The 144,179-nt window shown below is 32.3% G+C and overlaps 1 protein-coding gene across 2 annotated transcripts; it reads left to right on the top strand.

The window, feature by feature from the left end:
- The first annotated feature begins 25,404 nt into the window (after positions 1 to 25,404).
- On the top strand, positions 25,405 to 104,526 carry LOC129913636 (GATA-binding factor C). Of its 2 annotated transcripts, none has more exons than XM_055992403.1 (8): positions 25,405 to 25,829; positions 59,613 to 59,881; positions 60,605 to 61,211; positions 74,702 to 74,847; positions 93,645 to 93,779; positions 102,304 to 102,496; positions 103,511 to 103,698; positions 103,804 to 104,526. In XM_055992403.1, the coding sequence occupies exons 1-8, from the start codon at positions 25,601 to 25,603 to the stop codon at positions 103,828 to 103,830; spliced, it is 1,794 nt and encodes a 597-aa protein (XP_055848378.1). In that variant the 5' UTR covers positions 25,405 to 25,600; the 3' UTR covers positions 103,831 to 104,526. The 2 variants fall into 2 exon arrangements, with proteins under 2 accessions (XP_055848378.1, XP_055848377.1); XM_055992402.1 differs by having other exon boundaries at positions 74,702 to 74,845; positions 93,634 to 93,779.
- The last annotated feature ends 39,653 nt before the right edge of the window (positions 104,527 to 144,179 follow it).

Genomic DNA, 144,179 nt, shown 5'->3' on the forward strand with positions numbered 1-144,179 from the left:
ATGGCAAAAACTGTTTGATTTTTTTATGTTATCATACATTGGATATCAACATCAAACTCATTTACGGAAGCAAAATTAAATTATGAAATGCTATAAAATCGAAGAAGCCTAAAGTCGCAATATTGAAATCTTTAAGAGCCAATGATCAAGGAGCCGAATTGGCGATCAATAGCTTACTCGTTGACAGGCTCCTTTTTCGTGCGACCACATTATATGACTCGAGTCAAATTTTCTCAAGTGGGCCACCTAAAACCGACTTCTCGAATTTGATCTTATATACGAGTTATACAGAAAATAATAAAATACCGAGTGGATTTTGCCGAGAAAATCCAAGTCTGAAAAAGAAATGTTCGTGTCAAAAGCAATGGATACCTATTTGTTGACCCAATGAAAGGTTATGGCATAACCGGGTGTTTATGGACAAACTCGAGTTTTCAGTTTTTTAAATCAAAAAGCTTTTTTTTAGTGTACATATTGATGACATTTGGAACAAAGTATTAAATTTGATTTCGTAATCGTCAGGCCAAATGTTGAATTTCATAAAAGTAAGAAAATAAAAATGTTGACTCCTCAGGGAGCTGAATTATTTTCACCTTCTGGACAGCTATACCCGGCTTCAAATTAAAAAGAACCAACATTTCTCAAATCTCAATATTTCAGTAACCGTTAAATCCAAATTTTGTTTCCATAATATTTTTTAGCTAATCATCGAAAACAAAAATAATCAAACCAATATTGCCCAAAGTTATTCATTTTCGCTTCTCCAATGACAAACGAAATAAAACTAGAAGGGAAAGTTTAAAGAGGAACTCTGACAAATTCGCATTAACATTTAACATCCGTGTTCCGTCTTAAATTAAATTAAGCTGAAAAATCTACTTAATTTCTTGAATGTGCAAATTTAAAAAAAAATCCACTTATCTAATTTTAGCGAAAAATCTTATTTTTATGTGGAAACACTTTGATTAAAAAAAACTGGCAGCCACTGGGAGATCTTACTGTTGAAAATAAGTGTGTTAAATTGCAACTAAAGCTGAAGTCTGACGATAGATTTAACTTTAATTCACATTAAAATGTATTGAAGTTCACCTTAAAATTAACAGAATTTAATAGAATTCTACTTATTTTAAGCGGAAATCGTATTGTTTTAAGATTAAGAAGGGATTTTAGGTGGGCATCAACTTATTTTAATGTGCCCTTTTTTCCTCTGTGTAAAGAACGTCTTTCAGCAACACTTAAGCCAACCATTTGTTTCATAAATAAAAATACTGTTAACAGTTATGCCTTAACTTTGGGAAGGTAGTTTACCCGAAAGCTCAAGTTACCAAATTAGTTAGATGTCGTTGAATAGTGGAATAAAACAGAAATTGAAATTTGTGGATTTTAAAATTAAACTAAATAATAAAATAAAATAAGTCGTATCGTTTATTATTGAAGTTAGAAAATCAATTTCTTTGAATCATACCTATATTTGTATGCTAATAGCTTACTATTTTTTAATGTTGAAGTATCATTTAAAAAAATTAGAAAAATGACAGATGAATAAAATTAGCAACAAATTTACATCAAAATACTCTCGCTTATAGGAACAATTAAAAAATTAGATCAAACTCTCTAAAAACGACTGTTTTTGAAACGGAAACGAGAGTTTTTCAGCACGTAAGAAAAATGGTGGCTTGGCGCTAGGGAACCACAAGGTCGAGTTTTTGCTCCAATTTGTTAACTTAGCTTACATTCGATTTTCGATTAACCCAAAACAGAAGACACCATAGTAACTCCGCTTACTGAAGAAAACGTAATATTTCCACCGATAAGTTTACTGCACCATGTTCCTTACCTTTTTTAGGCATAAATTTGTAGAAAATTAATAAAATTAGTGGTTTAAGTTCAACACTGCTATGAGTTTGAACAGTCGCACTCGATTAACTGCCCGCTAGAGGTTTTTGGAAGTTTCAAAAACTACCTTTGGCTACGGGGGAAAATCTACCATTCTGATGTACGAACAAAAATATAAAGATAAGTTCATCATTTACATTGCGTTTTTACATACTTGCACTGATTGACTATCCAATTCTAATGATTTTAAATGTCAAAAATTCCCTAACCTCCCAAGTTGCCGTTCATCACAAATAAACCTACATTGTTAAAACGTTTGCCAATCAATACCAAAAAATATGCTCGCTTTGTGAGCCTACACAATTTCTTATAGTTCATGTCCCATAAATCGTTTTTCGTTTATGGTTTGCCTACTTTGTCCCAATTCTCTGACAAGTTACTTGTCTCCAAGTATAATAGGCAGCGTATATACTGAGACTCTGACTGGCCACTTTATCAAGCCTTGAAACTTAAACTCGAACTCATAGGAAGGTAAGATATAGTTACACATATCACATCGCGCAAAGAGAAAACAATATACGATTCCGACTGACTTCTTTGCATGGAAATGCAAATTTTCGGACGAAAGCTCGTTCAGGCATTAAGCTCAAATTCATCCGTGCACAGTCCTGAATGGGTCAATTATGCAAATGGTGCTGAGCTACATTGCGATGAATTGATGTCGGACATGCCAGCCAGAGTTCGTCGTCGTAGAGTCGTATTCATGGCCTGGTCCACCAACGCAACCCACCGCTTCCACCTTCGCGACCCGGTTCCATTGGACGATGGCTTTTTCACCCCTTATCCAAGATAGAAAGAACTTCTTATAGTCGACTTGTTAAATTTACGGTATTATACGAGATTTACACACGCACACGTTTAAATAACATTTACATTTTACATTGGTATAAGCTATACCACCTCCATCCAAAAGTTCATTGTCTAAATGGCAAAAGTAGACGTATAATGCTTTGCAAGGACTCAACTCAGTAAAGGCAAAGGGACGTTAAACCTTATTCTTCCACTTTGCGCGCATTGTACTTTTAGCTTCTGCTTTGATATTGAAGGTGAATTTCAGCAGCATATTCAAAAATTAATATTGTAATTTGTACATTCTACATTGTACATAGTAAATTATAAATTGTATGTACACTACACGGTACATTGTACAATATACGTTGTACAATATACATTGTACAGTATACACTCTACATTGTACAATATGCATTGTACATTGTACAAAATACATTGTACATTGTACATTGTAAAATACATTGTATATTGTACAATATACATTGTACATTGCAAAATATACATTGTAAACTGTACATTGTACATTGTACAATATACATTCTCCATTGTACAATATACATTGTACATTGTACAATATACATTGTACATTGTACAATATACATTGTACATTGTACAATATACAAAGTACATTGTACAATATACAAAGTACATTGTACAATATACAAAGTACATTGTACAATATACAAAGTACATTGTACAATATACATTGTACATTGTACAATATACATTGTACATTGTACAATATACATTGTACATTGTACAATATACATTGTACATTGTACAATATACATTGTACATTGTACAATATACATTGTACATTGTACAATATACATTGTACATTGCACAATATACATTGCAAACTATACAATATACATTGTACAATAGACACTGTATATTGTACAATAGGCATTTTACATTGTACAATATACATACAAGTTGTTAGCTCGTCAAAGTTAACCTATTTCAAGACCAGTCTATTGAAACTTCTGTTTCTTGAAATTCACCTGATACCCTTAACTCTTTTGATGGGCTGTGGAATGAGCAAAAATAAAGCTCATGACACGGTACAGTTATAGTTATACATCCTTCGGAATGGGGCTATTGGGGGTTGTTTGCCAACAGTCTGCTATAGGTAAAGGAACCTTCTTTCATTGTACACAATCCCAACTACATTCAGTTAACAACCCCCCTTAGTTAGCAATTCATTTCGGTCTGAGGGTGAAAGTTATATCCCAATGTGAAAGGAAAGGATGTTGTTTTTTTTTTTTTGTGTTTCTGACTTTTTGTGAATGTACATATATTTCGCCTCGTCTTTCTTTATACCTCCAACACCGACTAGCTTTCAGCTTCCGCCGTCAAGGTTAAAGGCAATTTACATTTGTCTATTTGAGTGTATAGTTAGTGTATGTCTTTTGTAATTGTGTGTGTGTGTTCATGATGGTTATAAAAGTTACGACGTGTCTACCAGGATAATTTTACGATTTCCTCGAATGCAAATGGCCTGATTAAAAAGTGCTTTATGGTGGAAGCATTGGCTCTGCCCTCAGCTAGAGTTGAATGTGTGTTGCAAGAGAGCAAATAAAACCCCCTCAAAGCTTGAAAGAAAAGAAAGAATTTTTTGTGTAGTATAGAATTGGAAGCCTCAGTTTTTATTTTATTTTTTTTTTTTGTGGTTGGTTTGGCCTTTGCTCTGATCACGTTTGTGGTACAATTACTTCATCTAGATACAAATTTCCACTTGTGGCCAACGACGACGACTATGCGACGACAACGACGAACAACTGGAAAATTTGAAGTTAAATTGTCTCGGCTTGGTTTGGCGTTGGTTTTGGTTTGGCCAAAGCGCATGGAGAAGAGAAGAGATACATGATCAAAGTTGCTCACTTAATTGATTTGCAAAATTAAAAAAAAATGGCAGTCTTTTTGAATTTTATCTTGATTATAATTTTTTTTGGTTTTATTTGTTTTTTTTTTTTTTTTTTGTATTGAAAAATTGGTGGTTTATAAGTTTCTATGCCACGCCTTTCATCCATGACAACAGTTTAATGTTAATGGACTCTATAGTTTCAACGCCTACGGCTCAACTATAACTACTTATATAGGCTTGAAATGCGAAAACTTGATTTTAACATGGAAGCGGTCTTTATTTTTTTTTTTTGCTTGACATCATTGCACGTAGTTGATGTTGCCATAATTATTAGGGGGCTTCTAGGAGGAATTTATCAAAAAAAAAAATTAACAATCATTGTCTGGTTCCGGTTTCAGAGCTTTGAGTGGCCTAATTATACAAAATGTTGTCACGTTAAATATAATTCTACTCATTTTGGGCAGATTTAATTATTACAATAAAGTTAAATAAGTTATTCATGAACGATGAACTTTTATACCGACAGGAGAGATTATGTAAATAAGCTTAATCAGTTCAAATAAATGCAAAAATAAATTGGTCAATCATGGAGGTATGTACATTGTACAAGTACAAGTACATAGACAACAATCGAGATTCGAGATGAAAGTGGTTTAAGGCAAAAGAAATTACTTTTTATCAAGGTAGGTGATGAGATTATTATGATAATATTGTTGGGGAAAGTGGCCTAAAATGGCACCCCAATCGAATCGAACAGAATTTGAAGATTTTATGAATGCTATTCATTAGTTTATCTACCAAAACCAACATATACCTACCAGTTCTGGACTGAAGAAAGCCCTTGATTCCGTCCAAAATCCGGAAAAAAGCATCCAAAACATTCGAGGTTCCGAAAACTACACTAAGGAGACGAGCAACCACCTTGAACAGGATTTTGAATAGTTCATAGAACAATCTGGGGGGATTTAGCACCACATGTTCCAAGAATTGGAAAAGGAGTAATTTTACTCTATTGTACTTTTAAAATCACGTATGTGTTTACAGTGTGCCATTTTACCCGGGTAAATTTGATCAGTGAAATTTGGAGACGTCTTGAAAATAAAAAAAAAAATTAAAGACTTTTTGGAATTTTTTTAACTCGCAAAGCAAAAAAATGTGAGACTAATTGATTATAAACTTATATAGCATATAAGTTTGTAAATGTAAAATGCAAACTTTAAAAAGTAAACAGTGCAGGACTCTTCACGCAAATTTTTGCAATAATATCGCCCATGTTCTGCATTTCACTTACATATTTCATATGTCTCGCAAAATGTGACTTTTATTTTCTCTTTTAAATTCTGCTTTTTTCCAATAAAGTTGCCAATAAAAGAATCATTTTCGAAGTTTTCGAAATCGATCGAAGATCAATTTCACGTGAAATTGAAAAGTGATGCCAGTTCACTTTCGGTCGAATTGCGGAAATATGGGCATTTATACCGAAAAAAAGTGATGAGTATAGATCAAAAACTAGACGTGATAGGAATAAATCTGTAAACAGTTTTGAATTCAGCACATGAAAAAGTTCGAACGAAAAAGTGTTTTTTTTTTTAAAGATTACTAAACACCTTGCTGTTTGTGTAAAATGTTTGGGATACAAGAACTTGGAAAAATAGCTACTTTGAATGTGAAAGGAGACAGTAGTACGAAGTTGTCGGGAGCAGTAAAATGCTACTATACGACTTTCAGTACCGCAGCACAGCGCTTTTCTCTCGATCAAAGATGAATAAAAAAAGAGACAAATTTGTAGTACATTTACCTTATCAAAAATTTTTGAAAAATTTTTCAGCCCTCCCCCCCCCAAATTTTTTTCTGGATACGCCACTGGATATCGCGTCCGCGTTTGAAGTTATATAGGTCAAAAGGCCACTGAAAAGTTTTTCGCATATATCTCGCGACCTGTTGCTCGGAGGTCAATTATAGGGGTATATAGAATAATTGTTAGTCATAAAATTATCTACAAATATTGCCTTATGCATTTTTCTGTAAAATCAACTGATTTTCGTGACCTTTTGACCTCTATAACTTCAAACGCGGACGCGATATCAATGTCGATTTTTCACATCTTCATAACAACGCCGTAAGGAAGGTCTAAACCAAAATCGATCCCAGTAGGAATTTTTTCCGCAGATAAAACCTAAAATTACTGGACTATAACTACAATGACCTAAAAAGTGAAAAAGTGAGAAATTTACAAAAGTAAAATTTTTTTATTTCTTTCTACCGCTATTTGTTTTTGGAAAAAACTACAAAAATTGTTTTTTTTTTTTTAACCAAAAAATAAGCTTTCTCCATTAATATTTCCATTTTGTGATCGGAAACTGTCACAAAATGAGTTTGAAAAATACCTTAAGAAAAAAAAAAATTGTTAAATTTCCTTCACCTTCCCAGCCATTACGCGAACTTTTTGGCAATTCTTCATAAAAAAAAAATCAATGCAAAATGTTCGCATATATTTTTAGTTTTTTTTTCGATTATTTGGCTCTAATATTATAGTTGGAATATAGGCCAAATAGTCAAAATTGTAAGAAATTTTGCTTTGAATTTTTTTTTGATGCAAAACACTTTTTACGTGGAACAAAAATTCTTTTTTATGAAAAGTATTTATTCTTGCAATAAAACTTTTTTGTAATGAAATGTTTATTGTATTTGCAATTAATATTTTTTTAAATTTTTTAATGGAAAACAAATGCATAGTGGAAATGATTTTTTGAAACCTTGCTTCTCTACATGATGCTTTTTTCGGCTATGTTTTGCATATTTTCAACAATGCAACTTGTAGCATTATCAGACAGCATTTCTAAAAAGAAATTAGTTTTGCGGAACTATTGTAAAAAAAACTTGACCGAGCTGACGGGAAAACCAACATGTAAGTCTAGACAAAATTTGCTCAGAGCTGAACATCACCATTAATCCGACATGTGTTCAAAAAACTTATTCAACGTTTCTTATCACTTTAAAACGTAATCTAGTCAAAAGAATGGACGTGAAAATAAAAAACTAACGTCTTCTTTCAAAACTAAGAAGACTTCTGGATCAATGCTTGGAACTTGGCAGTTTGTGTCGAAGCCTTTTGAAAATGACGGAGGAAAAGCGCGGGGTGAGGGACTACGTAAATTTGAATTGAAATACCTTTGACTTCAAGGATATGTTAGTCCTTCCTGAGCCATTAAACTATTCCGAAATTACGTAGGCAAATTTTAGAATTTCGTTTTAAAAAGCGCAGTTTCAACTTTTTGCAAAAAGTTCAATAAAGTTTTTCTTCGAATTTGTTTATTTACTTTGCCGAAAGTAGTTTTAAAAACGGTCTAGCCTGATAAAAACATCTAAAAAATAAATCTTCTAGCCAAAAAAAAAAAAACTTTAACTGTTTTCACGATAATTATTGAATTTAATTCAGTCGCGTTGGGTGGTAGATACACAAAAGATATAACTTCAGTTTTTAAATAATTTCTTTACAGAATTAATTAACATACAAAATAAGAATGAAATATAATCTTCTTGCTTTCCACGACCACCCATTATCATAAAGAAATAAAATCTTCAAGTCTTCGCAAATATTTATGTGTTCTAACATAAAAATTTTATTTTGATTTAATTTATCAGCTAACACCTGTTTATGTTAAGCCCATCACTAATCTCAATAAAAACAAATAAAACTCATAAAAAAACTTTTTGACTATCCCATAGTCTCGTAGTAGATAGAAAAAAAAAAAAATAAATCAAATTAACTTCAAAGAAGAACATTAAAAAAGCACCTTAATCAACGATTTTTATTAAACTACTTCCAATAATAAATACATAGATTATCAAAATGCAAATAAATGTGTGATGGTTTTAAACTAATTAGGCTAGAGTCTTCCATCTATTCACCTAGCAGACAAGTTATATATTAAAAAAAAAGGTGACTTCTCTATCAATATAATATATCCGCATACGAAAAATTCCAGATCAATATCAATGACACTTATAAAACATCTGATTTCCGATAAAAACACAGAAGAGAGTTCTCATAAATTAATAAAAATGGACGTGTGAGCATTGGTTAACGTTAAACTAACACTTTTAAATCTTTGATTTTTTTTTTCGCTATAATTTTATAGGTATAGGAGCTATCAAGTAGATACCTTTGTAGACTGTAGCTATAGATACTCTTCGACTTTGGAGTTGAGATATTTTGATCTGATTAGAAGGAAAAAAAAATAAAAACAAGCAATCTTGTTTTAAATTGGTTCCATGTGCCCTGATATTGATACCGCGTTATTATTGCGTTTGAATTAAGTAAAAATGTAAGTGTGAATGTATATTCAAATATACATAAATGCCTCGCAGGAAAGTACATAATGTACGTATTAGGACCGTAAAGTGTAGGTAGGTAGTTAAAAGAAATCTAACTGAACCTACATTAGGTCCCGCAAATTAAAAACGTTTTAAGTACAATTCAGCTGAAATCAGTACTCAAAAGAAAAAAATAGTTATTTTTCACTATTTTTTTTTTTAACTATTTTCATAGTTAAAATCGGGATAACTATTTCAAATAGTAAAAAAAAAATAGTTAATTGTGACTACTTTAATAGTTAATTCGAGTATTAAATGAAAAAATAGTTGGTAAATATTGTTTTTTTTTTTTTATTTAGTATAGTTTTTTTATACAGTGTCCAAAAAGTAATGTTTCAAACGAAATATGCTGATGATAGGCCAAAATAATTCCTCGCGGAATTTGGTAGCTTGGTCTCCCTGTTCGTAATTGATTTTTGTTTCACTGAAAAATTAGTTAATAATTTTGAAATAATAATAAAATATAATTATAACACTGGTTAACAAAATTAAACTTTTTTTTTGTTGCCGAAACAAATATATACTTTTCTGAAGGTTTTCGGTGTGCTGAACTCGAATCCGAAGTAAAAAAAAAATTCATCAGCACCCGTTAGAAAATGCAGAACTTCGGACCTTATTCATTTATATAAGTAAAATTGTTTGAGCATATTTATTAACGGTTTTTATAAGAACTATTTTCCACCTTTTAAATCTGTTTAAATCTTTCCGATATCTTTTTTACTGGCCGAGATATCCTCAGTTGTTTGGTATTTTTATAAATTTAATAACGTCATTATCTCCTTTATGATATATGAAGCCAAACCCACTTATGTACTTCATTTTAAGATATCTCGGGCAATACAAAAGATATTGAAAAGATTTAAACAGGTATCGAAAGATGTAAAACAGGTCTTATAGAAACCTTAACTAAATATGCTCAAACAATTTTTCTTATACAAAAGAAAAAGGTCCGAAGAACTCAATAAAAAAAAAACGTTTTATTGCATGTTCTAACGGTAATATATCAAAAACGGGAGCTGATTAGTTATTTCTGACTTCGGATTCGAGTTCAGCACACCGAAAATCTTCAGAAAAATATATTTTTGTTTCGGCAACCAAACTCTTGTAAACCAATGTAATGATAATTTCTTACTTTTATTTGGAACAACTCTGAAAAAAAAAAAAAATTGTACGTATGATTTGAAGCTAGTTAAACTCCCACTGGCACGCGTCAACAAAATAGTTACTTTTAACTATTATACTTTGGCATGTGACTACACCAAAAAAAAAAATTGATAATAACAGCTATCAAATTAACATTTTTCAGTGACAAAATCGTCCAACAATTAAAATATCAATTTTGATATTTTATCATATCATTTTGAAATTTTTTAATTGCAGGTGGGATACTGAAAATTTCACTTTGACAATTAAAATATCAATGTTGACTAGATTTTACGTTTTAGATTATCATAATGAAACCTATTTCTTTCCTTTTCTTTTTTAATTCTTTTTTCTTTCTTTTTTTCAAAACATTACTGAAAGGGAATATTCTTTACAAAATAGTGATGATATTATTTTTTCTATAATAGGTGATATGAAAAAATGATAATAATATATCAAAAAAAATTTCCAATATGTGACATTTAAAATGTTGTTTTAACATTTTAAATATCATAAAACACATTTTATAGAGCATTTTTGGCTGATATTTAAAAATGTTAAATTGATATTCGTTATTTCTAACTATAAACAAAATAGTTAAAAATGACTATTTTTACTATTTTAATATTTATTTTTATAAATATTTTATTTATATGGCATGTGACTATTATAACAGTCATTTTTAACTACACTTAGGAGCAAAAAAATGGAATCAAACTTTTGCGTTTTTTTAAAACGTTAATTGGCCAGGATGTAATTGACATACATGAATGTTAATTGCACCATTAAAAAGCTTGAAACAAAGGCTTTAAATCAATACTAGGAACTTTAAAACCCGTTCACTTTATAAGGATCCAATCAACATAAATGAAGCATGTAAGCAAAAAAAGACTGAAACTGAAACAGAGAGTATCTGGAAAATTTAACATTTTAAAAAAATTAAGTGCAATTTATTGACAGATAACGTCAATAATAACGGTAGGAAAAAAAAACTGAAATTGAAGCAGAGAATATCAAGAAAATTTAACATTTAGAAAAAAATGAAGTGCAATTTATTGACAGATAGCTATGATACTATCGTATGCAATTTGAAGTTTTTACCAACAATTAAAAGTAAAAAATTCAAGCTTTTAAATGAGACCATAAAACTTGAAGAAACATTATTTTATCCATTGCAATTTTTGTTTTAAATAAAAATTATCTTTTTTGATTCCGTTTTTTTGCTCTTAAGTGTATTTTGTAACAATTTTCTGTTCAAAAATAGTTATTCGCAAAATTTCATTGGGCAGGTTCAGAAGCGTTAGGGCCTAAATTTTTAGGTAATTTCTCGCTCTCTGATTGGTCAACTGTCAAAAAAAATCCTTCCAATTTAGGTAATTTTATTGGAAAGCTGACTGGAAAGTTAGGCAAGAAAATTTTACCTAAACATTTAGGAAAGTTTTTTTTGTCAACATGACAGCTGGTTATTTTTAATTAATGAATTACGTCAGCAAAATTAAATCTATTTGTTTGAAAACGAGTAAAAAGTGCTTTATCGGTTATATTTAATATTATTTATTTATTAAAGAATAGTGAAATTTGGTGTCTGCCCCATGCGATTGTAAAAATTTCGATATTTGACAATAATGAAACATCCACACAAATTTAGTCAATTTACCTTTATTTCCGTTTAGAAAATGACGTTGCCTAAATATCTAGTCCCTAATATTTCCTGAACGTGCCCATTGCTTTCTATAAAGTTACTATGGAAATAGTTACAAAAAAACTATTTTTTTTTCTCTGAGTGTAGTGTAGCAATTTCTCATAAATAACGACTTCAGGCTATATTAAAAAAAACATTCTTCAATTTCACCAATTTATAGAGATGTCTCAACGAACTTTTATGAAGTTTAAAAAAAAAAACTTTCATTTCTAAGTACCTACTTGTTATTGTTTCTTAAAAACAAAATAAAATCTTCATTTAATTTGATTTTTATTTGAACTCACTGAAATTTTATTCAAGTTTGGCTAGGACCTAGGATTTACTACATTAACGGATTACTTTCTTCAAGTAAATGTTTTAGTTGAAATGACCAGTAAATAACTTTTTTTTACCGGTAGGTACTGTAGATATTAATAAAATAATAAGGCTCCAATGGAAAAACTTGGAATATTGTTGCTGTTTGTTCCACTGCCAAATTTACAAATTTCGATATTGGTTCAAGAAGTCTTCCAATGAAATATGAAATTTAGGATGAAGAAGGTCATGAAGGTCATGACGAATGTCATTTGGAGTGCAAGAAAATATTTTTAGAACAAATACCGTATGGCAAATGTAAGTATTTATTATTTATAGATACTAAAAAGTCTAAACTGCTGACTATTTTTATTCGGTAAATATTTTTATTTATTTTTACTTATCTTATCTGCGTAAACTGTCACATAAGGATTTATGTAGAACTTAAATGCTTAAGTTTCGATTCAGCAAATGGGTCTAAGAAATGTTAGTAGCAGGCGATGAATACGAATTCTGTCACGCGTGTATAGAGTAACTAGCACTTATTTTATTTGGAATCTTTTTAAAAGTATCCTTGACACCTTATTTGTATATACCTACTGTAAATTTGGTCTTCACAAAGCCGCTTGAAGATTTCCAGTATATTTTTTTTCTTCGAATTTTTTGTTCATGCATTTTCCGACGCCTAAAATTTTGCCCACAAATCAAAAATCCTAGAGGTAAAATGATCTGGAACTTTATTCCCAACAAAAATTAAAATCTAAAAGAAGCTAGAGAGCTATGCTGGCGTGCTATAATCAAAAAGAGCATATAGGTACTTTTTTGAGATAAATGCATTTTACTGACAAGGGACAGTAGAGTACCGGTGAATAAGTAGTTGAATTTCCCTGACACGTTGACATTCTTCTTTGAAAAGCAATCTTTAATCAGTCAAACCTCAATTTTTAAGAAATTTTGCAGTGATAAGTGCAAAAGTTCAATATCAATTCTTTACTTATTTATTTTTGTATAACTTAGATATTTTCAATAAGTTTATGAAACTGTTCCGTTCAAACTTGAGAAGGAACATATTTTCAAAAAAAAAAAAAAAACCATCTATGAATTTTGCCTTTTTAACCTAGCAGGTACCTACCTACGCAAACCGAGATAAATTTTAGCTCCCGTACAAATTATAGAAAAAATTTAGCCGATCTAAAATTTACCCCATACAAATTATCGATAACTTGTAGATATGGAGGCTTTAGCTCGACTAAAATTTGTCTCGAACTACATTCCAGGCTTTTCTTTTAATTTGGATATTGTCAGAAAATCTTTATATTGATAACTTCTGCAATTTCAAATAAATGTTTGTATTTTTAGGTAGGCACCATGTTTAATTATAGAAAAATTAAGCTTCTAAACTCAACAGTGTTGTAGGCCAGTGACAAAAAACGTAAAAAATCTATTTTGGACTCCTACATATTATGTGATCTTAAAAATAAAACAAAAGTCTCATTGAACTGTATACTTATTAAACTTTATTTTGTAGGGTAATTTTCTGAGTTTTCTAAACGAAACATTTTCCGAAAAGCCTTTTTTAATGGAAACTTTTACTTTGAATTAAGCGACAAATTTTGGTTTGGTCATAAAAGTCATAAATTGCAAAATAATCGCAAGACCCAAGTTTTACCATATCCAAGCTTGATCATGAACAACTTTTAAAATTTAGGCCGTGTGTAAATTGCTTTAAATATTTAGCCCCGTGTAAAATTTTTGACACTATTGAGTTGAATACAAAATTTTGTGCAGTTAAAAATTTAATGGGCTCTGGGACCTGGTTAAATTTAGGTTAAATTTTGTTTGCAGATTTTTTTTTTTTTTTTTTTTTATTAAAAAGGAGTAAAGAGGCTTACAGCTGAAATGGTGGGATCTGTAAATGGTGCAAAGTTGATTTTATAAAACAAGAGTTCCTATAAAATGCATGCTTATTTGAAATGAAATCAAATTTGTACTAATCTATTTATCAACTTTAGCGTTACTGAGTTTTTTATCTTGATTTTATTTTTTTCAAATCAGTCCAGACACACATTTTTGGACGCTTTGAAAAAATAAAATAAAAAAATGGTTATGGCTTATACACTCTTGAACTTAATAGCGTCTTTCTTTAATTTGTAGTTGTAGCTTATAAAAAAGATATTTAACATATCTTTTAGATTAGCATTTACCAAGCTGTCTACGAATTTTTTTCCTAATAGATGAAATAGGTGCATCCAGTGCTTGCCTAACTAGGTACCTTTCCATCACTATCGTCAAAGCTCATCACATTGCTTAAATAGGAACGTCTTTATCTTTAAGGTATAATCTAGCTCTAGATGGGTAGGTATGTTAGGTACCCACGTGGATTCATATTATACTGCATGCATGTACTTATTGCCAGTAGCAATATTGCTGTCACTTGTTGTCATGATAAAAACAAGATAAGATTATAATCTTTTTTTATGGTGCAAGCAAGTTACCTACCTACTTGATTTAAAAATAAAAAAAACTCTCTCCTCTAGTTATGGACACCTGTAACAATTTATTTCCTTTGCTGGACACAAAACCCTTTAACTAATAATCTGAAACCTCTAACTTAAACCTTATAAAGAAACTTTATCACATATTAAACATGATAAGACCCTTCATGTCGCAGCTAATCTTATAAAAATTCTATTATAAAAATGGTTAACAATCACTGATTCTATATTTTAGAAAACAACTTTAAGATTTGTTCAATTTCTATATATAGAATAGGTCTATCCTATACCTACATATCCGCGCGCCAAATACACGGGTTTGTCTGCTTATTTTTTTGAAAATTTTTTGAAGCGTGTTAAAATAGTTAAAAACATCCTTCTGATAAAACTACAATCAGATAAAATGACATGCGTCCAAAAACTCATGTAGGTTATAATACACGATGCGTGCTTTATGGCATATACCCTACCTATACCCAACTTTATTATGATTGGAAAGCATATTCCACACGTGAGTTGAAGTTGGGTTGAAAAAAACAAAAACATCTCTGAAAATGTTGTAGGTACAATTTTTATACAATAATCAGGTATACATCTCCACCAAAAACATCGATTCTCCATTGACAAATATGGCATTTGGAAAAATGATGTTCACCCAACTCTTTCACATATCCCCTCTTATCAGTCCGGACAAATCTGACAGAATAAAATAATTCTACATTATTCCATACATAGTTTGATACAATACACCTATTCACATGTAGGTATACCTACCGAACTAAAAAAAAAAATAAAACTTCAAGATGCTGTGTGTACTTCATATGTCCACCCCCAGTGTATGCACAAACAACTGACATCCAATTTTCCAAGAATTTCGCAAAACCCCCATAACAAAAAAACAAAAAAAAAAAATAATAATAAAAAAAAACCAAAGGAAGCGGAAAACGGGGAGCACAGAAATCATCCATTCTGACGTAGAATAACAACAACACTACCACACACACACGACACAACTCGTACTCGCTCCTAATGGAGTCCTTCCGAGCCACCAGCAGCAGCGGGTTGTCCACCACAAATAAAAAAAAAAAAAAAAAAAAAAAAAAACAGAAAAAATCTCGTACCTACTCCAAATGAGCATTTTTCTCTTTATATTCCTAGACAAAAAGGGGGGCGGTAATAATAACAACAAAAACAAAAACAACACAATAAAAAAAAACGCGTATCCCCTCTGAATGCACTCTATGCGATCAACCAAAAGCACCTACGTCAAAATCAAACCCAACAACAACCAAGCTTCGCCACGACCATCTCAACTTCTCTCTCTCAATCTCAACTCAACCCTACCCAAAGAGTACCCACTTCTGCCGCCAGAGTTTTAAAAATGCAACCAAGAACTACCGAACAAGAAAATTCCAACAGAAAATGCAAAAAAAAAAAAAAAAAAAAAAAAACAATCTGATTTTACGCAAAAAACACAAAACCTTATTTTTGTTTTTCCAACATTTTCCCGAGACCAGATGACAAACAACAATCTAAGCTCCCCGAGGGAGTGAGAAGCAGCAACAGAAACAGCAATCAAACCTCTTTCTCTCACTCTTGTTTTTTTTTTTTTTTTTTTTATTAATATCGAAAATATCGAATTCGAGATACAAATGGGCGCTCATACAATAAAGAGCGAGAATATGCAACCCCAAGACAGAGAGAGAGAGATAAATGACTTAACTATATCCACCGACAGAACATGGCATTGCCAAGCTCAAATTTCTACCAACAGCTATCTCTTTCATCATCAATGTATCGAAAAGAGAAAGACTGTTATCGATAACGCCCATTGTTTCATGCGAGAGATAACACACAACTACTCATTCCAACCCCTTCAAGCGCATGGCTGTGCCAACCTAAAACAGGGCAGAGGCCTGTTCGCTATACCACCACCATTGCCACCATATCAATTCCCAGTGGGATTGGCCAAAGCCCCGACCGGCTGCTGCTACCTAGCCTGGCGGTGGAAAGCAGCTTGCTATTCTCGTTTTCCCTGTTTGTTTTTTTTTTTTGCTGGTAGTGTGTCTGTTTGTGTATGTAAGTGTTGTTGTTGTTGTTTTTGTTATCCGTCCGTCATCGTTGTGTCATTCCCGCAACCGTGCGGTTTTCCAATGTTCCTCCTATACGTGTTCTTCAGTTGGTCTGCGACCGTTGACGTGTTTGAGTGTGCAACGTCGTTTGTTGTGTGTAATCTTTTTCCACTGATTTTTTTGACAATAAGATCTCCCGAGCACACGGATTTTCAAAACGGTTTAGATTTTTCGGCGTTTTAATTGCGGTTAATCTCGCGCGCGCTTTTTTTTCCTGTCAACATTTTAATCCGATACCTATGATATTGACCCATCTTAAAGCTTAGTTATCGAAAATTTCAAAAAGAAGATTCGATGAAATCTAGTCGCGTGGAGACGGATTTATAATAATCATTATCAACACATCACCGACGATGGTGATGATAGATGATATCGATAATCGACTTAAAATTAATACAAAAATCGATCTGATTTGATTGTTTATCATAACCAAAACAGAAATTATGTAAGCCTAAATTTTGAATCTCTCTCAATTTATCACTGTGCACAGTTTATATGGATCATAATTTACACCGGCTATTGCCGTCGATGAAACGAAAAAAAGAGTGTGTTTATCAAGTTTTTTCCAATTCGCCTTAAAAATCTAGTAATTCGCCGTAGTGTTTGTACCTTACCTTATGGATGGATCAATCCATGCAATAAATATTGTACCTTCTTTATCTTTTTCTGTCTCACCTAAAACATATCACCGTGAAGTGTGTTATTTTTGCTTTATCACTGCGACGATGATGTGCCGTTATCGGTTTTTTTTTTTCTTCCATGTTGTTTGTTAATTTAAAAAAAAAATTTTAAACTTCTTATTTCCCTTATACACTAACTTGCCGAGTGATTATTATTTATTTTTGGGTTTTTTTTTATCTATACAAAAAAAAATTAAAAATTGATAAGGAAACAGTGTCATAACTTGAACATTATTACCACGACTACCTGTCAAAAATCTATCTATAAAAAAAAAAAATTGATCGACAGGATCGTGTGGTGTTGATGATTGTTGGATTGATTTTCGATTTCGATTTGCTAGTTGTGGATAAGGTGCGCTTGGTGAAAGATATACCTACTACAAATATTTATACTATACCTACAATGCGGGTTGTTTGTTTAATTTATGACCACGCAAAGGATGTTATTTGTTTGTTTGTTGTACAATCTTTTTTTTTTTTCTAACCTAAATTATAACTTGTTGTGTTGATAGTTTTTTTTTATGTGATTAAATATTATATCGAGTGGATTATAATGACAACCGATAAATTATGATAAAAAATGATAAATTTAACCAATGAGTAAGGATATTGAATTATATTTGACTATTTTGAGTGCGATACTTTGGGACCTTAAACAACTATCTTGTAAAAGTTGAAAATTGAAATAATGATATAGTTGATGGTGGTTTGGAATATCATAACTTTCTTTCGAGGTTTTTCTGAAATATCTTTAATTTTTTTAACTCGCTTTTCTTTTTACTTTTTGCACCTGCATTACTTATTGTTTTTGACCTAATCGATATTTGCTTATTTCGATTTCCTGCTCAAAAAAGTCTTCGGAAAGTTATAGCTAATTTTAGTTCTTCTAACTTACCTACGCAACAAAATAATATTTATAAATTAAACAAGGAACTACATGTGCTCGGAGTTAAATGCATAGGAAATCTAGATTCTTAGTTACCTATTAATTATAAGGACCACGGAATAAAAATTTCACTAGAAAATTATGATGGCAGAGTTTTTTTAATCGTGAATAGCGTAGCTATTAGTTAAAGTCTGCAGAAACATGGATAAATTGAAAATTGAATATTTGACAGATCCTCTTCTCAATTGACCTCGAATTTCAGTTCCTAAAAATATTATTAATTTAGGAACTGAAATTGGGGGAGCTTCTTAAAATAAAAAACTAAAGTATGTATGTGCTTCCGTCGGAATAAGAAAAATATGATACAAAAACTTATTTTTGTGGGTATTACTTAAAGCCTGGTACGCAGCTCGCGCTAAATTTTAGCTCCCATACAAATTATCGAAAAATTTTATCTGAGCTAAAATGGATCCCATACAAATTATCGATAACTTGTATGGGAATTTTATCTCAGCTAAAATTTAGCGCGAGCAGCGTACCAGGCCTAAAGAAGAAATATACCGCTAGTTAAGACAGGCAGCCACTAATACAACTTTCAAATGTTCGACTTGAAACCAAGTTATATCCCGGGAAACTTATTGACAATGAACCAAAACCATTATTTTACAGAGAAATGTAAATTATGTTTCTAAGCTTCAAAACCTTTACAAAAATCGATCTTATAATAATGAATAATTGGAATAAATTGAAAAGGCTTTCCCAAACTTATCAGAAGTCCGTTATTTGATATCTAAATCTTTTAAATTTTAGAAACTAACATTTTAGAAACACAGAAAGGATTTGCGTTCACAACAGTAAGAAACCCACACGATTCGACCAAAACTTAAATTACCTTTAAGGCTTATTGTCAGAAGCCGAGCTGTGTATAAGGTTCTACCCGAAAAACTTGATTTTAACCCCATTAGGAATAACACTGGTCGGCAAAAAAATAAAAAAAAGTCGAGAGCAAGAACTCTGTAAGGTGATTTTAATAAACTTGAGTGTGCTGAATTCAAAACAGTTTACAGATTTTTTCCATCACGTCTAGTTTTTGAGCTCTGCTCATCACAATTTTAGCTATAAAGTCCCAAAAACTAATTTTAAAAGAAAAGTTTTTTCACATTTGATCTAAAAATATTATCTTTCCGTAATATTTTGCTATTTTTTCAACCGAATCAGGAGTCGAAAACTGAAATTTACTTCAAATATATGCTTCAAAAACCATAAGCTACCTTAACCACCAAGATTTTGAGATATCATACCTTTCTATACCAAATATCTTTTAGAAAAAAATAATTTTGAAAATAAACATAAACGTTTTTAAGACGGTAAAATATGGCTTTTGAATATTGCATATGTAGTTTTGCGAAAAAAAAAACTTTAAGGGTGATGAAATTCAACGCCAAAAGTACCACAAAAACGCGTTTTTGACCTGTTAATATTTAAATATTTCAAAAACTTGACGTGCCAGTGAAATTTTGACTTCAGATATCAGAAAAGTGTGGTTTGGTTCAAGCTCCATTTTCGTTGTCGACCAGTGTTATGACCAGTGTTCAGCGGAAAATTTTCTAATATAAAACGTATATGACTGTTCGTCCTTTGATGTCAAACCACTTTCAACACAAGTTCATTCAAGTTCTGAGTTCTTCTTACATAAAAACTTCATAAAAATATAAAAATCTCCTACATACACAATATTGTGATATTCTGTCGCTCAATCATATCGAGTCTTTTCGATCATTTCATCATGAGCAAATTGTAGATACCTATCCTATTCGTTCTTCTCAGTATTGGAAAAAAAATTACAATATCTAAATGTTGTCCACAATTCATAATTTTTTTTTTTTGGCGTTTACGATAAATTTGGCGGGATCTATCGCAAAAACATAGTGGAATGTACCGGGCTTTAGATATTGCTTTCTGTCGTAAATCAAAGAGTAGCTTAATTTGAAACTTTACTGAGTAAATTGTTATCAATTTTCAAAATATTTTAAAGTTAAAAGATGACAAACATTTTCAGTGCTTTCAAATACTTTTTCATCCAGTAATTTAATTTATCGGTATGAGTTATAAAAAACACGTTTTATCTATTCAAAGCTTTATATAAGTATTTTTAAAACCATTAGGTACTTCTGCGTTGAAAAATTAAAAAAAAACGCAATTTTTCTATTTTTATATTTCAAACGCTGGAAGATTCACAATAATTATGTTTAAAATAAATATATTTACCAAACTCATATCCAGAATCTACTTTGGATACTACCAATAAATGGTTTAAAGTTCTACTTCGACTCCTTATTTCGTAAGAACAAAATAGAGATAAAGATTTTAACTAAAATTGTAGACATTATTACGTTTAATTTAATTTATTTTAAGGGAAATTTGTATAAGATATACTTTACATTTATAAATTGCCATTGCAACAATCAAAAATAATAATAACATTTATAATCTAAATCTTTTTGATTAGGAAAACAAAAAAAAAATCAATCAGCTTAGTTTATTTTTTTTTTTGAAGATAAGATTTCTTTTTTAGATAAAAAATTAATTAGTTTTAGAAAAAAAAAAAAAATAAAACATTAGATTAGTTGTACACTGTGTACATATATTGAAAATTTATTAAGATTATTATCATTATCAGTTAGAATTGATAAGTTTAGTATTTGTAGAAGTCTTTTTTCATTTAACTTTTTCTTAAAAAAAAAACCAATACCTTTGTTAAATATTATACATATGTAGGTACATTATATAGTTTCTATAAAGATAATCTCTTACAAATATAAAAAATAAGTTTTTTGCGCAATAAATTTATTATTATGTATTACTATAATTAGTATCTAAATATCTACGCATTAAAATTTTTATCAAGATATCATAATACAAAATGCAATCTTTAAGGAAACTTTATCGAAGAAATAGCTTCTAAAACTTAAAAAAATCAATAAAAAAAACTTTATACAAACCCTTTGAATTTTATTTCTCTTTCCCTATACATTTAATTTTTGATTGAACTTGATTGACTTAAACTCGACAGATAGAATAACAATTTTAATTCGCTCAACTACAACTGTCTGTCTACAAATAAATTTTATTAAACATCAAAAATCATGTTAAAATACCTTCATTAATATTATTATAGACAACCACTCTCAATCTTTTAATAAAAACAAACATTCAAATCAGAATAATAAGAATAAATAAATTAAAGACTAAACCAATATAAATTAATTTGAATAAATTAAAAATTGGTTAGGTACTCTGAAGAAAAAAAAAAAAAAAACGAACATTAAAAAATTATACCTAAGCTACATTTATAATGTAGGTTGTGGGAAGGTATAGCTCCAGTAAAAACGAACGTAATGATACAATTAAATTCTAGCAAAACTGGAATCCAAAACCATAGGTGGCTCAAATGGTGGCACTGGTAGCACCGTATGGTTGGTAGTGGAAAGAGAGATATATGGTTTAGTTATTATTATTATTGTAGTTTCTAGAGCTGCTGATATTTTTAAAAGCAAACATTTTTTTTTTTATTATTATTATGGAAAATAAATTAAAAATATTTTAATATTTAATTTTTCTGATTTTAATTATGTTATGTTTTTGTTAAGTTTTTATAGCTTTTTTATTAGTTTGAGATGAATTCCTTGATATTTTTGGATATTTCGACTTTCTAGATAAAGAAGCTTGTTTAATTATTATATTTTTTTTAAGTCGTCTCATTAGGATTAGGATTGAGGAAACTATAACATGCATATGGATAACTGTATTATGTGGTATTTTTTAATTAAAAAAAAACTGCATCTGTTTATGGATTTGAATTAAGGAAACTTGAATTTTAAATTTGGACTTTTGAGATCAGGCATTAGGGACTAAGGATTGAAGTGGACTTTTATAAATTTAGCCTTGTAATAAGTTATTTTTAGGTATTGGTATTGTATAGGGAAAAGGCAAGTAAATTTTTAATAGTAATTTTAAGCCTTAAAATATATTTAATAATTTTATCAAGTTTTCTCTAGTTTTAGTTTATAATAGCATAAATTTGAAATATCTTTAGGGTTGTTCGTATTGCACTTATACCCAACTGAACTTTACTCCAAAGTTATTTACCGCTTGTAAATTGGCCGAACTGTCAAAAAACTTCCAATAGCAACTGATGAGCTGCCAATTGTCAATTTTCTACCAAGTGAAAATTGTCTGTTTATACGGTTAGATGATTTATTCAAAAATTAATAAATCATTGGTAGAAAATCTGCTGACAATTGCTGACAGTTTTTGTCTTACAATGAAAAATTGCCTGTTTACAAGGTTTGAAGATTTAAGAGAGCAAACAAAATTGGTAGATTCATTGGAAGACAATTTTCTTGACAGATGATTGAGAATATAAAACTTTATTTTAGAAGTGAAATATTTGTGAAATCATTACATTGTGGAAAAGAAACCATCGAGATAGAGACATTGTCATTCGTTCCCTGGTCAGATTTCGTTCGCATCTTCTCAAGGTTATTAATAAAGGTTGTATGGAGGTTTAGCTTTGTATGTTTGTTAACGATCATCCCAATTTACAACTTGCATCCCACAAACATTGCCTGTCGATCTGCTCAATGCACTACATGCGTCTTATCCTTTTCGACCCTCTTTTTTGTAGTACTTTTTCTTCCCTATTTTGACATTTACGGTGGCTAAAGCAACTTCTTATCTACTTCTGCATTTATTTTCGCTGTTTACAACTATTTTTTACATTTTCTCTCAATTTTGAGTAAAAAGTTGACTACCATTCCAATTATTTGAAAATAAGAAAAATATGTGTATTTAGACGAGTTCATTGCAAGAAGTCGGCTAATTTTTAGATAAGAAATTGTTAGAAGATTGGTTACCAATTTTTTGTAAAAATTTGCAGAAGATTTCACAGATTGGCTGCCAATTTATTTCTTCTTACTATTGAAAGATGATTTTGGGCGTTTCCATAGTTTATAGAAAATTAAAAAAAAAAAAAAATATCGGACAATATTGGAAGATTTCTTCCAGAAAAATTCTTTTTCCGAATTCATATGATCATAGTCGGGCATAATTCGGCCAGTCAGAGGTGAATCTGAAGACTTTCTAACCGTTTAACACGGTTCCTACATTAAATCTCTATCGATTTGACATTTATTTTTAATTGAACGACGAATTGTCAGCGTTGGCTTTTGCTTATAAGCCTTTTAATTTCTCTTCTCAATATTAACATTTCTAGCATTTCAACAATTCATCTAATTGAATTTAAATTGCATTTCTACTATCAATAAAATTGAAACAAAATAATCAATAATTATAATGTTTGTTATGACAAAAAGAACCAAAACACGATCCCCAGACTACCTTATAAGAATACAAATAATAAACTCTTCAACAATAAACCCAAAAAAGAGTCAAACAAGACATTGTCAAATATAACAAGACCCAATTTGCAGCTTGCATGGGTCCTTTATTATTATTATTATTCTTTTTTTTTTTTGCAATCTCAGTATCTCAATAAATCTTTTGAATTTACTCTTCGTGTTGGTGCCGGTGTTGTCACTGGCTGAGAGTGTTTAATTCAATATACCCACCATAATACTCGAATATACTGCTGCTAATCATCATTCCATTAATCATTTCGCCCATCAAAACTCAATCAGCAAAACTATATACAGAAAACCCAAATAAAAATACAAAAAAAAAAATAGTGTCACCAAAAAAAAAAAAGTGAATACAATGCGGGTAGTAAAAACACCTCTGCGGGCGCCAACAATCTTTTTGTGTTTATTCGAGACAACAACCTACCGCACACTTGAGAGACTTTGAGAACAGTATCCTTTTCTTCATTATTATTTGTTTGTTTGTTTCATTGCAACTTCATACCGTACCTTTACAACAACACTTATCTAAGTGTTTAGTGTGAAAAACCACAGGTATTCCACAAAATAAAATCAATTTTTCCTATTTTGGTTCGATAGTTGTGATAAGTCCTTGATTACCTATAGGGCACAATAATTGTGTCGTAAGGTGTGTGGGAAATCAATTTTCATCTTTTTTTTTTTTAAAGGTGTTGTACCTGATCATCAATCGACATTAAACACTGCTTGTTTGTGTGTTTAGTAAGTCATTTTTCATTACTTACTTTGATTTTTTTTTATTTCGGGGCGTTATCGCCAGCACGAAATATAACTTCTAGTAACACTGATAATGATATTTTATATTATTTTTTTTTTGTGGTTGTTTCTCTTCTACTGATAATTAATTTTTTTTGTTTCATATTTTTGATTTTATTTTTATCTCTGTAAAAAAATAAGGCCAGAGTTTTTTTTTTATTTGTTGCTTTTAGTCAATCAATTGTCATTGGATCTACAACAGTTTCGTGGGTGATTTTTATCGAAGAAGTTATAGTTCGTTATGTTCGTAAAACTTTTATATTTAAAATTTTATTTTTACTGTGTAAAAGCACTAAATAATGAATTAAAAGTAGCCTATGTTCAACGTCGGAGTTTAATATATATCCCCACCAAGTTTTAATAACATCTATTGAATAGTATAGATTTTATAAGGTCACAAACAGACATTTTTAATATTTTTTAATATAAAGTAAAAATTATAAAAAAAATCAAAATAGCCTATGTTCATCCTGAAAGCGTGTTACATATTTCCACCAAGTTTTGATAAAATCGATTGAGTATTATAAAAGTTATGCTGCCATAAACAACCATTTTTGACATTTCAACGACGAGACTTTAGCTGGAAAATGATTGTTAAATGCTTCTTTAACAGTCTTTATCAATGTATGAGGTCCTGTTCTTAAGGGTAGATTCCTGATTCTTACAACGATTTAATCCTTTAAACTTTTTAGTGGTAAAGGAAGCAAGACATAGTCCTTTTAAGGCCTGTTGCTTTTACCGAATCTTGATAAACACACTCTTCAATATTATTTCAAAATCAAATTTAATCTGTGCAAAGTGAAAACTAAAATTGAGACAAAAAACACCGAATAAAATAATATTTGTTTTTGTTTTTTTTTACAATTTCAGGTAACAATTGGAATATTAAACACTTAATAAAAAAAAAATAAATCCTAAGACAAAAAAAAAAAAAAAAAAAAAAAAATTTCTAATAAAAGTGAAAAAATAAAAACAAAAACTGTGACAAAATACAAAAAAAAACAACTTTTTAACAAAAAAACACATTATTCTGTGTGTTTTTTTGTTTTATATTTTTATTAAAAAAAATCAATTTTTCGTGCTACAAGTGGTTTAAATAAAAATCATTCAAAATTATTCTCGAAATGGATATGACCTCAACAGCGGAAGCTGCTCGCAGTTGGTACGAGAATCCGCGGCTAGGTGGCTCACCAAATGTCAATGGCCTAGGGGTGGGCGGCAGTGCTGCCCATCAGGGCTTATCCAGCGGTACATCGGGCGGTTTGGATGCATCTGATATGGGAGCATTTTATGCATTAGAAAGTAGCAGTCATCATAGAAGATATTATTCAACTGGCTATCATCCAACACATGGTAAGTCTTATTTTTTTTTTGATATTTTATATTTTTGTTATCGATTAATCGATATTAATCGAAAAATAATATTTCTAGACTTAAATTTCTGTGACAAAAGAAACAAAAGGTTAAGTTTTGTTTATTGAAATAAAAACCTATATCCAACTGTCATAATAAATTTAGATCAAACAATTCAAACAAAATCGATAGTTTGATCGATATTTAGTTGCAAAATACCCCTAAAGGTGAATTATTTTATTGAAAGTAATTGTTACACAAAATTCAAATTTGAAAAGAGATTTTGTTTATGTTTATAATACATTTATGTCGAAGCCTTGACAAAGATCTACAACTACAAATTGTATGTTTTGTTTAACCTAAAAACAGTAAAGAAGCTATCGATTGTCGATAACAATTATTCACAAATTATACTTTCGAGTTATAAAATTGAGTTCACTTTTTTCGTATTAATTTTCTCATAAAATGATCAATATTATAACCAATATATCAACATCGATATCAAACAATGGATGGGTATCGAGTTCAGGGACACATTCGATTTCTTTGCGATTTTTGTCAAACTGAAAAAAATATTCTCAGAAAATTGTAATTTTTGCATTTCAGATTTATGTGGGATAGATTTTAACAAAAAAGTCTTTTTTCAATAAAAGTTTAATAGTTCCCATTGGAATTTTCTGTCGAATCTTGACAGAATTACCAATTTATCGACTGTTATCGAGATAACGAGTTTTAAAACTTACTCTTACAAAAATTATTTTAAAAAGTAAAAACAATTGGTAAATTTTATTTTCTTTTGTAATTGAGTGTTCGGATAATATGTAAAGGTATTATCCGAGCTCTTTATATCCAGCTAACAGCTATAATATTGAAAACAGTTTCAAATTCATTAAGCACACACTAATTCTGTTAGAAAAATGAGAAATAATTTCCCGGATAAGTTTAAATTATTTCAAAAAGTAAAAAATGTTGTTTAATTTGATGTTTTTTTGTGTTTTTGGGTGTTCGGATAATACCTTAACGTGTTATCCGGACACTTAAATCTACATACATATCTACTAGAGCTCATAATTTTCACATCTAAATATGAGCTCTTACTTCCTTTGATCAAATTAATTAAAAAAAGTTTCAACTAAAAACGATATCCATCCATATTATTTCAAAGCATTTCTTTTGTATTAAAAGAAAACCTCAAACTATTGTTTTACACAATATAACCATTTGTCATAAATTTCAATTCAAAATTTTTATGATTTACTGAAAATGAAATTGAAGATTTGATTTATTAGTCAATTTAAAATTCGGATTGATCAAAATAATGAAATCGAATAAACAAACAACATCACACATAAAATAAAAAGCTATCAACTTTCCAACACCTTTTGATAGAAAACACACAAAAATACATACATAATTTTCCATCACTATATCATTGGTCACCCAACGAACAAATATAATTTTTTGATATCCATAGTTGATTGTGTGAGAGAAATATGATATTCTATCTCAGGGATGTTAAAAAAACTTTAAAACAGAGACAAATTGAATGAAAAACAGATTGATTTCTTTTAATTTGTCTACACAAAAGCTTATTATTTTCTATTCCTGAATGGTATTTATTAAATATTTCAATTTTTAAAAGTAAAAGTTGCGATTTACAGAAAAAACAACTTTGATGAAGCTTTCTTATTTTGTTAAAAAGTCATACAAAGCTTGAGTGGGACAAATCCTTCTTTAATTAATAAAGTAAGTTGCTTAGGAACATTTTTGTAACCTTTGCTTTGGTGTCATTCGTTGGGTGCCAATTTATTTTTTTCTCGAAAATCCTATCATAATTGATTTAACTTATGACTTTTGTAGGTAATAAAAACTATTTAAACAGATAATCCAATGTTCGGAGTCCGTCGTTGGGCGCCATTTTTCGTTATTTAGTTATTAAAAGAAGAAAGAGTTGCTTAGGACTTATTTGCTACACATTCCAACTTTCGGAGTCATTCGTTGGGCGCCAATATTCCTATTTCTTGTAAAAGTTAATGCATCAACCCCAAGATATTTTTTTTTTTGTATTTATGTATACAAAAATATTTTGTTAAAAATGGCGAATTGAGCTGAACTGCCATTTTGACAAGCAGAATAAATTTGTATATTTTTAGATTTTTTTTTTGCTGAATTCGGTTTTAAACATGCCATATAGCTTCTTCTGTTCTGTTATAAAAAAATAAAACCACAGACACCATTTCGATATTCTTCTTCCCTTTTTATTCAAAAAATCAACAAAAAAAAAGAACTAAAATAAATCGCCTATTCAAGGGTGCGCTTTAAGGGTGTGCAGCCAGTTTTTAAAGCAAGAATTATAGAAAACCTACCCAGAAAAATATTACCAAACAAATACCGGCCGTCACAACGACCGTTGGTCGTGCATTTATTTGTTGTTTTTCGATTTCCCATTTTTATATTTAAGTTTTTTTGTTTTTCTATGTTTCGAGCCTAATGCGATTTTAATGGCATTCTTACCCGAGGCTCACACCCTTTACAAAAATACAAAAATAATATGCCTATACCGCCAATAGTATAGGTAAATAAAAATCGATACAAAAATGTATTAGATATTTGCGTGTGTTTGTGTATCTTCTGTTTTGTATATAAATTACGTCCCTGGGTTTCTGCAAGGGCACCCCTCTTAAATATATACACAACCGATATAAAAAAAAAAAAAAACTCCTTATTTCGTCTAAACTCTCCAACACAAAAATAGGATCGCACAACTCAATATACATGATTGGGGGTGGAGTATCTGTGTAAATGTATATCTGACTAGAAAATGCCGACAATTTTCATTTTCTATTCACTTTGTCATTTGTAATTTTCATGTCTATTCAAAGATTTATGAGATGGCTCAAGGCGTTTCGAAATGAAAAAAAAAAAAAAAAAAAAAAAAATGAACACGTTAAATTACAGGTCTGCTGCTACATACAAAGTAACAATTTTACTCACTGTGGGTGGGTGGGCAGAAATAGTCGCCCCATTGGGTAAATACTCGCATTCAACCATTTTTTTTTTTGCTTCATGATTTTTTTTTTTTATCAAGCGTAGGTTTTACTGTACATACACATAATGTGCTATTTTTTTTTGTGCTTTATTTTTTTTTTCTTGTGTATGACCTGTCAGTTCATCGTAAAAAAGTTCTGTTTTTTTCTTGTAAAGTTTTTTTTTTTATTTAAGCCCACAATAATCATGGTTGTAAAAAAAATATAAAAAGTAATAACTTTTTGAAGTATGGACTGCGAAAAAGTCGTAAAAAAAGTACCTACAACTATGACTTTTAAAAGACGCGACCTACGCTGCCGTCGCGTCGCGTCGTGGATGTACCTATATCATAATTTGGGGCACGTTTGACACGCGCTTTTACACAACTTTTTGTTTTATTAAGAAATAATTTTAATTTCTGCCAACATAAAGATGAAAACTGGATTGTTTTTTTTGACATTAACACTTCGGATAAAAAAGTTGACTCATTCAATTTTAACTTTATATCGAATGATAAATGTTTTGATGTGTCAAAAAAATGTTATCGATGAATAAAATTTATCTGGAGTAACAACATTCCTAATTTTGTGTTCTTTGATACTTTGATTGCGGATATAATTTTTTTTTATCCGGAAAGTTATATCTATATTCTCAGCAAAAACTCATGAACTTATTATTATTCCATACAGAATTGTTTACTAGTTAAGTTTTAGGATGACAAGAATTAAGCTTGAATAAAAAATTGTATTATCCGAAACAAATATCCGCCATTTTAAAGTAAATGAATTCTTCATTTCAAAGGATTCTACTTTAACCAGTTTGTATCCATTTTTTTTTAATGAGTTCAAAATGCTTCATCAGAGCTTTTTGTTAAATTTAATGAAGATGGATAATAATTTGCAAAACCTTTAAAACATAAAAATAATTTTCGTCATCCAAAACAAATATCCGCCGGTATAATTGTTTACGAATAGATTTTTCCCATAAAGTCTCCGAATTGCTTCCTTTTCTTTAATACAGGGAAGATTTCCGAGTTATCCGAGTTCAAGGTATTTCTGTGGATCCTATGACGCAATATTTCTTGTAAAAACTTTTTTCTTATTTTTTTTAAACCTGAATATTGTAAATTTTATGCAACTCTAACATTATCCGGATATTTTGCATGAGTTTTAAACACTTGATTCTACCTTAACCCGAAGAGAACATTTCATTTGAGGGCCATAATCCCCTTTCCCGAAACTTTTCGACTTTTTAATATTATTTCAAAGTGATTGAAAGACTTTGACTAGAAATTATTTAAAAATTGAAGCACGTACAAGTCACTGGAATTTTGAGGTTTGTAAATGTGAATTTATTTCTAAAAGTTTGAAATATTTTCGCGGATAAAGTTCAAATGATTTGAAAACGTTAAAACAATTGTTAACTTTGATTGTATTGGGTGATTGTGTGTTTGGATAATACGTATATGTATTATCCGAGCTGTTTTTCTACAGTTAATGACTTTTATTTTTAATACCTACTACAAATTTAATATTACCTTTACGTTATCCGGATGTCTTACACCAGTTTTTAAAGGTTGATTCTACCTCACCTGAAAAAAATAGCTCATTTGAGAATCATAGTCTCTTATCCGGACAGAGTATAACCATGTTATATTGTTTCAAGTCATTCAATAAATTGTCACTAGAAATAAATTTAAGAACGTAAAAATCACTGGATAACATTTAATACTTATCCGAAACGAAATTCTTTGCTAAACTCTTTTGTTTGTGGTTCCTAAATGTGATATTTTTTATTAAAAATGTCTAATATTGTCCCGGATAAAGACTAAATGATTTGAAAAGTTGAAAAAATTGTTAAATTTGATTGTCTTGGGTGACTGAGTGTTCGGATAATATATTAATGTATTATCCGGGTGGTTTTTGTACGGTTAGCAACTATCATTTTCTATACAGCTTCAAGTTTATTAAGTATTTGACATATTTCTTTGTAATTTAAAGACAAATATGTAATAAAATATCCAAAACATAAAAAAAACACAAACAAATATCCCGCCTCCTGCCAATTCAAATACCTATTTTTCTTCAAAGTACCTTCACTTTTTTCTTCATTTTTTATTTTTATATCCTGCTTCCATTGTTGTCAAACATGCACACCACACTACACCAGTACACACTTACTTCTTCCATACCACAAATCGACATTGAAGAGATGGAAGAATTTTCTTTTCGAGGAGTTATTGCAAGTTTCTTTTTTTTATTTATTTTTTATTCTCAGACTTCTTTCTCGTTGTGGGATATAAGGCGTTCATTCAATATAAAACGTCAAACGATTGTACTTTTTTTACTTCTTCTGATTATATTGTTCAAGAGGATTGCGCTCTTAGACTAAACAGAAAATACAAGAAAAAAATAATCTGCAAAAAAAAGCACAATCACCAGTATTTTTCTTGTTTTCTTTTTTTCTATTGTTGATTCGTCATTTTGACAGTTTGTTCTTTTTTTTTTCTCCCCCACACACACGAGAATATGACATGCCAGTCAATCTCGGTATATTTATACACGAACTCTCATTCTTCAAATTCAATTCGATAGTCACAAAACTATGTATACAAAAATTGAGCATCAATTTCGTGGTGTTTTTACTTTTGTTTTCTTTTTTCGAGTGGAATTTGTTATAGTGTTTTGTTTCGAAAGTATGTCAAAAAGTTTAAGAGAACAATCATACATACACTTATGTTGTGACCTTTGTTTGTAATTTTGAGCAAATCCTTCTTTAATTAATAAAGTGGGTTACTTGGAAAATGTTTGTTACCTTTTGAGTCATTTGTTGGGCGCCATTTAATTCTTTTATTGCAGATTGAGCCACTATTTTGAAGACTTATTTCTTTTTTAATAAAAACTACCTCAAAACATATATCTTAAGGTTCTAGGTTTATTAATTTGAAAGATAATCCAAGGTAAGTCCTTCGTTGGGCGCCACTTTTAATTTCTTAATCTGACTTAACTTATTCGGTCTTTTTGAATATTTTTAAAGCAATGGTACTCAAGAAACAGTGAGTTGTTTGGACTTATAAACAGCTTATTTCAAGTTCGGAGTCCTTCGTTGGGCGCCATTTAACTCTTCTGCTCGAAAAATTATTATTTTTGATAAGGAAAATAATCTTAAATGTCAAATAAATGGCATTTATGAACCCGTAGGCCCATAGCCTTACGTCATTTCCAAAATTTCCTATGACAATTTAAATAGCGATTATAAAACCTTTATCGGCCATTGACAGGTTAAACAAGCATCAGTAACGCATGAAAAACTATAAGATCTATTCCATTCGTGTGTGTGTGCGTGTGTACTTTTTGTTTATACAAAACCACAGAAGATCTATCAGTATAATGTTCCTGCTTAACCACGTGACACGCATCACTGACTACCTATATTTCTCTTGTGTTCGCTGTCCAGAACACACAATTTCTATTTTGTTTGTGTGTATAATTACGATTAATGTCAAATAAATGACCAATCGAATTGTAGTTTTGTGATGTATTCTCGCAGCCATATATTGCCCATCATCATCATCATCAACATGCAGTAGATTTATAGTCTATTAAATAGACCCGAGCTCCAGAGCAAAAATAGAACAAATACGTTCAAGACTTTTTATTGGCGATTATGATTCCTTGGCATACAAGAATACTCCACCCAAAAGTGCTACTAAATCCATTGGTGCATTTCTGAGAAAACGGCAACACTGGTCGGTTTTCAGTTTTTTTGATTTAACTCGAAAACCAAGCCTGACTTTGAAATGGTTCAAAGACACTTTTCATAGCAAATTAAATTTTCTGTCAAGTTAAGATGGTTAAAAAATTTTAAAAATTATTTTTGTCTAAAATTCTAACCTAAAATCAAAGAAAAAAAAGTTAAAAAATTGACAATTTTATTTTTTTTTACTAAATCAAGGGGCATTTTGTGTATGTAGCCGGGACGTCCAAACTTTGTACTAATGAAATAAAGTAGAGGTAAAATCCTTTGATAATATGCAATTTTTAATTTTTTTTGTCAAGAAACAACTTAAATGTACCTATTCAAAAATTAGCACTTTTTCTAAATTTTTGACTTTTTTAGTTAAAAGCAAGTTTTTAAAACTCGATAAAATCATATTAATTGGTAACTTTTAGACTTTTAAAGTAAACATACTTCGAGGGATTGATTTAATATAAACTAAATATGACAAACAAAAAAATTTATTTGCATCCTTATGGCCTTTTGTGCAATTTTGTGTAAGTGCATTTTTATAAATTCGGGTCGAATGGATGGACGGAGAGCCATTAGCTTTGGTCTATTGCATAGAAGAACATTTAATACCAACTCTTTTACTGTTTTCAATGGCCTGAAAAACAATTCTTGTAAAATCCGCGACCAACGAAAAGTTTCTCTTGAAAAACGAAAAAAATACTCTAATGAGTTTGAAACAAAATAGCTCAGGGAAATTAGTAAATCAAATTGCACTTTTCGCGGGACAAATTTTTTTCATGGAACGTATTTAGGTGAATGTCCTTATCGTAAAAGTGAATTTTTTCGGATGATAAGATATCGGGAACAGCCGCCATCTTGGAAAAGAGGTCGGTGCCGTTTTTATTTTATAACTCCATTTTTACTCATTTAAACCAAAAATGTCCGAGGGTAGACTTATTATCAATTAAATTATCTAAAAAATGATATACAAATGAATTCCGTGAGTTAGTTAAATTCAATTTTATAGTCGGTCAAAGTCCGGGTTCTTCTCGCAAGGTTAAGACAATATGACATTTTTTCAAATATCTGAAGAACTTTTGATTTGTTTGGGATTTTCTTAAAGAATGAATTATAGCACTTTTAATTATCTATGAAATGAACCCTTTATTGTTTTTGTAACCATCACATTGTAGAGGCAACCAAACGTCGAAGTCATGATATACGATTTTTTAACTGAACATATTTGGGATTTCAATAGTTCAAATAAACAATCAAAAATTAAACACAATAGTCTCGAAAACATAACGGCTTACACACCTCATATCTTGAGTTATACTTATCGTAATGCTGAGATTGAGGTGTTCATGTTTAGGAAAAATGACAGGGCATCAGTTCTAATATTTAGAATTTTAAATAGTGTCACTTGAGCTTATTCACATTAATTGGAAAATTCACTTCATTTCAAACCTCGAAAACCATATAAAGGTTAACATTAAAGATTTCAAACTTTGAATTCAATATTTAGACGAATATAGTTAAAAAACTGTTTACTTATATTTTGGTTATACCTCCACTTCAAAAATTTGCTCGGTCTAATAGAAGAAAACTTGTTATTTTCTCACTTTTGGATAGTAGAATGTGAACTTCGACGTTAGATGGCTTATACATTATGTTGGTTACAGTAACGATAAAGGGCTCATTTCATAGATAATTCAAAGTGCTATAATTCATACTTTAAGAAAATCCCCAACAAATCAAAAGTTCTTCAGATATTTGAAAAAATGTCATATTGTCTTAACCTTGCGAGAAGAACCCGGACTTTGACCGACTATAAAATTGAATTTAACTAACTCACGGAATTCATTTGTATATCATTTTTTAGATAATTTAATTGATAATAAGTCTACCCTCGGACATTTTTGGTTTAAATGAGTAAAAATGGAGTTATAAAATAAAAACGGCACCGACCTCTTTTCCAAGATGGCGGCTGTTCCCGATATCTTATCATCCGAAAAAATTCACTTTTACGATAAGGACATTCACCTAAATACGTTCCATGAAAAAAATTTGTCCCGCGAAAAGTGCAATTTGATTTACTAATTTCCCTGAGCTATTTTGTTTCAAACTCATTAGAGTATTTTTTTCGTTTTTCAAGAGAAACTTTTCGTTGGTCGCGGATTTTACAAGAATTGTTTTTCAGGCCATTGAAAACAGTAAAAGAGTTGGTATTAAATGTTCTTCTATGCAATAGACCAAAGCTAATGGCTCTCCGTCCATCCATTCGACCCGAATTTATAAAAATGCACTTACACAAAATTGCACAAAAGGCCATAAGGATGCAAATAAATTTTTTTGTTTGTCATATTTAGTTTATATTAAATCAATCCCTCGAAGTATGTTTACTTTAAAAGTCTAAAAGTTACCAATTAATATGATTTTATCGAGTTTTAAAAACTTGCTTTTAACTAAAAAAGTCAAAAATTTAGAAAAAGTGCTAATTTTTGAATAGGTACATTTAAGTTGTTTCTTGACAAAAAAAATTAAAAATTGCATATTATCAAAGGATTTTACCTCTACTTTATTTCATTAGTACAAAGTTTGGACGTCCCGGCTACATACACAAAATGCCCCTTGATTTAGTAAAAAAAAATAAAATTGTCAATTTTTTAACTTTTTTTTCTTTGATTTTAGGTTAGAATTTTAGACAAAAATAATTTTTAAAATTTTTTAACCATCTTAACTTGACAGAAAATTTAATTTGCTATGAAAAGTGTCTTTGAACCATTTCAAAGTCAGGCTTGGTTTTCGAGTTAAATCAAAAAAACTGAAAACCGACCAGTGTTGCCGTTTTCTCAGAAATGCACCAATGGATTTAGTAGCACTTTTGGGTGGAGTATTCTTGTATGCCAAGGAATCATAATCGCTAATAAAAACTCTTGAACGAATTTGTTCCATCCAAAAGGGTCTATTCAATAGACTATTAAACCTGATTGTTAGTCAAATTGGGTATTTATTTGATGTTTTGAACCAGAAAATGTTTCTTTTAAAAACACATAAAATGGTTTCCACACGTACAAATTTTTTGGTTTTTATTGATTTTGGAAGTTGGAAAAAAGTTCTCATGGATTAGATTGCGTAAAATTGTCATAAAGACGTCATTCTTTCTCAGGATTTATCCATAAAATTCAAAGCTCTGTTTATTTTTATGATTTACATGTTTTAAAGAAAAAGAACAGGGCCTAGTACTGAACTCTGAGGAACTTCAAATAAAATATAAGAAAAAACAGGCCCCACCTCACTTCCCTGAGGAACTTCAAATAAATTACAAACACTCTGTTCAATTTAATAATTTAGTACATTATTAAAGAAAAAGAATAGGCCCTAGTACCCAACCCTGAGGAACTTCAACTAAAACACAAACAAACAAATATTTCTAATTAAAAAAAAGAAGAGATATCTGTCGTAATCTTTCAACAATTAAAAATTGTCACCCTGAACAAGCTTAACAACAACGACGACGCAACAGTGGCAATGAACGAGTTAATAACACGCATCCATGAACACATGGTCAGGGGAAATAAAAGAGAGAGAGAGAGTGAGAGAAAAAAGACCATAGATTTGCTGAAGGACGACCCTCTGCGTTATATGTTCATGTACCATGCAACGGAACTGATTTTGCAAACGTTCCTGAAATTAACAAAAAAAATAAAAAAAAAAATTGTTACTAGAAGAAGGTTTTATACATTGTTAAGTGTTCCTTGTATACCATGGCTCTTGGTCACATGTGAAGAAGTTTCCATCTTACTATTTTACTCTTAAAGCTTTCAACTGGCCTGACAAAAGACAACATTAGTCCCCAACGCACCATCATCACTACAAAAACTCTGTGTGTATAAATGCAAGTGTATCAACCAGCAGTAACAACAGCAGCCACAGCTAAAAGCAACAACATCACTATAGTGGGCCAAGCCAGGTGAAGCTGGTTTTATAGAGCTGCTGCTGAAGCCTCTGGTAATAAATTTCCATAGACGAGTGGTATGGAGCAATGTTGCTGTGCTAGAGCACTCTTGGAGAGTGGAGAGGTGGAACAATTTCTGTGGAAAACCTCCACTGTGTCTATGGTATACGAGCACCTATTTTTATATACTCTTGTTCCGCACTAGCTTTATTTTTTTGTATTTTTTTTGTTTGGGTCTTGGGGAAAAAATGAAATGTTTTTATTACCTCTACAACATAAATAGACTCTGAGAAATCACTGGAAAATAACAAACGTCGTCGTCGTTGTTGTGTCGAGAGACACAATAACGTATGTGTAATAGTTGGGTAATTCACGTGAAAACACACAGCCCACCACACAACCCAGAACGCTGAACAAACGGACAAACGGAACGGAATGGACGCATACAAATCATTGGAGAGCGCGCGCTTGATGGGGCTATGCTAAGAGGTTATGAATGTGCGCACACACCTTTTGGTGAACCATCGCGGCCAAAACCAAAAAAAACTCATCGAAAGCAACTCGGCATGGGGTCGATGATGGAATTTTCTTGAAAAACGCTTGACCGTTCACCATGCGTTGCGTCGGTCGTCGTCGATGCGCGTTCAGATCAATGTGACAAACTATAATATACATAAATGCGTAAGTTTAAACCTCCCCAAAGTATCTATCTCTCTACATATAAAACACCTGGCCAAAAAGAATAACGATTGTGCTGTTTGATTGCAATGATTGATGAATTTTTTGTTACAATACCAGGGTTGTTATACAATTTTGGATGTGCTAAACTGATGTATAAAGGTGTCTAGAGTCAAAGTGATGATGTGTCGAAACCATTGATCCTTGGAAGGGGCCTTACCTAGTAGATTTCTACAGAGTATAACAGTTTTTACTCATTTGTTGGGCGCCACTTTAAAATTTCTCAGTTTCCACAGAGTATAATAGTTTTGATTTTTTTGTTGGGCGCCACTTTAAAAATTCTCAATTTCCACTGTGTATAATAGTTTTGACTCCTTAGTTGAAAGCCACTCTAAAAATTCTCAATTTCCACAGAGTATAATAGTTTTGACTCCTGTGTTGGGTGCCACTATAAGAATTCTCAATTTCAGAGTATAACAGTTTTGACTCATTTGTTGGGCGCCACTTTAAAAATTCTGAATTTATACACGTTCAATGAAAGCAATTTCAACTTATGTTAGGAGGCTTATGTTTAGAGGCTTGACCCAGGCAACATTTGTCATAACAGTTTTTGACAGGTGATTTGACGTTTCCCACATTCAAATTCTAAATTTTTGACATTTAAATGCATATAACAACCCTGTCGAGTCATGCGTTTTATTCAAGAAATTCTCTTATAACATTGTGGTGCATAAGTTTTGGTAGGCGTTTTAGTGCGTTGCATTCATACCACAACATACTAGCTCTAGCAGCAGCAGCCAGCACATTCCACATTCATTTATCGCTGCAAGCAAGCATGCTACATTAATTATGACCCAAATTCCTGGAAGAGACCAGCGATCCTCACTTTAGATTGACAAAGTGCGCGCACTGCTGATATGCGATGATGATGGTATGAAGCATCATCATCATCATCATTGATCCAGCGCACTCTATATATGCGCTTAGAGAAGACCTGCGGACTTGTGTCTGACGAGACATTTATGCGTACGCATCGTCGTCGTCGGCGGTGGCGGTGGCGGTGGATGGCGGTCACTCTTTCAACACCACTTGTTGATTTTGTTTTATTTTGCAAATATAGAATGCTGATGGTGCCACGCCTAATTGCTGCCACCATTTCATACCCCCTCGCAAAATCTAATAAGCAAAACAATGCGAATCCTTCACAAAAACGCCTGAATGATGCCCCCGACTGAAGACCGACCGACGCATTGAAGACGTTTTAATTAGAATTTGTTTTCTTATTTTTCGTTTTTTGTTTGTTTTGGGCCAGGGGGCCTGGTTGATTAGCTGTGTGGCGCAAACCACAGCTGCACACATGTTGCGGTGGTGGTCTGATGCGCCGGCTTTTTTATATTTTCGCAAAGACCGCTCGCGCGTTGTGTACTCATTGTTTCACTAAATGACATAATTATTAGTTTGCCTCGTTCAATTTATATTATATCTCCCCCAAAAGGGGAATCTCTGTGGCGCTGTTGCTTGTATTTATTTTGAAGCTTCTGTGCGCGATGCAGCAGCAAGCGCGCCTTCTCTTCCCTTTGGGGCTCATCAACCAACATCATGCCAACCAATTAAGTCCCTCAAGTAGAATAGTGTGTAGCAACCAGCTGCTACTATATGCGCTCTGGGACAAAATAAACTTGTCCCGCGTGTTGTGGCGCGATACAAAAAAACAGTCTCAGCCAGCCAGCAGAGTGTAGCGTCGCACAATGACACGTAGAACGTTTGTTGAATTTCGCAATGACCACATCACGCATCGCATCAGGCAATCTCCAAAGCCAAAGCCAGGCAAGTTGTTGGATTCTCTCGTCTCTGTGTGTACGATGGTTGAATTCAACGACGAATAAGGTGTCACCTTAATAGCACCGACTGCGCAACAACTTTTGAATTCTAATTTTGCAGCCATCATCGATATGTTACTACCTATAGAGAGAGGTGATGGCAGGGAGTCCAAGTCCCAAGTCGAAGTTGAAAAGCGGCGGCAACACCGCCGACTCCCGACAATCACTGACATCTCTCGCAATGGCTGTCATCAAATTCGCCGTCACTTGATGACACTTTAGAAAAAAAAAAAAATACCTATCTGCGAACAAAGTGGGCGGTTTTTGAGGAGTGTTTCCCGCGTATTTACTTTTTTTTTTTTGTTTTTCTAAATCTAACTTCTCCGGTGCGTTCCGTCGTTATCTTTTCATCTCTAACTCACTTTGAACACCCTCCTGCTCATCGCGGAATTTTGAGGCGAATTTACTTTGATCGAATTGAAATCGGTGCTGGCTCATCAGCAGTGAGTAGATAATGTGCCTGACTTGTCAACGCACTGTCGTCGGTCGTATCTATTGAGCGGCATTTTTTGTTTGTAAAAAAAATCAAACGTCAAACGATTAATTTGCATGACTATTTCGAGCTGAATACACTCATTCGTGTCTCATTAGAAATGCGTGCCAAAATTTGATTTTTTTTTTTTATTCTTCTTTGTTTTTTTTTTATTTAAGGAACACTTTTAATTACCACGGAGCATGTATATGAACCCATGATTAATTGGTGGTGATTGAAAGTCAAGCACAGCACAGAGCACCAGATGGACATAGATTTTTGGCCAAATAAAAGCGTGAAGCCAAATAAAGCTTTTTGTTTTCTTGTTTTAATTAATGCTGATTAATGTAATTAATAAACATGTTTTTTTTTTTTTTATTTTGGCTTGGCGGCTTCTTGAGGTTTTTTTTTTTGTTTGTAATTAAGTTTGGAGATGTTGCTGTTGTTTCTGATGGAGTTGAGACTGCTGCTCATCAGAGGTGATGTTGTCTGTTTTTGTTTCTTTTTTTGTAATTTGACAAATTAGGATTGTCAGCACCACCGCCATCGGAGTGAGAGATTGTGCAATTTGTTATTAAATAAAAACGTGATTTTCACTTACCAGATATAGAAATGAAATTGAGAGGTGTGGAATGTGTTCATAATATTAAATAACAACAAAGAACATAAATTAATTAGCTAAATGCGATGTTTCGCAATTTTTATTGCTAACTGAATTTTTTCTTCTAATAAATTGATGGGAAAGTTAGGAACAAAAGCTATCGAAGTGAAAGATTTTGTATTAAATTTATTTGTGGAAATCCAAAAAAAAAAAAACAATCGATCGAAGCTGTCAATGGTAAAAGTTTTGTTCCTTTTTTTCTGCGAGTATCAAGATTTCTTTTGCAAAGTTTTTCCTTTAACTTGCGAATCGAGAATTTTATCCTTTTGGGCAGTAAAAGTGAAATGAAATCAACTGGAGATAAGTGGAAATATCTAAGAAATTAAGAGTTTAACACTAGTAGAACAAAATAGGTACATTGCCAAAAAACACCAATACCAAAATTGCGTCAGAACGAAAATCCTTGAATGTAGTTTTATAGATATTTGTAAGGATATCTTGAATATGAAATTTTATAAATATCGTTTTACCCGTTTTCAAGAAAACTTAAAAACTCGAAAATTTCTACCATTAAAGATGATGGAAAAGTTGTTTATATATTATACTTAAGAAGCGATCAAACAAACGAATTTGCAAACGCTTACACTCAGCCTCAAAAAACTAAATCGAGAAATAAATAAATAGTGAGGGTATGTACATATATAAATAAATTGACGAAGGGGAAGAAAATATCAAAAGTTTAAAAAAAAAAAAAAAAAAAATTGGAACGAAAAACCTCGTTTTCGGGAATTGCCTGATGAAAAAAAGCTGTCAAAACTGAACCAATAGCAAGAGCCACGATATTGATAAGCTAATCACTACTTTTTTTTAGTTCAAAAATCGATTGAAGTATGGTAAAAACCGAAAAATACTTGAAGAACTAAGACTCACCCATTCGGTACAGTACATATTATTGTCGCTAAACGTTGCAAGCAAATACTTATAATACTTATTAGAGGCAGGGAGATCTTTTCTACACATAATGCTTTGATTTCTGTAGTTTAAACTATGCGTTGAGAAAGTTTCTGTAAAATTTTTAGATGCCCAGTACAGAAAGATCCGAAAATATCAACAAACTATTCATTTTTCCAAAAAACTCTAATAACATAATTCTATCAAAATGAAAAGCTTTAAATGCAATATAGCAAATGAAGTAGTTTTCAAGAAAAGTTGAAAAGACTAAAAAACAGCGTTATAAAAGCTGTCTAACCGTTTTAGATGAGGTTTAATTCACCATTTCTTTCGTTTATTTTCAGTGTGTTACCACTGCCGGTTAAGCAGATAAGAATTCATGAAGAATTAGTGAAATTAAAGCCAATTGAATGTGTTCTTAATAATTAACGAAGTAAAAGTTTTATGTCCGAAATAATGGATTTTCGTTTTGATTTCTTCAGTTATTTTTTTTTTTGTGACATTTTTGTTCAATGTCTCATCGCTCACAAAATTTTACTAACATTGTTGTATCAATTTCCGAATTAGTAGAAAATTGATGAATTTGTCAGAAATCACCAATACCATAATTCTGCTAAAACAAAAACCTTTAAATGCAGTTTTTAAGTAATTACTTTGAGAATCACAAATATAAAATTTTATCAAAATTGATTAAGTCTTTTTCGAGAAATGTTGAAAAAAAACTCAAATATATTTGCAAAGAATTTCAGACTAACTTCGCTTGTATCTACTTTTATGTTGTAATTGTTCTATTTTAACAAATAATAATAATAATAAAATCATCTCATAAAAAATCACAAAACCTAATTTCTTAATCGTGTTTTTATTGTCTCTCATAAAAAATTCCCAGAAGCGTTCTACGTAAAGTGATTCTTTTCTTTAAACATAAAAAAGTTTTTGTATGTTAATTTCTCCAAAGAAAAACACACAAAAAAAGTATCTAAACCAATTAATTAAATTTATTTAAATAAATCATTTCAAATGAGTTAGTTGTTTGAAAGGCCAAAGCAAAAACCGACCCAAATTGTTTAAAAAAACACTACCAACAACACACCTTTATTTGTATACATTACACGTCAAAAAATCATCACCACATAGACATTAAAAAATAATACAGTTTTTTGACCATTTCCATTAGGTACAACTCTCGCGTGGTTTGAATCTAGGGTTTGCCAAAAAAAAAAGCTTCTATAATGGTCATATAACAATAAAAGGAGGTAAATACAATACGGGGACACATCAAAACTGTGTTGAGCGGGGTGATGAAAGAAAATGGTAGTAATAGTTTTTTTTTTTGTTTGAGGGGGTAATTAAATTTGGAAAAGTGTGTGTAGACAGGAGAAACAAAAGTTACTTTTTTTTGGCTTGAATTGTGAGATGGTTTATCTTTTTTATGCGATTTTGACCATCACATTGTGATTTTTTTTACCTATTTTGATTATGTATTTTATTTGTGTTTTCAATTCGGAGGGGTTTTTATTGCTTTAATGATGTGTTTTATTGGTATTCTACAAATGAATCTTTTGGAATACAATGTCTCTGTTTTTTCGGACTTCTTTGTTTTTTTTTTTTTTTTTGAGGCATCAAAATTACAAGGAAGATGGAGAAAGTCTTTTTCTTCTTCAAAAAAGAAATAATTTTATATCGAAAAAAGGAAAAAAAAAAGCGAAACAATAAATCTAAGAGCTAATAAAAACTACTCTCGAATCGTTAAAAGCATTCGGAGGCAATAAAAGTCGTTAGTTTATTTAGAATAGATAGATACTCTATACGAATTGGTTTTTAAGTAGACGAAGTGATCAGTTTGATACGATTATATAGAATGTAATTAGACTTTTTCTGATATATCAAAACCCTACTCCCCGTTTTTTTTTTTTTTTTTTTGTCTTTGAACAGGTCCGATTGCGAGTTTATTTGTTTTTAATTGCTAGCAACAACACAAAGTTGACCCCTGTTTTTTTTTCTTTTTTTTTTTTATTCAGAGTCTCTGTCAGAGAGACTATTTTTATAAGATGTGATTCGTTGATAGTGTGAAGCACATTTATAGGTTGCAACAACACCACGAATGCTACCAATTGATTTTTGTTTTTTTTTTGTTTTCTCAAATCGATTCGAGCGGGTGACGACAAGAACATGGGTTACAAACACACTGCCGCCGCCGAATTATTTTGTTTAACAAAATTACAATTTAATCCGACAGATGGATCTTGCAGAGGCAGAACAATTAACAAAGTTGAACTGAAATGTATAATTTCTGTCACTTATTATAGAAGGGGGGCAGATAATGGGGTAATGTAGATGTTGATGGGGAACTACTGTCATTATGACGTTAAAATCGACAGCATTTTTGGTTTGATACTTCCGCAGACGAATTGGACGAAATTTGATATAATTTTCAGGTTATGCCTTTTTCATGTTGGAGATATCAAACGTTTTTTTGGTTTGTCAAATTTCATATGTGTGATAGTCAAAGTGATTGCTAAAATTCTACATTAAAATTTTTCATTTTGACCGAACTATGGTATTGGTGATTACTGGAAAAAAGGGAACGTACGTCCAAAAACTGTACTCACACTTTGTAAGCGCGTAGTTTAAAGTACAGAAATAAATGTATTTTGTGTAGAAAAGCACTCCCTGCCTTAAAAAAGCATTTGCTTACAACTTTTTTTTTACTAAAGAAAAGTTTAATCAACAGTGCTCAGCAGTTTTTTTTTTACTAAAATTCCTGTTTTTTTTAAAAGATGATTATACCACATTTCATTCATTCATTTTATTATTATTATTGGAAAAAATGGTAATTTGTTGATATTTTCGGATCACTCGTCTAAAAATTTTACTCCAACTTTGTAAGCGCATAGTTTAAAGTACAGACAATAATGTATTTTATGTAGAAACACACTCCCTGCTTTAAAAAAGTATTTGCTTACAACATTTTTTACTTAAGAAAAGTTTAATGAACAGTGCTCAGCAATGTTTTTTTTACTAATGTTCCTGCTTTAAAAAAAAAAAAACTGATTATACCAAATTTCATTCATTCATTTAGAAGAAATATACAAAGTCAGGCCAATTTGTGTCAATATGTCACCTCGTTTCAACCAATTTTCCAGCTGTGACATAAATGATCATTATACAGAAATTTTAGAAATTTCCTAATTTGTCAATTTGTGTTTGTGCCTAATTTCACTAATTTCCCTCATCGACATCGGCAGCGATGAACATCGCACAAACCGAATTAATATCAAATCACCATCAATTGAAATCCACCAAATGGCAGAGTATCCTCCTCTAGGATATCCATATGCAGTGGACATGTAGTTTAATAAATGTGGGTGCTTGACTACAACACAAAACAGAGACAGACAGACGCGAAATAGCACAAAATTGAGCAATCGAATTGATATATCGAAATGAAAATCATTTCTAAGCAAATTTCTTGTTAAAATTTTATTTACACTCCATGGACGGACAGAGTCCACAGAAAAGGATGCATCATGATATGCGAGAGTTGAAATTCATTTCATTTGTATAAAAGGATGCAAATTTTGTTGGTGTATTTTGTTGCAAATAGCTTTTCGAGGGTGCAAGCAAGCGAATGCAAAAGAAATTACTGACGATTTGTCAATTTATTGTACACTTTGTGCCACTGTGACTTCATTAAGAGTAGGTACCCCTACCAACTACATAAATATAATATAGAAACGCATCGAAATTTTTGCACATGCGACGGATTGTGCCCAGACGAATGCGACTCGACTATCATGGGTTTGCACACACAGAGTACGCGCGTGTAAAATTAATGAACGCTGCCACATTTGATATTGTTAGCTGTTTGGTACCCCTGCGGCGGCGGTGGCGGTTGCAGTGTCAGTGGCAGTGCGAGCTCGCTAGCGAGCGTGGCGGTGGCAAGTATAATGTGTGTGATGCTGTTTTGTGCCTGCCACGAGGAGGGCCAACCACAATAAAATTAAGAACGTAATATTAAAATGACAAATCACAACAGTGGACGGCACAGTGTCAAGTAATTTTTGTTGAACTTTTTTTTATTCGTTCGGATCTACCTGTTCGATGTGTTGTTGTTAACCGGCCTGCTGCCGGCCGGCCGGCCGGCACTGTGATATGCGGTGTTGGTGTATTATTCTCTGCATACGATTTGTTGGCTTGATGCACACACAAAAAGTCATGTTCAATTGGCCTGTGTGCAGCGGCATTATATGTGTTATTAATGTGTCCTTAGCTTTGTCCTGAGACATCAAATTAATATTGTATTCGAGAAATTCGAAAGAGTTTGTATGTACCTGATGCCTCTTCTTCAGTCAATCGTTTCAGGAGTAGTTCCTGAATGCGAGGAGGTTTTATTTGTTTTGTTTTGAAATTCTAGGAAAATGTCACCCGGCGAATTCGATTCTACCATCAACTTTTTCTTTTGACTTCCTTGAATTTGCAAACCACATGAGAAGAAGAAGATTTCTGAATGGAAGAAAAACATTTATTGAAGATGATTCAAATGAATGAAGTTGAGTTCATTGACGTTTTGAATGAATGAAATGAATATTAGATAAAAGTTGATAGAAGAAAATATTAATCTTGTTTATCGGAACTGACATTTTTTTTCATACAATCCCGACTTTCTAATTGAAGAAATACATCAAACAGAACAGAGGCAGACTTCTAAAAGTTTTGGGTTACTCGAATTTCCTTAAAAAACGGGTCAGCTAATATTGATAAAATTTCGTGTGTGTGATGTTTGAAGCAATTCCTACAAACTGCATTTAAAGTGCATTTAGCTGGAAACCGGTGCCTACACTATAGGCTTCTGGAAGTTGTAACCCATGATATTTTTTAACGAAGGAAACTCAACTTTCGAATTCAAAACAATTTTTGCCCTAATCGCTGGACGATGATTGCTATCGCTAATAGCTCTTCATTGAAACCGGTGAAATTGCGTTACTCGAAGCGTTACTTCTGCTACCGGCCTGCTAAAAGCTTATCTTGCTCATCACTTCACCAGCTAGAAATCGCTGGTTGAACAAGTTTAAATGTGCTAGTTGAGTCGCGGTAGGCTGGCACTACCAGTAACCCATGCGTTACTCTACGAAAATAGAAGTATTGACAAATGGTTCAGTGTTCCAAATCATGATTTTGGCCAGTGCTTATTGCGTACTTTGTCAAAAGCAGAACTTTCCAACCTTAAGAAGGCTGTTGTCGTCCTAAATGACATTTGGTTGACTAAAGGCTTTTCTTCTCTGTTCGCAGTTCTTCTGTCACGCTTAAGAAATCATTTTTTGGAAAATCAGCTTTGATTTGCAGGAATTAAAAGCTAGAATTCAAGTTTTCTTTGAAAGCGAATAAATAGACAGTGGTCAAACATGACGCAGCAATTTAATTCTTCAGTAATCAATTAAACATATGGTAACGCTGCGTTACAATACTAACAAATATTACCCCTCGTGAGTAGACGCAGCAGAAACTTTTTAGTTCTTAAAACAACACTGCGTTACCCATCGTCACAGCACTTGTGTATTCCTTAACAATCACCTGGCAAAATAAGACCTTGTCATGAAAATGGCAAAAACATCAAAAAATCATAGAATGTCAATCACAAAATTATGCATCAAATTAAACTTGTTATCAAGCCAATTATCACTGCATCCACACATTTAGTGCACCAATCTTGCAATCTAGTTGACAAAACTGACAAAGAATTAAGACAAGACCCTTTTAACTAGTATTGGATTGAATTTGTAGAAAAAGGTAAACGAAATCCAATACTGCCATCAGTCCAAATTTGAAGTAAATCGTTTTTGCTTACCGAAAAAGTCTGTGAGTAAATTGATACATACGAGAGAGAGACCACAAATCTATACATAATGCCAAATAATACAATATCGCGATACAAAATCAGTGCAATACCTACTCTCTTGTGTGCAATTTCAAGATCTGCTGGTGAACTCTCTGAAAATAGACAACAATTCCAGTCTCTCGGAACAAGGTACAAAAAAGAAATAAATATAATATGTCCCCACATAGGGAAAGAAGGGGTCCATAAGGTAGGTAGGAATACCACCGATTTTCAATGGAACTTCATCAGAGTCTAGAGAGCGGGAACAGGTTTCCTACATACACACCATCGTCATCGTCGTCCTCATCAGCACCGCTCTACACAAAATTTTCAGCTTCTATAAAAATGTGTGTACATGAAGCTTTGAGGTTTTCCATTTTGTCATTGCAGCAAATATACCCTCACTATACTCACACTCACTCACACCAGCCAACTTCAAATAGATAGTAAGTACTACAAAAATCAGCAATTGCATTTTTATTGTTTGTAGGAAAGTTTATCCATGTCGGTTGGATGGTTTTGCACAACTACAACAACAACAACAAAACATCGCAAAAAAAAGAACTGTCTGAGTTTAAAAAAAAAGGTTAAAAAAAAAGAACGGACTGGTTGATTTATATCGTTCTTCCGTTTGACGACGATGGGGTCCGTAGGTGGTGCGAGTCTGTTTATTTTTTTTTCTCTTCTTGATTTCGTTGAAATTCAGCAAAACGAGAGACCTAAAATTCCAACTTACCCGCATTTCATTCATATCCCAAAGTTGAAGTTTCTTTCTTTCTTTTTTTTTTTTGTAGAAATCGAAGGAATCAAAAATCTATTAGAATGTTTCAATCGATGATTTCGCATCCATCGAGTCATAACTCAAAAAAAATAAAAAAAAAAAAAAAGGAAACCATCTCCCTGTTCCTCTGTCTGTGATGGTTGAAGTCAATTTTGATTGCTGGACAGTATGCGGAATTGCTGATGAGCTGTAGCGACACAACTTTTATATGGATGGGAATGGTTCCTATTCAAACTCTCGATTTATATCTCTCGCGCCCTCTTGTCTTATGAATCAAAAATTCATAATAATTTTATTGCTATTTCCACACTTTCTGATAAGTTGCATGTTCAACATACTTAATCAGTTTGTGCTCCCTCTCAAACAAAACACTGATGTAAGATCACACCGAATACATCATGTATTCTCGTTTGGTCATTTCATCGCGTTAAACGCATATTTTTGATCCTAATTTCTATCTTATGTGAACATGAAGAAGAAAAAAGGAGGTGTCTGCTGAGTGTCGTTTTTTTTTGTTCATATCATTCCTTCGAATGTGTTGTGTCCAGTAACAAAACTGCTAGGTATGTTGTTAATGTACGTAAAAGGACGAAAAACTTTTTTGTTTTGGCGGGGGGAAAGAAAAACAGGCATCATCATAAGTTTCGTGATCATATTTCAAAAACGTAATCGATCGTCGCGATCATAATTTTTCATGGCGTTAAATATTGCGCGTCACAGCTTGTTAACCAATCCGCAAGAGACTTGTGAGCGTTTCTTCTTGGCAATAAGTATGCAATATATACCTACTCTTGTTGTCGATGAATATACTCTCTTTCGCGCTACCATCGATGGTGTTGTCTTTGGAGATGATTAACAAACGAAATATAGATGGAAACAGTGCGGTGTAGTTGGTTAGATGCGTTTAGAAATGTTTTAAGAATTTTTTATTTTAGAAGGAGTAGTCATAGAACAGCTCTAAAAACTGTTTCAAGTCTATTCAGCAATCAGTTAACTTTCTTAGAACTCTTCCAAGTATATTCAGCAATCAATTTACTTTTATAGAACAGCTCTAAGAACTCTTTCAAGTTCATTCAGCTATACTTAACTTTCATAATCTATTCAGTAATCAATTAACTTTCATAGAACAGGTCTATAAACTCTCCCAAGTCTATTCAGCAATCAGTTAACTTTCATAAAATAGCTATAAAAACTCTTTCAAGTCTATTCAGAAATCAATTAACTTTCATAGAACAGCTCTAGAAACTCTTCCGAGTCTATTCAGCAATCATATAACTTTCACTAAACAGCTCTACGAACTCTTTCAAGTCTATTCAGCAATCAGTTAGCTTTGATAGAACAGCTCTAAGAGCTCTTCCAAGTTCATTCAGAAAAAAGATAACTTTCATAGAATAGCTCTAGAAACTCTTCCAAGTCTATTCAGCAATCAATTTACTTTTATAGAACAGCTCTAAGAACTCTTTCAAGTTCATTCAGCTATCACTTAACTTTCATAATCTATTCAGTAATCAATTAACTTTCATAGAACAGGTCTATAAACTCTCCCAAGTCTATTCAGCAATCAGTTAACTTTCATAAAATAGCTATAAAAACTCTTTCAAGTCTATTTAGAAATCAATTAACTTTCATAGAATAGCTCTAGAAACTCTTCCGAGTCTATTCAGCAATCATATAACTTTCACAAAACAGCTCTACGAACTCTTTCAAGTCTATTCAGCAATCAGTTAGCTTTGATAGAACAGCTCTAGGAGCTCTTCCAAGTTCATTCAGAGCAAAGATAACTTTCATAGAATAGCTCTAGAAACTCTTCCAAGTCTATTCAGCAATCAGTTAATTTTCATAGAACAGCTTTAAAAACTCTTCCAAGTCTGTTCATCAATCAGTTAACTTTCATAAAACAGCTCTAGAAACTCTTTGAAGCCTATTCAGCAATAAGTTAACATTATTCAGCAATCAGTTGACTTTAATAGAACAGCTCTAAGATCTCTTTCAAGTCTATTCAGCAATCAACTAACTTTCATAATACAGCTTTAAAAACTCTTCCAAGTTTATTCAGCAATCAGTTAACTTTTATAGAACTGCTCTAGAAAATAGAACAGCTCAAAAAACTCTTCCAAGTCTATTCAGCAATAAGTTAACTTTCAAAAACTATTTCGTAAGAATTTGCAAACTATTGCTTTTAAACCATCCGTATGGTGTCAAGCACATTCTCAGCAACTTCACTTAAGAGTCCTTAATCAGTCCTTAATCAACAGACCCGCACTGTATTGATCAGTTTTAAAGAAGAAGTAAAAAAAAGAATCCTAAGATCGTTTTGTGCACAATTTTCGATCGAGAGAGCTCTTGTGGCAAGGCGTTGTTAATCGCGTTTACACGCTAAATTTGAGTTGGATGCTTGTGCGCGCGCTCGATCACTCTTTTCTCCATTCGCATTCGTAAACCAAAAAAAACCTCTAATCTACAACAACAAAATCAGACCAAAGTAAAAAGAAAAAAAAAAAAAAACTGTATCTTTCTTACCACCTCCAAGACGCGACCAAAATTCACAAACACTTAACTTTGGCGCGATATACTCGTACAAGATACATCACAGCACATTGTATCTTGACTCGTTGTACAACTTGTTTTTGCTTCATTTATGTCGAATTTTTTAAGTCTGAACGTTTCTCTCGATTTTAAGCGGTGTCCCCTTTCCCCCTCTGCTCTTTTTCTCATGGTTAAAAATCATATACGAGCAAAAAATTGTCCTTCTTTTCAAAAAGATATGACAGAAAACAAACAGGCCAAACAAACACAAAGCGCCTCTTTTTTTCTTTCTATGTTTTTTTTTTTTTATTTTTGCTGTATGATGCAGCTCATGTCGGTCGCTCTGCCCCAATATAGATACGATGCGTGATGATCGTCAAATTTTGGAATTTCTCAAGAGACGCCTCAAAACATTGGAACCACACAAAACTCGGTTCTTGATGATGGACCAGGACCACCTCGACCATACACAATGATTCTGTTGACATTTATTGTATAATGGTCCAAATCGGGGAATGTGTTGTATGCGGCGCGTTATAATAAAATAAACGCGTATCCTGGCACATTTATCACAAAACACGCGACGTGCGATGTCTTTTGTTTTTCGGGGTTTTTATCTTGACAACGAAAACGACGACCAACGACGACGATGCGAATGATGATGATGACGATCAATGCTGGGGCGCGATCGATTGGAATAAATCCATAAATACATGAGAAATCTGCCGGGAGACCGATCAACCTCATCCCGCACCATTCGATGATGATGAAAAGGGATGCCTACCTTTATACTCATAGTCTCTCTGGCCAAAACCAAAAAGGGCAACAATCATAATTTATTTATTAAATTATGCACATCACGGCGTGCTGGACAATTTCTTGAATTCGTCTGTCGTCGTCGTGAGACAGCAAAAAGGATGCTCAAACAACATAGCATCCAGCAGCAGCAGCCACCAAGGAGGTCCTTTCTGCCAAATTGTATAAACTATTGAAGGCATCTGTGATCAGGCGGCTTTTTGGACACTATCGACGACACATTTGGCCCCCAAAACGTTGAATATTTGATTAGGCAGTGAGTCCCTCTATATTTTTAATATGATTCCCCATGCGCATTCAGCAAAACCATCCAGCGCACAATATAGGCAACACAGCAGTCATAAATGCGCAGCCTGATTGTCTGCGAGGACTTCTCATGGGCATATATACTTCTGCTCGTAGTGGAAGAGAAAGAAAAACGGATTCTGCGAATACCGTGGAACACGGGAAACTGCGGCGAGGCGCACAGCAGTATGCATTTTTGCCAGGAGCAGCCACTGCGGCATCTTCGCGCGCAGCGCAGATCTTCTCTCTCTCCTGTGCGATAGCCATCGCTAGTCAATTTATCATCGTGATCATGGGGCGGCTGTTGCGCTGCGCTTGCGCGCAACCGCAAACGACAATGAACGTCACAAGTTGGGTGGTGATGGTGAAGTCTTCCTCCATGTTCAGTTACCAAAGAGTAGTTTTTATAGCTTTTTTTTATTTGGTTTGGGAGAGAGAAAAAAAATATGAGTGAATGCGCATCCTTCTGTTTCTGTCAGGGTTTTCAGTTTCTGTGAATGTGTTTTTTTATTTTTGTAGATATTCTCAAGCTCACCGCGCACCGCACACCAGAAACTGTCAGTTTTATTTCATTTTTAAGTATTTTTGTTCATTTTTAACTCTCGCTCACTCTCAAGGGATAGTAAGCTTCAGCAAGAGATGTGATGTTTCAAGACGACGACGAGACGAACAAATTAAATTGCACGAAAAAAGCTGTCAGACTAACATGACACATTTGAATTTATAATCGCGCGCGTCTCCCCAATGATGGACTATCAATTGGAGAAAAATATGACTTCTTGCTATAGTGACAGAAGTGACAGCGCAGAGAGCGAGCACTCTGTGAGTCTGGCGCGGCAGCGGTAGTGTAGCTGGATGTAGAATTTGTTGCAGTATTAATGAAGGAGGCCATTCATCTGCGAAAAGTCTACTCTGGCAGAGTTAATAAATGCATTGGCGGCTATTTGACTTCCCATGTTGGTGGAGATGGTGTCTATATGGTGTTTGGTGATGTGTCATAAGAATTTTTATAAAATATGTAAGTGTTGCATTCCTTGTTTGATGGTTTATGATGCTGAAATTTCTCTGTCCATTATTGGGAAAAATGATTGTTGGAAGGTCTTGGGGAGATGAGGCGGATAAGGGTGAGGAAGAGCTCAGAGAAGACCAATCACCTTGAGAAAGATCGCTCGACTTGTCACTTGTATAGGTAGACAAGTACTATAACGAAAGTTGTAGATTTTGCTGGAAAAAAATGTTTGAAAGTGGAAGTTTCCAGCAAAATGGCCATGCATCTAGATAAAAAAGGGGAAAAAATAGGTGTTAAAAATTATGGCCTAGGGCTTCTGACTTTTACTCTCTGTCACTCGGTAGTCTTCAAAACGTGCTTTCTCTTTAAGAGGCAGTACCACTTATCATTAAATTTAACTAAGATCTGTTTGATAATATTTTTGACAAAAAAAACTTTTTGTTCAAACGGTAATTCTTAAAGGAATTTAATGGTTTCTGAAATTAGTAACTAAGATTCATCATCTATTTTCTCGAAATTTCCCCAAAACGGAAAAAAAATTCATGTTTAAATGGGCCTTAGAAAGAGTGGAATAGAGAAATCAAGTTCGTACCTCAGCTCTTTTGTTTTTTTCTACGAACTGAATTTTACTTCTCCAATGTCTCATAATGTGATCTATGAAGAATATTTTAATGCTTATAGTACTCGTACTTTATGCGAAAGTCAGAAAGTATTACAATACAGCGTATTCTATAACTTCTTCAATCATACCATCCAAATGCTTTAAATTCTTCTTCTCAGGAAAATATTTTTTTTTCCCAATATCTCCTCTATTAACACCCATTAAACATCCAATAAACCTAATTAATAGCCAGTGCACTCATTAGTAACAGCAAAAAATATCAAAACAATTGACAATCCGGTAGTTGAGCACGTTTTCTTATGCAATTTTGTTTTTCCCTTGATACCAATGAAGTTACATACAATAAAAACAAAAAATATCCATAAAATTCCTCAATTAAAGAGTTTGAATCAGTAAAAAAAAAAACAAAACAAAAAAAAAACAACAAACTAACTAAAAATTTGCATCTCCTGACATTGTCGTGTTAATTGCAAACAATTACCCACCAACCGACTTATAACAACGACGTTTTTTTTTCTGCCTTTCGCTTCTAGTATAAACTTAACACACATTTGTCGATAAACAATAGAAAGAAACTCAACAACACTGCATTACTTATACCACCACATCAAGTAAGATCAAACGTTTTATGCCGATATACAATTTTTTATATAGCAAAAAAAAAAAAAAAAAAAAAAAACATTATTATTATTATTATTACCGGCTTGAAGCTATATCTAACGTTGGCTTCAGTAAAGCGCCTCTTATAAAATAATATGACAAGCTACTTGCACATGCGCATTATAACATTGACCATTATATGCCATAAAATGTACAAAAACCTCCATGCTGCTGCCATGCTGCTGCCATGCTGCATGCATATATGCATTGCTGCTGCTATTGACCATTGTTTAAAAAAGAAAATCAAAGTTTTTAAACTCGCTTAAATGTTAGCGTATTTATACGTGATCTACATAATTAATTAGTCTCTCTCTGGATGGTGGCACAATCACAAGGCGTCTTGTAACGGTTAAAACTAGAAAAAAAAAATTGCATTTTTCATCGTGTAAACCCAGCGAATGTCATTTCGAAAAATACTCGCTAATGTGTCAAACTTTTGTTAGATTTTTAACAAGAATTCTAAGCAAAAAAAAAAAAAAAAAAACAGCCAGCTGTGCCTTATGCTGATGATGGGTGTGATGTTTAAACATGCAAAGTCCCGTTTTTAACCCTCTTTTTCTTCTCCTGTTAAATAATTGTAGATGAAAGATTCGAGATAATACCAAAAACCTATACATATTATAATAATGATGCATGCATAAGCCATCTGGACTTTTTTTTTAGGGACACTTTTCTATAGATACTCTCTTCCTAGACTAGCGGTAAACGTCCATTTTTTTTTCTTGTTTGTTTTGTTTGTCAGAAAAACCATACAACATGATGACTGGCTGATGAGTGTCTACACCTAGAAGGGGTTGGTTAACCCCATTTTTTATGTTTCAAAAAAATCCTATAAATATGCAATGAATGTGCAAGGAAAAAGAAATCCTTAGAAGACCATAAATGAGGCCTTCGAGATGAAGACTCTTCGTCTGATACTTCTTCGATAGCTGTAAAATCTGTGTCATCTTGATAAAAAGAAATCATCTGAAGGATCCAGGACCTCATTAGTTAATGCTAGAAAAAAAAAAACAAGAACCACACAAAACTCATTAACTAATGCACAAAAGTGAATAAAGATTTTGTGATGGAGATATCTCCTATTTATACGCCATCTTTGTCCTCTCTCATTTTCCACCAAAAAAAAAAAAAAAAAAACAAAAACATAGCACTTAGAGAAGATGACACCTTTTTTTCAATTAGTCAAATGAAATTCCTCTTCAAAACTCTCGATTTTCTGCCTCCTCCAAGGATATCTAAACTAAATCTCCGCCATCTTTCCAACTCATTCATATTATCTCTGTGCTCGCTGGCGCTGTCGAAACAATTTCGCCTGACACTTCATCTTCTCTTTTGTATGTGTCAGGAGCAAAAGAAAAAAGAAAAAAGGATTGCTATATTCGGCGACAGCTATTCATGTCCTATTGAATTTCTAGCGACCAAATAGAAGAAAAGGATACAAAAAAGAGAAGGGGGATAGAAATTGAATTTGAAAAGACTACCCCTTTTTGTCGTGTGAGAGTGTTAACTGTTTGTTTGACTGACTGACTGACATGACAGGACACTAAGCATATTGTTGCAATCACATTCTCATACCCATTTAACCATGAAGGAGAGAGAGAATGGTATCTCACTTAAAGATCAATCCTTCCGCAATCGGATTATAGACGGCACCAAAAGGATTCTCTCTTCCTTTTTTTCATGATAAATATCTCGCGTTTTGGGAAAATGTGATTGGTACTTAAGGGTTTGAAATTTTTAAATTCAATTTAGAGAGTGAGGGAAATGAGAGAGAAAAATGAGATTAAAAGGGTCGAAAATCGCTTAACGAGTCTATTAGAGGTTTTTTTTTCCAGTCGATATGGATTAGTTGGCTTCTTCTTCTTTTTAATCTCACCTGCTTTTCTTTTTCCCCCTCGTCACTCTATCATATCATTTAAAAGGGGATAATCAATCATATTAAATGGGGAAATTACAAAAGTGAGTAAGGGAAGATGAAGAAGGAAATTTCTTTTCTTCGTTTACTGTCTGGGGGTGCAAGTCGAGAGAGTGTTGTCTGTGTTTTTGTTTGTATCCTGTTTTTTGTGTTGACCTTTTTTTTCCAGCAGAAGAATAACTTCAAATCACCTGCTTTTATATGGTGGCTGAGTTTTTAATCCTTGAATTAAAAAAAAAAAAAAAACGAAAACTGGACCTTGGCGCGGTTTTCTTCTGCTGTGTGTGGCGCGAGTCATCCTCTCGTTGTTCACAAACGACTTAATAATAATCGACATGCACCTGCCCCAGTTGTGTTTCTCAGACGTCTTTTTTCGTGTTGGTGGCGGACTTCCACCAATTTTCATTTCATTGCATATTTTTTTTTTCATAAAAAAAAAAAAATATGTATATTTATGCAAGTGAACGGTTTTAAAATGCACTTCAACCACGATATTGCAGTTTAATTGTTTATTTGTTTTAATTATATATTTCTTAAGTTTTATGCCCCCAAAGTCTCTCTCTCGAGACAGAAGCACATGTGGGTAACAACAACAACAAAAAATCAACTTCAAGTGAAGATAGTTTTGTAGTTGTGTTTTTTTTGATGGATGCCAGTTTAGTAGTAGCCAACGAACTACCTGATATCACGATATAGAGGGCGCCAAATATGATGTGCGGCTGAAAGTGAAAACTAGATCTTCTTATACGCGTGCGCGCTCCTTTTTTAAATTCAAAAAAAAATCTATGATAGGATAGAGAAGATATATAAGACAGACAGATAAATAGACATGATTATTATGACGGAACGAAAAAACGGGACAAGCCTGGATAAGACTTGACTTTATGATACATATACCAGAAGCTTGTGCAACACCTTATGTCAGTCGACGAGTATTTATGAATGTTGTCGTCATCATCGCGCAGAGCACCACACGAATATACTTTTAGCGAGATAGATGAATGAATGAAAATGAATAAAATGGATGGGCGGTTGTTGCATGACGAAGGTGTTACCTCTACGATATGATGCAAATATATTGTTTTTTTTTTTTTTTTTTGCTGCCACATACATAAACTATACCTATGTATGAATATTTACTATTTATGATTCACTGAACCGTCTATAAGTATTCTATAGTGCTTGTTTAAGGTAGAGTAAAAGGTATAAGTTTTGTGGCAAAGATTGCGTGGTTGGTCTATATTTTTTTGTTTCGTGTTTTTTTTTTGTTTCGTGTTTTTTTTTGAAGGTGCATCTAAAACCTTTTGCAAAGTTTTGTACCACACGAGATTAAATAGAGCATTTAATGTTACGAAAAATATTTCTTACACAAAGTCGGGCAGAATATGACTTGAAGGCATTGATACATTTTTCGTGGGAACTTTTTGTGTTAGGCAAGATTAGAACTGGGATTTTGACAAAGCAGCAACTTTTTTCTTAAATAATATTGCAAGATGATGGGCAACGTTGTCAAGCTTTTTAACAGGTTCCCAGAGACAGGTTCCCATTGAGGATTCGGGCCTAAACCAACAAGTTTCTCCAGCCAGGTCTATCGTTAGCAAGCTGCTTCCAGTTTCACACACCAAGGTGATTGAGGTCCTCTTTCCCTTGCGAGGTCTACCTCTACTGTGGTGTCCCTCTGGGTTAGAGTAGAAAACTTTGAGAGCCATCTAAGCCCTGCTCTTTAACTCTCTCGGCTTGGTTAGTGTCCTTGTACAATCCGTACAAATGGATGTCTCCTTTCATAAGGATCCGGCACGATGGTAAACAAAGCCGGTAGAGAAAACTTAACAACGCCCTATCACAGGAGTCACTATAAGGACCATTACTTTTTTTAATATCTACAACTCTGATCTTCCAGCGATCATGATGGGGTCAAAGTAACAACAATATCAAACCTGCCCTTTATGTCATATCATAAGCTCTAATTGGCTTTTAAATTACAGTCATCACCTTCTTAAGGCAGTCTAAGTACGGGATGTGTTTTTTTATCGATAATTTGTTACAAATACCATTCATCATAAGGCGTAAATTTCCTCTCGAATACGTGTTTGAATGTTAGTCGAAAAAAATCCAAGTAAATCAATTGTATTCCTCTCTCAAAGAGAAATTAAATCAATCTGACGGATGAATATATCCATATAATTTTCACAGAACATAATAACTTTACTCGTTCGCATTCGCGCAGGCAATACTTGAAGTTTGCAAGAACTCTGTGAGAAATTACATACACTTTCTGGACTTCCCATATTACAAGTAGTATGATGCCCCAAAGTCTGGTTTTTTTGTGTATCTCTATAGTTTCAGGGAAAAACACAAAAAAAGTGTGAAATATACTGACAGTCCACATCAAAAAAAGGATAGATTGATAGAGAAGTATACAACAAATCAATAAATAAAAAAAAAATAATATTCCTGCCAAATTAAATATTATCTCGAGATGATTGTTGAAATCGTCCGATATGATGGTGGTTGGATGGATTTACAACTGCTCTTGTGCAACTTTTGAATAGCTTCCATATATACACTTCTGCTGTTGCTGCAGTAAAATAATAATCTGTGGCAAAAGGTAAACGAACGGACAGACATCAGAGCGCGCAATCGTGAAACAACTACTATAACCATCGATCTTCCATCCGTTCGTCCGTCTTCATCGGTCGTCAGTCCATCGTCCATCGAATGACGACCAGTCTACCATAATATCTATAATCAGGTCCACGTACATATAATATTGGCAAAAAGCTGTTATTAGGATAATCAAATGGGAATTATCGTGCCAACTGATCGATCGTGGCAGATCACCGTCATCCGCGCGTCCGATCATCATCTGGGGTGGAAAGATGAAGATGGACAACACGGATCAATGGGGGATATGGCATTACTTTGAATCCATCCAGCAATATACCTACCTTTCATATTTTTGTGGTGTCTTCTATAGAATCACAAGGTGTGTTGCGACATTTTAAGTGTCTTATAGCTGCCGATGGATGACGAACGATCTCCATCTACTTCAGTTTCTTTACTTGACTTGACTTTACACACGCATTTGAGAGACTGCTTCTGATTCTGCAGCAGATTTTTAAGCTCCTCTATTATAATAAATCCCCTTGATCCTTGGGATGAATGTGCGCGGTATATTATATAAATCCGTGCATAAATCTCACTTGGTGTCCGGTAAATTATACGCTGCGTAAAAGCCTTTACCGGGTTTTGGGGCGATCTTGAATGAATCCTTTCTCTCTCTTTCTTTCAAAGAGTATAAACAATACAAAAACGGTAACAACACCAACAAAAACAACAACAACAATACGGAGAAATAAGTCTTAACGTGATTGTTTATGATACAAATTAAACAATTTATGACAATCGCCCTGCCAAACAGAAGCTTCCGGCTATATCTCCTTGTAGTCCGCGAAAAGTGTTTGAAATTATACACACGACGACAACAACGGAGAACAACGACGACGACGCAAAACGGGTTGCAACAGCAGCGATAGTTTCAACAGCAGCCAACATGCATCTGCATCTGAATTTTTCGTTTGGTTTTCTTGCTGGCTGCTGCAAAACAAAGTTGCGCACAGGTCTTTTTTGATGGTGTGTGCAACAACGAACTATTATCTGGTGTATTTGCCTCCTGGATAAAAAGTCCCACCACTTGCGAGCGTCGTCATCGTCGGTCGTCGTCTTCGAGTTCAATTCGAAGGATGACTGCTGCCGCCGCACTGCTGCTGCTGCTGCGGTGATGTATGATCTTATTCTTTGGCGTAATTTCAACTATTAAAAGAGCAAAAATATTTATTACAAAAAATTACACACCCTGTGGTGGTTTTATTTTTCCATATTGTATTATATATATTGATTATTCCTATTTCTTTTGTTCTTAACACAAAACAAAAAAAAAAAACGAGAGAAAATATTTGATTTCAATATCAAACTTTTTTATTTTTTTTTTTTAGCTTCACGAATGCCATCGTCACATACATCGCCTCAGGTATGCCGACCACACTTTCATCCGCCCTTAAGTTCGTGGCTAACCAGCGATCATAAATCATTTCCGCCTGGCAGTCCGTGGGGTAGTCCGTTTGCATGTCCACAGGATCCGCAGGATAAAATTGGCGGCCAAATACAAAGCCATCAAACGGGCCAGCATTCATTTCCATTCCCTCCAACACCGCCAAAGGACTCAACGCCCGATTCAGTACAAACAGGCCCATCCGAATATCAGGTAAGACTTTGTTTTTTGTTTATTAAAAAGCTTTTGATGTTTATGAAGTGAATTTTGCCAGAATTTTGTTGGTTAAAGTCAACGGTCTGTATCGGGTTCTATTTGTGATAGAAAAAGGTCCACTATGACTAAAAAGACTTTCGCTTAAATAACAAGTTATATAAGCATCAAAATATTCATCAGAGAATATTATCCGAGAGATTGCAGAGACAAAATGCAGTTCGATGAAAAAACAAAAGAGCTGAGGTGCGAACTTGATTTTTCTATTCCACTCTTTTTGGGGCACATTAAAACATGAATTCAATTTCTGTTTTGGGGAAGTTTCTAGTAGACAAATAATAAATTGTAGTTTCATATCTCAGAAACCGTTAGATTCCTCTAAGAGCTGTTAATCTTGATTTGATATGCTGTTCCAAGGAACAAAGCGGTTTTTAATCGAAATTGGATTCAGATCCCATTTTTAACCTTTTGTATGCTTGAAACAGCATCTTTGTTAAAACAAAGACCTACCAGATAGAGATATAATCCTGTTCTTGATTTTGAACGTCCTTGAACTGTGATGGAAAATCCTACTATTTTTTAACGAAAATTCTAGTTCTGGCAAAATTCACTCACAAAACACAAATCAATTTTTTAAATAAATCTCCATTTTAATATTTTTAATAATTTCTTTCTTATTCTCTTCCGCTTCGCAAAAACAAAAAAAAATATAACAACCTATAGGCTGCTGTGAACGCTTTCATGCATCAAGCACAAGCATCAACTACCTCACTTAACGATACAAGTTGCGCTTTGGATATTAAACCAACGATACCAAATGGTGTCGGTGGTGGCGGAGGTGGAGGTGGAGGAGGCGGTGGAGGTGGTGGCATCGGTGGAGTATCAAATCAAGTTCCTGCGCTCAAACAACGCGAAGGTACGAATGCGGGTAACAGTAATAACAGCAATAACAACAACAACAATACCACCAGCAATAATCACAATACGCATGGGGCTAGCAATAATAATAATAATAATAACAATAATAATAATAATAATCATTCAACAAGTAATAATAACAACAACAACAATAATAATTCAGCATTAAATGGTGGTGCAAGCAGTTTATTTGATAGTACACAAGCTGCATACGGGGTAGGTGCCGGTGCCGGTGTAGGTGGAGGCAGTGTTGGTTATGAACCTAGTTATGCTGCAGCATATCACCATCACCATCATCACCACTCACACCATCAGGCAGCAACGGCTGGAATGTTTCAAAATGCAGCCAGGCAAGCGGGTATGAGCAGCCAAGATGTTAAGCCACAAAGGACGAAGCCACGCACTAGTGCCGGTAAGACTAAATACATATGGTGTGGGTGAATTAATTATTTTTAAATCATATAGATATGGTTTTTTGGTTTTTTTGGTTATTTTTTATTCTTAAATTTAATTTTTAATTATTTTTGAAAAATATTTATTTATTATATATTTTTTCATTAATAGCATTATTTTCTTATTTTAAAATTTTTTCTTATATATCATTTTTTTTATTAATTTGTAAAAACAAAAGTCACGGTTATAGGATTAGAATACATCTTTGTTTTTGTGTGAAAACAAAAGAGCTGAGAAACGAACTTTAACTAAAGTAAATGGCCTAAATTCTTTACATTATGACGAATAATACCTTTTTTATAGAAAAACAAAAGAGTTGAGGCACAAGCCTAATATTTAAACTGTTTCGTATTTTGAAACTATTTCTATTTCTATTTTACGAGTGTCAACCATGTAATCAGAATTTTTCCAAAGTGTTTTTAAAGTAACAAAAGTTTTACTCCTATAATCATCGAGAGAAGCTTTATATCGCCTTTTGTATTACACTCTTGTGGCATTTTATAGTAACCAACAAAAAATCTCTTAAATAGCTACTTATTACTCAGTTATAGAAAGCTTATAGGAGCAATTTTAGATATGAACTGTTTTCTCTTCTGAGTTATTTTGAGTTAAAAATAGTTTTGACCGTTCCAGGACTCAAATCTAGACCAAAAACCTAGACGTTTCCCAAATACTAATAATTTTACTCCGGTAATCATCGAGAGAAGCTTCTTATCATCACTTTAAGCACTCTCTTTAGCTTTTTGTAGTACAGACAAAAGTTAGAAGGGCATAACCAATTCACTAATATTGAAATATTTAGAACACAATACACAAAATCTTCTGAGAACGTTGTTATAGAAAGCTTATAGGAGCACTTCTACACATTAATTATTTTGTCTTTTGATTTGTTTTGAATCTTAAGAATATCAACAATGTAATCAAACTTTTTTAAAAATTGTTTTGTCATTTTGGGACTTAAATCAATAGGAAAAACCTATGTACTTTGTTAAATGATTATAATTTTACTCCTATAATCATAAAGAGAAGCTTTTTATCATCAGTTTTAGCACTCACGTTAGTTTCTTGTAATACAAATAAGAGTTAAAAGGGCCTAATCGTATGTCTTACACTAAAGTTTATAGAAGCCACATACATTTCAAAATCTTCTCAAAATTTTGCTCCTATAAGCTTTCTATAACAAGGTTATAGAAATCTTATAGAAGCAATTTTTTAAATGAAAGAAATTGCTCAATAACTCAATTAAAGTATAGTCATTGGTTATAATATTATTACTAGTGTTAAATAATCTAACCGAAAATCATCAAAAAGATCAATGTGTTCGTGGTCTAGTGCGGAAAGAAGCTAGGGTCAAGTCTAGTAAGTTCTGTTAATACCTGAGAATTTGTTTGCATTCATCTTGAAATTTCAAAATAATTCAATTAGTTCACATGATTCTTGACACCCTTAAGCACGATTTACATTTCTGCAAAAAGGCACGCACCTTTTGTTCAGGTAAAACACGGGCGCACATTTCTCGTCTCGGAAATATATTTTTGCAATATTTTGTCTCTTCCCATACGGGCTTCATTAAATTCAGAATCTCAGTTTAAAAACACGTGAATTAGCATGAGAAAAATATGCCAACGCATGAAATCCTCCTCCCTCTTCTTCTCACTTAAGTTTTTTTTTTTGAATATAAACACACATTTTTTTTATAGAAATTAATGTATCTGCACAGAATTTTTTCTCAAAACAAAAAACCAATTCACCCACCCATCTCTCTGATGCATGCAACTACAACAATTCACATTATCCAGCTTCTTTCGTCTTGTAAGGAAGCTTTGCATAATCTTATCCAGAAAAAATCCACACCACCCGCATTTTATTTTTGCATCGTTCCTTTTTTTGAACCGAAAATAACAAACGATAACCGTAATAATGAACAGGAACCTCTTCAAAAAAGAATAAGGATGATGATTCTGGTAGAGCACACACAGGAGCACCAGCACAGGGAATTTCAGCACACACAAAAAAAAAAAATTAAAAAGTGAGCAAAACCAGGATGAGAAAATTTACTGACGCTTGCTGGGACATATATTTTCAGGTGACAGCGCCTTTTTGTCTTTACGACAACAACGACTACGACGACGATGAGGTTCTGTGTGTTTTTATTTTTTATAATTTTTTTTATTTCTCGAGAATCCTTCTTTACGATGACTCCTTTTTTTACCTTTGATTCTGACTCTCTCACTGAAAACAAGCGAGTAGTGGAGTCTTCACTCCTCACAATCAGCCAGCAGAATTTTTACAAGGTCTTCTTGTGACTCGCAGTTTGTGCTTATTTTCTGTGTGTCATTTTTTTTTTTTGCTTTTTTTTGTGTTTGTGGTGTATCTTTTGTGTCATCCTCTTGTGTATATTATACCCACAAGATATACACTCGACTCGAAAGAACATGTGTCCAATCGATGCAGTTAACCTTTATGGTTATTTTCATTGTATTTAGGCGCATCTCTCTTGCCTCCAAGACAAACTTGAAACACACAAACGGTGTATTATTTTTTTTTTTTCTTATGTTTTTTATATTTTTTTTAGAGTTATGATACGAGGGTATATTTTTCTATATACCGCGCCTGTATTTTTTTTTTTTTCTTCTTCTGTGGTTTTCTTATACAAAAGTCAGGTGCAACATTCAATTCAAAACCATTATCAAGGTGCAGATATTTAACATTCTTTGCATTCTTTTTTTTTGTTTTAGTTTTTTTTTCTATATATGAAAAAAAAATCTTATGTTGATTTATATTTATGGTTTAATTTTATTTAAGTGTTGAATTTGATTTTATTTTTATTGTTTTTCTTTTTTTTGTGGAATTTTCTTGTTATTTGTCATTTTGTTATATTTTTTTTTTTGGTTTGTATGATGTTTTTTTTTATGTTTTAAATTTACTCACATCATGTGTCTTTGTCTTGCTCACGCACACAGAATTTTATTGCTAAGCTTTTGTGTTAATTTCGGCTTCTGATATCTAAAATGATGAAAAAAAAAATAATAACACATATATAAAACTAATAATTGTGGTGTGTGCATGCACTTCTTTGATCTCTTTGCATTTTTTTTTTCTCGCAATTTTGTGAAGTTAAAAAAAATATTTATAAATCGGGTTAAAAAGCAACAAAAACAAAATACTAACAAATAGTTTCCACAACTATAAAAAAATTCATCAGGATAAATTTTATAAAATAAACAAAATTAACGATACCAAACAAAAAAATGTAAAGGACTAAACGAAAGAGTTTGTGCGCAAACTTGTTACAAACTTTTTAGAGGTCATAAGCATTGATGATGTTTTCTGTCAGACCTTTTGTCATCAGCTTTTCGCTTATGGATACAAAAAAAAAAAAAACAGATTGATTGTTTCTTTAAAGCATTTTGTTTTATGTTAGGACCTCAAAAATTAAATTCGGGTCAAACAAATATAAATTTGAAACTTTAGCTCTCTTAGAAAATGCACAGTAAAAATGTGTACTCAAAAGTAAAGGCTAACCATTTTCTCACTTTTAAGACCTCCATGACCAACAATGTAAGCTCAAAGTTTGAATAGGGCCATTATAACTTAATTTTTAATATCTCACAAAAATACTTCCACAATTCCATGACATTTTTGTAAAGATTATTAACTTTTGTTTCAAAAAAATTCGTCTTTCGTTGTTGTCAAAAGGTCTCAAATTATTTGCAACTTTTTCATGTTGAAATATTCAAAAACCCATCCAACACAGTGTTTTCATCTTCAATAATGAAAAGTAGCACAAGTTTTACTAAATTTAAATTAAATAACAAATTTCTGTTCCAAAAATGTTTGTAGAGGTTGTAAGCTTTGATGATATTTTCTCTTAGATTTTTTTTCATCAATTTTTAAGGATTAAAAAAAAAGGATTGATTATATCTTGAAACTATTTTATTTTATAATATGACCTTAGAGATTAAATTCGATTATTCTAGCCTTTAGACCTCAATTATAACTATTCAAGAGCTAAGACTTAGTTGAAACAATGATATATGTCTTAATTTTGAGACCTCCTTTATGATCTGGCAGTCTAAGGTTAATGTCAGAGTGTGAATAAATCTATTATCTTTTTTAAAAGGGTTTTAACATTTTTTTTCAGTTAGAGGTCTTAAATCGTAAGTTTTTTTTTCTAAATTATAAGACCTCCATATTTAAATGTAAGCAACTTCAACAGAAAGTGTGAATTGAATTGCTTAAAATAACCATTAATATTTATCATTGTATGTAGATTATATAATAATAACTTCATTAAAATTTTTGTAGAGGTCAACTTCTATTTTTCTAGGGTCCCAAATTTGTTATCAAATTTCTTACCAAATTTTCTTATGTAAAAAATAGTTTTCACATTAATCTTATCTTCATTTCGGAGGCATGAAGTATTTATATAATTCTTTTATTTTTTGGATTAAAAGACCTTAATATTAAATGCTTGAAAAGTTCAATTTACCCAGTCTGGGTTCTATCCAACATACTTAAAAAAGTGAAGTTACTCCTAAAATCCATTTTTAGACCTCTTTTAACTTCTATATTACTTTAAAAAAAATTTTCTCACGACTTTAATAGTCGTTTTAAAAATAACCATATTTTTTACTACAGAAAAAATGATCAGACAAATTTCTCCTTAATCCATATTTTTATTATTCTCACTTATATTAATAACAAATCAAACCTTCCCATGTTCTTTTTCTAAAAAAAAAAAAACATGTCCAAAGGGCCATAATATTTACACTTTCCCAAAACATAAAAATAAACATTCTAGGCAAAAAGGTTATAGGTAATAATAATTACTCACTGTATAGCCCTTCTATAAAAATCTTGTCCTCCTGTTACACACATAAATCTTTCCAGCCTCTGAATGTTATACACCCTCCCTGTTAAAAGTCGAGACAATTTTCCTTGAATCTGTCTACTCTCCATCGACACACACAAATCCACTCACTCCTGGTTTCTTATTTCCAATTACAGTTATATTTCGTAATAATTGTAAAACCAAAAAATGTCAACTATGATACACTGCCCACAACACTATACAACATATAACAGTCTCAGTCATTTTCTCTTGAATAAAAAGTCGTAAAAAAAAATAAAAAAAAAAAATAAAACTAAAGGAGGAGACAGTAGAAAAGGTCACACACAATAGCAATTCTTATTATTACATTTTATTTATTTTGTTTTGGTTTTTTTGTTTAAAGGCAACATCATTAACTTACTGATTTATTAGCGGTCACCTGGGTAACCAACAGGTAAAACCAACTAAAAACAAAAAAAAATTCCTTATAGCTGTCTGATGGCTTCCCTTTTACCAAAGTTACAGCATCCACACAAGACTACTACTTAAACAAGAACAATAACAACAATACAAAAAACAAACAAGAGACAATAAAAATGAAATTAAAAGGAAAAATCAAAATTTTGAAATCTACCGTTTTTACCTGTTTTATTTGTGTATGTGTGGATATGATTTTTTCTTAACGACTACCAACGACGACGACCAACGATATGATGATGATTTCAAGCCTCTTGTCTGGGCCAGGGTCTGTCGTCTATCTATAAGGAAAACCATAAGAAGGCAAATCATTTTCCACGGCCGAGACCAGAGAGCCATTAACCACGACCGCGTTCCATGAGACATTTCAACAAGATTTCAAATTTATATGTCGTCCGCGTGTCGTGTTGTCACACACAGTGTTGTTGTGTCGCACGGTGCCGTGGTGCAGCATGGTATTCTTGTTTTTATATATATTCTATATCAAACTATAAGCACACCCAGCATCTCTTTCTGCATCTGCATCTTCACAAGAAATTAAAAAAAAAAAAAAAAATAAGTAGAAGCTCCAAGAGAGATTCCCAAAAAAACAAGAAAGAAAAAAAAACTCAATAGCCAGTGGTCATCTTCGTTATTATTATTTTACCGGAATTCCTCGAACTTAAGACATTTTTAGGCTTGCCAGCTTAGTTCAATAAAGAAAACAGTCTTAAATAAAGAAAAGAAGGCCAAAAACTGTTCAAAAATAACCATTTTACACTGTTTTAAAGAAAAAATAATTTTAAACGAAAGAGCTGATGTTCGAACTTGATTTTAAGTTTTATTGATTTTTAAATAGATTTGATGCAGTTAATTGATCCTATAAAGTTACACTATTTATAAGCTTGTATTTCTTTAAGTTTTGCACAACTGGAATTTTTAATAAGACCAAAGTTGTTGAAATATTTCCTTGATTTGTAAGGAAACTTCCCATTTTTCCCAATTTTTGTCTGCTTAAACTGGTACAAGATACTGGTTTAGCTTTTTTCTCATAAAAATTATTTTCTTGAAGTTGGTAACCATGTGCTCCCCATTTAAAACCGCATCTGCTGATGTTGCGTGTTTTTATGTCCGTCTTATATCTGGCCAGTGTGTTGTTTGGGGACTGATCCCGATCCTCATCTAATCTTCGATACTCTCTTGTTGGGTTGTCTTATCTTGTTTTTATTTGACTTGTAAATTAATAAAAATTTAATTTATTTAACTGCTACCGAACCGAAAGCAATAAAACATAAAATATCGAGAATTATGGTTTTTAAAAGATGCCAAGACATTGTCCCTTTTTTTTATATATATTTTTGTTGGTTTTTAATAAAATTATTTAATTGGTGGCGTTTATGCTGGCGACAGACATTAATATGCGCGACTAGCGAGAAATCGACTCGACATCAGTTAATTAGTTGTTAAAAAAACAATAAAACAAAAAAAAAAAAAAATATGCAAAACACTATAAAAAAAAAAATCAGCAAAAACCCACACCCCATCAGGAACAGACATACACATGTGACCACAACCACACGACAGACGACCGACGACCGTCGACCAAACGATAAGAATGTGATGTGTGCGATTAAACAACTTGTAATTGAAATCGTTTGACATTCCACTGAGTAACTGTGTCTATTATTATTTTTTTTTTTTTATATTCCAACAACAAACAAAAATGAGGAACTAACTACTCAATGATTAAGTCGGTGAATAATTAGTTAACAAAAAAAAAAATAACTATCATTATTCTATTCCTATGTATATAAAACAACCACCATCATTTATAAGCTTTGAGCTACGAGCTGTTTATGACAATCCTTAAAATTCCTGGTGGTAAAAAAAAAATATTTGTTTATCTTTTACACTACATCGTTGTCGCACGTATTTAAGATTTATTTGGTCGTCATAGTCTTCTTCTTTTTCATATGTCTTAGCTAGGTATGGGCATATACAAAAAAAAAACTGACATTCAGAACCAGGTTAAAAAAAAAAAATAATAATAAAAAAATAGAATGCTCAGGTTGGGATTTCCACGAAATTGAAATCACTAAAAACGAATGAGGAAGAAGAAACCTCCTCACGGTAGGGGTTCGACTTAAATAAAGGACATCGTGTCTGAATTGTGTCATAACACTACATAGCACACACAGTAAAAGACATACAAACAAATAAACAGACAGAACAAAAAAAAAAAAAAAATGTCAAAAATAAAAAAAATAAAAAAACAGAAAATGTTTAATGACATTTGGTCAGGGAAGACACCATGGACGGAAGCCATCCATAATGAACACAAAACTTAATACAAAAAACAACTACCTACTACTTCTATATAAAGCTGCTGTTGCATGCATGTCCTTGTGGACAGATCAATAAAAAAAAGTAAACGCTCTCTGTGACAGTTTTTTTTTTTTTTTTGAAAAAAAAAATATTTTTATATATGAAGCTTATCCCCCTTTTATACTACAGACCAACAATCCAGAAGAAAGCTAAAACTCATCGCGAGTTATTAATGGTTGTGACAAAAAGGATATGTCAAAATACACTTCATCGAAGAGAGATAGAATATTTTTTTTTTTTGGGTTGGAAACTTGAATATATTTTTTTTTAAGTGTCAAGCCGTCAAAGTTGAATGTTTTCAAGTCCGTATGACATTTCATTTTGTCTCAATATTTTTTTGTTTTTCATAAAATCTACTAAAAGTGTCAGCAATGCCATAAACTGGTGTCAAGCCTTTAAATAAGCAGTCGAATACTGCATCCGTTGCAAAATAAGAAAAGCTTGGGGCTTTAAAGGCATCACTGTTTTTATATTTTTTGTTTCAATTATTATTGATCGATATTAGTTTGTAAGCAATACCTGAAAAATTATGAAGATTTGCACTGTTCGCAAATAGTCAAGGCGAAGCTGACATAATTTTTAGCAACTGCGAACATTTTTCGCAAATCACTGGTAACATCTTGCAAGCATTTGCAAATGCATGAAAAACTGTTGCGAGCATTTTTGCGAGTACACTTCATATGTGAATATAAAATTGTGACTTTTTGAGAGTTCGCAGGAATGTTTAAAAGGTTTCACAAAGCTTATGATCGTTTTTGTGATACTTCGTTTGCGAAAGTATTAATCTCAAACACATTGACTTTCTTTGGAATATCGCAAATCATCTTAAAGAGTCTACTTATTCTCTAATTTGCACGTGAAAACGTTTACCATATGGTTTCGCAAAGCAAAAGAACTATTCGCATTCAAAATGTCGCAAATTTTAAGACTAAAATGCGTTGCAGATGAAGTAAGTTCCTCGCAAGTACATTGCAAATCGGATAGGTTTGCGATACTAGGTTTTGTGCGCAGTCCGTTTGCGAATTCATTTATTAGAATTAGGTAAAAATTCGCAAATCTTCGGTCGCATGTGTGTTGCACGGTTTCGCAAGCCAAAAGATTACTTGTGAGTAGTTTGCAAAATTAAGCATTCAGTATTTAGCTTCACAAAAAAACTGATAATTGTCTTAACTTGTGTTCTTAAAAGTTTGCGAAGACCTACAAAATACAAGGAATGGTATGGTGCCGTGAAATAACGCCGAGCGAAATAACGCCGAATTCCAAAATTCGGCGTTATTTCACTTTCAAAAGCGAAATAAGGCCGAAATTCAACATTCGGCCTTATTTCACAATGACAAAGTTAAATAACGCCGATTCGGCATTATTTCACTTTTTCAGTGAGGCAAATTCTGCTAAGTGGAGCTTAGGAAAAATTGCAATGTAACCACCTGTAGTCAGTTTGGTATTGAAATGCCATATTCTTGGCATAGGGACATAAGGCCCATGGACATAACAGCCACTTTATATTTGTGGACTTAAGTCCCAATTGAGTGAGACATAAGTTCCAAATTAATTGTCAAACTCAGGTTGGACATAAGACCCACAAATAAAAGATGGACGTTATGTCTCACTTACAAAGAAATCACAAATTATAAAATTATTTCCCAACTGGATTTGGGATAGTTACAAAATTCAATTTTGCACTTATGCCCCACCCTATTGGCACATACGCCTATCCAATAGTGTATCCAAAGCAGGACAGCATGTCCCCAGCCTCCAAACATACTTCACTGTTTATACGCCTAAGTCCTGGGTATTATTATTGTTTTTATGTGTATACCAAACAACAAAGATATGTTTGTGTTATAACTTAGCAAACGCGAAGCGGAAAAAAATTTGCTTACATGAGAATCTATTTAATTTTCGGAACCCAAACGCGAAGCGGAAAAAAATTTTGCCCACGGGAGAATCAATTTTGAGGTGTGAAAATAAAAATTCGCGCGAATTTTTATTTTCACACCTCAAAATTGATTCTCCCGTGGGCAAAATTTTTTTCCGCTTCGCGTTTGGGTTCCGAAAATTAAATAGATTCTCATGTAAGCAAATTTTTTTCCGCTTTGCCTTCCACCGATTAAAACAGGTGGGATTTATTCGTTTCTTTTCTTTGTATTGTGATGACCGCCCTATTTGCGAGATAATTTTCCAAATGACCCGCGCTTATCATGCGAGGTTGGTTGTATTCAAACTTTCTTTTTCATTTAAAGAATCTGAAACAAAACGCGAATAAAATAGAACAAAAGTTATTCTACATTAACATTATTATTTTATATTTCGAAAAGTGTGGGGCTTATGTCCCAGTTAAATAAAAAATATGTTGGGCTAACGTCACACTCAAGTGGGATATAATTCTTAAATTAAATGTCGTCCCACTCAAGTGGAACATAACACCCAAAAATAAAGAGTGTGCGTTATGTCCTTGGGTCTTATGTCCCTGCGCCACATTTTTATCACATCTTGAAACTTATCTAGGTTAATGAATAATTAAGAGGCATATAAGAGCCAAAACTTTTTTGGAACCTATACCTCGATGGGATGGACATAAGTTCCTAAGTTCCAAATTGGTATGGGAGCCATTGTGCCCAAATAAATTTGGGCCTTATATGCCTTTGAAAATAAGAAAAAGGGTAACATACCGGTTAACTTGCGTCTGCTCTTATGCTCACTTTTCTAACATTCGGCCTTATTTCTCAGTTGGGACTAGGCGTTTTTTCACTTTGACAAAGTGCAATAAGGCCGAATGTTGAAATTCGGCGTTATTTCGCTTTTGTAAAGTGAAATAACGCCGAATTTTGGAATTCGGCGTTATTTCGCTCGGCGTTATTTCACGGCACCGAATGGTATCGCAAACAGAAAAATATCTCGCAAGCTTCGTTTTGAGCACCTTTTCACACATATTCTCTTTGCGAGTAGTTCGAAAAGTTAATCAGTATTCAATTCAGTATTTACTCATACAAAATACTGCTTATTGTCTTAGCTTGTGTGGTTTGAGATTTGCGAACACGTAAAATATAGACAAAACTGCTTCGCAAAAAGAAGAAATACTTCGCAAACAGTCTGTAAACGCGAAAACGTCTACAAAGTGGTTTCGCAAGCCGAAGAAATATTTACTTCGCAAGTACATTGATGGCTAGTTTTACTAATTCAAACTGACAACGCAGCTGAACTCGGACAAAAAAAATTTGAAGCGCACTTAATTAACTGCACACCGTAACTAATCCAAAAAGTCATCCTTAAATTGAATTATACACGAAAAAGAATGAATTAAATTTTGTATTTAAATATAAAAAAAAAAACCTTTCACACATCTAAGACAACTTCTTTCCATAACATGCACATGCATCCAGAAGAAGAAGTTAATCATGTAGTTTATACTATAGCAAAGCTGATGTATCAAAACGACTTGCTTGAGAAGAGAGTATCATCAAAACTAATGACCCTAAATGCTAATTTGCATTCGAGACTTTAGCGCGCGGTCATGCTGCGGGAACACGTTGGTTGTTGTGTTTTGGGGCCGAAATCGTTAAGCAGCAGTAGTTAGCTGTTGTTCAACGCACTCTTGATGGTAGTTTTTGTTGTTTTTATTTTTTTTTTTCTTGTATACATTCTTGGTGTGTGGTGGGTGACTAAGACCTCTGTGGAAAAAAATAAGCAGAGAAAAGAGAAAAAACCATGGAAGCGGAAATGATGGATACATTCTCTCATTTTAATAACTTTGAAAAAAAAAAATATATTTTTTTTTATAAAGTAAAAGGAAATGACTATACCACCACAACACTACATACTTACCTACTTGCTTCTTAAAAATCTTAAGAAATTTTTATTTTTTTTTTATAATGACAACAACAAACGAAAAAAAATTGCAAATGTGCTTGGTTTTTAATATATGTAAACGAGCGAAATAGCAAAACAAAAAAATATAAACAAATCACACACACAACAGAATTATTGTTGCATAAGAATTATTTCGGAAGCCTCTAAGTTTTGAATTAAATTTAATAAATCAGGTGGTCAGTGGTGTAGTGCAGTTAATGATTATTTTGTGTGGAATTAAAATAAAAATTGCAAAAAACAAAGCAAGAAAGACATTTGATGGACTATTTTACGACTTTAAAAACAAAATTTGGCAAAACTCGTAGAATTGCTATGATAGATGGGAATTTAATGAATATTTTACTGAAGAAATGTTAAGGAAATAAATAATATTACATACATCATCTCTTGATGTCTTGAAATATTTCTGAGAAGTAGCAGTAAGGAAGGCAATAACCAAGGAAATAAGGGCCCAACTTTCAGTGAAATTTCTATTTCAAAGCATTTTGTGAGTCTTGATATCAAGAAGTTGAAGTTTTTTTTTAAACATTTTTTAAATTTTGGACCTTAAAAATTTTGTCAGAATCCTACCAAACTACTTTTCAATAAATGGGCCTTGTTTACTATTTTTGTAGTCCCTGGAGATAAAAAAGAAGCTCTAACTGAATTAAGATGAAGATTTTGAATTAGGACCTCAACAAAGAGACCGCAAACGACCAAAGTTTGCTCTCATATTAGAACTGTAGAGCTTCACGAATTGGCTCTTATATCCTTCAGACCCCTTGTTTTATTCAACCTCATGAACGAATTTAATAAAGCTTTGCATACGAGTTTCTTGACCAGTAATCCTTCTAGCTGTAAAATTTGTGTAGACCCTATGAGTTAAGAATTTTAGAATCTATGAGTTAAGAAAAGGGAGTTTCTAAGGTCAATGTTAGTAAAAAAACGTATTCCTTCTATTTCAAAACCTTCCCTGTTATTTTGTAATTTTAAGACCCTATGAGATTGGCACGAATCAATTAAAACTTGAAAGTATTTTCACAATGTTATCGATAAAAAAATCTAAGGAATTCTTCAGACCCTAGGGGCTATGGGGTTCAGACCAAAAAATTAATAAAGAAGAGGTGAACTTTCATGTATCAAAGAGAAAAAAGTACTTATTTTCTATTTGAGACCTTAATTGGTTATTGGGTTAAATTTTTCAAGACCTTATGAGATTTCATCCTCATATTTAAAGGAATTTCAACAACAATGTCTGAGACCCTATGGTCTTAAAAAAATAATGAAAGATAAACTTCCAAAATTCGTCTTAATTTTAGGATACAGAAACCATAGACATGTATTATTTTATTTAAGATCCTAATGTTTTAGTTAATCAAATTTGTTTTGACCTCATATAAGGTCTGGAACCCATCGTTCAGGCCCTATGAGATAAAATCCAAAAATTTAGAAAAAAATTCTCAGTTTCCTATCGAAAATTGCGAAAGTATAAATTTCATGATCAGTTGGCATTTCCCTTGACGAATTATTATTAAGACCTTAAGATCAATTTCTTAAAAATCTTCCATAGTTGAAATTATTTGGAGCTCAAAACTTTCAATAAATTTTCAAAGTAATCGATAATTAGCAGCATCTTTTCAGACTTAAAATATTAAACAAATTATTAAGACCTCAAGCATTATTGCTTATAAATTATTTAACAAACATTTCAGATTCGACTGTCTAACAAAAAATAAAAAAAAAAGAAAACAATAAAATCAAAACAAAATCTAATTTTAAATAATAAAACCTACCTTTTTTAGATTTTAAATAAAATTCAAATAAATTAAACTTGAATAAATAAATTTATTAAATAAAACTTGATTTTTATTTTATTTGATTTTAATTTTTTCTTCTTTCTCTTTTTTTTCTAATTTTATTTACAGAAGGCCGAGAATGTGTAAATTGTGGCGCCACATCAACGCCATTATGGCGAAGAGACGGAACCGGACATTATCTTTGCAATGCATGCGGATTATATTACAAAATGAATGGACAAAATCGACCACTAATAAAGCCAAAGCGAAGACTGGTAAGTATCTACAACGAACTGTGTGTTATGTTTTTTGTTAGGGACATTCTTTTAAAAATATATATCTCTACCCTTAGGTCAAATTCTTCCAAAAAAATTGACAAAAAAGGTTAACAACCTTTATTCTAACGCGACACAACCCTTTTTTAAACGTCTGCTATAACTTTTCGATCTCGCAGGATACCATCTTGCTTGTGTGTTTGCAAATTTATAGCTCGCAGAACTGAATTCCTTTCGAATATAGCCAAAAGGGCGTGTAAAGTTGTATATTCGTCAATTAAAAAAATATCAGACCTCTATTTTTTATCCAATTTATAAAATTCTCAAAAAAAAAAAAAAAAAATATTAAAAAAAAATTTTTTTTTTTTTTTGTGAAGAAAGATGAGAACTAACTTCGAAAAGGAGCCTTCTTAATTACACAAAACAAATCATTAGAAAAAGAATCCACAGAAAGAACCCAGAAAAAAAATCTGAGAAAACCTTTAGCTTAAAGATTCCCCCCATATAATCATCATAACGTTTTGTTTGTTTTCTTAAAAAAAAAAAAAAAAAAAAACTATTCAAAATCGATTGCCTGCACGCGTGAGTTTTATGTAAATTTTGTCCATCTCCAGGGTGGTTTTCTTCTTCTTTCGTCTTTCTAAAAGACATTCATTGAATTGGACATCTCAAATGTCATAATAGTGTCGTCTGTCTCGACGTCTATACAACATTTTCTGTTTCCGAGAAAAATTCCAAGAGCGAACCTTCTAAAAAAAAAAAATCTGATTTCCCAATAAGTTTATAGGTATTCGAAAGTATCACATATGTGATAGTTTTTTGTTTTTGAATTCTTGGCGCCATCACCTCCATATCATCATATAACCATGAAAAAAAAAACAGGGACCCCAAATTGACACGAAAGATTATAGTGCGCCACAATATTAAGTCGAGTCTATTATATCTGGCCATCTGCATCTCTATTCTTTTACCTGTAAATGCATATCATCATCATATGGGGGCCCCTCCTCTCTGGTGCTTCTGATGCGACTGCTGGCTGCTGCTGGTTAGTGATTTCCATAAATTTCCTATCTAAAAACCTTCAGATTGAGTGTTAAACGGTGAACATAAATATTTAAATTAATTAACGAGGGTTTCACGACGAAGACGACTTGTGGTGGTACAACAGTGAACAATTTGAATGATGTGCAGCCATCTTTTTTTTTTTTTTTTTTTTTTTCATTTTGTATTTGTCGCCTGAACGAAGGAAGAAAGTTCCGTTGGAAGAACGATCGGTGGTGAGATGGTCAACCAACAAACAAAAAACTTTTGCACGGTTGGACAGCTCAGTTTGGAAGAGGAGACACATTTAACTTGGATTATACCCTCCTAATTACCATTCGAGCACAGGACCACATCCATCCATTGATCGCCTGAACGGAAGTCTTTCTTTTTCTTGTTCTTTTTCTGTTCGTTTGCTTGCTTTTGTTCTCTCCCCTTTGGAGACGCGATCACCGGGAGTCTCTTTAGACACAAATACTGGGTGGCAATTGAATTGATTTAAGGTTACATGGCATATTTCGGTTTCAAGTTTTTTTTTTTTTTTTGTTTATTTCTGCCATGGTTGACGCGTATCGCCATTGTTCGGCAGCTGGTTATTTTGCTACTGCTACTACTGTTGTATGCTATGCAACGCTCTGTGCGGCTCAATGATGTGCCAGAGTGCTATGCCATGGCCTCGCTCGCTCGCCGCGCCGCTGGTCTTTCAAGTTCGCCCTGTTTTGCTATATTCTTATAAGCCATCACAGAGGGCAGGCCATTTCGTTGACTTATTTCTTATTCAATGATAATTTATAGCTCACTTTAAATATATAATTTTGTGTTCGATTTGGTGGCCGAAGTTTGTATGTTCATGCCGCAAGAGGTCTCTTGCGCTGAATGGTGGTGACATTGATCCTTTTGTGTGCGAATTTGCCGGATTTTTTTTCTTTTAAAAGACCCAAAGTCTCGATATAAACACTAATAAAGTATCTTTTATGTGACACTTTGATGTCGAAAAGTATCTACAGGGGGGGCATCTCAATATCTTGCTCTCTTCCACTCCCTCCCTGTCTGTCTCTTATTGTTTTGCGAAAAAATTCCGCCAGAGGCACCTGTAATTAAACTTTAGAAACAATCACCATGGAGTTAACCAATAACAATAACAACAACAACAAAGGTTTGGCCGATTTGGTTTATGGTGGTTCTCTCACCTTGACTCACTTGGTTTTTATATAGGGTTCCTCCAACAACACAAACAAATAATATGCCCCAGAGGTGGTGGGCCATATCTTTCTATATAAGAAGGTTTATGCATGGTGCATTTTTTTCTGTTGTGTGATGGTGGGTGGTTCCACATGAATATGTTTTTTTGCCGCATGTTTCCACTCATGCAAAGTAAGTTTTTTTTTTTTTATTTTTTTCTTGTGGTAAATGTTGTAAGAAGCCGCAAAAGGCATTGTGTTTCTAATGAATGAAGTAATCGACAATGTATAAGGTGGTGGGGAAGAAAAAAAACATAAAACAGAATTTAGAGAATTTATGGCGAAAAAATTTAACATTTACTTTTTGAGTTACGATTTTTTTGTTCTAATTTTTGGAGTGAGGCAAAAACTCGAGTGTAAACTTTGTGTTAACAGAATACAGTGGTGCCCTAAGCCTAGCCAATTTTTGACTTTTGACTTTTGTTGGGAGCCATTTAAGCATTAAAATTTAAGAATTTTCTTTGTAATTTTAACTTACGCTCTCACTTTTTACAAAAAACTAGTAACAGTTTAGAAAGAGATTGTTTAAAGTGCGTTTTAAAAAAAAGTTGATTCCTATACAACAAAACCTTGTTGTCCTGTTGGGCGCCATTTAAGAAATCAAAATTAAGAAATTTGTTTGTGAAACTAATTTACTTTCGTGAAATTGATGAAAAAGGTCAAAAACAATATTACTAGTAACCTTCAGGTGTGAAATAAATAGTCAAAGTTTTGAACTATTAAGCATTTAATATTTGTTGGGCGCCATTTTAGAAATTTATTCACTACTAATCTTTATATTATTTACTCTAAGCTGTGGGTTATCAAAATTTTCGTTTCAGCTGTGATGCCCATTGCTTTCAACAAATATTGAGTTCCTGTTTTTTGTTGGGCGCCATTTTAGCACTTAAATGTAAGAATTTGCCTCATAATTTCGAATTATGTTCTAAATTTTCACAAAAAATCTTGTAAAAGTTAAAAATGGAATTGATCGAGATGAAATTCCGATTCTTATACAACAAAAATTAACAAAGTTGTGTTAATGTTGGGCGCCATTTAGGAAATAAAAGTTGAAAAATATGTACGTTAGTGACACTAAATTACTTTCATGCAATAGTCCAAAAATAATAAAACAATACCCTAAGTGACCTTGAGGAGTGAAATAAATACTCAAGGTCTCAAATTATTTCCCTTTTAATTTCTGTTGGGCGCCATTTAAGAAATTTCGTTCCCGGTTCCAGCTTTATAATCTTACTTTAACCCTTGGGAGCTCCACAACGTTCGTTTTGAGCTGTTATTCTGTTGCTTTCAACATGTAGAGTTTAAAAAAAAATACCTTATTTTGCAAAATATTGAGTTTTTGTTTTCAGTTGGGCGCCATTTAAGTATCTAAATTCATTCTTCATTTTTAAGGCTTAATTTGAAAATTTGACCTATGACAATGAATATACTTCACTCTCATCGTTGAGACTTAGAACTTTTTGAACACTTTGTTCTCATTAAAAACTTGTTTCCCAAAATTCTATCAACACACTAAACCCCAGCCAGCCACTAGCACACCCTAAGAAAAAAAAATCTTATAATTAAAAGTTTCACCTGTCTTATGCGTTTATGTCGCCTGCCTGCACGAGGTTATAATTGTGTGACAAAAAAAAGTTACAAAAAAGTAAAAAAAAAAAAACACTAAAGCAATTCTCCTTGGTCAGCGCCACGACATGTTCCATGACCCAAAGTCAATTTACAATAGTACCTATACAATAGTTAGTTTTTTTGTTTTTGTTGTTTTATACCTTAGCGGCAAGTTCAAGTGGAATATAATCTCCCCAAGAGAGTGACGGTGGAATTAATCACATCTTGGCATTATAAAAAATCATTTTCTTAAATTAAAAACAAAAAAAAAGGTGACGCTTTGTGTTATCGATCGCGACGAACAAGCTTCTCTCAAAAAAAAAAAAAAAAAAATAATCATCTATTCGTTTGACGCCAACTTTTAAACACAACAATCCTGTAAGAAATTAAACTCGTGACTTTTGTGTCCAGTATACTTACAAAAAAAAAAAAAATAATAAAAAAGCCCGTCCCAAGAATATCTGCAGCAGACAATATGTCATAATAAGGCACCTTTTATAACACTGCACATTGTCGGCAGCCAGCAACTCAGTGGCGATATAATGGTGAAGCAAGTGGCAATAACTACCGGCCGGCCGGTGTGTGCTGTATATACAAAAAAAAAAAAAAAACCGTACCTACACTACAACTTAACTTTACATTATTCGTAATGCATGCAATTAGCAGTGATTTTCCCACAATAAATATTGTCATGTTGCATATTCATGCGGTCATCGATTCACGGCGATGCAATAACCCATTCGCGTATAGTTTATAGTATACAATCAAAGTCGCCACAAAGTTTGATGCCTCGTGTTATTCATGTTTTGCCAGTATAAATTAATTAATCGGTAAGTTTATATCGGCAGGTGTGCTCGCGTTGGTTATACCTACAATGTGACATTGCCTCAATATTATTCAATGAATATTCGAATGGATGGACATTCTCTTTTTGTATTTTGACATTTAACAATGAAGATCTTCATTGTTTACTTCATTAAGGAGAATGAACCATGACAAGGAATTTGATTATAAAGTTAATTTGAATATATGAACAACTTTTCAAAGTTTTTTATTTGTTTTTTTGTTGGGCGCCATTTAAGAAATCAAAGTTCAGAGACAATCAGATGCTTTCTTATATTTGAGAAAGATGTAAAAATACAATACAATCAATGATTATTGAGATGAAATTATGACTTAAAGATGATTTTTTTTTTAACTTTTGATTTGTGTTGGGCGCCATTTAAGCATTTTTTAGTTAAGAATTTGCTTGGTAGTTTCAATTTACGTTCTAACTTTTTACAAAAATTAATAAAATTAAAGAAGAAGATTGATTGAAGTGAAATTTTGACTTTTATAAAACAAAGATAAGATATATGAGTTCCAGTTGGGCGCCATTTAAGAAATTAAAGTTAAGAAATTTGCTCGCGACACCAATTTACTTTCGTGCAATTGAAGAAAAAGCGAAAAACAATACTCACCAAGAACGAATAAACACTTAAAGTTTTGAACTATGAAGCTTTCAACTTTTGTTGGGCGCCATTTAAGAATTTTGCTAACGACTCGCTTTAAAAATCCTTTTAAAAGCGCTGAAAATGTCACAATGCTGTGTAATAAATTTAACTTAATGAGGGAAGCATTAAAATTACAAATATAATCTTAAATGGTCCAAAAATTGATTTTCAAGCTAGAATTATTGTACATCAATGTCTGCATGTGCAATGTGCAAGTATTTAATTGAAAACCTTAAAAAGTAATTTAAAAAAATAATCTAAATTATTTTCAGTTGGGCGCCATTTAAGCATTCATATGAAAGAAAAATCTCAGCATTTTTACATTTTTGAGTGAAAAGAGCTTTGATTTTTTTTCCAATCAATGAAAAGAAAACTAAATTATTACTGAGAGAATTTCTGTTGGGCGCCATTAATGAAACGAAAAGACACTTTTTTGGATAATAATTTGTGGTTAAAAAATAGCTTGAAATTTCAACAAGTACGAGTTCAAGTCACGGCTTTCTTGATGTGTCTAAAAATCTCGACACTTTCATTCTACCCCTTAATTCTTTCTCCTCTATTAAACTTCTTCTTTTTTAACACCATTGAACCATGACAGGTGTTGTGACACCTTATAACTCAAAGAAACAAAAAAAAAAAGTTATTCATATTCCAAGTCAATTTTGACACTTTTCCTCGCCATGTTTCCATCTCCAAAACCATCACAACACCACCGAACACAACACACATTTTAAAACACTTGGGTCTGTTGAGCGCATGAATAATGTGTCATTCGATTCTGGCACTATATACATATCTACGCGTTCCTACAAACTTCACACACATATTGAATTGTAAATTGAATTATTAATGATTCAATCGAATTCATTGTAGAAACGTATACAAAAAAAAAAAATAACCACAACACCAAGAGAAAGGTCTAGTGTTGCTTATGATTATGATTGTTTTTGTTAGTGTTGTTGTTATTGCTGGTGATGGTTGTGCAGCGCGGGTGCCGCACCGCCATGCAATTACATTCATTAGCGTCGAATTCAAATTTTATGATCCAAAGTTTTAATGTATCTCTCTATCGTTTATATGCCGCTTCGCTTCGAAATGGAGAATATACAACACTACAAAAAAAAACTACCAACAACGATGACAAGTAAAGGGCATATAGAAGACCATCCGCAGAGACCTCTCTGTGTTGTTCTCTCTCTGTACACATTAAAAGTACTATAGGGCCTGGGTGACCATCAGGATAGCCAAGTCTGAAAAGTAATGGAGTGCATACATTAAAATTGAGTCGAAACGAGGCACGAAAAGTGTCATTAATATTTGTCACTAAACACACGTTCTCTACCAGTTCGATGGTTGCGCGCTGTATAGAAAAGGCATAGGCTCTCTCTGTATATATGACAAATCCAAGCTCGTATAAAAGTCCTTATAGTTTGCCCTTCCTTTTCATGAAAAGAGTAGGTATGTCGTATCTATCGATTTGCTTTCATATTTCATGCACTCTATTGTGTGTTTTGGACGAACAACCGACGGACGGTGGTGGTGTTGTATCTATCTATCTTTTCTATATCTAAGTATCTTTATATCTGTTGTTGGCTACTGCAGACATGAACATGCATTTTAATCGATAACAACAATTGACCACAAGCTCACTCGAGTATGGTCATATAGCTCAACCATCAAGCTCCTTTTGGTTGTAAGAAAACAATATACATACCGACACCTTTTCCTACATAGATACATTATATCTTTTTTTTTTAATAATAAATAGGGTTGTTCTTCCAAACTCAAACCTTCGGCAATACAGTAGCTTCGTCGTGAAAAGGTTTTTGGTTTTGCGGGTGTTTTTTTTTTTTTTTTTTTTTTGTAAGTTGGACTATGCGCGCTGCTGGTTGTGGTGGGTTGAATGGTGCTAAAGAAGTTGACTGATGATGACCACAGAATGGAAGCGCTTGCATGCTTAACGGAAGCTCGTATACTGGTGTTCAGACACAAAGTTATAGTCGGAGACGGTTCTTTTTGTTGTTTGTAAGAAGGTGTAGGGAATTGCCTTTCGTTTTATATTTTTGTTGTGTGCATGTGAAGTTATGAGCGGCTTTGATTGACTTTATGTACTCCTAGGTTCCGCTTTTGATGTGTGGTGGTCATATTGATTGAAATTAACTTTTAGTAGGGTGGTTAACTCGAAGCTTTTGATATTATTGTTTTTTATTTTTTTTGTTGGGCGCCATTTAAGTATCCAGCACTTTTTACAAATAAATGTTTGCTAAATTGAAAATCTCAAAATCTGCCAAGTAGGAACAAATGACAAACTTTTTAACAAATATTACCACATTAAGTGGAATTATTAAATTTTGTTCTTCGTTGGGCGCCATTTTTGAAAATTCGACACATCCAACAATTTGATTTTTCCAACTAAAAACAACAAAATGATCCAACTTAAAATAAACCAATTACTTTTTTATGAAAATTATCACATATAGTTAAAAACTATTGACATCTTGTCTCTGTTGGGCGCCACTTTTCCCACAACAATTTATTTTTCCTCAATTTAAAATCACAAAAAAAAGATGGCAAACAAAAACAAAATTTATTGACATTTTTCTTCTTCGTTGGGCGCCATTTGAAATTGCTACACTTTCATCAATCTAATCATTTCAACTAAAAACTTTAAAATGTTCAAAATAAAGTTTAATCAATGACTTTTTAATTTAAAATCAACGCATTTAGTTCAAAACAGTTGAACTCTTGTCTTTGTTGGGCGCCATTCAAGTTTTTAACTCTTACAACAATGTTTTTTTTTTCTCAATTTAAAATGCAAAAAGGGTGACAAATAAAAACAAATCAATGACTTTTGTAGGAAAACTATCATATAAAGTCCAAATTATTGAATTTTTGTCTGTGTTGGGCGCCACTTAAACATACAACAATTTTTAATCCCTTACTCAAGTAGCACACTTGTGTATAAATTGGTGTAAATTCATTAATTTTGGTGTAAAATTGAGAAAATTGAAAAAATATGGTGTATTTCTCAAAATTAGTGGTATAAAAATTATACCACTGTCTTTTCTGTACAAAATTTCAACATTTTTTTAAGATTCCGTGCAAAAAATACACCGATATTCAGTTGTTTTTATAATATACCATTAATGGTGCATAAAATTATTTGATTCTGAAATCAACCAAAACGGTTTATTTTGTACACTCTGTTTGGTGTAGGAAGGACACCCTGTGGACATAAAATTCACCAAAATGCATAAGTGGGAGACGCCATATTTTTCAATGGACGCCATTTAAAAATAGAAGACAGCGATTAATTATTTTATTAAAATAGTATATTTATCGACCTAATAGTCCCGCATTCTTAGTTTTTTCGATTCATTATAAAATAACTTTTCTTAAAAAAATGTAAGACAACATAAAAATTATAATTTTTGAAAAATGGATTCTTAAAATCGAAAAAAAAAATCATTAATTCACTGACATTTTTGAGGTGCTCGATTTTTAGAGGGGGTAGCATCTAAAATTAGTAGATAGAATGTGTTTCGTTTTAAAATTTGGCAAACAAAATCATATTTAACCATTGGTTTCTTATGGCAATATTATGAAAGTGAATAAAAATTCATTTTCATTTATTTCATAAGAAATAAAGAAATGGTGTGAATTACAATTCATCAAACTGTTTGAGATAAAAAATAAACTTTGGTTCAAATTTTAAATCAGAATAATTTAAATGGTGTATTTTATCAATAGATTTATTGTGTATTTTTCAATTTCAAAGGGATAATTTTCACCAAAAACAGATCATTTAATATACCACTAGTGCCATTTATACACCAAAATCGGTATATTTTTTTAACCACCGGAGTTTATTTTATACGAGAAAATGGTGTATTTTTTATGTTCAAAATGCATATCACGAAAGTGCAAAAAATACACCAAATATTTTGGTGTATCTTAGACTTTTGTGCTACTTGAGTATCAAGAGTAGGAACATGCCTTTGCAACTGACAATTGAATTTGCTATCGAAATAGATACTCCTTGTAATTTCAAAATCCACTTCAGGATAGATCCAAAAAGTTTGTATTCTGTTTTCAGTTGGGCGTCATTTAACGATTTCTTACAATTTAGAGTTCTTCAGTTTAAGATCCCAAAATATAGCATTTTTAAAACAAATTGATCACTATTGAATGAAAACCATGTAAATTTATTGAGTATTTTTCCTTGTTGGGCGCCATTTAAGCAACGGAATTATTAAAAAAATAATTTCATATCTTATTTAAAAAACAAAAATGAATGAAAAAGTGAATTGAAACCTTTCTCAAGATTTCTAGAACTTTATTTCCATTGAGTGTGTTGACAGGCGAAAGATAGAATTAACAGTGGCGCAGAAGAAGTTTTATTTAACATGCTTTTCTGTTTGAATCAGTCATCATTTTATGTCAATATTGTATTTCAGAACTCGTTTTGTCAGAACTCAAGTCATACTTCCTCATTCTAAATCATAAATTGATTTGATCAAAAAATATAAAAAAAAAAAAAAGTATCGGTCTAAACATTCAACCTTGCGGCACTCCAGCCATATCATGTCTACGGCTGTCAATATGATAATCTACCACCATATTCCGTCATGTGTGTTATTTTTTTTTTTTTTTTATTTGTACATACCAATTTAGTTCGACGAGAAAAACGACGATGTGCTAATGTTTAAACCACATCTGTTACTAAATAATACTGATTAAAAACTCAACTTTATAAAAAAAAAACTACCTAAAGATATATACCACACACACCTTCTTCTCTATAAGCCATTGCTTGCAACACAAAATGCAAACTTTTCTGCATTTATTGTATAGTCTTATAGAGAAGTACGGTGGATACCTCAACATTCTCAACCAACAAAAGTAGGCCCAAAGCATAAAATACACAACAAAAAAAAAAGAAAAACAACAATGCAGAGAAGAAAAAAACATGTTGCCTTGTTCATTATGTTATTGGCACGCCCAACTTCTCGAGATGCTCTCTCATAGTATACCTATGTACTTCTCTATCTATACTTTTTTTCGTTGCTGCTGTTGTTGTATCTTTGTGTAAACTCTAATTTCAGATATCGTTAACTTTTTAATTGATCAGCCACAAACACACGCATAATAAAAATAAAAAAATAAACAAAAAAACGTTTTGTGCATCTTCATCGTCGTAGTTATCGTCGTCGTAGTCGTTTTCGTTGTCGTCGTCGTCGTCGACATCGTCATCAGCATCAACATCGTTCTACATCCTCATCGTCATCATTCTCATCCTCGTTGTCGATATAATACAAAGTGCAAATGCAGATGATTGCTCCCCCTTTCTACCTCCCCTTTTATACTTGCTTAAGCTGCATCCTCCAAAACAGTCTTCCCAAAAAACCTGCTGCCTATAACCAGCCACGGAAGAGGGATATTCCAACCTTACCTTCCTTATATTTTCACGTTACAACCCACCAAAACCGACATCAGATTGAAAATATCGTTTCAACTAGGTGGATCCTTATAAGAAAAAAAAAAATAAACTTGATACCTTGGGAAATTCCCACGATCAACGAATTGATCGATTCTTATTTTAAGGTTTTAACATAAAGTCTTTCTCAAAAAAAAAAAAATCAAAGTTCGTCGCTCAGCTCTTTTGTTTTTTTTTTTATTTTTTTTTTTTGAGAATGAAATAGTTAATCAGCAAAAAAAATGTGCTTTCCTTAATAATATTTTGCCTTGCGCCATATGGAGGGTGTATTGATTTTATTTTTTTTTTTTTTATCCTTTCTGCGACTCCGCATATCCTGATTTAGCTGTGTGAACAGAAGTTTGCGTGAAATTCCTTCACAATTTAAAAAAAGATCCGCCTTAGAGGTTTGTTGAACTACTTATACACCAGCAATCTAATCTAGATTTTATTTTTTTGTATTTATTTTACGAGTACAAGATTATTCAAAGGATACGGTTAGGGTTTTTTGTGTCCTGATTTTGCACATTGCACATTGTGTGCATTTACAAATATATGTATTACGAGTATATACAAAAACTGAAGAAGGACTTAACAATAAGGAGTTTCAGCCAGCGCAACAGAAAAACAACACATTAAATGACGACATCGGAGAAAGAGAGAGACAATAAATTTAATATCGAGTTTTTGCTGTAGAGGTACAGAGAGCACACACAATGAAAGTGCGGAGAAAGCAAAAGAGAATTCTGTGTGTTGTTCTTGTTTTATTTTGTGGGGTGAATAGTTAGCTAGCTATTCTGGTATATCGACCAATCATGTGACTCAAATAAAGGCACCCTAGCAACCCGTCGGAATGTGCTCGTAAGCATCCTTAGCAACCGACGAACGAACATTATTTACCACGCCCTGGGGAAATTTTCGTCCTTGTTTTGCTTTTTTTTTTCAATTTTTGTATTTTGTATAAATTTGAAAGACGCACTCTGTGTGTAAATATACAAACATACATAAAAAGACCACCCCATTTTGTGCACCTCTTTCAAAAAAAAAAAAAAAAAAAAAAAAAATAGAGATACTCTACTTATCCTGTATAGCTTTGGTCTTGGTTTTTATTTTATCCTAGTTCCGTCTAAAGAGGACTTTTTTCTGTTTTTGTTTTTGTGTGTTTTCCTTTAGAAATATCTTGTCATCTTAACTGTGTGGCATAATGAGTTGGAATTTTATTATCTTTTTTTTTTTTCTTTTATTCTGTTCCACTCTCATCTTTTTTTGGGTTATGCGCATTAAGATGCTGTCTTAAACATATATAGATTCATATAGAAAGGAAAGAAAAGAAAGGACGACCATAAGAATATCATCCCCCATCATCATCATCATGATTCACCCCTACACCCTTTTATCTCTTCTCTTACCCACAAAAAGCTCACAAAACGACCTAGGTCCAGGGGCCCCACGACAAAGACGATAACGACGACTATAGTATAGGTATGTTTGTATGTATACAAGAACGACGAGGACGATGACTATTTTGCGCAGACAATCTTTTATCTTGCGTGCCTTATCTAGCAAACATATTAGAGAATCAAAAAGAAATCTTTATATAGAAGAAGAGAGATGCTTTAGTTAAGATGAAAAAGATTGCAAAGGGCATTGCTACTTGCTTTTTTGGCATATATATATAAAAGTTATGTATGTAAGATTTATATATATGTACCATTTCCATAAAAAGATGTTAGAGAAGATACGACAAGTGTAAAGGTATGTAAAATAGATGTATCTAGAAAGATATATAGATACAATGGTAAGATACCGTTGGGTTTCCCCCTTTTTTTTTTGTGTGTATAAATCTATGTCGATTTGCCGACGGGATTTGTGTGTAGAAATAAAAAAAAAATAATAAAGAATTTTCAAGTAAGTTTACATAAGTTTAAGAGGCTTTTGTGCAAAGAATATTTATCTCTGTCAGAATTATAGATAGGTAGGTACCCTAAGTGTGGGATGAAAATTATGAACTACATTTTTGTGAGATATTTATAGATATATAATTAGGAATATGTAGATGATTTTGAGGTTATTTATGGCACCTAAGAAACTAGAGACAATTTTTGTTTATATTCCATTACCTTATTTTAAGCTTATCTATTAATATTTTAGTTTCGTTTTTTTTTTTTCCGTTGGGCGCCATTTAAGCATTCAGCACTTCTTATATTTAAAGTTTATTTTAATTATAGTTCTAAAATTTACCAAATATAAACAAATCAATGACTGGAGTGTGAAAATCATTACATTAAGTCCGAAATTTTTGAATTTTGGTCTTCGTTGGGCGCCATTTGAAAACTCTAGATTTCCAAAAATCTATTTTTTTCAACTAAAAACATCAAAATGTTTCAAATTAAGACAAATCAACAAATTTTAAATCATAAACAACACAGTTAATGCAAAACTATTGATGGCTTGCTTCTGTTGGGCGCCATTTTAACATATCACATCTATAACTATTTTTTTTTTTTCTCAATTGAAAATCCCAAAATTGTGCAAAATTTTATATAAATCAATGACGTTTTTTACAAAAACAACCAAATAAAGTACAAAATGAGTGAGTTTTTATCTGGTGTTGAGCTCCATTTGAAAATTTGACACTTCCAACAATCTAACTATTGAGGTCTTTTCTCCGTTGGGCGCCATTTTAGCATATAACACTAATAACAATTACTTTTTTCTCATCAAATAATGTCTTTTTGTAATGAAAACCATTAAAAAAATTTAAAAACTGTTGAATTTCTGTCTCTGTTGGGCGCCAAGTTTTTACTTTGTTTTCAGTTGGGCGTCATTTAAAAAAACGGCATTTAAAAAAGCAAGTTGGAAAACTCAAAACATGTCATTTAAAAAAAAATTATTCGCTATCGATTGAAAACCATGTAAATTTGTCATTGTTGGGCGCCATTTAAACAATGGAAATGTTTAACATATTATTTCAAAAATCCAATTTTGTTTCTTAATTTCATAAAAAAGAATAGAAAAGTGAATTTAGACCTTTCTCAGGATTTTTAGAACTCTATTTTCATTCAAATTAACACACCGAAAGCACATTTGGTGGAATATAGACATACATTTTTTATCTATACCATCGCATGAAATTTTTTTTTATTTTATATTAAAATTCATTTTTATTCAAATAAATAAATTCCTCAACACCAAAGACATCCATTGATCATGCATTTTGGTCAAACTTAACAAATATTACAAAAAAAAATATCAAAAATGATTGTCACTCCAAATGACAAAGATGAATGAATTAGCTGTCAAATAATCCCACAAACACCCGCAAAATTATACCTCTCTGATGCAGGAGAAGAATGATTAATAAAAAGGACAAACAAAATTGTATGCAATTCCCCACACGAGGTGTCTCAGAATAAAAAGTTGGTGGTTTTTGATCGATTTTAAGAAGTCCATTCTTAGAGGTTTCACTTCTCTGCAACAGTGTCACTAAAAAAATATCCCAAAAAACAAAATTTATAAAAGATTTCTTTTTTATTAAAAAAAAATAAAATAAAATAACATATTCTGTCCAAAGGCCAGCAGATTCTCCTTCGTTTCTGCATCCTTTTATTATTTTTTTTTTTTTAGTTCATAAGTCTAAACCATTATCATCAACAAGCAAACCTTTTGCGATCATGTCTGACGTTGATTTTTAATTGATGTTTTTCCAATCGTTTTGTGTTGGAGGTGTGATGCAGGCTAAGAGAAGATATTTTTATAAAGACCCAAACGAAAAAAAGTAAAAGGAATCCCAGATTCAACCATTTTCAAATTAAGGTGTAAAATGGAAAATAAAATGTTTCGAATAAAAGAGTGAGACATTACACACGATCTGGCACTCTTCGTCTGTGTTCTTGTAGCCCCGCAAGTCCTTCGAGATATAAAGAAGGCTGGTTACTGTTCATCTGTTATGTTAACGATGTTGTAACATTTTGCTCATTTCATTTAGGACTGCGGTGCATTCGAACAAAATAAAAAAAAAAGTATATAACAAAACGATACGAGATTGAATTGGAAAATAAAAAATTAATTTATACTCCCACAAGCCAACACAAAAATTTACACGTATTTGAATATGGATGAGAAGAGTCTGCACTGGCACACAGAACATCAACCAGCCAACATGTATGTTTATAGGGATATACAATGTTGTCGAGTTTTGTATATTCAATTCGAAAAACAAGGACACGACAGCTGTAATTATTCGACCTGAAGTATAAATTAAGACGTTTAACATGACATCTCAGTTGGCACACATTTTTTTCTTTAAATGTGTTTTGTGTTGTTCTCTTTTTTGTTGCTGTAGAATTTTTTGGAGGCATTTAGGAAAAAGCTCAAAAGCCAGGCACAGCTAACTTTGTTAATTTTGAAAAGCAAAAGAATTAAAAATGTTAAAGAATTAAAAAAAATGGTTTATAGATTTGGGAGTTCGGTTTGGGACTTAGTTTGTTATGGTATACTTAATTCATTTTCCTGTTTGTAGTCTAAAATCGTAGCTATTTTAATAAAAAATTTTATGATATAATTATTTTTTAAATTATTAGACTAAGAAGCTAGTAAAGGCAACTTAGCAATTCCTCGTTCAATTAAAAATATGCAGAAACTGCCCCAAATTTAATACACTGCTCTATACGACTTACAACTTTGAAACAAATTCACAGCCCGATTGAAACAAAAATTAAAGCTTTTAGGCGACTTAGTTTATTTTACAAAGTATTTATAAGTTAGCAATTATGAAAAAAAAAAAATTAATTGATGTCAAAAAACCCAATGAAACAATCTCGACACAAAATGTATTGTTCACAAATTTATAGTATAAATTCGAATTATTTGAACAAAATTCATTTAAAATAAAATGGCAATTTAATAATTATTTATTACCAATTCAATTAGTTAATGACCAACAATCAAAATGTAAATTTTCCAAAAACATATATTTTGTCATTTAAAAAAGATATATTTTCCAAGTCCGACAATTTAAAAATCAATAAAATTGTGTTAAATATTACACTTTTAAAGAAATTAAGATAAGATATAAAAAAAACTCCGTAATTGAGTTTATCGACTTCAAATAAAATGTAATTAAAATTATTTGGTAACTTGAGATGATTAACAAAATAATTTTCAATGTTCCAAATAAATTCTGTCTAACAAGCGAAAAAAAAAATGAAAGATAAATTTGTTTTATTTTTATATTTAAATTCAAACAACGAACACAAAAAATATTCATATCAAAGGCGATGTCGTTAATTACCCTCTCACTCGCTCTGAAGATACATTTTTATTATTTAAATTATTTTTTTTTTGCAAGGCGTGAGAAGAAAGCCGAATGAGCTCTCAAAAGGTGTGTACAAAATGATGATATGTAGATATCTAGATATTGGAGTGTTTCAACAAAAAAAAACTTAAAGATTAAAAAGACGACATATCTTCCGCGTCGGCGGCGGCGGCAAATGTTGATCTGTCTTTTTATGATACCGTCGCGTCTCAAAAAGCCAATAAAGCATATATCACATCTTCGCACTGTCTTATTCCCTTTGAAAGCTATACGGAGGCCATTTTGATTGGACAGAAAGTTAAAACATAAGATGCTGTATCTTTTATGTTTTTTTTTTTATTTTCTTCACTTTATTCGTCCATCGCGTTTCTTTTCTTATGTTTATTTTGAATATTCTTTTTTTTTTTTAGCTTTTTCTTTAACTACTGAGTTGGATTTTATCGGATCTTTTAGACTTTTTTTTTTTTGAGAACGTCTTAAAAACCTCATTTTAATTTTTTTTTTCTTCTAGACTTTGTCGGCACAAATAATGTTTATCATTGGCTAAGAAGAAGAGCTTTGCATTTAAAATTGATTTTTATTTTTTGTTTTGAAATTTAATTTATTCAAACTACCAACCAATCGGGGTACTAAAAAAAAAAATTTTTTTTTTTAAATTTAATTTTTTTTTTTTTTTCATTTCAATTTGTTTTTATAAGATTAAATCGAAAAAAAAGTCATCAATGCATGAGACTGATTTTTGATAATTACAACACATTATCAATTTGTTCTTGGAAATCAAATTATCAAATCGATATATAGTTTCATAACAAAAAAAAAAATCAAATAATAAAAAAACAAAAAACAAAGTAACAGGTAAATCTTTCAAGAATATGAAGAAGGAAGGCAGAAGCCGTATAGCATTTGTGATATTTTACTGATAATTTCTTATCGTATCGCCACTTTTTTTTCGGGACTAAAAACAACAACATTTTGTTTCCTATCAACCAAAAAAAATTGATTACTTAGGAATGCTATCTAAATATCAATCATAAGATAATGTTTTATAATTTTCCTTCAAAAAAGAAAAAATTGAAGAAATTAATTTCAAATGTACAAGAAGTTGAAAAAAAAGCAAATTCTAATAGAGTAGATAGATTCTTATCGTATTTATATATGTACATAAGGCGAGGACAAACTTATACACCAAAATATTGTAAAATGATAACGATAACGACAAACAGGTAGAATTTAGACTCCCCGATGTGATTGGTATTGACATAGCATTATCTTTGCTCAAAAATTTGTTGAAATATTTTACCGTCGGCAATGTCGCCTGATTTTATGTTTGACAATCTGAATCTATTGAAAAATTGTATCTAAAAGATAAAATTTTAGGTAGCCAAAGTGGGTATATTGCGTAATCTTACAAAAATCTAGATAACCTGTAGAATACCATGTTTGTGGACATTGAATTGTCATAAATATTGTATCTTCAAATTTTTTGACATTTAAGAGGCCATAACTTTTTCTGTCATTTCTTTTTTGTTTTATTTTAATAAATTTCGAAGTCGGCAATTTTTGCATCAAACAAATTCGCATTTTTCCAATACCAAGAACTCTTAAAGACATAATAGTTTCAAACTCGTGCATCTGAACTATAGTTTACCAAAATTGAATATGATCTAATTCACAGTATTTTAATTAAGAAAACAATTGATTTTGACCCGATTTTGCGTGTGAAGTGCGTTTACGCTTTTTGTATTGAATTTTGGGGTGATTTATCATTTATTTATAATTGAACGAGGAATTGCTTTCAACGTTTTTTAGCTTTTTAGTCTTAAAATGCGGAGTAAAAAAATGTTTTCAGTAAGTCTTTGACTCAATAATATTATTTTAAGGCCGAATACCTAAAAATGTTTTTAAGAGTTCATTATGAACTGGGTCCCAACTGAAATAACCAATTTTTATCACAACCTATTTTTTTTTTTTTTTTTATTTATTTATTTTTAATTGAACGGCGAATTGCTTTTAACGTTTTCTCACTTAGATATTAGTCTTAAAATGCATAGTAAAAAAAAGTTTTCTGTTAGTCTCTGATTCAATAAGAATATTTTAAGGCCATACTCTTACAAATGTTTATAAGAGTTCATAATAAACTAGTTCCCAACTGAAATTACAATTTTTTATCAAAAACTATATTTTTAATTTTTTTTTTAATTGAACGACGAATTGCTTTCAACGTTTCTTCTCATTTATAAGCTTTATTATGCCTGAACAAAATTTTTTCCAGTAGTTTTCAAATTCAAGAACATTATTCTGTAACCATAAAATTCAAAATCAAACTGAACTAACTCCAAAATGTATGGACTAAGTCACATAAAATTACCTTTTTTTAAGAAAACACTAAACAAAAAATTCAAAACTATGACATCTAATTAGTTGCTAATTAAACATAAATATTACTTTTGGTCATTTTAATGATGTATCTCAGAATGAACATTAAAATTAAGCAACTAAGAAGTACATCCCACTTCTAAGACTAAAATTCCCCATTATAACTATTTTGTGTCTAAATTTAAATAAACAACCCTGGAACTTTTATCATACTAATTTCCAAATTCCAATTTTTGACTTTGCAGTCGTTGCAGAGCGCGGCCAAGCGAGCGGGGACATCGTGTGCGAATTGCAAAACCACAACAACAACCCTTTGGCGGCGGAATGCTAGCGGTGAACCAGTATGCAATGCCTGCGGTCTTTATTATAAACTACACAATGTAAGTATATTAAATTTTTTTATTTATTTTTTTATCATCTAAATCCTTTTCTTTTACTAAAATAAGAGGGGGGATATAGTGTCATATATTATAAAAAAAGAAAAGGGGGCTTGAATCTCAAAATGATCATCGGATATCCGGTATCACACTGAGATAGTGAACTATGTTTTTCAACACTCTCCCCATTTTTATTTGTAAAACAAGTCATCTAACACACAACAGGACATCTCTAAAACTATGGAAAAAGGACTAATAAACGAAAGGAAATATTACCAAAGCTTATCCTTAACTACGAATATGAACTGGTCTCCTTCGTCCTTAAGTCCTTCTACAAATTTTAGGAACAAAAAAAAAAAAGAAATAATAAATAAACTATCTAAGCGGAATTGAAGATTTTCAGGCCCTCGTTAAGTGCTTAAGCGATTTCACACACCATTTCCTCCCCCTGTGCTGATGAATAAAATGGATATAGGATATAGATGGATCGCTTCATATTCATATCGGACGACTGTGTGACTCTTGAAATGAAATTATACCCACTTTTTCATCCTCCCAAGCGGACTTTCTCTCTCACTCTCCTAATTCCTCTGTAGTGTTTGCTACTGTGTTGGTTGTTTGCGCATCCTTTGTTACTACTGATTGGGAAATAATGCTTTGGGAAAAGGAGGTTTATAGGTTGACATAATCCTCCCAGCATCTCTCTATACGAGTGTATGTAGTTCTCGTTTCTATTCATTGTGTTTTGGACGGATGCAGTCTGCCGATACGCGATAAACACACGACGACTACCGTCGGTAGATTAAATAAAATGATATTTGCTAGATTTGTTTGAGACTTTGGGTATATTATAGAAAATCATATTGTATGAAGGGGGATTCAGGATTCAAGTAGGCTAAAGGAAAAGCTAAATATCTACACACAGTTCACTGACATGGAAGAGGTAAAATTCAATTTCATCCCTTTTTCCGGGTTTTTAGATTGTAATTATTTGTTGTTCTTGTTTGGTGTTGCTGGTTTATGATATCTTTTAGATATCACCAGGATCTTGAAAAAAAAAACGTGTGCGGGGGATTGCAATGATGAATTAGTTTGACACTCTTATATTGTAAAAAGCCTTAAAAACGTGAAACCATCTCGCCAACTCACACTATTTAAATATGAATTAAGTGGGTAATTTTTATCTCGTTTTGGGTATTTTTTCCCTTCTTGAATATAGTCCTTTGCCTTACGGCGCATACGGATTCTTATGGTGGAAAGTTTTGGGTGTGGGTAGGGTAATGAAATCATTTAATGTCCTTTGGTGATGCATTGATGGTTGTTTTTTTATTTCTGTCTTTTTTTAAGGCTAGAGGGTATTTTTTTTTAGGGTCAAAGTTTTTTACTTCTTTGTATTTATTTTGAAGAAAAAAGTGAAATTTACATGTCAGTCAAGGACATTGTGAAAGTAATAAATAGTGTGGAGACCTTGCGGAGTGCTGAAATTTCGTCCTCTTCACGGAACAGTTGAATATATTTATTAGATAAGTTTTGGGGATGTTTTTTTGTAGGGACCTGGAACAAGTGTTAGAAAACTTCGGTTTAGAGAGGGGGACCATAGCCCCCTCAGTGGAAAACACGTCTGACCTTGTTTTAGTCAAGGCTAGATCCATGCTCTCAATCTCTTCGTCTAAACGAACCTTTTCTATACCTATTAGGTCAAGTAACTCTGCCTGGCTACCGGATGGGAAGGATTGTTGAATGATTGGTAGCGGTAGTATCGAGGTTGGGAGGAGGGTTCCGGTTGGTGTGTTAGCTTGATGGGAGTTTGTAGTTGGAAAATGATTATAATGTTTTAAGAAAGTGGATCAACTGAAGTTGCTATACCTGTAAAGTCACTTTGCTGAATTTTTGAAGCTCATACAGGAAAATCAGCACTGATGGTTTTCTTAGGCAGGAGACAACAATTTTTGCCGAATTTATAAAGAAGTTCGAGGGGGCCTTCACTATAGCCTCAGCCGACTCTGCATCAAAGCTAATCACCATCAGTTGCCCATTTCCTTCTGCCTTATTTTTCAAAACCCTCCAGGCCTGGACTGCTAGTTCTTCCTTTTGGGCTTGGATAAGAGCCAAAAACTTCCTGTCTTCTTGCCTACTATTTTTTTGGCAGGAACACCGTGATGTGTTGCTTTTTGGGGACGCCCTTCCGATTTAAAAAACTTAGAGGCTTTTTCTTGTAGCTAATCTAATGTAGGTTTCCCGGTGCCGTCGCGACTAAAAGTAATTCTATTCTTTAGGGTTATCCATTGAACTTAAGCTTGTTAGTCCATCCCAAGGGCACCTCCTCAATTATAGCTTCTTCCAGTGTCTTCAGTTCGTCTTTTGGTAGGACCCATGCTTCAGTACCCGTCTTGGCGGTACTATTCCCCGTTTTGATATTTGCTACTGTCCTGGCCTTTTTGCCTCTGAGGTGGTCTGGAATTTTGGGAGGTTCGCCTTCTTCCTTTCTTCGATCTTTTTCTTAGCTTCTTCTCGCGAATAATGAGCTGAGTCCAGAATAGCTGATTCCGGTTTTGGCTTAGTGCGTGCCTTTTTAGTTTTTGTCGTTGGAATTGAGTCTACTTATGATGGTTTGTTGACAACATCTTCCGCTTTCTCCGAAGGGGCTCTCAATGGAGATATCTCTCAATTTGACTTGCTAAATTTCTGGCAGTGATGGCCCACTGGAAAATCAAGCGACCGCACCAAAGTCAAAGTTACTGCCGCGAAACAAGTTCTCGTCGCAATCGATAAAAATCCACTGAGTCTCAAAAAAAAAAAACTGTGAGTCTCCACTAAATGAATTTTTTGAATGTTACAAATCACTTAGAATTTTTCTCTCAAATCAATAACTACTCACTCCCATATTCATCACAATCAAATTCCTCAACCGCATAATTGATCTAATTGACCCTAACGCCCGTAACGCCCATAACGCGTGTCTTTCTGCAAAACATCTTATTCCAAATGAATAATTTTACCACAACGACAAATATCATAATAAAATCTGATGATACCTGAAGGTAATTTAGGGACCATCGCATCGGTCGATCACCCACATTATTTTTATTTTTTTGGAAACAAAAATGAATCGCATCATAAAATTTCAATACAAAATCCTCACAAAATTGCACACACCAAATCCTCCGATCGTTAAAGTAGGCGCCAGTCCAAATCGGATTCCTTTTTGAAAAATATAGGTATATATAAATGACACAATGCCATGGTCATCATCATCCCACACATATACACAAAAACAACATACAAAAGAAAGTAACGTGTCCTTCATTGGAAAAAAAAAGTAAAGTCCATTGCTAGACAATGTAGAACAAAAGAGAAAAGAAAGACACCTTTTGTGTCATTTGTCATCCTGACGCCAGGACGAATGACCATCAAAGGTAAACAAATCCAGGACACTAATATAAATCGTTTCAGGTAGGAAATAGTGTCCTTCCCTTAATCACAGCAGGAAATAAAGTGGTTTTGTCAAAAAAAAAAAAAAAATTGAAAAAATAATTTCTAGTGAATATTAGTAACTCTGTGGGAGGCACACGTTACACCGACGACCAAACTGGCTCCCCCTGTCTGTAGTTTTTCTCAACTCAACCACCCGCTGTTATTAATTCGTAATTAATTCATTACCTGATGACATCAGCAATATAATTTTATTAGAAGTCTCCAATGATGATGATGATGATGGGTATTGACTTGGGAAAGAGGGATATATATGCAATTTTTTTATGATTTTTCTATCGTCGGCAATTTGATACCTTGCTCGACACTTAGTAAGGTGTAGTTACGTTGATAAAATGCAAATAAGCTCAATTCTTAGCATATTGCATTTGCTGCTGATGTGCTGTGCAAGCTATGAATGCTTAAAGAATTTCAATTGCGAAATATTAGTCTTTTGTGAAGGGGACCAACATGCCGACACCATTGTTGCACATCTCGCTGTTTGGCATGGTGGATATGGAAACCTTTTTTTTTTTTAGTCTTTTCAATACTTAGAAGAAACAAGGGAAATAATAAAAAAAAACTGGTGGCATTTGGTGTGGCCAGGGAAGAGAAAAAAGTGAATCTTGTGTTCCAAGAAAGAATTTTTTCTCCTTTTGGGGATGTATGTTCCCTCGTAACTTTTTTCTGAGTGTATCTTTTTCATCATTCTCAACACTGAGTGATAGGGCCATTCTTTGTGAGTGATATGTCTGTCAAATGCTTAATCCTGGTCATCATTCTAAAATATTGTGAAGAAATTACGAGTGAGTGACAATTTCTATGATATCTTTTTCTTTTAACTAAAAAATACTGTGCATCTGGTAACTCTAAAGGGCCAACTACTGTGAGTGAGATGATAAATTCTCCTTCATCTGCGATGCAAACATTACGATAAGCCAAAAGCCACTGGCAGGGGCTTCAACTGACGCACTCTTTCCAGCGTTTATCTGACTGCTAGTTTGCTAGTTTTTGCTAGATCGTAAAAATACGATAAATCGGTGCGGTGCTCAGCGCGCAGCTTGGTGACAACACTTTATGGCACAAAAAAAATACCTTCACAAATACACTCAAACATACAAACTCCCTCCTCTTCATCAGCAGGGACAGGACATTTCTCGAGCGCGAGAACATTATATTTTCTGTCAGACTAATTAGAGAGATAACAATCTTGTGCACAGCAAACAGAGAGATAGGGTATAGTGCTACCTAATAGTCATCATCATCGCCAGATATAATGGGAAGTATCTAGTGATACCACCTCAACAAAAAAAAAAAAAAACATTCAACGAAAAATTGAAATGTAGCAAAATTAAATAAATTTTATACTCGCTCGTAGAGATACCTATGCCCACAATCATCATTGCTTTTAAACTGAATTTTGCACAATTAAATTGCCATTTCTACTCCCCTCTATAAAGCCCATATGTTGTGAATTTCAATATGTAGAAATGAGCAACCGCACAAAACAGTCGAAACTATTTCGAACCGATCCGTATGCAGTATACGCTGTTTACGTGCTGTATTGCGAGTGTCGAAATGTGGTACGCTTGCAAACTCTTCTCATTTATCTGAGGAATAAATCGCGCGCACTCTACGAGTTGGGTACTACTCCCCTTCTCTCTATGTTGTGTGTGCTGCCAAATTGACGACGACGACGACAACATTTACGATATGTATATATGAAAAACATTTTCTATTTCCGTCAAATTCATGGACATTGTCCAATCTCGATAAGAGACAATCATCATCGCAGTGAACGAATTTAGTTTGCGAATTTGGTTCGCAGTTTGCAATAATTTATTATTATTTTGCGTGTGTGTGGGCTTTTGGGCAGGTCTTTTTTGCACAGAGAGTGCTTTTATATTTGGCATCTTTTTCTATATGCAGATGATGTTTTGCGATGCGATGGTAGATGGGCAATATTATATAGAGAGTTAATTTGTTGAGCAAAATCAAATTATTTTGTCTTTCGACATTTTGACGTTGAATTGCATGTTTGACAACAAACTGTACACAACAGTGTACAATGTTGTACGAACTGATTCTGCCAATACTTAATTAAATCTCTGATGAAAGTTTACGATCTATATGGGTTTACACATTTTGTAATTGAGGTAGTTTTATCGATGAGGGTATCTTTCTGTTGGCTTGACCATATCGATGAATTAATACACAACATGCAGTCTTTTTGGACTTTTAGATTAAGTGAAATTTTGTTTTTTTGAGATTAAGTATGTATTAAATCTATTTTTACAAGACACTTGAATATGAATATTTTTTACATTCGTGATGTGCAGTTAGATAAAGTATGTGAACTATCAGAAAATCGATGTGATGTTGGGTGGAAATAATGAGTGATATTCATTTGAAGTTTATTGCATTTGAATTAATTTGTCTAACTTACAAGGTTATTGAAAAATGCTTCGAAATTCTACATTCGGGAAGTGCGGTTGACAAAAAGAGTTCACTTATATGATTAAATGACAGCCATAGAAGCTTTTTCATTCTGATGAAGACCTACTAAGAAAAGCTACTTAAAGAAGTTTTATAGAAGCTTTAATGATAATGTTGTGTACAAACCTGAGTTTTAGTAAATGATTTGTGAAAGTTGGAGTGGATTACCACTTTTAAAATGGAAATTTCTATCTGGCAACCGTTTTTTAAAGGAAAAATTGTCACATAACTAATAAATACCGCCATATCTTTGTAGTTTGGTCAAATAAGAACATTATTTAAAATTCCAATAAAAAAAATATGTAAGGAATGTAAAACAACAAATATGGCAACCCTATTCAAATAAAACAAAAAAACACAACAAAAAATCTTCTTTGGACAAAAGGTTATACAATTTTTTATACACTTAAAGGCTAATATATACTTCAAAATTTTTCGGACATTCTCTTTTATCTTAAAAATGTTGAGTGGCACCCTTTAAATTCGGACAAGTACTAGACAACCCTACGCAAATGCTAAAATACACTAAAAATAACAACTTTTTAGCCAAAATGTACGAAAATTAGCAGCCAAAACACAATATTTCTTTTGAAAAAAAGTTTTTTCAAAAATTCTACTTTCAAAACTATGCCTTTCAAACTTTTTTCAATACGATTTTCGAGTTTTGCAGCCTTAAATCTATACGAAAAGTATAGCCGCACCTAAAACTTGTTTAATAGCGTTATCAGCTGAAAAACTTAGAAGTCTTTGAATACCTAAGTTAATGAACAAAACCACACCATTACATTTATTTCTTCTTACGCGTAATTCAAAAAGCCTTTCAAGATTCATTTATTACTTCAAATAGTGAAACAGCAAAAAAAAACATTACAAAATTTTTTTCCAATTTCCGATTTCTAGAAATGGAATTCTACGTAAAATAACTGATATGAACGTGATAAGCTTTTATCGATCAGGTAAAATGTCTCTGTCATGGTGTTATTTAATTCATAAAATTTAATTAACTTGTTATCAAATGTTAAATAATTTCAATAAAATATTATTTCGTCAAACAGAAAAATTGATTCTGATAACAATTCAGCTGAAATAGGCAAGGTGATCAACAATAATTACAATTTTTTCTTCAATATCGCTGAAATTTTGAAGAACTTTCAACTTCTTTTTCTATTCTTATTTCTTGTATTCTCAAGTACCAAATTTAGAAAAAAATGTGTGAATTAGAAAAAATTCTCACCTCCTTCACCAAAAAAAAAACTGCCAATATTACGAAATTTCTTTCAATTACCCTCTCCAGTTCTTTAAAAACTTTTCCGCATCTGTCTTCTATTCTATTCAAAAAATCATGATAAGATCAAAAATTTAAAGATTTAAAAATTTGTCAACTATGTACTCAATGCACAAACAAACAAAACAAAATTGTAACAATTTCTAATGCAATTCCCCTTGCAACCACTTAATACCCCACTTGATCTCTGCTTGATCCGTTTCCTCTTTTTGAATTTATACTTATTCAAAGAACCACTCAAAAAAAAAAAGATTTCCCGCATTGTGAAAAATAGCTGATGATCCCTCTAAACAACAAAACATCAAACCATTCACCAACACAACACAAAACACAAAAAAAACAAGCGAAAGAAACACAACTGGGAACAATTTTCAACAACAATGAAAACTGTGGAAAAGTATCAATTACCTAACAATTATTTATACCTAGGCGGAAGCCCTTTTCTGTGTGCGCAAAAAAAAAAATAGTCGCGAGAATGTAAGCGATCCGGTCTCTCTTTTGCTTTACACTCTCTATCGGCTTTGGCAAATCGGGTCGAGGAGTTTTTTGGGTTGGTTTTGAATTCGGGATGTCCCTACACCTCTCTAAAGTAGTTCCCTTTTCTTCTATAGAATAATGATGCAACAATATCAAAAGAGCGGTCCTCTTCTATTTACGAAGTAGGGTATTATACAGGTAAAGGTTCCTATAACGTACCTATAACACTGTTAAAAACTAACAATATTGTTGCTAGAATTGTCGCACGTTTGTTGTTAATGTTAGAGACTGCTGTTCTACAAATATATTCCAACCGAGATAGATATACTTTTTGCTTTAAAAACTATAAAGTAAAGATCAGCGAGCCTTCCGTCGAGAGTCGGTCGATCGGTTGAGCCTTTGTTCCCCTATTTGAGAGAAGAAAAAAGGGAAAAAATGCATTCCGCATGATGGTATATTCACGCCCCGAAATGTCTGACACTAATGATGACGACAATGACGACGACGGACGACCGAAGACGAAGCACTCTTCGAAGAGTTCTGTTGGTGGAAACTCAATATCGTTGCGCTAGATTTGAATGAATGATAAAAAAAAAATGCGCGCGGGGCTTATCGCAGAAGTAGATCATAGAATCAAGGGGGTTTTTTTTGTGTTGTGATGCATCATAGAGTAGAGAAGACTATTGTTACATTTATAAGTTGAAGAGTTTTGAGACTTGAGATGATGATGCTCTTGCATATTTCTATAAATTTTGGTTTTTTTTTTATTTATTTATATTTTTTTTTGTATATTTTCAGGTTAATCGTCCTCTAACAATGAAAAAGGAGGGCATCCAAACGAGAAATCGAAAGCTTTCGTCCAAGTCAAAGAAAAAGAAGGGGCTTGGCATGCAAGGGGCATGTCTTCCAATTGGTAGTCATTTGGGTATGAGTGATTTAATGAAACCATTGGATAGTAAACCATTTGGAGGTGGTTTCTCGGCGTCAATGGGTAAGTTTTAAGCTTTATAATTTTTTATTGTTTAATTGTAAGCATTGATGATTCATATTGTCAGAAGTTTTTTTTTTTCTTGGAAGATTAATGAAGTTTTTTTGATGATTCACGGGTATTTAGTTGAAACTTAGCTTACTTTAAAATTGACTTTTTGGGTTGCCGCTCGGGCGCCAATTTGTGTTGTACTTTGGATCAAAGGCTGGATTCCGGTTTTCACTGGCAATCAAACAGTTTTCACTGGCAGTCAAACATCTTTCGCTGACATCAAACAGTTTTCACGGGCAGTCAAACAATTTTCGCTGGCATCAAACGGCTTTCGCCGACAATCAAACAGTTTTCACTGGCAATCAAACAGTTTTCACTGGCAATCAAACAGTTTTCACGGGCAGTCAAACATCTTTCGCTGGCATCAAACAGTTTTCACTAACAATCAAACAGCTTTCGCTGACATCAAACGGCTGTCAGCGGCAATCAAACAGCTTTCACTGGCAAGCAAATAGTTTTCACTGGAAGTCAAACAGTTTTCACTGGCAATCAAACAGTTTTCATTTTAAGTCAAACAGCTTTCGCCGACAATCAGATAGGAGTTACTCTAATCGTTTATCTCCAATGTTTCCTCTTCACCGGTTACATGTGAACTGATTATTGTGGGTGATTGGTGTCTCCCTTTTATAGTAAATTAAACTCGTCCCAAAACTGCGATTTGTTAGGAGATTTTTGTAATGCTTCATTAAAATTATTCTTAATGAACTACAGAATGAATTGCTATATTTTTTGTCGAACCTTATAAGGCTAATAAGCACGATAAACGACTGTGACAATTCGTCGTTCAATTAAAAATTAACTTTAATTTGTCTCTTTTGGCTGAAAAATAGCGGAATTAAGCCCGTTTAAGACCTCAGAGATCTTGGAAAATTGAGAAATTACTGGCTCACAAAACTTCTTTATAATCTTTCGAACTGATACTAAACACAATTCTAATAAAAACCCTTTTAATTTAATTTTTTTTAGGACAACATGGACACCTTTCTGGAGGCTTACATCCAGCTCACGCCCATATGCATGGCGGATGGTATGCTAGTGGAATGGGTGCATTGAGTGCCTCAAGTGGATTACAAGGAGGCTTTTCAACAGCCGGCTCATTAGGCGGAGGTGTTGTACCTCATTCGCAGTCATACCATTTAGGACTTAGCTCCATGGTAAGTTGGAATTAAAATTAAATAAATATTCCCTCAAAAAAATTCAAATTTGTATTAGAATGATTTCTAACATTTTTTTTTTCTTTTTTTCTTATTTTTTTTTAGGGCACATGGAGGCCTGACTACACGTGATGGAGCGGGAATAATTTAAATTGCAATATTTTTAATTAAAATTTACTTCAAATGCAACTAAAACCGATTTAAAAAAAAAATTATGTTTTTCACCACCAAAACTTTATATTCTGATGACTTCTGTACCGCCAACTATTTTATAATATCTATCTGCAACTGGGACGTGCAAACTGACGTCATATCCTCTCGCAAAACATATATAAATCAGTTATGACCTCTTTTGTACCTTTTCTTACCTATTCGTCCGTCATCATCATCGTCTTTTGGTCTATAAGCAGTCAGCCAAGTGAATTTATGAGCTTCGACATTCTATTTATACCTACATCATTGTCCACAAGTCCACCATGCCACAAAATCATGCAATTAGTGGTCGCAACAACGGCTGTCGGACTAAGGGAACCCTTTTTTTACTAACTTCGTCGTCGTCCTGATGGTCACTTGAAATGCCATTACCACCCTCAAATCAAAAAAATGGCTGGCTATATATTTTATAATTTGGTTGTAACGGGTGTATGTGGTTTATAAAAAGGGGATGTATAAATGGGGATTTGGGAAGGGGTATAGAACAAAAAAAAAAAAAAAACAGGGACCCAGTGCGTTTTAATTTTGATTTATATCAGGCGTAACCTTAATTTATTTTAGTAATGAAAACGAGCTACGAAATAAATTACGTGCAATTCCTATTATTTAAGGACCTTACACATTATTTACGTTTATTTTATAATTTTCTGTATAAAAATATTTTTTTTTTCATTAAATTAAATTAAGTTTTATTTGTTAAGTAGCAGAAATTATATTAAGTATCTTTTGTTTTTTAATTTATGGTAAAAAGTTGCATAGTTTTTTTTTGTTTTATTATTTTTTTTTTTTTGTGTTGGCCGAAAATGGAAAAGATACTAGACCACAAATCTGCCATAACTGTACAGTGTAATGATAGAATAATTTTTTTTTAATTTAACAAAAATTTTTATCTTGTATAGTTAGTAATAAATTTTAGAAATAAATTTTTGTCACCGAAAATAAAAAAAAAAAAAAAAAAATTAAAAATTAACAAAAAACAAAATAAATTGTAAATATTTAAAATAAAATTATAAACAATTTAATGCACATTATTAATGTGGAAAAGTGTGGAAAGGATATTGAGGAAATCTATATGTATGAAAATATAAATTTACAATCGTCCTTGTTTTTGCAGCCAATTTATCATGTAAATTTTTTCCTCTTTGCAAAGATTTATAAACTAAAATTTAAAAAAAAATATATATATTTAAACAAATTGTAAAGTAAAAAATAAAAAAAAAAAAATTAAGAAAACATACCGTGATAATATTAAAACAAAAGAAAAAAAGAGAGAGAATTTATCAAAAATAAAAAAAAAAAAAATGAAAAAAAAAATAAGAAAATATATTGTGTTTGTACAGAGTTAGTCATCAAGCGATATAGGTAGGTAGGAGGTATCACAACAATGGTACCACAAAATGTGAGAAAGCAGTTAAATTAGTAAAAAAAAAAAATAATTTAGTAAAAAATATATACTGATATATTTAAAAAAATTAGGTTTAAGATTAATTTAAATTAAAAATAAAAATTAAAAAAAAATATATGGAAGTTAAACAAAAAAACTCCACTGTAAATGTAAAATATTAAAAAAAAAAACTAAAAAAACAAAAAAAAAAAAACAGATGTCTTGATGTGTTAATATTAGTATTATTACATTATTATTATATATATTGTATTATTATTCTTATTATTGCTATTGAAACAAAAAAAAAAATAAAAATAAAAAAAAACAAATGTAATTGGCCATATTGATTTTTAAAATGAAACAAGAAAAAAAGGCAGAAACATCACACAAAAAATATATATATATATAAAAAAAAAGAAATAATGAAAATTAAGAAAAAATAAAAAAAATTAATAAAAAAAATTATTTTTCGTTTTAATTTTATAATGGATTTTTTTTTTACTGGAAACAAGTTTAAAAAAATTAATTGATTCAGAAAGGCAAAATGCCATCCAGATCGAAAAAATATCCTATATTAAAAATCTGGAAATCCAAATTGTATAGGACAATTTATTGACTAAGACACGAAAATCAAGAAAAATCTGGACAATTGTATGAAGCCTTAGTTGAAAGATTGTGAATGTTTAAGATCTTAAAGTCACCTCAAGTAGAAGTTGTATTTATCCACGATATAGGACACTTCCTAATATATCAATACTTTTAAGTTAGACCTTTTATTATTGCATACTTGTTTTTATTCAAGATGATGAATGGAATTCGAATTTTTTTAAGAATAATATTTTTTTGTATCCTGTAAGGATTTTAACCGCTGCACCACGTCCGCACCATTTCATTTTGAAAAAAACATGAACAAAATTCGCTGCACCACGTCTGCACCATTTCATTTTGAATGCTTAGATTTTTTTCGACCTCGGATTTGAATTTAGAACGTTAAAATCTTAGAAAAGTATATATTGGTTTACGGAAAAAATAAATTCTCAGTTTTATTGAACATTGTAACTTTTCATTATATCATGTTTTCTTTATTTACTTAAAAACATAGTTGGCAACCATATAACCCCAATATTTTCAATTTTCTTATGAAACATAAATATAAGAGATCTCAAAATTGTGATAAGTGAAAAAAAAATACATGAAATAGCGTATTTAGAGGTCTTAAAGCGTGTTTTACTAAATTGGCATTTTTTGTACTTTGTTTTCAAATAGTTTGATTTTTTTGTAAAGAATATGAATCTATGAATCCTAAATCTTAAATCTACCACCTTTTTGACATGAATTTAGCACAATTTCTATCTTATATACAGTTTTGAAAATGAAAATTCTATTTTAAAGCTCATTCTTTCCGCCATTTTGGAGCCGCCATTTTGAATAAAAAAAAGTTGGCAGCCTTTTTGTATTCTCCATACTATTATTATTCAGTGTACCAAATTTCGTCCAGAAATGGCCGTGCAAATGAATTTTGACGCCAAAAACGAAGAATGGCACCACTGTGCGCCGGCCGCTCCACGTCTATGAATTATCAAAAATTCTATTCTCTTACTTATACAAATGTTTAAGCCGTCTTCAAAATTATTTTGACTTCAGCAACAAATGGCCAATTCGTACAAACATGGTCGAGTGGTAAAGGCGTTGGACTTCTAATTAAAAGTGCTCAGGATACTAGGGTTCGAATCTTCTTCTCGTCGGTAGTTTTTTTTTTTTTTTTTTTCATTTTTCAATAATCCAAAATTATGTATCATGGTGCAAGGAATTTTTCATACAAAATCAAATGGTGCGGACGTGGTGCAGTCGTGGTGCAGCTGGGGTGAAAATTGAAAAGAAACTTAAAGAAAAGTTTAAAAAATTACTTCATTCCGTTTAGATTGGAATGTATCAAAGTGACAAAATAAAATTACACACAGGCAGCAGGGGCGTACTGATGTCATTCCGCCAAAGAAACTCTTGGATTTCATTTCTGAATAAAGCTTAAATAGACCTTTATTTTGAAGTCTTACTCGCTGAATTTGGAGGAAATTTTTTAAAATGCATTTTTTTCTCGAAAATACATAAAAAAATATATTTATACCTAATTGGTTTTGCCTTAATGCATAGGCCTATTTACTACGAACTCTTAACTGTATAGGTAAACCAAAACTTCGTTTCGAGATTGGTTCGCAGATATCTGCCTCCGAATGTAAGATACAAATGTTTGGATGCAAATAACTCAGCAATTAGACCTCCAAAACACTTTTGGTTTTCAGTTATGAGTAGAGCTTAAACAGAGCATTCTTGATAGTTCATTCGATGAATTTGGAGGAAAAAAATTTTAACTGTGATCTCATATTATGTAAACCAAAACCTGTTTCAAGACTTTGGTCCGAAAATATCTGCTTCCGAATGAAAAAAAAATTTCGATTGCAAATAATTTAGCAACCCGTACTCCTACAAACTTTTGGTTTTCAGTTATTAATAGAGTTTAAAGAGTCCTTTCTTTTAATGTCTCCTTCCAGGGATTTGGAGAACATTTTTGAAAATTTCGTTTTTTTTAGACAAGGGGTTACCCTTGGATAATTTTCGAAAATCTTAAAAACAAATAAATTTGTAATTGTTTTTAGCTGAATGCAAAGGCCTGTTCTTTGTAAACTCATATCTGTAAACCAAAACTTTTTTCGAGACTTTCACTTTGGTCCACAGGTATCTGCATATCTGCCCTCCAAATATAAAATGTTTGAATGCAAATAACTCAGCAACCAGACCTCCAAAAATCTCTTGGTTTTTAAATATTAAAAGAACTTAAAAAGACCTTCATTAATTAAAAAAATCGTTTTGCCCCGGGGCCGTCGGTAATATCTAATCATTAATGCCGCTATTTGTAAAATATGTTTGCTAAGCCAGATAGGTGCATGTACGTTAGGTATATAAAGCTGTCCAGAAAAAGTGCTTGAAAATTAAAAAAAAAAATAAGCCTCAAACAACTAAAAGTAATCTCTCTTTAATGTACATTAGATTCTTCCTTTTCCTTTATTCATTAGATAAATTACAATTTTTTTTTTTTTTTTCTATTGGAAATACGGACATGACAATGCTGCCGTCTGCCGGAAATGACATTTCAGTATAATAAATAAAATTATATAAAGAGAAGATGTATCAAAAAGATTTACAATAAATTTGAAATAATAAATTAAATAAATAAATATTACACAAAATATTAGACAAAAGTTTATATTAACATAGATATGAGGAGTAAATTTGTATATAATTTTAAATTTTAAGTATTAAATATTAATTTTTTAATTTTAAAATTTTAATTTTTTTAAATTTTCAATTATTTTAAATTTTTTTTTTTTTTTTTTTTTTTAAATTTTTTAAGTTTTTTTTTTTTAAATAATTTTTTTTTTTTTTTTTTTTTTAAATTAAATTATGGGAGAGCGAGAAACGTTTGAGCAATTTTAATGATTTGCAACATAAAAACTAGTAATTTTAATGATTTGAAACATAAAGATTTGATTAAAAGCAATAATTTGCAGCCCTTAAATTGAATAGAGACTTGTTGTGAGAACTAATTTAACAAAAAACTATTACGATAAGTCATAGCATGATTGCAATATTTGTACAAGGTGAGCCAACCACGGGCGCCATTCAATATTTCGTAAAGACTATTTACGAACAGAAAACTTTCTTGGAAATGTAATCTTCGGATTTCTTGTAGAATTGGGCATACAGCAATGAAGTGGTAAATATTTTCAGACTCTCTCCTGTTACATAGATCACAAGTTTGCTGAAGATCGACTCTATGTGGCATGAAATTCAAATTTAATAATTCAACTCTAGCTCTGAATATGGTGCTTATAACTTTTGACGAAAATTTTGTGTTGAAATAGCATTCAATGGATAACATTTGGTGGTTTAGGTTGCGGTAAATAAATCTGGAAGGTGGTGAGGACGCTCTTGTTAAAAACTGGTCGTATATTTTGTCATCTTCTTTAGCTATGACCCTTGCGAACATATTTTGCCAGTCGCTAACGTTATTTTCCGATAAAGATAAATCGATATCATGAGATAACGCCAGCTGTTGCCAATTTCTGAAAGGATAAGCATTTGTTTGCAATAGCCTAGTTAACACTGCCCTATGTAAACTATTTTCACTTCTCTTCATTACTTTTATTAAAAATACAGAATGAGCTTTCAGATTTTGCAAATAAATGGGTGGCAAACCTGATTCCACATGAATTGCGTAGGTAGGAGTAGCGTTTGGTAGACGGAATAAACGCTTGAAAAAGTACCTCTGTACAGTTTCGAAATCTTCAAAGGGGTCTACTCCAAATGCCTGCACCCCGTAGCACATACAGGGTGCAGGCATTTGGAGTAGACCCCTTTGAAGATTGTAGAAGATGTACATTAATAGAGGGTTAATTTGTCCATATAAATAACGTTAAGAATAAGAAACCAGATAAATTATTTAAACGAAAAGCAAAATCTATAGAAGAAATAGGTACAATGGCTAATATAAGTTGGCAACTTTACATTAAAATTGTATCTCTTATAATCAAACCAGGCCTATGTATATCCAATTCAAACGCTTCTCTAAACTACAGTTCGTATATACCTATTGTCTATAAGAATCTTAAACGTATCTATACATTTTTTTAGCATGTAAAGTACCATAACCACCTGATGCGTGTACAAGTGACATCGAATGAATATAGAACGAGGATTTTGTTTTTTTTTATGATCTTTTGCTATAAATATAGCTTTTGTGTAGTGTTTTTTTTTTTGTTTTATTAAATTTTCAATTAATGTCATTAAAATGTGACTCTAAAATAACAGCTTACATGTCCAAAGGCCTTTTTTTACCTTTTTTTTTTTGTATTTTTGCTGTTTGCAACCTGCCCTTTTATCTTTTTTGCTTTGTTTCTAATTTTAAGTTTACGGCTAATTAAGTTTGTGAGCGTGTTCTTTGTAATTAATATCACTATATTGACTAATTAGAAGAATGACAGAATTTAATATTTTTTTTTCCGCTAAGGTTTTTATTTAATTTTTCAAAAATAAAAGATAGAAAAGAATAGAATATTTATAGTCTCTCTGGCAAAAAGTCATATCCGTTTCCGTTAAAAGTGTTTAAACCTCTCTCATGCACACATAATATTTTTATAAAACACCGATTAATTGGCATCCATCAGTTCTGGAAGGTGGACCATTATGATGAAGTTGCTATATACCCGTATAATAAAAAAAACCATGAAGCTTCCTATTAATGTAAATAGGCATGATATACCAGCCCAGGCAAAGGCTGTAATTTTCAAAACGACCAACACTATACTGGGTTTAGGTGGCTCTGCCTCTAACTCTACCTCCATATTTAGCTGAAATTAGTGTTTGCTTTACCAATGGCTCTAATAATGAATTCATCAATTAGCTGCACGAAAGTCACCTGTCGCCAAGCTAAATTTATTTTTGTTCTCCATTTTTTTTTTCTATTCAACCAAACCTCCCAACAATTTTACAGTGAATATTCAATTAATGCAAAATCACATATCAATCCATCTAATTAAAAAAAAAAAAACTACATTTAAGTCAATTTCGATCTGTTAAGAACAACCATTGGCTATGGCAGCTTGGCATAAAACATCAATTCGCCAGTGCGTCGAAAACACCGAATTATTACAATTTATTCGATTTCAGTTCTCTGATTAAATCACCGCCACCACATCACAAAGTGTTTTGAATATTCAATCTTTAGAGATCATAATCTTGACTACACCATAGTCACCATATGGATTGGAGCAAGAAAATGTCTGCGCAAAATATACAACATATACGTTTGCATCTAGAAAAACTCATTTTTTGTTTAATTAATAGCTTAGAACTAAGTTTTTTTTTTTTTAAATTGATATCAGCAATTGGTGGCGACAACTTACTACGGAATATATTAAAAACTGGTTAAAATGTTAAAACTATTCATTTAGCTGTCAACACTTTGTAGTTTATGGTAAAATCTACTCAAGCGTGATGAATTATTAGATTTGCTTGTGTCTTTTCTTAGTTTAAAAATGCTAACAAAATTAGGTCTTCTTATGAATTTTTGGCATCTGCCATCATCTGAGTAAGATGTGAGATGGGTTGGTTGGTTTAGTGATTAATCTAGTGGGAATGTAAGACTTTATGGGTTTGGGTCAAAGGCATGAAAAAACAATAAAAGTGTTTTAGTTTAGAATTGGTTTCAATACCAGACGTCCTAGAAATTTTTGGTTTTTATTTATGAATAGAGCTCAAAGAGACCTTTCTTTTGAGGTATCACTCAATAGATTTGGGGGAAATTTTTGAAAATGGATTTTTTTTTTAGGCAAGGGGTTAAACCTTGATTTTTTCTGGAAAATCCTCAAAAAATAAATTTGTAATTTTTTTTACATAAATCGATAGGCGTATGCATTGTGAGCTCATATCTGTTAACCAAATTTTGTTTCGATACCTTGATCAGAAAATATCTGAGAAAAAAAAAAATCGTTTGCAAATAACTCTGGTTAACAAGTTTTTTGTGACAGAAACCAAGATATTTTTTCTATAGGTTTTTTGTATGCTGAGCTCGAATCCGAAGTTAGAAATTCTATTCACATCATGTTTTCGAGATATTCCCGTTAGAAAATAGAATATTTCGCTTTCTACGCGCTTTCGAGGTTATTTCTTAAATTTGTAAAAAGATTTCTGAAAGAACTAGCTATATTTTGTCTTTCTTAATCCGTTTAAATCTTTTTTAATATCTCTTTTCTTCTCCGATAAATCTTAAGTTGAAATCAACGTGTTTGGTATCTCATGTTAATTTGCTAAGATTTTTTTTTAATTTCACGCCACAATGTGCTGAGAAAAATCAATCTTTTAGAAATTTCACGAGTTTTCCAAATGAGACATGATAGGGTTGCCATACGTCCGGGTTTCCCCGGGTTCGTCCGGGATTGTACTCTTTTCAATCCTTTACGTATCTCACTACTTATACGCTTCACTCTTCACTTAATTCATTTATTTATTTGGGTATATTTTCAGCTCAATTTTTTTTTTTCATTTTCTGTTACAATAAACAAAACTAAAAACTTAGCATTATGACCATCCGTCCCGGTTTACCCGGGACTGTCCCGTATTTCTATAGCTTGTCCCGGGTTTTTATTTAAGAAACCCGGGACGTATAAGTGTCCCGTATTTTGCCATATGTCCCGTTTTTGTCCCGTATTTGCAAATTCTCTGATTTTTGTATTATTTAATATTTTAAATACTTTGTAAGGAGAACAAGAAAACAGTGGTTGGGAAATAAAAATTTCCTTAATTTTTCAGATAAAAGCAATAGTCTTAAAAACTTTCGTCAATTACCCAGTTTCAGCTTATTTTTGTTAAGTTGTAAAACTACACCAGAAAAAGGTTTTAATAATGAACAATACGAATAAAGGAACCATCTTCTTTTAAGAGCTTTCAAGGATTTATTAAAATTTTAGGCTTCATAATTTCAAAATCATATAAAATAAAAGCTAAATAACATCTCTCGCGATTTTGTTTAAAAAAAAAATATTTTTTAACAGCAGAACCGTTTTTTGGTTTCTGACTATTTTGTAACCGACTTAAATGATTTCAACGAAACGTTTTCCTTGATATCATAACTAGGAAGAATTAAGAAAATTCATTAAAAAAAAATTAATTTTTTTATTGAAAAATCAAAATTTTTTAGCTGGCACTAACATTTTTTTTAAGAACATCATAACAACTTCTTTTTTAAACCTTTATGTACCATGTATAATGCTCATGGGTAAATATTAAAAAAAAAACTTTTAATTTAGTAACCAGCTCCAATGGTTTTAATTTTTATTTTTTAAATGAAAAAAATTAAATGGCGTAGGTATTTCATTTGAATGTCAAATTCATGTTTTTATGATTTTAAAAACTATTTCTACAATTTTTTACCATTTCTTATAAAATAAGAATAAAATTATTTGAGTATGCATTATTTCATAAAAGGCTTTAATACTTCCAGCAACCTTAACCATCGATCCAATCGAGCATTTTGTTTTCTTTAGTTTTGAGTTTTTTTACGTTGTAGATTTTTTGATATTTTTTTCTTATTGTTATAAATCTTATATATAAAAATGAGTTCGTTTAGTGTGTGTGGCCGATAAACTCGCGTTTGGCTGGTCCGATTTTGGTAATTTTTTTTTTGTTTGAAAGGTATTAATATGTAGATGGTTTGTATCAAAAAAAAATAATACCTTTTCTCGCATCTTTACATAGCTGTCAATATGTACGAGTAAAAAACCACTCTCGCTTTTTAAAAATTTTAACTAAGCTTAATTTGTAAAGCTTTCAAAATAATTAAAAAAGTCTGATTTTGAGTGAAACAAATAATTATTCGTCTTGTGATATTAAATCCACATATGGACTGCACAAATAAAATGTATATCTCTGATTTTCATTGAGGACAAATAAGTAAAGCATTGGCACATCAATCAGAGTTATGGTTTGTATCTACATATTATAATATTTCTCCTGTGCGTTTGTTTGTGACCCTACTCCTAAACGACTAGACAGATTTTTCTGAAATTTTGTGTGAAATATATGTGAAAAGGTCCATCCGAAACGCTGCTGTCAAGTTATAGGCAAATTCCATATTTGGGGTCGAATAACTGAACAGATTTTTGTGAAATTTTGTTTATTTGATAAGGTCTATCCGTTACAGGTTTTGTTTTATAATTTGATCCAATAGGTGGCGCTGTTTTCAAGTTATAGGCAAATTCCATAGGTGGGGTCGAATGACTGGACAGATTTTTGTGAAATTTTGTGTTATGACAAGGTTCATTCGAGACAAGTTTTGTTTCATGATTGGACCCAGTAGTTGGCACTGTTGTCAAGTTTTAGGAAAATTGCATATTTTGATTTTTGTGAAACTTTTTGTTTCTGATATAATTTAATCGAAACATGTTTTGTTTCATAAATTGGACCCGGTAGGTGGCGCTTGTGCCGAAGTAGTTATAGACAAATTTCATATTTGGAGTCCGAAAGACTTGACAGATTTTTGTGAAAGTTCGTTTGTGTGATAAGTTCCATCCATGTTTTGTAAATTATAACTGTATTCGGTAGGTGGTGCTGTTGTCAAATTATATATAGAAAGACTTGACGCTGTTGTCAAGTTATAGTTAAATTCCATATTTGGAGTCCGAACGGCTGTATAGACTTTTATGAATTTTTTTGCGTTTGATAAGGTTCATTCGAGACAGGCTTTGTTTTATAGTTGGACCGAAGGGCGTACGTTGAGTTGTCGGGGCCCCGGGGCAAGACTACATTTTTGGGGCCCCTTTGATATAGAAAATAAGAACAAATAAAAAAGGACGTATACGCCCACTTATTTTTTTTGGGGCCCCTGATGTACTTATCATTTGTTGGGCGCTAAAATTATGTAAGTAATATTTTTTGGGGCCCCAAGATAATATGTAATTTTTCTTTCAAAAAAGCAATTTTTTTTGGGACCCCTAAGGTAATACTTTTTTTTTAGATGAAATATTATGTGACTGGCTACCAATTCACTGAAAAATATAATGTGTCTCTCTTGTGTCCGAAGTGATTCATGTCAAGTATCTTATCTTTTTGCTTCGATACTTTTATAACCAGTTGCCTTCTCTAAATTGTCTCATTACGGGGCCCTGGCGTGTTGGGGGCCCCGGGGCACCACCCCACTTGCCCCAATGCAATGGTGTGTACGCCCCTGTTGGATCTGGTACGTGGCGCTGCTGTCAAGATATGACCAAATGCAATATTTGGGGTTCAAAGAGCTCATATTCAAGGCTAATAAAAACAAACACGATTTAACTCTTTAAAATGTTATTTCCTCAATTAAAATTGTTTACCACTAAGCTATATCTCACAGTTGAAAATTGGTATGATAAACTGAAACTTAAAATTTGTTTAAGTTGTTTCAGCTACCAATTTATTAATACAATTTCCGCATTAATTTAAAATGATTTAATCTTCTTAAGAAAATATTTTAATATTTAGACGTATGTATAGAATTAAGACGGAATCTTTTCATTTTAAGTCGGTTTCTTTACAATTTCCAAAAAAAGATTGCTACTTTTTGAATTTCTTAAATAGCCAAAAAATATCATGATACATAGTCAAATATGGTGAAAAAAAGGAGTAAACCTCGGAATGAATGCTAATAGAAATTTTTTTTTGTTCAATACCTTCGGTTTGGCATTATATAACATACTTCAAAAGTATAGAAAAATCCCATGTCCGCAAGTCGCGATTTTCAAGGTCAAAGCGTGAAATGGAGATTTTCAAAATAAGCAATAAAAGACAATGGTATTATATTCACATATGATACAATACTTCGAGGTATTTTTTAATGCTGATGCCAAAAAATCTAGACAAGATCAAGACAATCTGACGTCTCTAAAAAAAGTTATACCTGTTTTTTAATTGTCAACCCATATTATTATAACAGTTGCAAACTTACTACCGAAAAACCCTTAAAAGTTATGGTAGAGGGACAAAATTTTTCATGAAGGTTTTCATATTCATTATCATTAAGAATCAAAACAATACAATGAAAAAAACATTCATACCTATGAAAAATTGGTATTTTTTGAGAAAAGGGACAATTTTGGGATATGCACTAAAAAACATCCTGGTACAATCTTATAATTAGTGCTGATAGGCTAATTTTTTTGTTTGTATCTTTGTTCGGATATTCTATAACTTATGTCAAAAATCAAAAAAAAAAAAAAATTTGTAATCAGCATTAAAAAATGCCTCGAAGTTATGTAATTCTTGAAATTCTAATTTTGAAAATCTCCATTTCGCGATTTTAGCTTGAAAATCGCGACTTTCTAGACTTTTGAGGTATGTTATAGAATGCCAAAACGAAGGTATTGAGCAAAAAAAAATTCTATTAGCATTCATTCCGAGGTGAAACCCTTATTTGACTGGATTATCAAATTTTAGTAGCGATAGCTATCAGACAAATGGTTTGCTTGTTTTAATACTTTATACAATTTTATGTTTGTGTTCCATATATCAAGTTGTGGCCCGATTTTTTTGTATTGGAAAAGGTTAACACATTACAAAGCCAAAAATTGAAAATAAATACAAGAAAAATGCGGAACGAAGTCCGCCGGGTCAGCTAGTTATCTTATAATTATTTAAAGTTTAATAATATAAGATTTTATATAACTAATTTTTTGTCCCGGGTTTAGCTGTCAGAAATATTGTCACCGTAATTATGAGCTATTGTTCAATGAATTCTCTGATCAAAAAAAAATTTGGAATCTTTATAAAAGTTAATATTTAGTTTAAAATAACAGTATTTATGATGGTTTTCTAAATTTTTTACTTAAAAAAGTCAAAGAGTCCTTTCTTTTGATGTCTCATTCGATGGATTTAGAGATAATTTTTGAAAATTCCGAATTTTTAGACTAGGGGTACAACTTGGATAATTTTCTTTGAAAAATAAATTTGTAATTTTTTTAGCTGAATGGATAGGCTTGTTCACTGTTTCGGGACTTTGATCCGAACAAAATATATTTCGATTGGAAATAATTCACCAACCCGAAGTATCGGACTCAGTTTTTATCGATGCGTGCCAGTGCTGGAAATATTACTGCAGCTAGGTAAGTTCGTTATCTGTTTCTTCCTGATTTTTCCTTCTTCAAGCCAGTCCAATCATAGATATACAGTTATAAATTTTCCGGCTCTGGTAGTGGAAAGTCGATTTCGTTTTTTATTAAGTATCCCAGCTAAAAGTGCTAAATGAACGTTCTATCGCTGCTGAAGTTACAGTTGTATTAAATTTATTAAACTTAAACTTGTTCTGATCCAAAAAAAATAAACGAAAGCTATTGAAACTCCATCATGTTCTCTTGCATTACGAACTGAAGTTAAGATTTCTCAGGGCTAAACAACTAAGCCCGAGGGACTAAGGTGTTGTTGTATTCAACATGTAAATTGCTTAGCCCTGATTGCGTCTTTTTTATCGTCCAGTTTAAACAAAGTCTGGTACCCATAAACAAAAAATACCAAGACTGGAAACTCGGCGGTCAACTGACTTTTGCCTACAAGCTGCGAGGTGTGGTGAATGTCGTGAACTTATCGTTGTGTTCGTGTCCGATGTGTGGTGAATGTCGTGAATCTATAAATGTGTGCGTGTTAACGTCATTTACCAACGTGGTGGCTTTCACATATATTCACAGACAACACTGTACACAAAAGGGTTTTGGGGGGAAAGACGTACGAAAGTTTCCAGTCTTGGTATTTTTTGTTTATGCTGGTACCTAATAGCTTAAAATATCTTGTTGTTGCACTTTTGTCAGAAATATCTATTCGGTTTGGTTAAAACAACACGAAATCAAAATTAACATAAGTACCTATAATATTTTTCAGGAGTTGATCACGTTTGATCCCGAATTGAGGATCAATCACACTATTAATAATACTATTAAAGTTCAAATTGAGAATTCTTTTCTTCAAATGATAGCAAAGTTTCATTTTATTCCTTACATTTTCTGTGTAGAAATTTCTCTATAAACATGATTTGATTATGGTTAAAGAAAAAAGAATCATGTTCTGTTTGTTCGATTCCGGTCAAAATGCGTTGACTCAATCAACTTACAAGTCCCATTCGAACAACAGTGTTTCTTAACACCTTTTGTTATCATCTAAACACCTAAATCGACCTGCTCTATGGATCAACTAAGAAGTTTTTTTTCAATAAACAACAATGCAGCATCATATTTCCGTCAACTCATGATCTATCAATTAATCATCACATTGAACTGTTTTTTTTTTATTTTTTTGTGAATTATTATTAAAATATTTGATACAACAATAATTGTCTTCTCAATTTTTACGAACCATGTCGATTCTTCGAATTCTATCCAAAATCGTATCTATTGTTCAAAATATTCTTCAGGCGCAACAATAATACCAGGTTTTTTTATGAATACGCGACTATATGAGTTTTAAAGGTGGAGCGTGCGGAGGCGGTATGGAGCATTGTTAGATTTATGAATGCAGCATCTCCTGGAATTGGCCTAATAAAGAGCTGTCATTTCAATCAATAGAATTCGAATTAGCTGAAAGTGGCTTGGGGGCAGATAGTTTAAACCGGACTGCATAATTTGATATTGTTATGAATTTAATAATGTCGTTGTTGGAATTTTAACCTCGTGATATCAATCAATATTTGACAAAATAAATAATAAAAAAATAAAATAAAAGATCAATCTTAAATTTTTGTTCAATAAATTATCCTAGGATATATTTAATATAATATGATGCGTTCTTTAAGACAATTTTGTATCAGGAGTTTTATAGGATTTTTGCGCTTATAAAGACTATAGACAGTGGGAAACTCATGATATTCAAAAACTATAGTGTCTTACATTCTCAACCCTTCCTGTATATCTAAAAGAGCATCAAACTTCCACCCATATCCATATCTAACAATAACAACATAATTTGCCTTAAATAAATACATAATTCTTTTTACTTCAGACCTCATGTCGTTAACACAACAATAATTCCCAATTCGATACGGAAAATTCGGTTTAAAAAAAGCCTTAGGCAACACAACCATTACTCAGCAAAATGAAAATATTATTTTCAATACAAATCCCAAACAACAAAAGACCCTTAAAAATGATATGACATTTGATTTTGAAGTACGCATTGCTTGCCTTTTATTAACATTTATGAAAATATGTCATAACAAACAATCAGTCAAGTGACCACGCCGTTTCTGAAGTTGTAGCCATAATCTTAGCCAATTTTGTTTAATACTTAACCAATATTCATTAATTGTCATAATAATGTATGAATTTAAATGTTTTATGACACGCAGGAATTTATTAAAAAAAAAAACTCTTAGCAGAACATGGTTTCGATCCACGGACCTCTGGGTTATGGGCCCAGCACGCTTCCACTGCGCCACTCTGCTTGATGAATACTCTTTCGTCAAAATACTGATTTGACAACTCGACTCCTTGTTAAAGAAAAAACAAAACCCGGAACAAAGTTCCCCTATTTTAATATTTGAGGCGTTCAAAATAACTGTGGATCAAGTCCACTTCTTCGTAAGTTGGATGCTCTAAAGTTTAAAATTAAAATTAAAAAAAAAATTAAGTATGTATTTGTTCTTTTTTTAATAGAATGTATGAAACGAAGTTAGCGATCTTTAAATAATAAGACAAAGCTTCTCAAAATTGTGTTTAACGTGCAGATTTCAAATAAATGCATTTTTTATCAGAAAAAAGTTTAAAGAGCAACTACATCAAAAAAAAAATCTGTGCCATATTCTTGAAAATTTGACTGATTTGAATTTAGTTTTTAAAATTCGAAAAGTATATTTTTCGATTGATTCAAATTTAAAATAATTCTTTCAAAATTTTGCATTCAATTTTTTTTTGTAGTGATAAAGAATATAATTTAGAAAAAAAAAACTGGAGCTACATATATTCAGTAATTATTAAGTAGGTACTGAAATGAAAATACCTAATTTAAACAAGCGTTTTCTTTATTAAAATTCAAATCAAGCAAAATAATGAGTAGGTAGGGTACCTACATATATAAATGAATAGTTATTATTTATAAATAATAATTATTTATTTGACTTTTAGTACTAGATATTAAACTATGATAAGTATAAGTAAAATCTTCTCGTCTGTTTTTAAATAACAAACAATTACAATTAATCATATTTAATAATTTTAATAACTTCATGCAGAGGAGTACATTAACAATAATTCAGAGCTCTGGGTTAAAGTTATAAATTTTGACTCGGAAAATATAACCATACTCAAGTACTCAAGAACATCGAATGTTTGTTGATTTCCGACTGCGCGAGTTACATGCAGAGACAATCAGTAAGCTATATACATACATGTATGAAGTTCACCACAGAGTGTAACTACGTCATTAATGTCATCCACCTCATATATGAACAATTGTTCCCATGAAGAACCTAAAATGTTCCGCTGTACTTAACGGCAATATAAGAAATGAGTATGATGAACACGATTGCTGCTGTTAGCTTACATAAGCATTTCTCCTCTCTCATGTACTTAACCATCATGAAGATCCGTTGCCTTTTTTATGTATTCCATCATCACGTTGGTTTAAGCTTTCCTAAAACATAACGCTGGATTCATTATTGTCATGACTGTTGTGGAGAACACATCGAATAATAAATGTTGTAATGATAATATATGTATAAAACTCAATTGAATATTATAAATAAATAAATAATTATAAATATAGTCTTTCAATATAAATAAAGCCGAAACTAAAGAACATTGTTTCACTTTATAACTGGCGCAGTCTATAAAAAAATCTACGTTTCCTGGAAAAAATTCCTCATCACATTTAATCCAAAGAGTCCCCAAGAACATCCCATCCCGAGGAAGAAGAGAAGAAACCTGTCCTAATTTTAACATCCTAAGTTATCCCACCTTAAATCCAAACTGGTAAGTCCTAGTTCATATATCCTTTCCTTTTTCCATGCCTCCTGTAAAAAAGAAACATATAAAAAATAAAGTGCGTTCCTCTGGTCAGTGTTTTCCATTCTGTAAAAGTAGTGAACCACGTGGTTTAAACGATATCGTCAAAATTAGTAGATCAATTTCCCACATTGTTAACGAAGACAAACGAAACATAATGCAACAACCTGCCATAGTTTCAAGTGATGTTTTTCAATTGCTTAAAATACCTGACGCGATCAAAGATTTGCCGAATTATGATGGCAATCCAAGATCATTACATGATTTCTTGAGTAACGTCGAAGAAATTTTAGAGTTTATACCACAAACAAGTTCCGGTTGCTATCCAAAGACAATACTTCGAGCTATAAGAAATAAAATCGTAGGTCCCGCAAACGACATTTTGAATATGTATGGAACGCTCGTTGATTGGTCCGAAATTCGACATAATCTTGTTGTTCATTATTCCGATAAAAGGAATGAAACGAGCTTGATCCGCGATCTTCACCAACTTAGGCAAGGTTCAAATACGGTTGAAATTTTTTATTCAAAAATTATTGAAATTTTGTCTTCGATGATGAATCATGTAAAATTGCATGAAAATGATCCAAATGTTGTCACTGCTAAGAAAACTCTTTATAATGAAATGTGCTTGAATGCTTTTTTGTCGGGTTTAAAAGAACCGTTAGGATCGACGATAAGAGCCATGCGGCCGCCAAAGCTATCTGATGCTCTCAATTATTGTCTCCAAGAGCAGAATTGCCACTATTTAAAGAATTCATTCTTTCAACAAAGTAAAACATTTTCAAGAACACCCTCGTTTAAAAATTTTCAAGGTTCATCTTATCGGAATATTAATCAAATAAATTTGCAACCATTTAATGATGATCAGTCTCCTCCTAAAAGAAATAGTTTTTCTCAATACACTCCAAAACAAAATTCCGTTAGGCCTCAAGTTCCCAGAACTAACAATTCCAGCTCTCATTTGAGAAGATTTCCACCTGTAGAACGAATGGAACTTGGCAGTGGTAACACTAGCAGAAACTCGTCTAACCCTTTACAAAACAACAGTACTCGAAGTCGAAACAATAATTTTATGAATAATATCGAGTCAAATGGCAACGCGAATAATTGCTTACAGTCGAACTATGAAAATTTTAATGAACCGCAAACCTACTATCGAAACTCTGACGTAAATCGATCTTCTAGTGAAATTAATCGTGTGATAGATGATGAAAATTTTCTATCACTAGCCTCGGAGACTCAATAGGATACCTCGATTTAAACAATTTTAATACAAATTTGCTCCCATACATAGTTATAGAAAGTTTCAATAAACAAAAATTAAATTTTCTTATAGATACTGGTAGCAATAAATCATTTATTAACCCAAATCTTGTTGAACACAAAAATGTTAAAATAATAGATCCTTTGGAAATAAAAACAGTTTTTAATACTAAATTAATTAATAAAGAAACAATTTTAAGAGGACTAATTGAGCTGAAAACAAACAAACCACTCTCGTTTTTATTATTTAAGTTTCACAACTATTTTGATGGCCTCATAGGTACAGAAATACTAAAAAAATTAGGATTTAAAATAGATTTAAAAAATTCCATATTAGAAAACAAAGATGTTAAGATACCGCTTCACTTCAAACCCAACATTATGTCGAAGAAGTATGTCATTTCAGGGTTAAGTAAAATCGTATGTCGTCTTCCAGTTGATATACAAGTTGGTAATGTATATGTGAAACCTATGGTTATTAAGCAAGGTCTTCTTATTTCTGAGGGTTTATATCGTGCCGAAAATTGGTACGCATTAATAGAAGTCAGTAATTTGCTTGATTATTCACAAACCTTTATCGTAGAGCAACCTATAAAAGTTCAGCTAGTAAACTCAGAAAATGTTGTTGAAATTCACAACTTTTCAGTAGATAGTCCTGAAAACATAGGAAGTTCTGATATAGGCCAACTTCTGAGAACTAATCATCTTAATTTAGAGGAAAAAAGAAAAATTGAACGTTTGTGTTCTCAATACAAAGATATTTTTTTCAAAGACGGGGAAACCTTGACATTCTCTAACGAGATTAAGCACAGTATTAAAACTAAAAATGACAATCCCATCTACACAAAGTCATATCGGTACCCACACGTCCATAAAGAAGAGATTAGACGTCAGATTTCTCAGATGCTAGATCAAAACATTATTCGTCCGAGTTATTCACCCTGGTCCTCTCCGATTTGGATAGTTCCAAAAAAGAAAGACTCCAGTGGTAGGGAAAAATGGCGACTTGTCATCGACTACAGGAAACTTAATGATGTTACCGAAGATGACAAGTACCCAATACCCAACATAACGGACATTCTAGACAAACTTGGAAGGTCATTATATTTTAGTACCCTAGATCTTGCATCCGGTTTTCACCAAATCCAAGTTAACGCAAATGACATACCAAAAACCGCTTTTTCGGTAGATAATGGCCACTTTGAATTTATTCGAATGCCATTTGGCCTAAAAAATGCCCCTTCAACGTTCCAACGCGTCATGGACAACGTGTTGAGAGATTTGCAAGGAAAAATATGTTTAGTATACATGGACGACATCATCGTATACTCAACATCCTTGCAAGAGCATATTTATAATCTGAAACTAGTTTTTCAAAGACTAAGAGAAGCTAATTTTAAATTGCAGTTAGAAAAATCAGAGTTTCTCCGGAAAGAAGTTTCATTTCTTGGACATTTGGTGACATCAGATGGTGTTAAACCGAATCCGGACAAAATCGAAGCAATCCAAAAGTACCCTATACCTAAAACACCAAGGCAATTAAAGTCATTTTTGGGACTCCTCGGATACTACCGAAAATTTATAAAGGACTTTGCAAATCTTACAAAGCCAATGACAGAGTGTCTCCGACAAGGAAAGAAAATAGTTTTGAACCTAAAATACATTAATTGTTTTGAAACATGTAAAAATCTTTTATGCAATGATCCCATATTGCAATACCCGGATTTCACTAAACCATTCAACCTTACTACAGATGCGAGTAATGTTGCTTTAGGTGCCATCTTATCCCAGGGACCTATAGGTTCAGACAAACCGGTTTGTTATGCAAGCCGTACCTTGTCCAAAACTGAACAAAATTATAGTACCATTGAGAAGGAACTCTTGGCCGTAATTTGGTCTGTTAAATACTTTCGGCCTTATCTCTATGGTAGGAAGTTTCAAATAGTAACAGACCATAAACCTTTAACTTGGCTCTTTTCATTGAAAGACCCGAATTCAAAATTGATCCGTTGGCGTTTGAGGCTAGAAGAATTTGACAAAGCAGTAATTTACAAAAAAGGTCCTCTCAACTCAAATGCCGATGCATTGTCTCGCATTGAAATTCATGCAAATGAATCCAATGACATTGAAAATCTTGATTTAATTTCAATGGCAAATAACCTCGATGAAAGCGAAAGTATTGACACTATACATTCTGCCCAAGAAAATGTAAATGACGGAATCCCAATATCCGAAAGAGCAATCAATGACTTCGCAAATCAGGTTATACTGATAGAGAACCAAAATAAATCCACATTGAAATCAACTTTGAAAATCCTATTTAAAAAAAAAAAGAGAACCACAATTGAGTACAAAGACATTAAAAATGAAAAAACTATATTTGAAATCCTAAACGATTATGTCAATACCAAAAAGTTAACAGCCATTATAGCTAATGATGAGGTTTTTAAAGTGGTTCAATCTGTGTATTCCAAATATTTTTCTAACACCAAAATGAAATTAATTCGATGCACAACCCTTTTACAAGACATAACAGAAATTGATGAACAGGAAAAAATAATAAGACTCTACCATCAGAGCTCTACGCACCGAGGTGTGAACGAAAGCTACGAGCATTTAAAGAGGAAATATTATTTTCCTAACATGAAAAATATCATAAATAGAATAATAAGCAACTGTGACACATGTGCAAAATATAAATATGACAGGAAAACCAGACCTCTTCAATTTGAATTGACAGAAACTCCTAAAAAGCCCTTGCAAATCCTTCATATTGATATATATTTTGTTCAAAAGCAGCATTTCCTCACTATACTCGATAAATTCAGTAAATTTGCTAGTGCCTATTTTCTACCTTCTAGGAATAGTGTTTGCATAATAAAATCCCTGAAACACTTTTTCTCCCACCATGGTGTTCCACAAAAAGTGATAACTGATAATGGAAGCGAGTTTTTATCGACAGTTTTCAAAGACTTTTTGTCTGCCTATGAAATAGATTTTCACACAATCTGTGCGAAAACTTCAACAGGTAATTCACCTGTTGAACGATTTCATTCAACTCTGACCGAATTAGTTAGAATAATTAAGTCTGAAAATTCAAAAAAACCCATTGATGAAGCAATTGATGAAGCAATAATAACATATAACTGTTCCATTCATTCTACAACTAATTTAACTCCTTTCGAGATCTTAACCGGTCATATAAACAAAAGTGATTTTTTCCCCAAAGCAAACAACTTTAGAACTGAACAAGAGTATTTAAGAAATCATTTGAGAAACTACGAGTTTCTATCTGATATAGTCTTTAAAAGAAGTTTGAATAAAAAGAAAAAGTATATTGAGCACCGAAATGAGACCAGAGAAAAACCTCCCACATACCAAAAATTTGACAAAATATACGAGAAAGATGATAGGCGGAACAAGTTAGCACCAAGATTTCAAGAACATAATGTTATTAATGATGGCAAAATAACGGTAAACACAAACAAACGAAAAGTACATAAACAAAAAATAAAAAGAAAGAATCGAAACGTTTGACGATATGGTCGAAATCCACTTAGGAAATTGAAATGATAAAACAAATGTAAATAGTTTATAAAAAATGCTACAGAGAAACGCCCACTTTTTTTCATGCATTATCTAAAACTAATATGAACTAGGACGACCCAAAATAAAAAAAAAAAAAAAATATAAAATTTCTTAAATGTCTATCAATCAATGTTATAACTAATAATTCATATTTATGTCTGTTGATAATTGATTAAAATTAATTCAAAATAATATTTACCTAAATTTAAAAAAAAAGCAAATCTTTATACATATGTATATAGAAATAAAAAACATTAAAACATTATAAGTATTAATGCATACCTACATACATTTAAAATATTTTTGCATTGATTATTTATGTTTGATTATTGTTTCGTTAAAATGCTCAAAATATTACATAATATAAAATCACAAAACAAATCCCTTTTTTTTGAAAAAAAAAAAACAAAACAAAATCAAAAAAAAAAAAAAAAAAAAATATATATTCATACATTTTTCCTTTATTGTTGTTAATTTATTTTTTTTAATGTTTAAGTTTTTTCATTACAATCGACAACCAAAAATGCTTTAATGATTCCAGTCGTTTTCAATTGAATTCTAAAAATAATAATAAAAAAAATTACTCATACGCCCCACTGTACGAATGGAACACATTCTTATAAAAGATAATGGAGATTCAATAATCTTCGATTCCTTCTCTCCAAACTTCGGCGGGAGGAGTTACATGCAGAGACAATCAGTAAGCTATATACATACATGTATGAAGTTCACCACAGAGTGTAACTACGTCATTAATGTCATCCACCTCATATATGAACAATTGTTCCCATGAAGAACCTAAAATGTTCCGCTGTACTTAACGGCAATATAAGAAATGAGTATGATGAACACGATTGCTGCTGTTAGCTTACATAAGCATTTCTCCTCTCTCATGTACTTAACCATCATGAAGATCCGTTGCCTTTTTTATGTATTCCATCATCACGTTGGTTTAAGCTTTCCTAAAACATAACGCTGGATTCATTATTGTCATGACTGTTGTGGAGAACACATCGAATAATAAATGTTGTAATGATAATATATGTATAAAACTCAATTGAATATTATAAATAAATAAATAATTATAAATATAGTCTTTCAATATAAATAAAGCCGAAACTAAAGAACATTGTTTCACTTTATAACTCGCGCAGTGCGTTGACCAGTGGACAAAAATAAAAAAAATCAAGTCCATTATATGATGAAAAACCGGTACTTCACATGAAGGGCTTATATTCGACAATAATAAAACATAGTTTTTCACTGCTTAAATACAAGATTCAAAAAGATGGTGTTGTGTTTTTCATGATATTTTGATTATATTAACACTGAAAACCCAACTCATTTTACATCTTCTAGGTCTACTTTACTTGATGTGTTTTTAGTCAACAAAATACATTATGTTAACTTCTATGGGCAACTTGAAGTTCCTAGTTTTTCTAAGCACGACCTAATTGTCACTTTTTACAATGCAAATCTTGATTCAAAACCAGCAAATAAAACTATCTCATTTAGAGATTTTCAGTCTATTGATATGCAGTCTTTAATAAGTAGTATCTAAAACTCTAACCTGGAAAATATCTACCAATTTCCTGACGTCGATGAGCAAGTTAACTATTTTCTTTGAGACTTTGAACAATCTTTTTGAAACTTTCGTACCCATAAAAACTATCCGAATAAAAAACCCTGAATTAGGGCGGTACACTAACGAATACAGACCAATTGCTATATTACCTTTCATTTCGAAAGCATTTGAAAAGCTCGCCAGTCGACAGATTAATATGTCATTCTTAGAAACCCATAGGCTGATAACACCTACTCAATCAGGATTTAGACCAAAACACAGCTGCACAACTGCACTTCTACGGCAGCAAATTGATAACAATTATGTAACTACACTGGTCTTATTGGATTTCTCTAAGGCCTTTGATACTGTTTCGCACGAAATACTTTTGAATAAACTTAAAAACCTTTTCTTTTTTGAAAACTCAGCTTTGTCCCTTATTGAAAAATATCTTAGCCATAGAACTCAGGCAGTTTATGCGAGCTCTAAGCTCTCGGATTTTCTGTCTACTCGTTCCGGTGTGCCTCAGGGATCAATATTAGGTCCGCTTTTTTTCACGTTGTTCAACAATGACTTACCTTTGATACTCAAGCATTGTAAAATACATACATATGTATGCAGATGATGTGCAAATTCACTTCAGTTATCAAATAGGTATGGTTGAGGATGCAACAGCGAGAATAAATGAGGATCTGATGCGTATAGGACAGTGGTCCAGAGAAAATCGTCTGAAACTTAATTTAAATAAATGCCAGGCAATCGTTATTAATAGCACTGCTCTTGATATGTCATATTTTCCTAGGGTTGAACTTGATGGGACAATGTTAAACTACGTTAAAACAGTAAAAAATCTTGGTGTAATCTTTAACCAAACCCTATCGTGGGATACACATTTGGCAAGTACAATCGGTCGAATTTATGCTGCTCTGCGGGTTCTGTACCTTTCTGGAAGTTATCTTCCGGTTTCAACGAAAATGATTATTGCCAAAACCCTTATCCTACCAACCCTTTTCTACGGAAGCCCGATTTTCTGCTGTTTGGACAGTGCTAGTAAACGCAAACTTCAAGTAGCGTTTAACAACACAGTCCGTTTTATATATGGTTTACGTCGTTTCGATCATGTTTCTGCACAGGCAGGTAGTGTATTTAATATGCCTTTTAACAAATACATAGATTTTCTTACACTAACATTTCTATTTAAACTTGTCCATACAAAAGTTCCAAACTACCTTTACGAAAAGCTTAATTTCCCAGTATCACAAAGAAGCAATATTCTCATTGTACCTACCTTTAAATTTAGAAACTCTAAACAACAATTCTTTGTGCACGCTGTTGGTCTTTGGAACTCCTTGCCCGCAAACCTGAGAGCACTAGATAACTACAACACTTTTGAAAAATCCTTGAAAATTCTTAACAAAAACTGAAAATATTTCTAAAATCCATTTTAACTTTTACTTTTTAGTATTTTATGTAGAATTATAAGTTAACTAAATTTTTTTTTAATTAATATTAATTTCTGTAAATAATATTATATAATGTATATATCTTTTTTTAAATATGCTTTGCTAAATAATTAAATGTTAACCGTTATATTCTAAGTATTACAAAAAAAACTATTTGTTTTAAAATGCTTACATATACATATGCTAATAATAAATTTAAATTCAAGCTTCAAATTGATGTTCATCATTTTTTTTAAGTCAAAACAAATGTTTTTGACCTTTTTTTTTTTGTTAATTATCAAAATGAATATCTGTAGATCATGTGTGTATGTCAGTTTGCTTTTGTAAAGTGAAATTAGTATTTAAAAAAATTAACCTAAAAAAGTATGTTTTTTGTGACTCAAAAACTAAACTTATATCAGACTGTAGCAAGCTGTAGCAGAATCTTGTATGCCACAAGGTTCCCTTATATTTCTACTTTCTAATCATGGTCACATCTTTTGCTCATACTTGCTCATCTTCAAAATATTTACATTACTAAAAAACAAGGATTTTTTCGAAAAATTGGCTTAAATTGTTAAATTTTCAAACTTTATGATTTGTTTTAAGAAAAACAAAAAGCTGTGGATGCTAAAGTGCCTTTCAAAATATTTTTTTTTTTTCAAAAATATCGTTGAATTTAATTGCACTTTTGTCATTTTTTGGACAATGTTCTCATGTGTTTTTTTTTCATTTTATATGTTTTCTTTTGTTTTTTTTTTTTGTTTTTGTAGGAATCAAGCATTATAAAAAAATAACAGTCTTAAAATTGAATATAAAAAAGTTGGACTTTTTTTAAGGAATTTCGTCTGCAGAGTTGGCTCTCATTCGATATTATTTAAATATTTTTTTTTGTGAAATTTATCATTACTTTGATGAAATATACCATTAATATGTGATTCTGAAGGTTTTCTTATTCAAAGAAACACACATTTTTTATATTCTGATTTTTGTCCACATCCCCCATACACTCAACGCACTGTGCTGCGAGCGGATTCCCAGCAAACATTTCCCTTCAGAACTGAATCATAATAATTGGTTCACATAAGTGAACAAAACCTTCATTTATGAATTCAGATCTGAACCTTTTTGAGTCCTTTCTCCTGGGTAGCATAGCGTGGCAACACATCTGAATCATTTTTATGGTTCATAAATGATCCGAGATTTCTCCACTTAAGTGAACGTAAAAAGGACGTGAACACACGCAAGATATAACTTTTTTAAGGTTTTACTTGTGCGCATTCACATTATGTGAAGGAAAGTTGAACCTTTGTTCAGACATTCATTTGATCCAGAAAAGTGAATGTTTTTCGAATAAATATTCTTCACAAAAACTGGACGTTTAGTGAACATTCACAAAAATGTTCGCTGGGTTCTTTCTGTTGAGTTTATCGAAAATGGCTTTTTTCTAAGTGTGCATGACTTAAAACCCCTATAGGCTATAGAACTACCAATTTTATTACAATAAGGTAATGAATTTATTGATGTTGTTAATAACAATGTTACTGTCAAGTATGTTATATTTTGAAGTAATCTTGGTTCACTACTATTCGATTGGCAGAACGCTTATTTCTTAACGAGACCTTCGATTAAAACTAGATCTTGATTCGATTAAAGCTTCATCTTGCTTATGATTTGAATTGCGATCAATAGTTCCTTAAACCCTTAGCCGACTTATTTCAGTTATAATTATAATGCTTCACCATAGTTAATTTCTTGTTTAATGTGAAGAGAATATAAAATTATAAAGAAAGAAAGAAAGTAACTCTTCTTTCTCGAACTTTATCGACATAACTGCGGTTACTTCTGTTTCCTATGACAAAAGCTAGTTACAAAAACTTGTTTTTACATCGATAAAGCTCGGTGATGGCCTTGGGAGGTTCCTGTGGAACTCTATCGAGTTTTAAGTGAAAATCGATGGAAATCATGAACAAAGAAAAAAATAATTGGAAATTTTCAAGAAAATTCGCCACCTTTTACTAAATAAACAGACTACAATGAGTGTGAAATAAATATTCAACAGAACGGAGATCCCAAACACACTTCGAAAATTGTCACAGAATGGTTGAGAAATCAACAGTTTATGACGATGACATGGCAAGCACGAAGTCCTGATCTCAATCCTATTGAAAATTGACGGTCAATTCTGAAGCGACCGAGTGTTTTTCCACATTTTGGTGGAAAGTATGCCTAAGCATTGCTCACAAGTAATAAAAATGTAATAAAAAAATAAAAGATTAGGTATCTATGGACTAAGTACAAAAAAAGTAAAAAATTGTTTTTAACGTGCAAAATTGGACAAGATAATGAATTATAATTTTTTTATTTATATTGGCACCTATAAACTTTTATATGAATTTTAATTATAGTTTCACCATTAAGTTTCATCTAGATGTTCCAGTATTTATTGTTATTTTTGAAAAAAAAAACCTTAACCAATTTTCTCCAATATAAATATAATCTAATTAAATAATATGAATTAAATAATTGCTCGTCCAATCTAATTATTATCTAACCAAAACAAAAAAAAAACCAGTTCATATGTAAACATAGTGTCGCAATTAATTTGTTCATAATGTAAAGCTTGTTCATCGATACCAATCATTAATTAGATTAGCATAATTCGATTAAATAAATCGCCCTCCCATCATGTTGTTGTTCTCTGTGTGTATGGACAGGACATGTAACATACCAACACAAGTCTATAACCAAACTAATCTATTTCTATACCTACAACAGGAGAGGGGGAGGGGAGACTCCTCCAAAATGTATGTGGTGTAGACTTGTCATGTAGAACCAGATATACGTACACCAAAAGGATTGTATATTAGTAGTAGTTGATTATTTTTGTTGTTGTTATGTTGATGGCATTTCTAGATACATCTACCTCTAACATTTGCCGTTAATAATCGACCATGTCTCCCCCTGGTGCTAAGGATAAAATATTATTTTCAATTAAAGCAGTAGCCAGTGCGATGGAAAGATAAAGCGCCACATCAATATTTGATTTAATTAATGCAATTTATAGAACTTACGGTTCACCAAATGAGAAATTAATATTGATGGGCTCTGTTTTTTATTAGAATTTTGTAATTTCTCGCATTGCTAGGTTCTGTTTTTTTTATTTGAAACAAAAACTCTATTGGGACAAAGGTCACCATAGATACACTGAATAACTCTACAAAAACACAAAATGATTGTAATTTCAGGTAGCAGCTAGCAGCCCCCAAATAAGTCCCAGGTCGCGACACAGCCCAACGAAAATAATGGTTTATGCGTGGATGGCCGATAGGATCTTCATCTGAGATACAAAAGTGAATGTATTTTTTCCTAATTAGTTTATGTATCTTTGAATGACGCAAGATGCATCTTTTTTTTTGGTTCTTTTCTGGTTTAGGAATTCCTACTGTTTTAGTTTTTCTTACTGCAGATGATGATAGCAGATGAATTTGATTTTAGTTTTTTTTTTTTTTTTCTAAAGAATTTTATGGAAGATCATATTCTGATTATGAGTATATGGATGGGAATTTCTCAAAAATTTAATCTGTATAATATTTTGGATGTCGTCTGTGATGATAATGAAATTTATGAAAAAAGAAATGAAACCTTTTCTTCTTGGTTTTTATTAAAAAAAAAAAAAAAAAAACACAAATTAGTTATGTTGGCGACACATTGGAATGTCAACACAATTCTGATGGAAATAGGGGGGAAATTCAAGGAGTTTATTTTATTATTACTTTTACCCATAATTAAATGGAAAAATATTTATATAAAGATGCTGCGTAGTGACTTTTTTTTTTGGTTTTTAGATTTTAATAAAGGGTTTTTCAAAATTGAACAAATATTTCTTTGGCTACATATATGAGAAGCACTAATTGTAGGTAGCCTATAGCAAGGCAAGCTCTGTAGGCGATAACTCAGTCAGTCGTTAGTCAAAAAGTATAGCCACCACCGCAACACACCAACTCACTTATGTTAAAGAAAATTATACTTATAATTATTATATTAAATTCGAACTAAAAGAATATCCAAAAATACAATAAAGTATAAATAAGAAAAATGGAAACGAAAATCTCTTTATAATAAACAAAAAAAAAAAGGTGAACAAAATGGTACGCCTACGCCCTAACATGTTCAAAATATTAATTGAAATACATTGTCTTTGTTATTAAATTGAAATAACTTAGTGAAATAACATTAAAAAATTAATTAAAATATAAAGGATAAAAACTATGCAAAACTAAATAATTTATTCACAAGTGACATTTATATAACTTATGTTCTTATTTTTAAGGTTGTCTTCTCCCAATTGCTGATAAATCCTCAGAAGCTTGCCTCAAATACCTACCCCACAAATGGTGCCAGCTCTCGGACTATTAGTTTAGTATTTGAAAGCCTGTAACTAGACGAATTTACGTGCCTCATATATTCAGAGAAAGAGGACTCTGCATTTTGCAAGTTTTGCGTTTTATATTCTTGTGAAAAATTTTCGAGAAGATTTCTTATAACTTGTCAAAATGAATGATCTCACTGACTCAATTATTTATATTACAACGATTGAAGGTCAGTTGAATGAATGCGAGATTTGTACAAGGTAAGATGGAGCTTCATTGATGTGTGGAGCTTTCAGTGGATGTCAAGCAAAAATTTGAAATCGATTCTCTGACTCATTAAATCTAGCCATCCAATTGCCTTGGACCAATTAAATCCGTTGGGAATTTTGTCCATAGATCTTCCTAACGAACTTATGAATTGACAGAGGAAATTAAAAGTCACATGCCTCAATCAAAACATATTTCCTTCATAGCAATGTGCGAAATTCAATGTTGAATGGAAAGACAGGTAATCAAAGTGGAATCAGAAATCAGAATCAGATCAGAAAACACCAATTTTAAACATGCTTCTTTGACTTCTTTTATCATATTTAAAAAAAAATTGTAAATCAATAATCAGTATTTTGAACTACACAAGCAGCAAAAAGAATAATTTTTCGTAATAAAGTGCAGGAAGTTAGCAACGCGATTTATTTTGACGTATGCTTATGATATCAACACGACCGATGTAAGGAGAACAAATGTTTTCCTTCCGAATGACTCTTCCCTTCCGAATGACATTAAGGCAAAAAACGGAAAACCAGGGGTTTTGAAAATTTTAAGAAACGACATAGAAAAGTTGACGATTTTTTTTAATTCACTGCATCAAAGATGTACCTAAATTATTCGGTTTTATTTAAAAGAAATTAAAAATAACAAGTACATAGTCTTTGGCCGCTTACGCTTCTTCTATCATAGATTACGAGCATTCGATCAAGAGAGGATTTGAGAGCCGCCATGGATAGATATGTCATTTCTGGTCCGGAACAAGCTAGGACAATTGACTTTGCCAGATATTTCAGGAGTAACCTTAGGCCTAAAGTTCTTTGTTTGTTTAAGGTGACCATGTCAATACCTACTGAATTATTTTAGGTAATAGAACAATAAGTAATAAAATCAAAATAACCCCTTTTATTTTGATATTAATCTCATTTTCATTATTTCTAAAAAGATTCCTTACCGAGATTCCTTTCCCCCAATATTAATAAAACCATGCGATGACACCTTAATAAAACATAGCCCTTGTTACATCACTTTATTAAATTGTATCAATTATATTTTGTCTATCATACAAAATTATTTCTTTGTAATCTGTTATCTTAGCTATCCAAAATGAATCTATTTATCAACCAATCATTTATTTTTGTTTGTGTCGAAACTTAGGTCAAAATAAACAATATGATACAATTTTAGACTTTATAATCTAGATTTGATTACATTTTTACATTTTTAAAATTCCGATGACACATTTGATTGAATATTGAAAGAAATAGGTAGAATAATAATGTAGTTAGTTGGATGAAGGTAGAGATGAGAAAAATAAGTTCAGATTGAATAATGATTATTTGATATAATGTACATTGTACATCCTAAAAAAAAAATAACTCCAGTCATGCGTAAAAAGTTTGTGTTCAATTATTTCTAAATTATCAAATTCACCTGTATAAAAACTGATTGAAAGAATGGAGAGTTTATGTAGGTAAGTTGTTTATTTTAAGATAACAAATTTTTATTCCAAACTGATTTCGGTAATTTATAAAAGATGAAGACTATGTGGACCCAACTGATAACAACCGAAAGATCCTAAAATATCATCATCATCCGATAAAAGACTTAGTATTAAAATGGATGAAATATTCCACAAAGAGTCCGGAAAAAATTGACAAGACACATAAGTTGTGGAAGTCACACCAAAAAGTTGACTTTCCAGCCAGCAGTCATCAAAAGAAACATACAAGTATAGAAAAAAGTTATCAACGAACTTAAGCTCTAGAATAATAAAATTAATTTAATTTAGAGTCCGAACGATGTAATCACGCCCGAAGCCTCGACAAAAAATTAAATAACAACAAGATAGACCTAGAGCCCGCTTACGCTTAGAGGATCATGATTGAAACTATATTTCAACTCTTGTATTTAAAAATCAGTGCGTCCTCAACATTAATTTTCTGCGGCCAAAATAGTTCGCTCATGTAGAAAAGCATGATTACTATTATTTACTTCGCTAGTATCAAGTATCAACCTTATTGTAAAAGTTATTTTTTAAATTGGATCCAATGCTTATTGAAATTTTCCGTTTCCAATGTTTAGCAATTGTTCGGAAATCAGCTGGCAAATTTATGTCTTAAATCACCGTAATCGGACAGCTGAAGCAGAGATTCACCGAAAAGTCGAGTACCTACATTATAATTGATTTCTTTCAGTGTTCAGTTTTTCGTCTTCAATTCGTGGATCAGTGGATTCCATGCTCCGGATAGATTTTAACTTTGGTCTCTTTTGGAATTTTTTCTCTTTTTAATTATTTTAATGTTAAACCATTGATTTTTAATTATTATACATATTAAATTTTTTAAGTAGTTTGGCGGCAGGCAATGGTCGAATCCAAGAATGTGTTTAAGAAGGCCCAATAATTTGGTACCTAAGCATGCCAGAACAATTGCAACCTTTAGAACAAAATCTTGACATTTTTTCTTATATTTCTTTTTTTTTTTAGCCAAAAATAGGTCTTATATATTTCCCACAGGAAAATATTATAGTGACCAGGAGGAGGGTGGTTAGGATACGCAGGAGGGTCCATTTTTCGGTACCTAAATACATATATTGAAAATTTTTATTTTTAATTTTCTAATATTATTTTTAATTTATTTGACAATTGATTGCTGTTTTTTTCTTTAATTGCCTCACTCACCAATCTGAACAGTGCACATAAAACTTTTCCGTCGAGTGGATTTTGCTTGATAAAATATTATGAAGTGATTGTAGGTACTCCAAATGCTCACAAATAGCAGATTTTGTGATTTCATTCTTTTTAATTGCTTTGTTATGTTCATTTAAGCGTGTCAATATAGTAAGTTTGGTCTCACCAATATATTTCGAGCCGAAACTACACATAAGAAACAGAGTATACTCCTGGGTTTTGCAGAGGTAGGTACTTTATCCATTGGTGACCTTAAATTTTTTCTTATTTGCGCTGATGGATGGGATAAATGGATAAAATCCTTCCTATCCCTTTCTCCTCCTTTTCTATATGGAAGAAAGGTCCGTTTTACGTTTTCCAGCTGATTAAAAAATATTTTAAGGCATCGAATCTCTATTGTATGTGTATTGATGAAGTTGGCGATTTGTTCTTCGGCATTAAATATTTTTTAAAGCAGTTTATTTTGGTTTCCCAAATCATTTCTTGTGTTTGTTGTTATTGGCTATTTATTTACATATATATATATATTTTTCTTAATAGAAGCCACAAATCTGCCTTATGACCCAATAGAGGGGTTGATGGTATTTCCGCAAGTTTTGACGTCTTTCATATTCTTGCTTTTTGATGAGCAGCAAACTTGCTGTGTTTGTAATTTTCCACTTTCATTCATGTTACAACAGGATGTGGTAGTTGACACTTTGAATGGCACAAGTCTGACTTCTTCTAAAAAAGGTAAGCTTATATTTAAAAATTTTCAAACTTGGTTTAGTGACTTGCCATATGATTAAATCACTTTTATTGATGTGTTTTTATAATATAGACAAATGTTTTTCTGTTGGCAAATACAATTTATCGTTTACACCCGGCTTTCTTCAAGGATACAAATTTTTGTACGAAAAAAAATCTTAAAATAAATAAAATAACCTTCAAAATGTCACTCTAACCACCCCATTGCCATCAATTTAAAATCGTTTGTGAAAGTGGAATGTTGTGCCTGTCTGTCTGAGGAATTCCCCAACACCAACCACATCATACCTCCACTCCATTAAGTCCATAAATTCTCACACCTTCTTTGGCTGTAAATAAGAAATTTATATCTCTATACCTACCTACCAACAGCCACAAGTTCCAAAACCAAAAAAAAAAAAAAATAAAAAAAAACAGTGTAATAAATGCCGCGTGCGAAAAACTCGCAAAGACAAAGAAAACTTTCCGACCTGCTAACCCGGTGTCCTGAATAATATGTGTATATAGGAGAGCTCTATGAGTTATGCCAGCCCTTAGCTCAATAAATTTTCACTCTTACCAACTTGTTCACAAGTCGCGCGAGCGCGCACAGATTTAAGCAAAAACAAAAAATAAAAAAAAATTCTCAAAACATGTGCCTGGAACGCGATAAACTTCAAGTGCCATTCCATTCCTTGAAGCAAAAATAACACAACAAAATATAGGTATACCTACAATTTACCAAGAGAGGCCACATTTAGAGTTTGCATACACATGTATATAAAATCCAAGTCGCGCACTGCGGGATTATGAATCTAAATCCTATGCAACACCAACCAAACCAAAGGAACTAACCTGACTTTTATTCTATAGGTATTTGGACGAGGATGGATGGAATCTCCCTCTCAACACTGAGCTGTAAGCACCCAAAGGAGACGAAACCTCAGCAGACTGCTTGGGGTCCGTCGAGCACTTAAATTTCAAGAATTGCAAAAAAACCAGCACGAATCACAGAGAAAAAGTTCACAAAAATTTCACAAGAAATAATGAAATAAAAAAACGAAAAAAAAACGCTAACAAAAATCAACAAGCTATCACAGATTAGCCCACAAGATTCTGGCAGTCCGCCATCTCGCCAAGTCATATGAAACCTGCAAATCGCGCAATACATACACTATTCCTTCTTATTATGCCAAACGGTCTCAGCAAATAGTTATACTGCATTCGGTTGCTGCGCTATCGATGGCTGCTTGGCAGATAAAGAGACTTCTCTTAAGACCAAATCACACACGTGCAATAGACAAAAGTCACAGTCCTGGACTAGATCAAGGGGCCGCAGTTTTTAGTTGTAGGAATTTGAACTTGTTGCCAAGAACAAAATGTTGGAATGTTATATTTAAGCTTGAAAGATGGGAAACCCTCCAAAAGCAACCCCATACTTTTGCATCGGAAAAAACCGCTAGCGATTTTTCAAGTTGATATAAGAACTGTCATAAACCATGAGTAACTTAAATCTTTGGACTTTAAACATTAACTTTGATAAAGTCGCATTTTTAAAAGCGGAAAAAAAGGATTTATCAAAAGCGCTTTTTTTCGCTTGCCCTTAGCATTTTCAAGTTAATAAGGGAACTTTGATAAAAACTGACTAACTTTAATATTTGAAAACTTTTTGGGACTTTAAATATTATTTTTGATATATTCACATTTTTATAGCGGAAAAAACCGCCTGTGATAGCATTTTTGACAGAAAAGCCCTTCGCTTTTTTTCAAGTTGGTAAGGAAATTCTAATAAACCCTCAGAAAATTAAATCTTTGAAAACTTTTCAGGACTAAAAACCTTAATTTTGATATATTCAGATTTTTGAAATCGGGAAAAACCGCTTGTTCTAGCATTTTTGGACAGAAAAGCCCTAAATTCTAATAAACCATAAGTAACTTAAATTTTTGAAAACTTTTTAGAATTTTAAACATTAACTTTGATGTATGTATTCACATTTTTACCGACTTCCAAAAAGGATCTATTTTTTTTTTTTATGTTTGTTACCTCATAACTTTTGACGGAGTGAACCAATTTTGATAATTCTTTTTGTATTGGAAAGCTGGTGGTGAGGTCACATTTCAATTTCGTTCAGTTCTGGGTTCTGGCGATAGAAACTATGAAAAAAAACCATTAAACCCAGTTTTGATCCATGGAAGTCGGTTATGTTATGTTTGAACATTAATTTTGATATATTCACATTTTTAAAAGCGGAAAAAACCGCTTATAATAGTATTTTTGACAGAAAAGCCCTACGTTCTTTCAAGTTGGCATGGGACCTCTCACAAACTCTGAGTAACTTAAGTATTTGAAAACTTTTTAGGACTTTTGACTGTAACTTTGATATATTCACATTTTTAACAGTGGAAACAACCGCTTTTGATGCAAATGTTGAGTGAAAAGTCATGTGTTTTTATTTCAAGTTGGTATAGACACTCTCACAAACATTGAGTAACAAAAAATTCTGAAGACTTCTTAGGACCTTAAACTTTGATATTGATATATTCTGCCTCTAGAGGTTCCAATTTAGAGACCCCCGCCTTCTAACTAAAATCCAGCCCTGGAACAAGCTTCAATACCTTCCATCTTGAACCAAAGTCACTTGTGGTCTATTCTCTTCCATTTGAGTTTTAGAAAACCCCTTTAGCCCAGCATACCACTCAAAGCCAGACCACAAGCTTCCAAGACCACGACACGAAAAGCAAAAGAACTCCATGGCAGCAAGACTCATGGAGCAATTCATTTGAAATTCGCGATTAACACGACAGATAGTGTTCAACAGTCATTTGTTCTTTGTCGAGCATTATGTGTGCGCTGGGAGAAGAGAGTATATATGGAATCTCGTGCTATGAGAGTTTTATGACAACTGCAACAGAAACAGAGACTCCGCAGCTTTTCAGCATAAACATAAGCACAGCAACACACAACACAAATCGCGCACACAGGAGGCGTGCAACTAACAATGGTCCACGATGTTCAGTTTCGCGCAGCAGCTCCAGCAACTTGCAATGAGGAATCTGAATTCGAAATTGTCACAAGACCAAAAAAAAAAACAGAAAGACCAACAACCTGTGTTCGGTGTTTCTGTCTGTGTCCAGGCGCATTAAAAGAACGAAAATCATTAAAATTCTATTAATCGGAATTGCAGGGCTACGTTGGGTTGTGCTGCTGCCGCCACCGCGTGGTCCTAAATTGGGAAGCCTTCATCACAGCAGCACAGCGCACATTATGATCACACATACCTTTTTGGTTTGAAGAAAAAAAGTCGTGACTGCAAAACCACCTCAAGCCTGTGCTGTGTTTCCCTTGCCACAGGGTGTACTAGTTTAACGACACTTGAACCAAAGACAGCTGTTGGATATTTCACAACACGCCACCCTGTGGTGAGGATAATGCGCGCGGGAGTCACCAATAAAGTTCGCGCACTCCGGAGGCGATTCCCGAGAATTTCGCCGAGAACGCATGTGAAAAAATGAAATATGACAAAGACAAAAGCTGAAAAACCGAATTATTGACTTTGCGTGGTCATTGGACAGGCGTTACACCAAAAAACAAAAAAAAAAAAACACGGACCATGCAATGGATACCTGTGCCATATTTCTGGAGTAGCTTCTTCGTTCCGTGTGTATAATAATTTTTACTTTTTTTCAAAAAAAAAGAATTCCACAGAGGACCTTGTGCTGAGCGCGCATCCTCTTATTTTACGTTCGGTTCGTTGTTTCGTCTTCGTGATGATGATGATGATGGTCTGTGATGGTGTATGAGTTTCAGAGTCCGGATGATGATGGAACAAGGAACTTGGCTACGGCAAGGCAGAGGCAGTTGCTTCTTTGCTTCAACCAGATGGACATTGAATCCACATCAGGTATGCGCAGAACGCCAACTTGATTATGAACTTTTATTTTTATTCATTTTATTCCTAAAGTCTCCTCGGTGTCTTGCAAAAATTGTCTGCGATCTTTGGCTGTGGTAATATTTTTTTTTTATACATATTAGGTACTCTTTCTGTTTTTTGTCATTTTCTGAGTTAACTTTGAAAAGAAAAGGAAAAAAAAACAATGAAAGCAAAATTTTTAACAAGTAGGTACATGTGGACACCTTCCTACAGGCATTTTTAAGGATTTTTGTTTGTTTTTAAATCAGCAATTTGAATTTGAAAATACCTTCATGTGCTGGCATGACTTTTCTTAATTTAATTTTGTATTTTTCGATAATTTTGAATTTTTTAACACTTCGAGATTTTGCGTTCTGTGGATAAAAAAGGCTTTGGAGACGCTGCTTTGACAGAGTTTTCGGTTTTAGGAGCAACTATGAAAAGCAAAGTAAGCTTTAGAAAGAAACCCATTATAAAATCTCAAAAATACTGGACCTTCTACTTCTGCAACAGACACTCAGTCGCGAGTAGAGTTTCAAAGACAGAAGGGATGAAGAGCGAAAAGTTTAAAGAAATCACCCGAATGAAGTTGAAACAAAGATGGATCTAAAAGGTTGCCAAAGTTCCTAGATTTAGGAGTAGACATCAACTTAATTCTTTTCCCGAAAAAGATAGACCAAAAGATCCAGCGCAAATGTACACCACGTCCCTCTCAGGGTATCTATCAGTTAAGTTCTCACCCTAGGCAGAACCTCACGAAAAGAACTGAAAATTAAGACTCAAACGGGAGAAAACGTTTATGACATGCTAATATGGGTTCCAAAGTGACGAAGTGAAAGAAGGTAGGTTGGAAGAGATGTCCACTTTATTGAGGTCTTAGCCGGATAAATGTAATATAGGAAGAGAATGTATGGATTATCAACACATTTCCCAAAATGAAGGACTACAATGACAAACAATCAACTAGTCGGGGCCCCACAATCCCTGGGGAGCCGTACCTTTATTGAGCCCCTGGAAAAATGAAATATACTGGACCCCCAGAAAAATTAAACTGTTTTTTTTTTCATTGTAAATACAAATTATGATTATTTTATTTTGAAAGTTATTGCGAAACATTCCGTTCTTTAGAGGACTTTTCCAAATGGTAACCCCCAAAAGTAAATAAAGTGTTAAAATACACACTTTTTAATGATTGGCACATAATTATCTGTAATCTTTTCCTTCAGGAAACTACAAAAAACTCAACTGAGTATACTTTCTTGAACACATTCATTTTAAATAATTAAAAATTACCTAATCATAACAAAAATATTCAATTACTCTGATCGAGTTCGAGTAATTTCAAAATATTGACAAATTATGTGTAATAGACCGAGAGCTGGGAGCAAATTTTTTGCGTGAGAGGTAACCGATTCATATTAAGTTTAAAATAAGTCCCAAGCGTGGTGATGCTGATGACGAAAACGAACGTCTGCCAGCATGAACCGCGCCTTTGCATAGAAAAAGTGCATCAAAAGTACATTTTTTCTGAAAATTGCTTTAGTGAGGGTACCCACCTGGAAATAATTGGAACCTGACGCCCTCATCTTCCTGATTACAAAAACACCCATGACAGACGTTTTAACCACGCCCAAACCCCCAACATACGAGTCTTTTGAGAAGGTTTCTATCCAAACTTCCGCTCTTAAAATGTTTTTGTTTTCAGATTTGAATACAAAACACTTTGTATCATAGGTTACATAAATTTTCTTATCCTTTACTAGCTCGGCATATTTTGCGTTCTTCCATTCTTGAACAAGGAACTCGTAATTCGCTTTTTAAAAGAGGAATTCCTTAACGCTTTTATAAAATCAGTTGGGGTTTATTGATTTTCCCCCAAAGGGCAGTACATGATATTATCATTCGAAATGTTACGCCTTTCTCTTTCTTGGATTCGATCAAAGACAAGATGAATATTTTGGGCATCAATTTTACAAATTTTGCGTAGGATTATGGTAAGCTTTCTTACCATATATGTATGTTAGTGGTACCTCCAAAATATGTGCAAAATAAAAAATCCATCTACGATGATTGAATCAGTTTGTTTAGGGGGGTGCTAACAATAGTTTTTTTCAATATGTTTGAAAAAAAATCTAATTTGTCAATTTTCACCATTTATCCACGAATACCTGCGGGACAGGTGTTAGAGTTAAGCGAGCCCGATTAAGGACTCATATGTTGGGTATTTGAGCGCGGTTAAAACGTCTGTCATGGGTATTTTTGTAATCAGGACGACCGACGCGACGCACGAGGGCGTCAGGATCCAATTATTTATAAAAAAAAAAGTAAATTGAAGTAAAAGGGATATTTTTTTAAAATTATTTTTACTTAATAGATAACTATTGTTGAACTAACTCTTTCGGACAAAAAAGCAAAAGTAACCATAACCAATATTGAACCAAACTTAGAATCACGATCTTTTTGGTTCGTCGATGGTGCACCATCTCTGATCAGCTCTGTAGTATCTACTTGAAGAGCTCGCAAATGAAGATTAGTTTGAAACTGTAGAACCACTTAAATACATTTACAGTCGTTGTATCCTTATTTGATGTTTCATTTCCAATGGCCCACTTATTTTTTTTTTTATTTTTTCTGTTAATACCATGTAGGCATGGTATAAGAAGAGAAGGTATGATCATTAGAAAAAACTCAGTATCGAGAACTGTCAAATGAAAAAAAAAAAGATGGCTACTTAAGGTTTTGACAGCCCAGCCCATTGAAATTGTTGTTGTAAACAAATTTGTCTTGGAAATTGTTGTTGCTTTTGACTTTGCCAAATGCCAAACGTCAAAACACTATTACCCCATTTTGTAAGATGGCGGCTCTAATGATCATACCTTGTCTTTTTATACCATGCCATGTAGGTACTCGGAAACAAGGGTTTCGTCTAGTTTCACAATTTCATTAACCTCGTCATCGAAATCGGTTTCCACTAAGATAGCTTCACTTACGTTGTTGTGTTCCATTCCATTTTTATCACTAAATTCCTTAACTGTCTTCAGAAATAATAATGTTGAAACATGCCGTTTGCGCAATAGTACTTCATTCTATTCTTTTTCACATTTTCATCGAAAGCTTCGCTACCATACCTACGAAAATCCAAAATTTTTCTAAAGCAAAATAAATATTACTGGACCTAGTACCTATAGTGGTTGGCTAAAAGATGGTCCACTATCTTTGACTCTTAAATTCAATAATACTATCTTTTCTTGCGTAGTTCTTAGAGCATCCACTATGAACTATTAAACAACATTCGTTTGTTAAAAAAAATATAAAAACGTTAATTCAACACGCATTCAATTTTTAACGATATTTAAGCTGCAATGAAATTCTTATGTTTGTTCAAAATGACGATTATAGCGAGTTGAAAAAAACACAACATAACTTTTTTGTCAGTACAGAAATGGAGTATGCGCCACTAATTTCAAAACCGATCATTTCAATTCCTCTTTC

Source organism: Episyrphus balteatus, chromosome 3 (assembly GCF_945859705.1).
Source record: "Episyrphus balteatus chromosome 3, idEpiBalt1.1, whole genome shotgun sequence".
Lineage (NCBI taxonomy): Eukaryota > Metazoa > Arthropoda > Insecta > Diptera > Syrphidae > Episyrphus > Episyrphus balteatus.

Coding starts and splice junctions, on each gene's coding strand:
- LOC129913636 (XM_055992402.1), top strand. CDS start 25,601: ATGGATATGACCTCAACAGCGGAAGCTGCTCGCAGTTGGTACGAGAAT. Junction 74,846..93,633: donor AATAAAGCCAAAGCGAAGAC/TGGTAAGTATCT, acceptor AATTCCAATTTT/TGACTTTGCAGTCGTTGCAG. Junction 93,780..102,303: donor TTTATTATAAACTACACAAT/GTAAGTATATTA, acceptor GTATATTTTCAG/GTTAATCGTCCTCTAACAAT.